This window comes from Homo sapiens, chromosome 3 (genome assembly GCF_000001405.40).
Source record: "Homo sapiens chromosome 3, GRCh38.p14 Primary Assembly".
Lineage (NCBI taxonomy): Eukaryota > Metazoa > Chordata > Mammalia > Primates > Hominidae > Homo > Homo sapiens.
The window spans coordinates 152,766,340-152,910,518 of record NC_000003.12 but is presented as its reverse complement, the minus strand read 5'-3'; the positions used below and the strand labels follow the sequence as shown (position 1 = coordinate 152,910,518).

The 144,179-nt window shown below is 37.0% G+C and overlaps 1 protein-coding gene, 2 long non-coding RNA genes and 1 pseudogene across 3 annotated transcripts, besides 5 other annotated features; 1 reads left to right on the top strand and 3 right to left on the bottom strand.

Moving 5' to 3' along the window:
• Positions 30,432 to 30,632: a silencer, noted in NCBI's record as "peak4864 fragment used in MPRA reporter construct". NCBI's record gives its function as "represses an SCP1 promoter by STARR-seq MPRAs in K562 erythroleukemia cells {active_cell/tissue: K562}" and the evidence as "EXISTENCE:reporter gene assay evidence [ECO:0000049][PMID:32103011]".
• Positions 36,932 to 37,132: a silencer, noted in NCBI's record as "peak4863 fragment used in MPRA reporter construct". NCBI's record gives its function as "represses an SCP1 promoter by STARR-seq MPRAs in K562 erythroleukemia cells {active_cell/tissue: K562}" and the evidence as "EXISTENCE:reporter gene assay evidence [ECO:0000049][PMID:32103011]".
• On the bottom strand, positions 39,925 to 53,809 carry LOC124909450 (uncharacterized). The gene is made up of 2 exons (XR_007096135.1): positions 53,636 to 53,809; positions 39,925 to 40,138 (listed from the first exon to the last, which is right to left on the bottom strand). It is a non-coding gene; the product is annotated as an uncharacterized LOC124909450 (long non-coding RNA).
• Positions 69,080 to 75,388, bottom strand: P2RY1 (purinergic receptor P2Y1). The gene has a single exon (NM_002563.5). The coding sequence runs from the start codon at positions 74,734 to 74,736 to the stop codon at positions 73,615 to 73,617; it is 1,122 nt and encodes a 373-aa protein (NP_002554.1). The 5' UTR covers positions 74,737 to 75,388; the 3' UTR covers positions 69,080 to 73,614.
• Positions 74,425 to 74,719: a silencer, noted in NCBI's record as "tiled region #13992; HepG2 Repressive non-DNase unmatched - State 24:Quies, and K562 Repressive non-DNase unmatched - State 1:Tss". NCBI's record gives its function as "represses a minimal TATA promoter and a strong SV40 promoter by Sharpr-MPRA in HepG2 and K562 cells {active_cell/tissue: HepG2 | K562}" and the evidence as "EXISTENCE:reporter gene assay evidence [ECO:0000049][PMID:27701403]".
• Positions 75,152 to 75,251: an enhancer, noted in NCBI's record as "active region_20712". NCBI's record gives its function as "activates an Ori minimal core promoter by ATAC-STARR-seq in GM12878 lymphoblastoid cells {active_cell/tissue: GM12878}" and the evidence as "EXISTENCE:reporter gene assay evidence [ECO:0000049][PMID:35858748]".
• Positions 75,432 to 75,481: a silencer, noted in NCBI's record as "silent region_14827". NCBI's record gives its function as "represses an Ori minimal core promoter by ATAC-STARR-seq in GM12878 lymphoblastoid cells {active_cell/tissue: GM12878}" and the evidence as "EXISTENCE:reporter gene assay evidence [ECO:0000049][PMID:35858748]".
• On the top strand, positions 83,974 to 110,085 carry ATP5MGP5 (ATP synthase membrane subunit g pseudogene 5; annotated as a pseudogene).
• LOC124909449 (uncharacterized) lies at positions 123,102 to 135,637 on the bottom strand. Its single transcript, XR_007096134.1, has 2 exons — positions 135,552 to 135,637; positions 123,102 to 123,217 (listed from the first exon to the last, which is right to left on the bottom strand). It is a non-coding gene; the product is annotated as an uncharacterized LOC124909449 (long non-coding RNA).
• Between the last annotated feature and the right edge of the window lie 8,542 nt (positions 135,638 to 144,179).

The window sequence follows — 144,179 nt, the reverse complement described above, 5'->3', positions numbered from 1 at the left end:
AGCTCTGCCTTCTGGATGGGATTAGTACCATTATAAAAGGGATTGAGGGAGTGAGTTCAGCCCCGTTTTGCCCTTCTACCTTCTGCTTCCTGCCACATGAGGACAGTATTCATCCGCTCCAGAGGACACAGCAACAAGGAGCCATCTTGGAAGCAGAAAGCAGCCCTTACCAGACACCAAACTTGTTAGCTCCTCGATCTTGGATTTCCTGGTGTCTAGAACTGTGAGGAATAAATATCTATTGTTTATAAATTACGCAGTCTGTGGTATTTCATTATTGCAGTGCAAATGGACTGAGGTGGGCATAGGCTGATTTTGGGGGCAATGCCATTCAGATGTTGCATCCTGCTATGTAGCTTGAGAAACAATCCTTTAATGTTCTGTTGCCTCCCCTTCCTCTTTTGTAAAATAAGATTAATAAAATGTTCAATCTCTCTCTCCTAGATGTCTATTCAATTTAAGTAGAACACGTCTCATAACTAGAAAAAAACTTCCCATATCTTTAGCCATGTAATACAGATACATTTCTGTAAACATCATTTTATTTTATTTTTATTTTATCCTATTTCTGTTACAAGCTTCAAAATCAGTTTCCACGTTCTAAATGCTCATTAGGCAAATAGCATTTTTGGTCATAAACCAGCCAGTTATACAAATTATTTGAGTTTTATAATAACTAACAAAATTAACAACTCTAGATCTCTCCTTATTTGTGCACAACAAAATATGTGCCTTATCCAAACCCAATATGAAAAATCCTCCTTCTCTCTCTCTCACATTCTCTGTTGTTAAATTGCTGAATCACTGTGTGTGGCAGCCAAGTTCAACTCTACTGGGCATGCCTGTTTGAGAATAGTCAGGGGCACCCAAGGTCCCTCTGCTATTTCTAGATAACAAGAACAGAAGAGCAGCCTGATGCCATACTCTAAACAGCTCTGTGTGTGTGTGTGTGTGTGTGTGTGTTTGTGTGTGTGTATTATTTCCCTACGTCTTATTAAAGCTGGCAGATACTCTGTATGTTTATACAAGTAATAGATTGTACAATTTGGGCATGATGGGGGGACCTTGAGAAATCATGTATTTCAACTTCAAATTATAGCATGACAAAATGTAGATAATCCTGGGCACGGTCAGAAGAGCTGGGTGCTGGCTCAGTGGCTCACTGAGGTGTACTCTAAATCACTTTCCAAGATTAATGTGAGGAATATTTTGATAATTAAGGTTTCTCTTTCTCTCACATTTAAAGATAAACTCACAGACTGCAGGATTAACTCTACTTTCTTTAGTTCTTATTGAGAACAGAAGTAATATTCTTTGAATAATGTTTTATTGATTTCCAGTGCTATTACTTAGCACCATTTTTCCCTTCCCTAAATTAAAAACAAATCACTTTCATCTATACTTGAAAACTTACTTTTATAATTCCTTAATTATTACTCATTAGAACTAGATGTTATTACATAGTAAAGGGTTGATGAACACTCAATAAAATTGTAGATTATTTTACAAATCAAGAGTGTTAGCTCTTCCAAGAGATGAATAAGTTTATGCTCTGGAAATGGCCTGTCTGCTTTTGATTGATTACTTTAGTAACAATGTGATTCCGAGCATGTCATGCAAATTCTCTGAGCATCAGTTTCTTCTGTTGTAATAAAAGAATAAGAAGGCTGGGCGTGGTGGCTCACGCCTGTAATCCCAGCACTTTAGGAGGCCGAGGCAGGCGGATCACAAGGTCAGGAGTTTGAGACCAGCCTGGCCAACATGGTGAAACCCCGTCTCTACTAAAAAAAATATACAAAAATTAGCTGGGCATGGTGGTGTGCGCCTGTAATCCCAGCTACTTGGGAACCTGAGGCGGGAGAATTGCTTGAACTCGGGAGGCAGAGGTTGCAGTAAGCTGAGATCGCGCCACTGCACTCCAGCCTGGGAGACAGAGCAAGACTCCATCTCAAAAAAAAAAAAAATAAAATAAGAAAAGTACCTACACTATAGCACTGTTGTGAGAATAAAGTGATATAAAATATATAAAGTTTTAATCATGGTGCCCTATATTTAGTAAGTGTGTGAATTTGAACTGGAAAACAGAGGCTATATGGTTTGTACAGTTTATTTGTATTGAAATACAGTGTAGTTAAATGCTTCTTAAAACACTTTTCAGCTGGGTTTTAAAGTCTGTTGATTATATAAAAGTTAAAAAAACATTTTATTTGTTATCATGGACTTTCAATCACACCTATTTAGGCCTACAATATTGGGTTTTATTTTAGTTGGTATTTGTTACTGACCAATCTTTTAAAATTATCTGTTACCATCTTCGAACCTTTTCAGTTTCACTAATATATAGTCAACCTTTCTCTAGACCTTGCAATTCTTAGTTTGCAAATATGATTACTTAAAAAAATTCCAGAAGATACTATCTGTAACAATGGAGTCCTTTCTTCTATTAATCCCCCCATTAACTTATATATGGAAAATGAACTTTTAACAGAGAAAGATAAAAAAAAGTGTTATAAGAATTTTAAAAATAATTTCAACTGTTATTATAGATTAAAAGGTAAATGTACAGGTTTGTTACATGGGTAAATTGCATGTCACTGAGGCTTGAAGTCCCACTGATCACACCACCCAGGCAGTAAGTATAGTACAGAACAGGTGGTTCTTTAACCCACATTCGCCTCCTTCCCTCCCCTGTCTAGGAGTCCCCAGTGTCTATTGCTCTCATCTTTATGTTCAAGCGTATTCAATGCTTAGCTTCCACTTACAAGTGAAAACATGTAGTTTTTGGTTTTCTCTTCTTGTGTTAGTTTACTTAGGATAATGGCCTCCAGCTGCATCCATGTTGCTGCAAAGGACATGATTTCATTCTTTTCATGGCTGTGTAGTATTCCATTGTGTATATGTGCCACATTTTCTTATGTAATCCACTGTTAATGGGCACCTAGATTGATTCCATGTTTTTACGATTGTGAATAGTGCTGCACGAACATATGAGTGCATGTATCTCTTTGACAGAATGAATTATTTTCCTTTGGGTCTATACCCAGTAATGGGATTGCTAGGTCAATCCGTAGTTCTATTTTAAGTTCTTTGAGAAATATCCAAACTGCTTTCCACAGTGGCTGAACTAGTTTTCATGCCTACCAATAGCATGTAAGTATTCCATTTTCTCTGCAGCCTCACTAGTATCTATTGTTTTCTGATTTGTTAATAATTGCCATTCTAACTTGTGTGAGATGGTATTTCATTGTGATTTGCATTTCTCTGATGATTAGTGATGAGCATTTTTTCAAATGTTTGTTGGCTGCTTTGTTTTCTTCTTTTGAGAAGTGTCTGTCGTTTTCTTTGCCCATTTTTAATTTGGTGTTTTGGTTTTTTGCTTATTAATTCATTAAGTTCCTTATAGATTCTGGATATTATTAGCCCTCTGTCAGATGCATAGTTTGCAGATATTTTCTCCCATTCTGTAGGCTCTCTATTTACTATGTTGGGGATTTCCTCTGCTGTGCAGAAGCTCTTTAGTTTAATTAGGTCCCATTTGTCCATTTTTGTTTTTGTTGCAATTGCTTTTAGAGATTTAGCTATAAATTCTTTGCCAAAACCTACGGCAAGAAGGGCATTTCCTAAGTTTTCTTATAGGATTTTTATGTTTGAGTTCTTACATCTAAATCTTTACTCCACCTTGAGTTAATTTGGGTATATGGTTAGAGGTAGGGGTCTAGTTTCATTCTTTTGCATATGACTAGCCAGTTATCCCAGCACTATTTATTGAGAAAATGTTTATAACTAAGAAACAAGGCAATTTCCTGTATTATTTAGGGAAAAAATCAACTTTTTATTAAATTACTTGAAGACTCCAAGTTAAAATATTCCTTCACCTAATCCCTTTGAAAACTCACTTTAATTATAGCAATTTAAAAAATTCCTTGGTTTTAGAAAGATTTTTCACATATTAGAACAATCTTTTGCACATATTTGAACAATCAAATTACATATTCTCACTACCTTCTGGTTTCTTCAACTATCCTTAAAGGGTACAAGTCTGAAAATACTATTGTTGATTTATTTAGAATATTTATTAAATCTCTTAAAAATCCCCAGAAGCCACTGTAGACAACAGGTTGATCATGTGTTGTGAAAACTAGCTGGTTTCATACCTTTGAAAATGGTCATATTATTTATTTTTATCTGAACCTTAGGTTATATCCAAAACACATATTCAGTTATTTGGTACCTATACTCTAAGGCAGAATGAAAACTTATTACTTTTCTTATAAAAGTTAATTATTAATCTCAAGGACAATAGATATAAAAAATAAGGTTTTGGCTATGGCGTTTCAGAGCATTTGTTGAAATAAGAAAGATATACCTAATGCTAGATGACGAGTTAGTGGGTGCAGCGCACCAGCATGGCACATGTATACATATGTAACTAACCTGCACAATGTGCACATGTACCCTAAAACTTAAAGTATAATAAAAAACATTAAAAAATTAAAAAAAAAAAGAAAGAGAAGAACTTTTATATCTAGGAATTTAACCAAAGAAATCATCTTGTCTCTGATTCAAGATATAGTCATAATGATGTTCAGGATAGTGTGATGGTTATAAAAACAACAAAAACAAAAACTGGAAAGAACTAAAATGTTCATAATAAGAAGCTAGCTAAATATTAGTCTTCATTAAATAAATATTACATCATCATAAATCTGTTATGGAGGAATGCCTAGGCCTAATAACATAGAAAACTATTCATATCATATTTTAAAGGAGAAAAAGTAGCTCATAAAATAGCATAAATAGCATAGAAACTTCCACAGACATAAACATTTCAATTAACAGATAAACAAAAATACATACACACAAAAAATTCAGAAGAATAAATTTCCAAAGCAATTATATTTAGGGATTGGAGCTAAGTGATTTTTATATACTAATCCACATTTTTGGAAATTATCTGTAAAGTACCTATGATGGATTTTAAAATAAAGTTACCATGTAGTTACCCAGCTGGATAAACATGACATCTGGATTTCAATCTTGACAAATTTTTGTTTTAATCTCTCACTGTTCTTTGAATCTGTTTCAACTGAATACAAAATTTGCCAGCCTAGAACTTTGTTGCTCACTCTGTGAACATAAGCCTAGAAGTCATTTTAAATCATAAACGTATTTTACTCTAGAGGATAGATACTTGAGTTGTCTGGATAGCTTTCTTCTTTTTTAAAGTAAGGATTTAATGCTATATATTTCCCTCTCAGCACTGATTTAGCTGCATCCAGCAAATTTTGATATTTTCTACACTCATTTTCATTCAGGTCTATTTTTTTTTTTTTTTTTTTTTTTTTGAGACGGAGTCTCATTCTGTCACCCAGGCTGGAGTGCAGTGGCACAATCTCGGCTCACTACAACCTCTGCCTCCCAGGCTCAAGCAATTCTCCTGCCTCAGCCTCCTGAGTAGCTGGGATTACAGGCGTGAGCCACCACGCCTGGCTAATTTTTTGTATCTTTAGTAGAGATGGGGTTTCACCATTTTGGCCAGGCTGGTCTCGAACTCCTGACCTCATGATCCGCCCGCTTCAGCCTCCCAAAGTGCTGGTATTACAGACATGAGCCACCGCGCCCGGCCAGGTCTATGTATTTTTAAATTTACTTTGGGACTTTCTCTTTGATCTATGGATTGTGTAGAAGCACATTGTTTAATTTCCAAGTGTTTGAAGATTTTTCCATTGTCTTTCTGTTATTCATGTCTAGTTTGATTCTATTATTGTCAGATAATGTGCTCCTTATGATTTTATTTATTTAAATTGGTTGAGGTTTGGTTTATGACCCAGAATATGGTCTATGTTGATTAATGCTCCACGGGCAAGCTCTGTTTAGTGCTATGTTTCCTGGCGGATTGATCCTACAGTTGATCTCCTTCTTTCACTCTGTGTAATTTTTTTCACTCTGAGATCTACTTTGTTTGGTGTTAATATAGTCTCTATTTTTTATTAATGGTGGCATAATATCTTTTTCATTCTTTTAGTTTCAACCAGCTTACCTTGTTATGTTTGAAATGAGTTTTTGTAGATATTGTATAGTTGGGTTATTTTTTTAAATTCAGTCTTCCAATCTCTTCCAATTAGTTTCTATCAATTTAGTCAATTTACACTTAATTATTGATATTATAGGGCTTAAATCTGGCATTTTATTATTTGTTTTCTGTTTCCTCTGGTTTGTGTTCCTTTGTTTCTCTCTTCTTGTCTTACCATGGATTATTTTTAAAAGTTTTAGAATTCTTTCTTGTTTTATTTATGTTTTTCAGAATATCACTTGTAGAGTTTTCTCAGTGGTTCATGAACATATTACAGTATACATACATAGCTTATCATGATGTACTGGTATCAAAATTTTACCACTTCTAGTGAAGCATCAAAAGTTTACTCTCATTTAAACACTTTACCCTCTCCATTTATTAAATACAGTCATGTGTCACTTAATAACAGAGAAAAATTATAAGAAATGAATCACTAGGTGATTTCATCTTGTGTGAACATTATAGAGTGTACTTACACAAACCTAGATGGCACAGCCTACTACACACCTAGGATATATGGTATAGCCCATTGCTCCTGGGCTACAACCCTGTACAGTGTGTTAATGTACTGAATACTGATGACAATTTTAACATAGTGGTATTTGTATATCTAACCATACTTAAGCATAGGAAAGGTACAGTAAAAATATAGCATAAAAGATTTTTAAGTGGCACACGTGTATATGGCATTTACCACGAATGGAACTTCCAGGATTGAAAGTTGCTATAGGCGAGTCAGTGAGTGAGTGATGATTGAATGTGAAGGCCTAGGACATTCTTTAAACTACTGTAAGACTTTATCAACACTGTACATTTAGGCTACACTAAATTTATAACAATTATTTTTTCTTCAATAATAAATTAACCTTAGCTTACTGTAACATTTTACCTTATAAACTGTATAAACTTTAAAATTTTTAAACTTTTTGACTTTTTAAATAATAGACTTCGCTTAAAATACACATTGTACAGCTATGCAAAAATATTTTTTCTTTATATCATTCGGTAAGCTTTTTCTTTTCCTTTCTTTTCTTTTTTTTTTACTTTTTAAAATTTATGTTAAAAGCTAATTTGGGAGGCTGAGGCAGGAGGATTACTTGAGACTAGGAGTTCAAGACCAGCCTGGGTACCTTAGTGAGGCCCCATCTCTACAAAAAAGAAAAACTTAAATTTAAAAGCTAAGACACAAACACACATGTTTTTCCTAGGTCTACACAAGGTCAAGGTAATCAATATCAATGTCTTCCAACTCCATATCTTGTGCCACAGGAAGGTCTTCAGAGACAATGACAAGCATGGAGCCGCCTTCTTCTTCTTTTTCTTCTTCTTTTGCTTCTACTTCTGCTTCTGCTTCTGCTTCTTCTTTCTTCTTTCTTCTTTCTTCTTTCTTCTTCTTCTTCCTCTTCTTCCACTTCTTCTTCTTCTTCTTTTTTTTTTGAGACAGAGTTTTGCTCCTGTTGCCCAGGCTGGAGTCCAAGCAACCTCTGCCTCCCAGGCTCAAGAGATTCTCCTGCCTCAGCCTCCCAAGTAGCTGGGATTACAGGCATGTGCCACAACACCCGGGTAATTTTTGTATTTTTAGTCGAGATGGGGTTTCACCATGTTAATCAGGCTGGTCTCGAGCTCCTGACCTCAGGTGATCCACCCGCCTCAGTCTCCAAAATATGCCTGGCCTGGAGCTGTCATGATAATAATGCCTTCTTCTGGAATACCTCCTGAAAGAACTACCTGAGGCTGTTTTACAGTTAACTATTGTTTTTTAATAAGTAGAGGAACTACACTCTAAAAATAAAGATAAAATGTATAGTATATTAAATACAGAAAGTGGTAACACAGTCATATATTATCATTATCAAGTATTATGTATCGTACATAATTGTATGGGCTCTACTTTCATATAACTGGCAGTGCAGCAGGTTTGTCAATACCAGCATCACCACAAACTCATGAGTAATGTGTTGCACTATGATGTTACAACAGCTGCAGTGTCAGTAGGTCATAGGAAGTTTCCAGCTGTATTATAATCTTATGGGACCACTGTTATATATCTGGTTCATCATTGGCCAAAATGTTGTTATGCAGTGCATCACTGTATAATTTTCAAGCATTTATATGCACAGTGAACACTGTGACAAATGGCATTAAAATTTTTGCTCCAGGCAACAAATATAATTTAAGAAATTCATGAGGAGAAAGAAGAATACAGTCACGTCTTATGAATTCTTTATCTTCTTTGAGAATGTCTTTATTTCTGAAAGATAGATTAAAAAAAACCCTCCAGGTTGTGAGTTCTTTTCATTCAGCACAAAAATTTGGGCCACTTTCTTCTGACTCCATGGGTTCTGACGAGAAATTTACTGTCATTTAAGTTGGTGCTTCCCTATATCTAATGCATTACTTGTCTATGGTTGATTTTAAGACTGCTTTGTCCTAGTTTTCAAAAGTTTAATTATGATGTGTCTTTACATGGATTTCTTTTTCTTTTTGTATTTTTTTTTTTTTTGAGACAGAGTCTTGCTCTGCCACCCAGGCTGGAGTGCAGTGGCTCAATCTCGGCTCACTGCAACCTCTGCCTCCTGGGTTCAAGCAATTCTCCTGCCTCAGCTTCCAGAGTAGCTGGGATTACAGGTGTGCACCACCACACCTGGCTAATTTTGTATTTTTAGTAGAGATGGGGTTTCACCATGTTGGCCAGACTGGTCTCAAACTCCTAACCTGAGGTAATCCACCTGCCTTGGCCTCCCAAAGCGCTGGGATTACAGGTGTGAGCCACTGCACCTGGCCCGCATGCATTTCTTTCATTTCATCCTATTTAAGATTAGCTCAGCTCATTGAATCTTTAAGTTCATGTCTTCTATCAAATTTGGTAAGTTTTCAGTTATTATTTCATCAATTACTTTTTCAACCCTACTTTTTCTGTCTTCTCCCTCAGACTCAGATAATAACAATTTAGATTTTTTTATTATTGTCCCCTATTATCTGAGGCTCTGTTAATATGTTTTTTCAAATCTATTTGTTCTCTGTTGTTCAAATTGAAAATGTTTTATTGATTTGTCCTAAAGTTAACTGATTCTTTCTACTGTCATCTCCATTCTACTATGGAGCCTATCCAGTGAGATTTTTGTTTTTGTTTTTTTGTATTTTTCAGTTATATAATTTCCATTTGAGTCTTTTTTATATATTTAATTTGATTTCTTTGCAAGATTTTTTATTTTTCATTTGTTTCCAGGGAGTTTTGATTTCTCATTGAAACAATTTTATGGTGGCTGCTTTAAAATAGTTTTCATCAATCTCCAAAATCTGATTCCTTTCCATATTGGCCTCAGAGATGGAGAGCAATACTCCTGGCCCATCCTGTAGCCATCCAGTTCTGGCAGGCTTTCTACTCTATCTCAACAGTGCCACTGGGAGACAAAAGCACCTGTCTAGGATGCCTTCTATCACTGGGTGCAGGGCCAGGAGTACCTGGAGCTGTGGGTTCTGGGTTGCCTTTTGCTGTTGAGTGGAAGGCTATCCTAGATCATTTTCTGTTGCCAGGTGGAGGGCAAGAAAACACAGGATTTGATTGCCTTCTGTCATTGGGTAGAGAGCCAGGAAATGCCTGGCCTAGGTTTTATTCTGCTGTTGGGTGGAGAGCTGGAAATCACTGAGTCTGGATGGCTCTCTGTATTGGATGGTGGGCCTGAAGATAGTGGCCCTGAGTTACCTTCTGCCACTGGATGGAGGGCCAAGGGACACCAGACCTCCTAAGTGCCACCAGTGCAAGTGGAAGGGCCTGTTGCTGCCAGCAAGAATGGGACATGGATTGGACAGATATATTTTAGTACCACTGATTAAACTATATTTTTCCCAGTCACTTAATCCTAGACTCTTTTCTCAGTGCTATTCTTCCTAGATTTACTTCCTATTTATTAAGGTGACATTCTATTTATTAAGGTAATTTCTATTGAGTCTCATCTACTCCATTTTCTATTTATTCTACTAGTTAGTGTCATTTTGATGCTATTTCATGTAGTCTTCATCGCCCATTAACAATATTGGCATTATAAGAAATGAGGAAATACTGAAGGAAAGCACAACCAATACTAGATATTAAATTAGCAAATTAATATTAAAGAGAAAAGTGTGTACTTTGAATATATTATAAGAACAATAAATTTAGTGACTAGACTTTTTGTTATGACAGAAAGCAGAAAACTAATTGTTCCAATAAGACAGCTCTACCAACTCTAGCTTTTTCATCCCTCAAACTAGTTTAATTATTAAAGCCATTATTGGTTCCAGAAACTTAAAACTTGACCAAAGGTTTAATAATTTATTTAATATATTAATTCAACAAATATTAATATATTACCTGTCATTTGCTTAGGTGATAATCTGCTTTAAGAAAGATATGGGGCTGGGTGCAGTGGCTTACACCTGTAATCCCAGCACTTTGGGAGGCCGAGGCGGGTGAATCACCTGAGGTCAGGAGTTCGAGACCAACCTAGCCAACATGGTGAAACCCCATCTATATTAAAAATGCAAAAAATTAGCTGGGCATGGTGGTACTTGCCTGTAGTCCCAGCTACTTGGGAGGCTGAGGTAGGAGAATCACCTGAACCTGGGAGGCGGAGGTTGCAGTGAGCTGAGATTGCACCACTGCACTCCAGCCTGTGTGACAGAGTGAGGCTCCATCTCAAAAAAAAAAAAAAAAAAAAAGAAAAGAAAAAGAAAAAGAAAGAAAGAAAGAAAAATTTTCCTTTTTATGGAATAAGTCTGACTATTCATTCTGTTTTCCTATATTATCCTCTCATGTGTTCCCTTGATAGAGTAAACCACCTGCTTAGCCTTAATAAATCCTCTATAAAACTATGGCATCTCAGTTTCTTTCCTAACAAAAAAACCGATGTCTAGTGCTTCAGCATTGGTGCCAAAGTGGCAGGTGTCTTGGAAGTGCCCAGGGAGACTTGCTGACAGCTGGAGGGCTATGGGTAATAAACACAGCCAAGCCTGCTTTCTCAAGATCTTTGAATTAGGGAAGCAGGAGGGCGTATTACAGCAATTACCTAGCCATGCCAACATTTGCACACTACTATTAATATTTCATTACCACTCCCCTTGATATTTTGACTTTACCTGTAGCAACTGTTGTTTAATCTGAATTATTACTTATAAAATTGATAAGACTTTATTATTAATAAGTAGCACTCACACTTATACTTCAGAGAAAGTTCTGAGGTATCTTTAAAATATCACACATTTCTTAACCCTGGAGGACCTCTGTTCAATTGAAATACTGTAACATTTAATGTATTTAATAACAGCCCAGATTTTCACATCAAACGATTCTGGATATATGATATTTGCTATATAATAGGTCATTGTGCAGTATTTATTTATATGTTTTAAAAATGGTAATTGACTGGGACGAAATCACTGATCAGTCAAGATACAGAGTTTGTAGCTTCCATGAATTTCTTGGACTACCCAGGACTGGGTGTTCCTGGAATATTAACATATCATATTTTCTGTTCTTTTTGAGGCTCATAAGCCAAGGCTGGCATCTTTTGTGGCAGGTCTTGGAGCACTGTGCAGTCAGACCAACACCAACAGCAACAACATACTGAGCTGCAATCTATGGCAGCCTCAGCACCATAGTCCCTGGGTCCTCTCTCTTCAAGCTGATTCTTCAGACTCAGATTTTGAAGGAAAATTTTCGAAGGAAAACCAATTAATTGCATCTGTGTCTCTCGTTTTTTTCTTTCTCACTGCCACCAGACTCAACCAGTCCAGATATATATAAGTAGATTCCAACCACAATAGGGAAACCAAGGCTAAGTGTCTAACTAGGTCCACTCACAAGAAACCAAGGAATCAAAGTAAGCTATTATTGAGCTTGGGCCTTAGAGCACAAAGAATGCATGGGATAGAAGCTGACAAACTTTGTGGTTGGCCTATGAGTGTTCACCTTCTATAAGCATTCACCTATGTGGATTTCTTTTTTTTTTCTGTGTTCCCCTAAGATTCTTTAAGTAGGTCAGTCACTTCCATGCTGGTGGGTATTGCCTTGGAGTGGGAGGACTAAATTAGTTGTTAATAAGCCCCTCAAGTGATAGGCCAAAATCTAGAAAACTCAGAGACCCACAAGGGCTAGCCAGATAATTAATGCTGGCTTGGTGGCAATTCTGGTGAACCCCAAAGCACAATGTGTCAATCTAAAAAGAGTACCTGCTCCTAAGATGTCCAACCATCCTGGTTTGCCTATAACTGAGGGGTTTTTCAGGAAGTAGGACTCTCAGTGCTAAAACTGGAAAACTCCCAGGAAAAAATGAGATGAAAATTGGCCACCCTAGCTCCTACTCAACATAGCCAATTTTTGCTATATTTGAACTTCTTTCCTTCTTTCTATCCTTCTTTTCTTTCACATGCAAAAGCCCCTGTTTCTTAAGTTTGAGAATTAATTCAAATAAAAAATAGTTTACAGATTAAAACACAACCCATATTTGGCTCATGGGCTCCAAGTTTGTAATACATTTTTAAAGAGAAGACAGTGTATGCCTAAGGGAAAGACTTAAGTAGATGGCCTTGGTTTCCTTTTAGTCTGGGTTTTAAACCTTAGTCAAAAATGAGCCATTATGGCTCATTTATTCATCCTGTTTCACAAATAGTAGTGGTTGCACATAAGCTTTAGTAATTTACTGATGAAACCTAAGTTAGTTATAAATGATGTCATTTTAGTTATTTTCTTGGTCCTTGTTATCTACATATACTCTCCTTGGGAGTACTCCAGTGGCGTTTGTGAGAAAATAGGATTCCTCTATTTGGCCATGGAAAACCCTTTCCATGGTGAAGTGCTCAGGACAACTAATATTGCAATTATCACAATGCTCTCTTGTTTCTCTTGCCTTCCATTGCTAACCTTGTCATTCTTTCCATTATACCTTCTGGAGTTGACTTAATTCATCAGAGACAATCGCTTTACATTCTCAGCTTCTTCAAAGACCACGTTCTCTGCCTGCTTGCCATAAATAAGTTAATAAATATAAAAATGCTCCAAGTATTTTTATACTAAGTTAGTTGTAAATGATATCATTTTAGTTATTTTCTTGGTCCTTGTTTTATATATATATATATATATATATATATATATATATATATATATATATATATATATATACTCTCCTTGGGAGTACACCAGTGGTGTTTGTGAGAAAATAGGATTCCCCTATTTGGCCATGGAAAACCCTTTCCATGGTGAAGTGCTCAAGACAACTAATACTGTAATTATCACAATGCTCTCTTGTTTCTCTTGCCTTCCCTTGCTAACCTTGTCATTCTTTCCATTATACCTTCTGGAGTTTACTTAATTCATCAGAGACAACCCCTTTACATTCTCAGCTTCTTCACAGACCCTCTTCTCTGCCTGCTTGCCATAAATAAGTTAATAAATATAAAAATGCTCCAAGTATTTTTATATGGATGAATTAAGTAAACTGCAGAAGGTATAATGGAAAGCAAGGTGGCACATGTCTGTAGTCCCAGCTGTTTGTGAGGCTGAGGCAGGAGACTTGCTTGAACCCAGGAGGCGGAGGTTGCAGTGACGCGAGATCGCACCACTGCACTCCAGCCTGGGCGACACAGCAAGACTCCATCTCATAAATGAACAAACAAAAAAAACTTGGAGCAGTACCTAGAAAGTAAGTGTCAAAAAACATTGTTATTATTATCATAATCATTATTAACTGAAACCTGGCTCTGCCTAAAAAGCACAACTTTCTTTGCAATCCTCTCAAGGAAGCTTTGCCATTTCTTCTTAATGTCTGAATTTTCCAAAGTATGCAGAAGAGGATTGTACTCTCCCAGCTACCCACTGCTGTTGGCAGGCAATTATTTGCTTATCCTCCAGCAGAAACTTATGTTTGAGACTCCTACCATCAGTTTGAGCCCTGTCTTACTCTTCTTCTTCAGCTTGGTCACAATCTCACAATCACTGAGGGCTTTAGGTCTGCCTCAAGGTTTTCCTCCATGCTGATTCCTCCATGCTGATTTCAGAATCTTAAAGAGGCTTCGTGGCCATGTGAACAAGCCATTAATGAATGCCTCCTGCTTTCTTTATCTACTGACTTACTGTGTGCTCTTCCATTTTCATCATTAGGAAACTCTGAAATCCTAAACTTCAATTTTCCATTCTCGGACCACATCTCCATTTTAAATCTCCTCCTTTTCAAAAAGCATTTGAGCCCTTTCTATTTCAGTACCACCTCCCTCCCAGCCTTATCCTTCATAGAGGAAATTGAAACTGCCATATAGAATCAGCCTTACTTTTCCCTTCTTACCTAAAAACTTAGGTATCTGTCTCCACTACCGCCTGGCTCAGAGGAAGGGAAGCCATGACCTCACTCACTGGTGGTAAACCCTACCACTTGTGTTCTTAGTCTAATCTCTTCCTATCTCTTCAGAAAAATTCCAGACCATCTATCTCCATCTCTCATTCTAAGTCCTGGCTCCTTGTTGCTTGCCTATGAACCCACTCAAGTCTCTTCCATCTCAAAAAGAAAAAGAAACACTTCTTTAGAATCTCCAGCTAGCACCTTTCTCTTCTCATACCTCCAGACCATAGTTCTTCAAATAATCTGCTCTCAATGTCTAGCTTCCTCACTTTCCATCCCCTCTTAAACATTTTGTACTTGGGTATAGTCCACAACTACTTTACTTAAACAACCCTTACTTGGCCTACCAAACATACTTGATGCCCAAAGAATTATTTTATTTCCTAACATACTGGCTCTCAGGAGTACTGGCCTGGTCTTTACTAACACCTTTCCCTTCATTGTCCTATGAAGGGAATTATATGTGTTTTGCATGTGTATTTCCCCCATATTTCCAGCCATTTCTCAGCCTCTTTAATTGTATCCTCTATAATTTTCCCAGTTTTATACTTGAAGCACTCCTCTAGGGTTTTGTTTTTTGTGTTTTGTTTTTGTTTTTTTGACGGAGTCTCACTCTGTTGCCCAGGCTGGAGTGCAGTGGCATGATCTCAGCTCACTGCAACCTCCACCTCCCGGTTTCAGGTGATTCTTTTGCCTCAGCCTCCCGAGCAGCTGGGATTACAGGCATGTGCTACCACGCTTGGCTAATTTTTGTATTTTTTTTAGAGATGGGGTTTCACCATGTTGGCCAGGCTGGTCTCAAGCTGCTGACCTCAGGTGATCCTCCCGCCTCTGCCTCCCAAAGTGCTGGGATTACAGGTGTGAGCCACTATGCCCCACCCTCTGAAGCACTCCTCACAGCAACCAATATCCTTGATGTCTCACTCATGGCCTCAGCACAAACTACCACTTCTATATGCTGTTTCTCAAATTTATACCTGTATCTCTGAACTCTCGTATAAATTCTGTATTCATAATATGCAATTCCCTATTGGAATCTGTACCAGAATGCCTAAGAATCCTAAAAAGATGATATATACAAAGGTGACCTTGTCTTTCGCAGCCTTTCATCGTACTTCTTGTAATTGTCATGAGAATTCATGAATGTTCCCCACAACAACCTAAGAGTTCTCTTAGAATCTTTTTTTTCTCCTAGAATTTTTCTTGTCCTTATTTCCTAAACCTAATTAGTACTATGTTAGTTTGGATCCTTTAACAAGCAGACATTGACACTAGGATGGGTGGAGATGTAAAAGAAATTATTCAAGGGAAACACCTGTGAAGGATGAAGGGAAAGGAAGAAGAGTATATAGGAAGAGGCTTTAGCCTGTCATGCACCTCTGGCAACTGAAGGTAAGGGGGAAGTGTCTTAGTCTGTCTGGGCTGCTATAACAGAATAAGACTAGGTGACTTATACACAATATACATTTATTTCTTATAGTTCTGAAGACTGAAGAGTTCAAGAACAAGGAATCAGCAGATTGGTTCTTCCTGGTTCATAGATAGATGGCTGTCTTCTCACTGCATCCTCGTATGACAGAAGGGGCAAGGGATCTCTCTGGGGTTCTCTTTTATAAGGACACTGATCCTATTTATGAGGGCTCTGTCTTCATGACCAAATCACCTCCTCCAAACCCCACTTCCAAATACCTATTATATTGTAGAATAGGACATCAACATATACATTTTGCAGTTGGGGGCAAAAACATTCAGTCTATGGCAGGAAAGAAGAAAGACTGGGTAGGAAGAATTAGGCCACTGGGGAGTACTCAAGCCAAAGTCTTTAGTTACAGGAGTCTTGTATTCCAGGGGAGTCTTGTATCCTGCAAGAATGGCCTGCACTAGCTCTCTCAGCCATGCTCATTCATTGGCTGGAAGCAGCCCATGGGAATCATGGCCTCATTATGAACGAAGTGGTGGAACTAGTGGAATAGATGCTGGATCCACTGATTAATTTACTTACAGTGCAGGAGATCTGAGAGATACATTTCACAGTCGCCACTTTCCAAATCCTATCAATTTAATCTTCTTAATAGCTATCAGGCCCCTTTGTGATCCATTCCCTAGGGATGGCCTTATTATCTTTTATCTAGAATGCTAACTGTCCTCCCTGCCATCAGTCTTGTCTGCCTTTCTCTCCAGTTCATTTTCCAAGCTGCTGCCAAAATGCACCTTTTCATATGTAAATCTAATTTGGTAACTTCCCAGTAACCAGATTATTATCTTTGAATGGACACTCAGGGATAAAAGCCAAGCTTCTTAGCATAGCGACAAGGACATACCAAATATTCTGCTAAGCCTGACTAGCTACATCTCCAACACTTCCCCCTACTTCTCCAGAAACGTACAGTACACTCCACTGACTGAATTTACAGTCCCTCAAACACATCTTCTTTAGCCTTATACCTCATCCTTTGCACAATTTCATCTTCCTGGAGTGACCACACTACCACTGCCTCCTTCTGACCCATAGCCTGATTATTAACTGCCACATAGCTCAGTATATTTTCCGTGTTAGCCAGGATGGTCTCGATCTCTTGACCTCATGATCCGCCTGCCTTGGCCTCCCAAAGTGCTGAGATTACAGGTGTGAGCCACCATGCCTGGCCTCAAGTATGTCTTTTTAGCATGTAAGAATGGCTGAACACAGAAAATTGGTACCAGTAGTGGGGTATTGCTATAAAGATACCTAAAAATGTAGAAACGATTTTGGAACTGGGTAATGGGCAGAAGTCAGAAGAGTTTGGAGGGTTCAGAAGACAGGAAGATGAAGGAAAGTTTGGAACTTTTGAGAGACTGGTTAAATGGTTGTGATCAAAATGCTGATAGTGATATGAACAGTGAATTTGAGGCTGACAAGGTCTCTAATGCAAATGAGAAATTTATGGGAAACTGGAACAAAGGTCACTCTTGTTATGCCTTAGCAAAGAGCTTGACTGCATTCTGTTTATGACCTTGGGATCTATGGAAGTTTAGAGTGATGACTTAGGGTATCTGGTGGAAGACATTTCTAAGCAACAAAGTGTTCAAGATGTGACATGGTTGCTTCTAACAACCTACACTCAGATATGGGAGTAAATAAATGACTTAAAGTTGGAAGTTATATTTAAAGGGGGAGCAAAGTGTAAAAGTTCAGAAAAATTGCAACCTAGCCATTTGGCAAAGAAAGAAAAAGCATTATTGAGATAAAAATTCAAGGGGGCTATGGAGCAACTACTTGCTAGAGATATTAGTATGGCTGAAAGGAGGCAAGTGCTAAAACCAAGACAATGGGCAAAGGGCCTCCAAGGCATTTCAGAGATCTCCAAGACAGCCCCTCCCATCACAGGTCCAAAGGCCTAGGGGGAAAGAATGGTTTAGTAGGTCAGGTCCAGGCCTCCACTCCCCTGTGCAACCTTTGGACTCTGCTCCCTGCATCTAGGCCACTCCAGCTCCAGCCTCAGTTCAGTGGATCCCAGATACAGTTCAGGCCACTGCTTCAGAGGGTGCAAGCTATAAGCCTTGGTGACTTCCATATAGTGTTAAGTAGTTGCACAGAGTGAAAAAGTGAAGGAGGCTTGGCAAGCAATCTCTGCCTATATTTCACAGAATGTATGAGAAAGCCTGGGTGCCCAGGCAGAAGCCTGCTGCAGGGGCAGAGCCCTCACACAGAACCTCTACTAGGGCAGTACAGATGGGAAATGTAGGGCTGGAGGTCCCACAGAGTCCCCACTGGGGCACTGCCTAGTGAACCTGTGAGAAAGGGGCCACTGTCCTCTAGACCCCAGAATGGTAGATCCACTGGAAGCTTGCACCCTGTTCCTAGAAAAGCCACAGGCACTCAACTCCAACCTGTGAGAGCAGCTGTGGGGGCTAAAACCTGTAAAGCCACAGGGGTGGGGCTTCCCAAGGCCTTGGGAGACCACCCCTTGCACCAGTGTGCCCAGGATATGGGACATGGAATCAAGGATTATTTTGGAGCTTTAAGATTTAATGGCTGCCCTTCTGGGTTTTAGACTTGCATGGAGCCTATAGCTCCTTTCATTTGGCCAATTTTTCCCTTCTGGAATGGGAATATACCTAATGCCTGTAATACCATTGTATCTTGGGAGTAAATAACTTGTTTTGATTTTACAGGCTCATGGGTGGAAGGAACTCAGCTCCATATGAGACTTTGGACTTGGACTTGGGACTTGGGAATTTCGAGTTAGTGCTGGAATGAATAAAGTCTTTAGGGGACTGTCTGGAAGAGATTATTATATTTTGCAATGGAAGAAAAAAATGAGATTTGGAGGCCCAGGAGTGGAATTATATGGTTGGGACATTTCTCCTCCCCAAATCTCATGTTGAATGTAATCCCCAATGTTGGGGGTGGGGCCTGGTGAAAGGTGTTTGGGTCATAGGGGTGGATCCCTCATGGCTTGGTGCTATCCTCATGATAGTGAATTCTCATGAGATCTCGTTGTTTGAAAGTGTGTGGCACTTCCTCCCTCCCTTTTCTCTTGCTCCTGCTCTCACCATGTGATGTACCTGCTCCTGCTTCACCTTCTGCCATGAGTAAAATCTCCCTGAGGCCTCCCCAGAAGCTGAGCAGATGGTAGTGCCATGCTTGTACAGCCTGCAGAAACACAAGCCAATTAAACCTCTCTTCTTGATAAATTACTCAGTCTCAGGTATTTCTTTATAGAAATGAAATAACAACCTAACACATCTACAAATTTACAGTTTGGGGCCCTGGTACATAAAAGCTGGTAAAGGTAAATAGAACATAACTGCTTTACTTTGTTCTATACTTGAAGTAGGGAGCAAAATTACCTTTCAATCTTTTAGGAATGAGAAACTAGACAGAAATTAATATTACAATAAATTATCCTACCACATTTGTATTATACTATTTAATAATTTGGTTAGTTTGCATGTCTTCTTTCCCACCAGAATGAGGAACATGAAGGCAGGAAATCCATGCTGTTATATACTATATGCCCCTACTATACCAACCCCAGCAAATGGCATATAATAGGACTCAGTAAATTGGTTACTGTCTCTTATTTCCCACTTATCATTTTCCTTGCAGTCAACTAACTTTTATTTTCTTTACACTACTAAATAAATTTTATTCTCTTTTTTTTCTTTTTTTTTGAGATGGAGTCCAGCTCTGTCGCCCAGGCTGGAGTGAAGTGGTGTGATCTCGGCTCACTGCAACCTCTGCCTCCAGGGTTCAAGCAATTCTCCTGCCTCAGCCTCCCGAGGAGCTGGGATTACAGGCACTTGCCACCATGCCCAGCTAATTTTTGTATTTTTAGTAGAGACGGCATTTCATTGTGTTGGCCAGGCTGGTCTCGAACTCCTGACCTTGTAATCCACCCACCTCGGCCTCCCAAAGTGCTGGGATTATAAGCATGAGCCACTGTGCCTGGCCATAAATTTTATTCTTAATCAATTATCTTATCATCTTTGCTATTCAAAAATAATTGCAAAAACTATAAATCCTATTACAAAATACTAAATTGAATAGCTATGCAATAGTAATGCTTATGAAAAAGCTGGACAGCCAAGTGCTCATCAAATAACTGAGCCAGAAATCACTGACAAGCAAAGAAGATTGAAAATTAAACACCACTCCTTCATTCTTTCCCTACCATGAGTATTTGGATTAACAGTTTATTTTCCTAGTGAGAAGTCTCTACATTATTTTCTTCATAGTGTTTTCACTATTGAATAAAATTTGTATATATATTTTAAATTTTGTTTATATATATATATACATCTTTCTTCATAAACCAGAATGAAAACTCCATGAATAAAATGACTTCATCTATTTTACTGCTATTTTCTCAGCATCTCAGAAAGTGCATAGTAAACAATAGATGTTTAACATTTGTTGAAAACAAGAGTCATTCTTTATGTAATAAGATATATTAATAACTAATATGGAATATATGGAAAGTAATCACTTCAATGGAAATTAGGATTCTAAATACTGAACTTTAAAAAAATTACTTATATATGATAAATAAAATAAATCAAATGATTTTCATTTATAATTTTAGAAAACTCAGTGTTAAAAATACTGATATGTGGTATTATGACTGCAGAATTTTGGCAAGAAACTTAAAACTTTAAATTATTAGTATAGATGGAGCTCATTTAGTCACATGCAGAGGTACTCATAAATACACATACACACAAGCTGTGTATGTAACCATGCTAAAGTTGAGTATAACTAAAATACTAGCTTTATGTAAAGCATCATTGACTGACTAAAATAACATCTTTAACAATAGGAATCTGAAGCTATAAGTTCAAGTTATGAAAGAACAGAAACAAATTAATCTTTAATTCTGCATCAGTGGTACCTAAAGAGACACAGTTTGAATAATTAGTAAGAATATCTACCATTGAGTTAGTTTCTAGAGTTCTTTTGCTTATGACTCTACATTTAAAGCAATTTGAAAATTAAACATTGATAAATAAAATCAACAAAACCTCTAGCCAAAAAAAGACAAATAAATAAAATCAGAAACGAAAGAGGAGACTGTAGTACAACTTTTGCCACAGAAATACAAAGGATCATAAAAGAATGCTATGAACCATTATATGCCAACAAATTAGATCATCTAGAATAGATGGATACATTTCTAAACACATAAAACCTACCAAGACTGAATAACAAAGAAATAGAAAATCTGAACAGGCCAATAACAAATAAAAGGGATTAAATCAAGGCCGAGTGTGGTGGCTCATGCCTGTAATCCCAGCACTTTGGGAGGCCAAGGCAGTTGGACCGCTTGAGCCCAGGAGTTGGAGACCGGCATAGGCAACATGGCAAAACCCCATCTCTACTAAAAATACAAACATTAGCTGGGTGTGGTGGCATGTGCTTGTAGTCCCAGCTACTTGGGAGGCTGAAGTGGGAGGATCGCTTGAGCCTTGAAGGTGGAGATTATCGTGAGCAGAGATTGTGCCACTGCACTCCAGCCTCGGCAACAGAGCAAGACTCTGTTCCCGCCTCCAGCCCCCTCCCTGCCCCACACACAAAAAGAGACTGAATCAATAATAAAAAGTCTCCCAAAGCCCAAGACCTGATAGCTTCACTATTAAATTCTACCAGACACATGAAGATCTAATACCCACCCTTCTCAAACTCTTCCAAAAAGTTGAAGAAAAGGGGGTACTTTCAAGCTCATTTTATGAGGCCAGCAAAAAAAGCCAGACAAGGATACTACCAGATAATATCCCTGATGAACATAGATGCAAAAATCCTCAACAGAATACTAGTGAATCAAATTCAACAGCACACTAAAAGGATCATTCACCATGAGCAAGTGGGATTTACCCCAAGGATACTACAATGGTTCAATATATGCAAATCTCTGAATGTGATATACTACATTAACAGAATGAAGGACAAAAACCATATGATCATCTCAGAAAAGAAAATTAAATGTGGATGGGTCATTTGACATACCAGGTTAGCAACTGTTTAGTAAGTAGGTAAAATTGGTTGTTTGAATTCATCTGATTGTTTTTTAAACAACTGATTATCTTTCTGAATTAATTTTTCAAAACAGTTTGAGCATTTTTGTGGAAAGATATCATGTACATGTGACAACTAAAAGCTACTTATCCTATTTACCTCACAAAGAAAAAGAACATCTATTTGGGAAATGTGGCTCTTAGAAGTGTTTGAATTCTTGTCCTGGATAAGAAAGATCGTAGGTGGTAGACTTGGCTTTGGGCACTGGAACCAAGAGTAAGATGGTAGACAAGGTAGACCCCCAACAGAATGTGGAGCCACCTGCCTCCCTGAAGCATAGGTCACCAAGCCTAAAAGCAGAGAAGCAGAACCCAGGTACAAATGTGTAGGAAGAGTGGCCAGAGCAAGAGGTCTCAAAGTGGAGGAGGGGAGAGGGCCCTGGGGTGCGGCTACAGGCTCTTTATAAACAGCTCCAGTCTTGACTGTCAAATGTGTTGCAAGTTGCCAAAAGCTTTAATCTGTTTTATTTATTCCTGAGGAAGGAATCCAAACAACTGAAACAGTAGTAACAATGAAAAACATGACTAAATAATACTTTCTGGAATGGAGCAACAGGACTGTTCATATCTCAAATAATTAATAAATTATTAGAAAAATTTTTGAAAAAACAAGAAGAAACTGTCTTGAAAGCACCTAGTCAGAAAAAGCAAGTTTCCTCTAAAAGAAAAGACATTAGCTTCGCCCCAGTCTTATCTATTAAAAAATTAATCCCAGCAGGAAATGGAGTAACATCTACATCGTGATGAAGGAAGGTGGTTGTCCCTGGCCAAGTTATTGTTTATGCAGGGTACTCGAAGATATGTTCAAATATGCAAAGCTTCCAAAAACAATTCACTCATTTGCACTACTTAAAGAAAAAGCAAAACTACTTGAAGATATGTGTAGCCAATTGAAAGATGACTAAAATTTGAGAATTTAACAGTGAGAAAGTTAGAGTATAAAAGATTGGTGGTAAGCATCAGTATCAGTTAAATATAGAAGTAGGTCAACACATGTCGTATGCCACACAGAAAAAGATAATATATACAGGTTATACTCCATTTCTATAGTGCAACAAAACCAAACAGTTAAACACTGATAAAGAGATCCCCTGAAAAGTGTCAAATGCTTTATAAGAATTTATATGTTGTCATCTAATAATACTTTTTCTAGGCTAGCCTAAAAAAAGTATTATTATCTGAGAAATAGATAATATATACAAGGATGTTCTTTGCATCTTTATTTATTATAGTGAAAATCTGAACCTAGATATCTAACTGGTAAAATGAGTACCCAATTGGCTTGAGGAATAAGAACCTTAGTAGGAGATGGGTGGGAGGAAGAAGATAGATGTAGGGTATTTATTCCCCTCATTTCATTATTGAGGGATCTCCTTGGACCAACTACTCCCTCTAGTAAAAGTCACAACTGTCCTTCTGGGTTTCATTAATTGTTTCCTCTCATCACCCTTTTAAGCCTATAGGTGACAACATGTTATTACCTTTGGCATATTGCACTATCCTCCATGGTTTCCCTGTACCCCATTCATACCTTTGAAGTAATCTTTTTTTAAAAAAAATTCTCCTCAAATTTACTCAATTTGAGTGTGCCAATGCCCTGGTGACTGACAGGCTTCTGCTGCTTTGACTTTAGATGCTAGAGATGGCTCACTCATGGGTGACTTGTTTATAGAAACAAAGCCATAGATGCGATTTTTTTAAATGCACTACTTTGATGGCTAGACAAATAGATTAACAAAATGCCTCAAAATTATACAACAAGAAGGACGCTTCAAAGATTACACTAAGATTTTTCAAACATGGATGATAGTTGGCAATAAATATTTAAACTTTATTCACACAGAATTAAGAAGTAATGATAAACTCTGTAGTATTGTGTGTATTTAGGGTTGGGTTGAAGAGAGTGGGAACTGGCATTGTACCTCACTAGTGGGTGTGTGTGTGTGTCCAATAATACATATATTTTAGGACACAAAAATGCATCTTGCAATGTTTTCAAGTTTTTGACCTTGCTTTTTAGCTGTCTTTATCACTTTATCTCTTTCCAGAATGGATTCCTGGTTCTAGATCTGCCTGGGATTATTAATCAGGGGTTGCTTCCTGATTTCTTTCTTTCTTTCTTTCTTTTTTTTTTTTTTTTTTGGTCATTTGCTTGTTATATTTTTTAGATGGGAATGATCTACTCCACCTTCTCTCCTCCAACACAGTGCATTGGCCTCTCATTCATAAATACCAACCTGGAATAAAATTAAAATTTCCCAATCACAGATTCTGGAACTCAAAGTTAATCTAAATAAGTGAATATATAGAGGTTAAATTACTTAAGTAAAAGTGTCTGATCTAAGTGAAGAAAATGGCTGACAGGGGAACTTCTGGAACACCAAAGTTTTAATCTGAGGTCTGGCTGTACCTTTCTATAAAGTCTGCTACACTGACACACTGAACTTCACATCAAGACAATGGATAGTAATAATTCTAAAGGAAAGGTCGCCTCAGGGAATAGAGGAGGTAATATATAGCATATAGAAAAGGGGGAAAAGGATGCAGAATTTTCTCCAGATTTAGATATAAATATATAGGTATAGATAGATGAAAGATAGAAAGAAAGAAAGATAGACAGACAGACAGATATCCATCTCTGTACCAAGCATGGATAGTTCTGGCCAATGATGTTTGAAGATAATGCTGTCTAGGCTCCACAAAACTGACTCATGTTAGCCAAAGTTCACAAGAGACTAATGTGTACAACCTCAGCCTGGAAATACCAGGGAAATCTTTCTGTAGGAGACGACACCAGAAGTGAATGCTAAAGAATAAATAGGAGTTAACTAATCAGAAGAAGGGGAAGGAGCAGAGGAGAAATTCATTCCTTCATCCGTTTAGTAAACGTCTATATCCCATATGCCAGGCTATAGATAATAATCTTGTCCTTATGGACAAATAAATAGATTATGTTGTACATCAGATGTCAGTAAATACTACCAAAAAACTAAAATAAGCAAGAAAGGGAGATATTAGAAATACAAATAGAAAATACTGGAGTAAAGGATGTTGGCTCATTGACCACTGTATATCACTGATTTTAAAATCTAGAGATGAATGGTTATCCAGGAATCCAGGTATTTTTGTGTTTGAAGATATAAACAGAGACAAAAACATAATGAGATTAGTCTTAGTAGAAGGGAAGAGAAGAGATCCTGCCAGAAGCATGCCAAGTCCTGAGGCCTCCTTTTACTTCTGCTTTTTACTTCTCCAAATGTGGAGGCCAAGGAAGGGGTGACCTGCTTAGGACCATCCAGGGCTCCAGGGCTCCAGGGCTCCCTCTTAACTTTCTGCCATTAGAGATCCTCAGGCTAAAAACAATGTGGGCAAAGCAAGGAGTTCTGAAACAGCAGTTATGCTCTGAGAACCACATGCATTGGAAACACGTGGAAAAAAAAGTGTAAGGCAGGTCATGATGTTAGATACGCAGGCATCAAATCATGTAACTCACCACAGCCTCCAACTTCTGGGCTCAAATGATCTTCCTACTTCAGCCTCCCAAGTAGCTGGGACTACAGGAACGACAGCACACACCACCACATCCGGCTAATTAAATTTCTTTCTTTCTTTTTTTTTTTAAGTAGAGAATGTTTTCAGGTGGGAGTTCTTGCTATGCTACCCAGGTTCATCTGGAACTCCTGACCTCAAGCAATCCTTCAGTCTCAGCCTCCCAAAGCACTAGGATTACAGGTAGGAACAGCTGCACCTAGTCTGATTCTTAATAATTATTAGCTTCCAATCAAGGTAAAGTCTTTCACGAACTGAGAAGCTTCAAGCTTTAAACAATTTGTCCTACATCTTAGTCTAAAAATAGCAACAGTAATAATAATGCTTATAACAACCAAGCTAATATTTATTGTAATTATCTACAAAGGATTATGTTAAGAGATTTATATAAATTAAGTTATTAATCTTCATTACAAAATTAAGGTAGGTACTATTATAACTATGATGTTTATAATGAGAAAACTGAGACACAGATTGGTTAAAGTACTTGCTCAAGAGTAATTGACACAGCCAGGACTTGAACCCAGGCAGCCTGGATCCAGAATACATAGTTTGGCCCTATTTATAGTACCATTCTGAATCAAATTAGGATGACCATAAGGTCTTGATGTGCAATATTTCAGCATAAGTTTAAAGTAAAGTGGTATAGGTGGACCTTAACATAAAGTATGTTTCAGCTGCACTTGGAGTCTTACAGAAAAGATACGTGGAAAAGACCTAACCAATTTGTGTACTTTTAGTAAGAACATAACAGACAGAATAAAACTTAAAATAGAAGAAGAAGAAAGGAAATTAAGTTAATACTTAAATCACAAGCAAGTTTGTTTCATGAATTTTGAGGGATTTTACTGCTATGCAAAGAAAAACAATTATAGATATTGAAAGGCAAAAGATTAGCTAAAAATTGACCTCCCACCCATGAAAAACCAATTTAAATGTGGGAAGAGTGTTCTTAAAACAAGGGATTGAATAGTGTTGGCACCCAGTTAATGTTCAGTAAGTATTTATTGAAAATTATTTGAATACATCTGATGAAGAGACTATTATATCAGTATAGTTTGCAGTAGTTCTAAAACTTGTTTACAGATGAAATTATTATTCAGCAAATGTTCACTCACTGCCCAATGGCCTCACCTCTTTGAGAGGAATATCTTCCCTGCCTTGTCGATGATGGGTTTGGGTATGTCACTTGTTTTGGCCAGTGAAATGTTGGTGACATGAAGCCAGCAGAGGCTTTAAATGTGCTCGGGAAATAAGATGCAGTCTTTTGCCTTAGGCCATGAAAATAACATGCTCATGTAACTAGTCCAAGAGGAATGAGAGACCCATAGGGTAGACCTGTAGTCCCAACCTGCAGTGTGGCATCAATAGCAGCCGTCCTAGATCAACCAAACTTCACCAAATCGCAAATGTGTGAACAAGAAACAAATGCCTATTGCTGTGAGCCACTGAGTTTTTGGAATATAGTGGAATTCAAATCTAAGAGATAACAGGTTTGGTTGTAAACTTGGAGACAAGGCAGTTAATTCTTAAAATATTAGTATTTGCCACAGTTGAATGGAAGAAATAGAAGAATCTAATGTTATTCAGAGGGAAAAAATTCAAGAGTAGATAGCCAAGGATATTCAGATGATAGCTATGAGCTAAGGAAAATAGAGGTAGAAAACAAAGAAATATTCAGATCTCTAGACCCATCAGCCACTGAGGGTCTAAAAGCTTGTAACAAAACCCTCCAAAAGTGGGAAGGGAGTGGGAAGTAACACATATAAGGTCTATATTTCCATCACGTTGCTCAATCTGTATAGGTCTTCATTTTATTCTCTGTAAAAGAGGGGACCAGGGCAGATAAGCTCTTTCAGTGTGGAAGTTAAGTCTTTTAAGTAATTTTAAGTTTATCCAGAAAAATGAGTTTTAAAAAGAATGCAGAAATAAATGGTGACACCAAAGACAAAGCAGCAGAGATTTCAAGGAAATCAAATTTCCATTATCTTTAGTAACCCTGACTTCTTATTGTCATTCCATATTTAATATGAAAAAAGGGGCATTAATATTATTCAACAACAAATTGATTCAGTAAAGAGATCAGATTCTAGCTAGCAATATAAGAACTGATTTGAACAGATTAATACTTTTTTTTAAGTTAGGTATATTTTATGAAATTCCACTCATTTCCTTTTTAACTCACTTCCCTGCTAACGCCAATGTAATATTTTAAGATATCCTTTATATGTTTCTAGTTTCCCATGTCAAAGAAGCAGTTTATCTTTCAGCATTTCCTAAGTGAAAATGTGCCCTTTAAAACATTTTTATTCCAAAATAAAAGTGATAAAAACAGTTTTTATTTAAATAATCACTTGATGACTTTTTTTTTTGTTAATTTTGTGCTATTACACGACTGAGGGTTTAGGGGTTATAGAAATTCTAATAGATTCTGGAAGGTCACCTAGTTAATAATAAGGAAATAATCTACTCTGTTGAAGAATATTATAAATATAAGCTTGAGAATCTATAAAACAAATCACATGTTTCTATATGATTTTCCAGCAAATTCCAGCAAATATGACAAAAGTGCCTCACCTCTTAATAGTAATTTGCTTTCAGAAGTCCACCTGATTTATTGCAAAGCTTTCTCAGTGTGTAATTATCTTCTCTGAAGAGTGTGTATGGAATGTGCAAAGCCTCAGTCAGACAGGATCATGTAATACTAGTTGAATTTCACAAAACACCAATGATTTAACCTAACATTTATTAAATTATACCCAGTTTAAAGCTTACTTAGCAGTGGTAAATAATTTCAAGAGCATAAGTATTGCCCAAACCTCAAGCTAAAATTTTTATTTAGTGTTTAGATGTATTTTTCGTATGCTTCTAATTAGTAGGATATATTAGAAAAGACAGTGAGCTCATGCAGTTACACTTTATAACTTTAGTCAAATTCATAGTCTTTCTTTTTTAATTTTATTGTTTAAATTGTAAATTATTTGTAATAGTTATATTTTGCTGGCTTTAGGCTAAAAATGACTTCTGATTTTTATTTTTATAAGCATAATTTTCACTTTTAAAAACTTTTAATTAATATCATTTTTCTTTTATATTTAAAGAGACATTTATTACTTGCAAACTATTTGGTGGTGGTTGTATTTTACAACTTACAGTTCTGAGATGGAAAGTCAAGGATAACTTTTAATCATAAATTTAAAAAACTCTTTGCCTTAACAGAGTGTCATGATTCAGAAGCAATTGGTGTTTTAGAGTAATAAAGATGGCTTTACTGTAGCTAGTAAAGATGACCTATACATTCAAATAATAGGAATTATAATTGTAAAATAAGATTTAGAGAGTAAAAATGAAACAAGATTAGGCAAATCACTCCATATCACCAAAAATCTTTCCACAAGTGAGTATTATAATCGGTGTACACTAGACAGGTATTATTGTATAGAAAATTATATAAAGATCACATAAAGTATACTCTATTCTTAATTCTTAGGGACACAAAGTTGCAGCTACAATGTGGGAGCATTGCTATCCATAGGAATCTAAAATATTGTGCCATGTGTTAACAATGTTCAGAACGTTATTTAAAAAAAGAAAAAAAACCTAAAAAACTAAACATTTGTTTTATACTGCACAATCCAGGGCATAGTCTACTTCATAGAGAAATATCTGAAAGTAAGCATGGGAAAAGAACTGGTAAAGTCAAAATCCTGTTTAACCTTCCCACAGGATACATGTGCAGAGAACAATAGAAATTCCTGTTTTCATTTCTTGATACCTCAGTTTAGCTTTAAATTCCATTTATTTACTAGAAAAGGAAAAGGGAGGAAAGCACTTACTGAATTCCTGAGGAACACAATGACTATATAATATAAACATCAAAAGCAATGAGGTAGACACTGTTCTCAAATATATATTGATTAGGTAGTGTTTGAGAGGTAGGGAGAGGATGGATTAAATGCACAAACAAGTAACTGCAATACAAGATAGAGTAAAATAGATGTCATTGGAGAAGTACAAACAAAGCCTACCTATGTTTTAAAAAGGGTGGAGGAGGAGATTAACACTCTTTTAGCAAATATTTATTGATAGTATCTTATGTACCTAATATCGTTCAAAGCTCTTAGCAGGCCCTAAAGATAAAGCAAGCACAATTTCTGCTCTTCAGGACTCAAAATGCAGAAGGACACTTAAGATAAGAATCACTGCCACATCAGTCTATGAGTTAAAGGATGGCAGGGGACTGTATTTTACTTATTTTGGCATGCAAAGTGATGAGTGAATGCTCAACAGATACTGAATTCATAATTGTAAAGAATTTATCAATGATTTGCACACAAATACTTACCATAAAACCAAACTAAGCATTTTACTTGTTTTTTTTTTTCTTATTTAATCCTCACACCTTGTGAGGTATGATGAAATGATCAATGATGGAACTGATGCTTGGAGAAACGAGAAAAATTGCCCAAAGTTACACAGCTAGTGTATGGCAATGTGCATCTAGAATCTAGGCCTGTCATCACTGCTTTTTTTCATATTATCTTATTGAGTAATACAAGCTGTGAAAAAGACACAGTTAAATTATTATAAGGGTAAAAAAAAATTATCCCAACCAGGGAAATCAGTGATGGCATCAGAGTAGATGGTTGACCTCTAGAGAATGGAGAAAATTCTATGAAATGAAAACAGCATCTAGGCTTGCACTGTCCAGTAGCCACCAGCCACATGTGAAAGTTTAAATTAATTAGAATCAAATACAATTAAGAAGTTAACTCTCCAGTTGCACCAGCCAAATGTCCAAGAGTTAACTATTACATGTTGCTTCCAGCTACTGTATTCATCAGCACAAAATTGTAGATCATTTCCATTCTCACAGAAAGTTCTATTGGAAAGTGTTGTTCTGGACAGAAGGGACTAGGATGATTCTTAGTGGGGGTGTGGCGGGGGAAGACAGCAAGGGAACAAAGTTCAGGTCTGTTCAGAGAAGATTGGGCTATTGAGCATGGTGAGAGTTTAAGGTCCAAATCAGGGTGTAAGGTGTAGAGCAAGATAAGTGCCAGATATATTTTAGATGATCTTGAATGCCAGAGAGAGAATTTACGTTAAGTTGGTAGGCAATGAGAAACATTGAGGACTTCTTGTCAAGGAAGTAATATTATTGGATCTGTTATTAAAATAATTATTTGAGAGGTGGTTCACAGGCCTGATTGAAATGGTAAGAGCTGGTGGCTGGGAAACGGGTTAAGAGGTTACTGAGCTTGGAATAGAAAAGCTAAAAGGGATGTGAGAATTTTGAGGTGGAGCCTATATGGCTTGACATTATGAGGAGAAAGGGGAAAAGAAGTTTGGGTAACTGAAAGAATGCTGGTGGTGTGGTCTGATATATAGAAGTCAAAAGAAGGATGTGGCTTGTTTGGATGACAGTAGATTCAGTTTTGAACATGTCAAATTCAAGTTTCTTTCTGAAGATGTCTGTGAAGCACAAGGGAAACTTTGCAAATCCTCTATTTTTACAGAAAATTCAATTACTGGCCTTTGAGGATAGGAGAGACAGTGAGGTTAAAGGAGTCATCACGGGCAGGCGAACTGTATTAGTTCATTCTCACACTGCTATAAAAAACTACCTGAGACTGAGTAATTTATGAAGAAAAGAGGTTTCGTTGACTCACAGTTCCACAGGCTGTACAGGAAGCGTTGCGGGGAGACCTCAGGAAACTTACAGTCATGGCGGAAAGTGGAGGGCAAGCAAGCACCTTCTTCATATGGCGGAGCAGGAGCAGGAGAGTGAAGGGAGAGGTTCTACCCACTTTTTTTTTTTTTTTTTTTTTTTTTTTTTGAGACAGAGTCTTGCTCTGTCGCTAGGCTGGAGTGTAGTGGTGCGATCTTGGCTCACTGCAACCTCCACCTCCCGGGTTCAAACAATTTTCCTGCCTCAGCCTCCCGAGTAGCTGGGACTACAGGCACGTGCCACCATGCCCAGCTAATTTTTGTATTTTTAGTAGAGATGGAATTTCACCATGTTGGCCAGGATGGTCTCGATCTGTTAACCTCGTGATCCGCCTACCTCAGTTTCCCAAAGTGCTGGGATTACAGGCGTGAGCCACTGTGCCCAGCCGGTTCTACCCACTTTTAAACAACCAGATCTCATGAGGACTCACTCACTGTCACAAGAACAGCAAGAGGGACGTCCACCCCTGTGATTCAATCACCTCCTACCAAGCCCCTCCTTCAACACATGGGGATTACAATTCAACATGAGATTTGGAAGGCGACACAGAGCCAAACCATATCAGGAACCAATATACACAATGGCAGGAGAAGAGTCTAAAAATGTGCCAAATTCAAGAGTTACAGAGGCAGGTATAACAGAGGAAGTAAAAAGCCAAGAGTTTGGAGCCAGGAATGAAACAATTTTGTTTATCTCTTATAGCTTTGGGATACTGCACATTTTTAAAAGAAGTCTTGTTGGTTTAATATTATTTCTCAAGTAGGCTACTACTAAAAACATATCTAATCATATTCATTTCAGATTATTTCATAATGTTTTCAATGTTTATGATAGTAAGATAGTGTGTATGAAGAGTTAGAAATTCATGTAGGATTCTCTCAAGTTCCACTGTGGACTTTTATATGTGATACAAACTATTGGTATAAGGGCTTTAAATTATCAGTCCTGTAATTTCAGATATCACAGAGAATGAGTTTCCTTTCACCTTGATAACCAATAAAATTCCAAGATCCCTGGAGTGATTCTTTCACAGGAATTTTACTGTTCTCTTCTTTTATTTCTTCAGTATAATTGGTAGAGGAGGTAAAGAACCAGAACGTAAAGTAAAAGTTAAAATGAAACCCAGATGGTCAGATAGAGTTCTACGTATTTGTCCAACTTTTTGCGTGGAGATAGGAAAAGGCAAATATGTCCATCTTTGTTAGAAACTAAGACAGGGTACTTTTGACAACCAGGCTTCCAGAGATCAAAATAATGTAAGATAAAAAGATTGATGCTAACTCAGAATTCTAAGGTTTTACACAGTGGTTTCCTAAATGTAAGAAAATTTTTCTACCAGACCGTATCCTGTATTGCTGAACTTATAAATGCTGTTTTTGTTTAGTGATTTAGTTGTTTTAAAGGTTAAATGCTTGTAATTTATACACTTACCAAGCCCATATTACACACACACACACAAAACCCAAAAAACCTCTTGAAACTCATTCAGTTAAAGAATTCCTAATAAGTTGATACATCATCCTCCTTTGAGACATCTTGAAATGCAAAGGAAAGCAAGCAGGTGCAAAAAACACAAGACAGCCCAGCTGAACAATCTATAATAGAATCAGGATTGAAATTCATACCTGCCTAATTTCAGCAGCAGTTTACATTACCCAGAAAAGTTAAGGTTGACTTGACATCAAATTGAAGGGAATTACTTTAAAAAAGAATTAATGCATTTGTTGACTTCTCACTGTGAAAGTTGAGAAACTGAACACACTTGCACTTCCAAAAATACATACTAATAAGATATTTTGATGTTTTTGAGAAAGTAGTCATTAGCTTTAGCAATTAGCCACAATTGCCAATACTTATAAAAGGTAAGATATTTTCACAAGCAACTATTACTCAATAAAAGGTGACTTTCTCTAGTGATTATGGTTGTGTGACAGGCAAAGCCACAGATTAGGTTAGATAAAGTGAAAATGGGTAATTGTCTTGGCAGCTGTGTTTCAAAATACATACCTTCTACCACAGTCTTTAGCTAATGTTGACAGCATCTATCCAATCCCTAACATCCAAAGGAACACTGAACGTGTTATACTTTCATCCCAATATGTTGTCAACACAATGTCAAATATAGAGGTGCCTGAAATAATTGTTTACTTTTCATTTAGATGATGGAAAGACTAGAATTTCTTCTCTTTTAATATTTTGGTCTGAGGATTGATTTTGCAGTTCTTTTAACTCTGGCAACACAATTGAGTGAAGGCTAGAAACTAGAATTGAGAGAATTACTGTAGAGTGAATTGTATTTTGCCATTGGCATAATGCTGTAATTGAAGGTGTGCGTTCTCAACTGTAAATTCAGCATTATATCAGTCATAAATAACTGAATATGCCATAAAAGTAAAGAAAAACAACTATAACAAAGTGAATTTGGTTCAGGTTGAGATTTCATTTACAGTATTATAATAGTAGTTATTTTGCACATTATATGCAATATAGTCTAAGAATTTTCTTTAAAAATTAGAAATAATTTTAAATTTTTATAAACTATTTTACTAACTTTATTTATTTATTTATTTATTTATTTTGAGATGGAGTCTTGCTCTGTCACCCAGGCTGGGGTGCAGTGTTACCATCTTGGCTCACTGCAGCCTCTGCCTCCTGGGTTCAAGTGATTCTCCTGCCTCAGCCTCCTAAGTGGCTGAGGTTACAAGTGTGTGCCACCATGCCCAATTTTTTTGTGTATTTTTAGTAGAGACAGGGTTTCACCATGTTGGTCAGGCTAGTCTTGAACTCCTGACCTCAAATGATCCTCCTGCCTCAGTCTCCCAAAGTGCTGGGATTACAGGCATGTGCCACCACACTTGGCTCTATTGTACTAACTTTAAGTAAATGAATTATGTATCAGTTGACATACCTTGAAATATTTGGTATATTTTTCCAGTTCTTTTAAAGGTAGTCAGATAAATCACCTCTGAGTTTCTCCAATTTATGACTTTAGCTATGTTTACAAATTAAAATTCATTAGAATATGGATCACTTGAATATTGTAAAATCAGATTTACCTATCTATATATAAGCTATTATATTAATAAGCTTCATCTTATAAAAGGGTTTTTGTATGTAGTGGTTGAGAGAGCATTCTTCAGAAGACTGCCTGGGTTTGAATCTCTTCTGAAATCTTGGTCTAATATACTTAACTAGGCCTCTTTTTTTCCATCTGTAAAATGAGGGTGGTAAAACTACCTTACTTGTAGGAATGTTGCAGTAAAGTATTTAATATATGTAAAGCTCTTGGAATAGTGTCTATCACATGGTAAGAACTATAAAAGTCTTACTTTTTATAGATTTGTCTTATGTCACATGTAACTAGAGGCCAACATGTGGGCAACAAATGCAGGAGAAAAGGTTGTAATAGGTTGAAGTTTTACAGTAATATAACAAAAATCTTACATGGTATAAGTTTTAAAATATTAATATTTCAAGAAAGCTCTTCTCTCTCAAAAGGAGCACCATAGCTAATCATTCAATTAACTTATTAAGATACCAACTTTTTTCCATAACTGCTTATTCACTAAAAAGTTTTTCTTTATGTTTTTAACATTTTCACTCTTAAAAGTGGTGATGACTAAGTTAAGCTAACTTACTTGGTAGTTTCTATGACACTATAAAGCCAGTCAGATGAAGAATGTTAAAGACTGCTGTAAATAAAGTGTTGGATAATATCCAAATTTTTAGTTAGCTTTGACAACTGAACTATACCCTGGATAATTAATGTTTACAGAAAACTTTAAAAGCTTGTTTTATATAAGTCATCTCTGTTTCCAAGTTCTTACTTTATTTTTGGTCATAACTGTAAACTATAAAGATACAACTACTTCTCTGTTTTGTGCTTTTCTACCATATCCTTTACTAGTGATCATAGAAATGGCCAAAATCAGGAAGTAAATGATATGGTTTAGCTCTGTGTCCCCACCCAAACCTCACCTTCAATTGTAATAATTCCCATGTGTCATGGGAGGGACCTGGTGGGAGGTAATTGAATCATGGGGACTGGTTTTTCCTGTGCTGTTCTCATGATAGTGAATAAGTCTCAAAAGATCTGATGCTTTTATAAGAGGGCAGTTCCCCTGCACAGGCCCTCTTGCCTGTTGCCATGTAAGACATGCCTTTGCTCTTCCTTCATCTTCTGCTGTGATCATGAGGCCTCCTCAGCCATGTGAGGTAATTGGGAGATGTATTAAACTTCTTTCCTTTATAAATTACCCAGTCTTGGGTATGTCCTTATTAGCAGCATGAGAATGGACTAATACAGTAAATTTGTACTGAAAGAGTGGGGTGCTGCTGTAAAGATACCAGAAAATGTGGAAGTGTCTTTGGAACTGGGTAACAGACAGAGATTGGAACAGTTTGGAGGTCTCAAAGGAGGACAGGAAGATGTGGGAAAGTTTGGAACTTCCTAGAAACTTGTTGAACGGTCAAAATGATGATAGTGATATCGACAATGAAGTCCAGGCTGAGATGGTCTCAGATGGAGATGAGGAACTTGTTGGAAACTGGAGTAAAGGTCACTCTTGCTATACAAAGAGACTGACAGCATTTTGCCCCTGCCCTAGAGATCTGTGGAACTTTGAACTTGAGGGAGATGATTTGGGGTATCTGGTGGAAGAAATTTCTTAGTGGCATAGCATTCAAGAGGTGACAGAGCACAAAAGTTTGAAAAATTTGCAGCCTGACAACGCAGTAGAAAAGAAAAACCCATTTTCTGGGCAGACATTCAAGCTGGCTGCAGAAATTTGCAGTAAATAACAAGGAACCAAATGCTCATCTCCAAGACAATGGGGAAAATGTCTCCAGGGCATGTCAGATACCTTCATGGCAGCCCCTCCCATCACAAGCCTGGAGGTCTAGGAAGGAAAAATGGTTTCATGGGCCGGGCCCAGGTTCCCCCTGCTCTATGCAGCCTCTGAACATGGTACCCTGCATCCCAGCTGTTTCAGCTCCAGCCATGACTAAGAAGGTCCAACATACAGCTCAGGCCATTGTTTCAGAGGGTGCAAACCCCAAGCCTTGGTGACTTACACAGGGTGTTGGGCCTGTGGGTGCACAGAAGTCAAGAATTCAGGTCTGGGAACCTCCACCTAGATTTTAGAGGCTATATGGGAATGCCTGGGTGTTCAGGCAGAAGTCGGCTCTGGGGACAGTGCCCTCGTGGAAAACCTCTACAAGAGCAGTGTGGAAGGGAAATGTGGGATTGGAGCCCCCACACACAGTCTCCACTGGGGCTCTGCCTAGTGGAGCTGTGAGAAGAGGTCCACCGTTCTCCAGACCCCAAAATAGAAGAGCCACTGACGGCTTGCACCATGCACCTGGAAAAGCCACAGACACTCAGCACCAGCCCATGAAAGCACCCAGGAAGGGAGGTGTACCCTGCAAAGCCAGAGGGGTGGAGCTGCCCAAGACCATGGGAACCCACCTCTTGCATCAGCGTGACCTGGATGTGAGACATGGAGTCAAAGGAGATCACTTTGGAACTTTAAGGTTTAACAACTACTGTATTGGATTGTGGACTTACATGGGGCCTAGAGCCCCTTTGTTTTGGCCATTTCTCCCATTTGGAATAGGAATATTTACCCAATGCCTGTACCCCCATTGTATCTAGAAAGTAACTAACTTGTTTACAGGCTCATAGGCAGAAGGGACTTGCCTTATCTCAGATAAGACTTTGGACTGTGGACTTTTGAGTTAATGCTGAAAGGAGTTAAGACTTTGGGGGACTGTTGGGAAGGAAAGATTGTGTTTTGAAATGTGAAAGGGACATGAGATTTGGGAGGGGCCAGGGGCAGAATGATATAGTTTGGCTCTGTGTCTCCACCCAAATCTCACCTTGAATTATAATAATCCCCATGTGTCATGGGAGGGACTCAGTGGGAGGTAATTGAATCAAGGGGGTTGGGTCTTTCCCATGCTGTTCTTGTCTCAAGAGATCTGATGGTTTTATAAAAGGGCAGTTCCCCTGCACACAATCTCTCTCCTGCCACCATGTAAATGTGCCTTTGCTCTTCCTTTGCCTTCCACCATGATTGTGAGGCCTCCCCAGCCATGTGAAACTGTGAGTTTATCAAACCTCTTTCCTTTATAAATTACCCAGTCTCAGGTATGTCTTTATCAGCATCATGAGAATGGACTAGTACAGTAAAACTATGTGAGGTTTCATTGGTCTGTTACAATGAATGATCTCTGAAATTATTTTGAGTTGGTTTCTAAGATCATAAAGTTTGGGCTGATACAAAGCTTAGTCTGCATCTCAGCTATGCCAGTTATCAGTTATTTCTTTTTGCACAGGCTACTTAAACAATTTAAGCTTTAGTTTCCTTCTATGTCGAATAAGCATAATAGTATTTACTTCTTATGATATTTGAAATTTAAATTAGATAATTTATAAAATATATGGTATATTCCTTGGCAGGTAATAATTGTGAAGTAAATGTGCGCTGTCATGATGATGATGGCTATTAGTTCTGCACCACTAACACTTTTGTCTTTTATCCTTGATAAGTTAACCTATGCCAATGTGTCTCCTACTTCCATAATTCTTCTGTCTCTTTTATAGAATCCTTCTTTATTGACCTTTTTAAAGTAAATATCTCTTAAGAAATCTCTCTGGTTTCTATTCCATTTCTCATAATGCAATCTCTCCCGATCTCAAAGTCAATCTTTCTCAATCTAAAATTCTTTACATCTTTAGTCATTTCTTTAGAGATAGGATAAAGGTCCTATCTTTATCCCTGTCTTGTTTCCTAAGTCCCTGATCCAATTGACAAACGTCATAGAGGTGTTCCACCATCACTCCAACCAGTGATGTTCTGTAGCATTTGCCAATTTATATAGTGTAAATACTCTCATCATGGCCTGTTTCAAGCTGCTAACTTAACATCACTGAAGGCAGAGTTGGGGGAGACATTCATGCTGGCTCCAATATACTACTGAAATTTCCCCAACTCATAATCCCTCAAACAAAAATTCATCATTTGTCCCAATCCTAGTGAATAGCACATTATTGTCTCTATTTATCCAGACTAGAAACATCAGAGTCAGCCTTAATGGCATTTGGGGTATTCCTCAATTGGTCCTTTTCATACCCTGGGCCTTAGCTGGTGCTGCCACCTCAGCCTGGACTGTCCTTCCCACATCCTCACCATCCTCACTGTGGAAATTCTTCAAGCCTGAGATCAAACTTTGAATCCCTTAAAAAGCCTTCCTTACTCTACTCTTCAATTACAAGTAATCACTTCTTCCTCTGTACTCACACTAGGCATTTTTCTAAAAACAGAAATATCTGTAGTTGCTTCATTAAAAGCGAATACAGCTTCCTCAAGATGAGGAAAGTTCCACTGGAGGGTGTAAACATGGATTGGAGCGTTCTCAGGTCTGGTCTTCGTTCATTCATTCACCTTTCTCTCAAGTGTCTCCTACAGATACAGCCAACAGTGTGGGGATGTCAAAGGAATCCTCTCCTTTTAATATTGTGGGCTGAGGATAGATTTTTCAATACTTCCCTTAATTCTGGCAACACAGTCAAGTGAAGACTGGAATTTTAAAACAAAGCATTCAAACAAACTCAAGAGAAACACAAAGAAAACAGACGCCATGCATTGTGTGCCATCAGATGGTGTGGCTTATTCCAGCATGGAGGATTGAGTTTATTAATAAAGCTGATCTTTGAAGTCGCATTTTAAAATTTATTTTTATTTATTTTTTCCTTTTTTTCCTTTCCTCTTCCTTTCCTGGTATGTTTTAGTTTTACTAATAAATTTATATAGTATAAAACTCAAAAAGTAAAAAGGGTGTACAGCCTACTTCCACATACATACATACCCCATATCAAGCAAATAGGCATGTATTCATAATATCTTCCTTTTCTTCAGACTTTACTTTTTGGAGCAGTTTTAGGTTCACCACTGAATTGAGAAGGTACAGAGATTTTCCACATGCCTCTTGCCCCCACATATATGTAGCATCTCCCATCATTAACATCTCCCACCAAACTGGTGCATTTGTTATCACTGATAAATCTACATTGGCACATCATAATTACCCAAAGTCCATTGTTTACATTAGGGTTCACTCTTGGTGTTGTACACTCTGTTGGTTTAGACAAATGTATAATGACGTGTATCCATAGTATCACACAGAGTATTTTCAATACTCTAAAAATTCACTGTGCTGTACCTATTCATCCTTCCCCCAACAACCCTGGTCAATCTCAAATAGCATTGAATTATTTTGATTTTTTGTTATGCTAATTATATTTTTCACCAAATAGATTATAAACCTTTTGTTTGCAAGGATAGCATTTTACCCATCTCTAAATTGCCCATACTGATCAGCACTGTGTTATGTACACAATACATAATTCAACAATTTGCAAAAAGAATTTATGACATGAGAACTTTAAAGTTTAGCTTTAGAAGACTGTGATAGGCAGCAAAATATAAAAAGACATAATATGCCACATGTGGTACCTTTCCCTATATGAACTCTTGTGGCTTCGTTTGACCTTGAATATCATATAATAAAAATGATTTCATTTTTCTTTTTACTTCTCTTTTTTAAAAAAAACATGAAAGTATACTAAAACAGACAATAGTTCATTAGTTGGAGATATTTTAATGTTTTGCTTTTCTTTATCCTTCAAAAATACTAACCTTGAACTGTGATTTTGTTCTCATCCTAAATTTGCAGGCAATCACTTCTGAAGAGTCCAGCCTTGGAATGATACTAGAATTCTGGAAGAAGAATCTTGTCTCAAGGCATCTGAAAGTTTCAGTGGTGTATTTTTCTTCTTAACTGCAGAGCTTTGACTTTCTGGAACAAAAGAGGAAGAGGAGTTGTGGCAAAGACTGGAACTAACCCTTAACCTAGAAGAGAAACTGGTCAGACATGGATGGATGGATTTGGTTCAGCCCTGTTCAGACTTGCTACTCATTGCATCAATGTTCCCGTTCAATCCGTCAGACGCACCCATGTCCCTTCTGTAGAAATCAGTGAATCATATTGAATCCTGAGTAAGCGATCGTGAGCTTTACCATTTTAAGCTCTATCTATTGCTTCTGTCTCTTACTGCCTTTTCTGTCTTGCCTGCCTGTTTGCTGTCACCCTCACATCAATGTCTGTCAAGCATTTGAATAGGGAAGTAGGTTGAGAAGGGGATTTGGAATGAGGAGTTACTTTGAAAATAATTGGGCTAAAATTAAGGAGACCTTATTTGGTTCTGGTCCTCGTTGCTTTTATTAATCTAAATAATAAGCACTCTGAAAGAAAATGATATTTATTTAGCATGGGTACTGCAATGGGAATACACATACCGTAGTAAACTATGTGCTTATTCAGGAGGGTAAAGAAAGGCAATGGTTTTTAAAGAAAAATGAAGAGGAGTACACAATTATTTCGAGATAATTATTCCTGGTTACAAGGATCAATAATAAGGATGGCACCAGTTTGAAGTCAGATAGGCAGTTGCTGGGCAGATATCCTTGCAGAAGTATTTTTTTTTGTGCAAGGTTGCAATGGCCTTTGTGCAAGGTTGTGGTTTTGCAGTCTTTTCTGACAATTCCTGTTGTCAGGCATTCGTGAATGGGAACCCTTTCTTCATTGCTTTCCCGAGCTCCATCTGTCAGGATTTTTAACACAATTGCCTCCATTTTAATTCTGACAATTTTCACGTTTTTAACTAGCTCCTTGACCTTGAATGAATTCCATTATGTTTCTGGATATAATTTATAAAATTATTAAATTGCAATAAATAGTGTTATTGAGTTTTTATCAGTCTCATACTTTATGATTTTTACATAAATTGGTTATTTTTTGGAAAACAGACTTTTCTGATATATACAATGTACTGTCTAGGCAGAAAATTAGATGGGATAGTACAATGATGTGACAGTGTAATTCCAAAAGATTAACAGCATCAAAACAATTGTTAGGGAAAGAGAAGGAACTAGGGGAGAGGATACCGACCTGAGGATAATAGTGAATGGCATGGACCTCCAGACTCATCATGTAAAATTGACATTGTCAAGGGAAACGGCTTGCAACTTAGTACTCCCAACTTAGTGCTGCTTAGGTGTAGAAATTGGTTATTATTTTACACTAACAATGTTTGTTTCAATGTTTTACTTTAGTTTATATCTTTTGCTTCACTTTTTATTTATGAATTTTTTCTTTATAATAGAAAAATGTAAAACCCTAAAGTGAACAAAAAGCATAAAATAATCATATTAATTGCTCAAAATTGTTTTGACAAACTTTCAAAATTTTAGTGTTTATTATTTTCATTACTATATTGTATTATTTTTATATGATGTATATATTAATTTTTCTAAAAGCATATTCCAAGACAAGGACTTGAATGCAAATAATTTGAAATGATCAGGGGACATAAGCATGGTGGTGGGCCCATGAAACTGGGGGTGGGTAACTGGAGTTAATCTCATGGAGAAACTTCCCACCTGAAGTTCAAGGCAGGTGGATTTAAGGCTGCTGGGGTGGGTGTTAACCTTCCAGCATTTCTGGACCATTGTCAGTGTGTAGTGGGGTACAGCAGATTTCCAAGAGTGGGGCGGGTTGCCAGGGAGCCTGAGCAGAGAAATGAGAACCTTGGGGTTGAGAGTCAGCTGGAGCCCACAGAAGGGCTGGAGGGATGTGGGTGGGGCACTAACAATGTCTGCTATAATATACCACCTAATTTTTTAGGTAAATCAGTCTTTTACTTGTAAAACTTAAACATGTTTACCACAAACCATTTAAATATTAGAAAAGTGAAGATGATATAAATATTTAAAAATCATCTCAAATTTTACCATTAAGTAGCCAGTCACCATTTCCTTTAGGTGAAAACCATTCCCTATTGTGTGTATGTGTGTCAATTTTTAGTGAAGTCTATTTTCTACTTTACCTTTTTATTTCTGTGATGATGTTTATAGCCTTCTTTTGTTTTTTTAAATCTATAACTGCCCTGATTTTTATTGTTCATCATGTTAGCTTGGAGTTCTTGAATTCAAGTTCTTATTATTCTCTAAGGTGACATTGTGATGAATTTTCTTATGCTTTGAAGTATGTTTTCGTCTATATTGGGATATTTATCCTTCTTTTGAAATTTATATTTTTTTCTTAATTTCTTCTTCTTTCTTGCACATTTTATTTTATTTTACTGTGATATGTTTGTATATTTGTGCGGTATTTCCATTCACATTGCTCATAATTGAGCAGTTCCATTCAGGCTTTTTTGTTGTTGATATCATGTGAGTACACACATGATTCTTCCTAGCATAGCTGAACCAAGTTTCTTTTGCCCTTCTAGTTACTGTTTGAAAGATACTTTGTTTTCTATCCATTTTAGGTAAATATATAGAATGGCAAGGGTTGGGCAAGACCTCAGCTGAAGGGGTAATGCAGTCTTTATAATAATACTGTAGCTCTGCTCTCTCTTTGGAGATATTGTTAAATATCCTATACTGGAAGTAAGACCATTTATTTTTATGAGTCACATTTCTACGGGAGATATACTTGGGTTTCATACCATATCCTTAGTTCAGTGCATTGGTCTTACTTTTGTAGCATACTAATAAATAATTCAGCTTCTTGGCTTTAGGATACAGGGAAAAAGGTAGTCTTTCACTTTATCATCCCTTAAAACCAAAAATGCTTAGCCACTGCTATTTTCCAAGCCACATTTTCAGATGGCAGAATACCCAAGAGTCTACTATGATCGTTACTTATAATAAAATGAGATTATTAAGATATATGAGATCTCATATATCTATAGATAGTGATATATGAGATTATAGTTATATGCCATTGATAACAGTGCCAACAATTATGAGTGAACCAGTTCTTTAAAAACAAAACAAACAAAACAAAACTTCATGACAGGGCAAAAGATTTTGCTATACATCCATTTCAAGGCTTTGCCTGTGTTTCTGGAATTCTGATTTAGAATTGATCTTTAGTTAGTATCCAGCCCCACTCTTGAGTGGTACTAATAAATTATATAACTATAATTTAAAAAACCTCTTACAATACACAGAATTTACGTATTGGAGCAGAGGTTAAACAATCTGGACATTATGATAATTTCCAGTTTATTTTTAAAAATGATTCTAAATAGGTATATTATGATCTAAAATATGTAACTTAAAAACAGTACAATTTAAGGTGAGTTAAGGTGAGCCTTAACAGTACTAACAAAGTAGAAAAAAAAATAAGTAAACTAAAGGCATCTGGATCAGTCAGAACCCATAAAAGAAAAAAAAAATCATTGAATAGAGTTTAATAAAAAGACAAGGGATCTGACAAGAGATCATGAAGCACCCTTCCTCAGGCACTAGGAACAGCTAGATGGTTTTAACAGCTCTAAATTAAAAGAGGAAAGGAGAAAGGTTTATGGAACAAAGTAAGAGCCTTGGCCTTTTGAAGGGGCTATCCCTTCCATGGAGGAATACATTCACAGCCAACGCTTGAACTGGGAGGGAGGGAATGAGCAGAAAAAAAACTTTGATCCTTTTAGCCTCCTACTCTACCATCTCCTAGCAGTGTTTCCCATTGGACAAACCCAACAGAAACAAGAGGGCAAGGAAGACTTGGGGCTGGATAAAGTAGAAGTCAACCTTCTACAGCATAACAAGGCACAGCACAGAAGCGAATGGATCTGGAGGAGCAAATGGAGACCAGCCAGTCCAGCAGCTTCGTCATTTTATTTTTAAAGATCAAATTATTTTTCCATCTATGGAGGCAAAATGCAGGAATGAGCTCATCATAGAAATAAAAAGCATAATTTCCTGCATTTGCATAAACTTATAAAAGTCAGTTATGAAATCTTTTGTTAAAAAATAGTTGTTTTATATATATTACAAATATATAAGCACCCACACGCAGAATTGTTCATACTGTTTTCATAGCTTTTATTGAGTCCTACATGCAAAGGGCCTTTCTAAGGGCTTTACATGAATTTACTCATATAATGTTTAGTAGTAGGTACTATTATCCTCTCCATTTTGCAGTTAAGTGAACTAAAGCTTGGAAAGGTTGGACTGGGTTAATAATAAGAAGTGGCAGAGCTGGGATTCTAACCCAGGCATCTGGCTCCAGAGCACCTACCCCAAGCAAGTACTATCCTTACAGTAATTCTATGCTATTAGCACTCAGATGCTGTCAATTGCTTAATTTTGGAGTCTCATGAATTTTTAGTGTCATTTTTTATTATACTTGAGTAATAATTACCCAATTGGCAAACTAAGTTGGGCTGAAAGAGGTGACCCACTTCCCAAATTCTGCACAACATCTGAGAATCATATTCTGTGTTGGAATATAGCCAACTCTCTCTTTACTTGTGACTGGGCCAGTCACATCTCTCTAACCTCATTAGCATCTTGCTGATTCACTTACCAGATCAGATGTAACTCATGTTTTGTAAGCTCTAAAACCATCCTTCTGAAATACTGCACATCTTCTTAATTTAACTATGGCACTATGAAAATATTTTGCATCAGATATAATTCTAACAGAAGTTTGTGTCACCTCTTTCAGGGGGAAAAATCTAAGTTTCCTTTTATGTAACAGAATAAAAAGTATTTAGATTCTATAAGATAATTATTTCTGTACAATTTAAGAGTAAAACTAGGAACTAAATACAATCTCATGGAATTTATTTCTTTTAATTGAAGATAATTTGGGAAAATACTTCCCCCGCCCCGATTAGATTAGCAAAGCAGAACTATTCTGGATTTTTTTTTTTTTTAATTTGTAGAGACAGTCTCTCTATGTTGCCTGGGCTAGTCTCAAACTCCTGGGCTCATGCAACCCTCCCACCTCAGGCTCTCAAAGTGCTGAAATTATAGGCGTGAGCCACCAGGCCCTGCCCATTCTGGACTTCAATCTACCTAACAATAATTTTATCGTAACAATTTACTATCTAAAATAGGAATAACCCAAGAAATTTTACTTTAAAAAGTAAACAATATATAAATTTAAAAATATGGGACTTAACATCTATTACCATTCTTAGCTTAATTTAGGTTAAATTGATATCCTATAGTTTCTAAGACAGATCAGAAGAGATACCAAGAATAATCAATGTTTTTCTTAACTGCTGCCCCCTTTCACGATTGAAGTGAATGCATATTGCTATGGTTATTGATGTGGGTAAGGGAAGGTAAAGATTATCTTGGGTCCCTTGCTTCAGGGCCACTGTACTGTTGGCCTAGGGCAGTGAATCAGAAAGGTGATTAAGAAAAATGAAATGTGTGTGCCTTCATTTTGCCAAAAAGATTTAAGATTCAGATAAATTCAGTCAACCCATAATTCCCACCACCACTTAGATGAGGTATTTCATATCCTCACTTATAAAAAAGCTTGTCACTGTCCTTGTGTCACTTCTTTCAACTCTGAGTTTCTTTAGATATGGTTTTTAACCATATTTCTTAGAAACACTAGTGCTTAGGAGGGGTAAGGTACAGTGTTGCAGGGCATAATTGCTCTGGGCCCAGTGACATTCTAAAGACAGCCTTACCTACCTCAGAAAGCTGGTTAGTAAAGAGATGCATGAGCATGGACACTCCGGGTATACTTTCACTTAACAATGTGTACCTTTCACTTAATAACTTGTATGACTTTCTGCAACCTATTAGACTTCAGTTTACTTATTTGTAAAATGGGCATTATGATAATAGTATCTAACAGATGATGTTTTGAACATTACATTATTATGAAACATGTATATATGCATGTAGGCATGTAGGTATGTATCGCTCTAGCTACAGAAAAAGACTCACACGTAAGCACTTTATAAATGTTAGTTAATATTGCCTCTGATTTGGGGGCTAAAATTCCGATTCAAATATATTTGGGTAGGAACTTTCATCAAGGGTCTAATTTAATTAAATTTCTATGTTTTCTTAAATAACCAAGAATACGTTTGAAGTTACAGCAGAAATTGCATAATTTTGCAATTTGTAACATTGGATTGAGCAGTAAATTAGTCAAAGTTACACTATGTGTCTCTTATCTCCTCTGCTTTCTGTAATGAGTAAATCTTACTATTTTTGAATAATGAGAGTGCATCTATTATTCTGCTGCTATCTGAAAAAAATCACGTTTTAGACTTCAATACTGAAAATAAATTTAAATACTAAATAAATTATCCTGTTTGCTATTTAACAAAGCACTTGATCACCAAGTCATTTTTCCCTTTCATAAAATGGAGAAAGTATGTGAAAAATGATTATCTGAATACAAATGAAACCCCAATATAAGTTTGTACTGTCATCATTTGTCAGGTGATCAGACAAAATGCTTTATAATGGTACTTGGATCATCTAATTTGATTATATAAATATCAATATATTTAGAGTAACAATTTGCATAGTCAAAACTGCAGGATTGTCATTGGTTATAAAAGCAAATTCAAAATTATAATTTTTAAAATAATCACAAATAGAAAACTCAGAAGTAACTGTATAATAAACTTCTGTTTTCCTGAGCCATTTGAGAACAAGTTACCAACCTGCTACCCCATTACCCTTGGATAGTATGGGGTGTATTTCTTACCAACAAGGATATTTTTCTAAACAGCCACACTACGATCATTAAAATCAAGAAATTACAAAAAAGGTAATAAATTATCACAAATACATCAGTACCATTTACTCCTCAGAACTCCATTTAAATTTCACCAATTGTGCCAATAATGACCTTTCTAACAAAAAGATCCAGCTTAGAATCACATTATACGTTTGTCAGGTTTCTTTAGTTTCCTTCGATGATAACAGCCTCCTCAGTCTTTCTTTGACTATCATGACCTTGGCATTTTTGCAATATAAAGGCCAGCTGTTTTGTAGAACGTTTTCAATTTGCATTTGTCCAATGTTCCTTCATAATTAGATTTGAGCTGTGCATCTTTGGCAGGAATATCACAGGAGTGATGCTGTGTTGTTGATCCTCAGGTATCACATAATTTTGATTAATTCCATTACTAAAGCTCACTTTGATCACTGAAATAAGGGAGAGTCTGCAAAACTCTTCCACTGTAAAGTCAGTTTTCCCTTTTGTAATCAATTGTGTGGCTGGTACATTGAAACTATGTTTCTATCTCATTCTTTATCAACTTTCAATTTATTCATTTTTCTGTATCTGAATGGATTTCCTATAGTGTTCAGTGGGTTATAGTTCTTCACTACCATCATTATTTATTTGTATGTTTATATTGTCCTTGATTGGGCCATGCAGAGACAACCATCTCTATGGACGCCTCCTCCCCCTCCTTAGGCTCTGACACCTCATGCCAGGCTGCCCACCTAAACCTACCAGATGCCCCTCAACCCACCAGGGCTCAGGCACCCTGTACTAGGCCACTCCACCTCCCTCAGGCTGCAGGAATGCCGACCTCGCTCTGTTCCACCAAATGGCTTTAGGACTAAATTATTCAGAAAGAAGAAGCAGGGGAAGGGAAAAGGGAAAGGAGAAATGAAAAAAGAAGAGAAAAAAAGCCCAAATTACAATGTTACAATAAATTTATAGTTAACAAAATTCTGCATCTTAGAATTAATTTTCTCTTATATTTTCTCAATTACTTATAAGGAAACCATCAAGACAATCTTAGGCAATTCATACCTCTATATGAGCATAGTGGTCAGAAATTGCTTTCAAAATTCTTTTAAATAAATTTTAATCCTTGCCTATGAGTGCTTCCTGAGTCTGTAGCAAAGAACATTGAGGGAGGATGTAGTCATGCTAAGGAGAGAAAACTAATGATGGATTTCTGAAAGGATTCTTTCAGAAGCTTTACAAGTATGCAATTTAAAATGTCTTTTTCACTAAAGATAAAATAATAGGGCATGGAATAAATCAAAGTTCTTTTTGATTAGGAGGAAAAACATTTCCTTTTAAGGTTATAAAACTGTTATGGTGAAACTTACTTGGGACCGCTGTATTTTCTGCTCTTCAGATGTAAACTTTAACCCTAATCTGACTTCAGTGAAGTATATACTGTTGAAGAAACCTGTCTGCACACTTTTTGAAAATGTCCAGACTGGAGGGAGCCCAACCAAATGAACTCGGCCTTCTTAAGCCTCCCCCTAACCCGAATGATCTGTAGTGCTGTCTGGCATTCAGACACTTGTACAGCCTTGTGGTATCTCTTCTGCTGCTATCTTATATTAATTTTCATGCTTGAAAACAGTGTATGTTTCTGCTTTGCTTCATTAACTAGACTGTAAACAATTTGATTATACACACCATCCATTTAATGATCATTTTGTTGTTTTCTTCTGGATATCATCCAAAACAATAGTAGATGTGTAATTGTAAAGTGAATAAACAAATGAATGAATGAATCAATCAATCAATCAATGAGTCAATCAATTAATTAACTCAACTATGTGGCATTACCCTCAAAAAGTCTTTCAACTTGAACAGCTCTTAGGTTTGTGTTTTTCAAGAGAGAAAAAACTCTTGCTTTTAATGATCTCATTTTCACTTGCTAAATAATGAAACTATAACTTGTAAATAAAAAAACCAATTTTCCTTATATTTACAATTTAATGTAACAAAATCATCCTGAAATTCTTAGGCAATTCATACTTCTATTTGCATACATTGGTCAGAAATTGCTAAGGCAAATGATAGATTTCTCCTTATTTGTAAAAGTCAAGGAACAATTTTAAGATTTAATATTCCTACTCTGCCCCAAATAAAGTACTTCAACATCATCAGAAATTTGGTACCATTAATGGAAAAGCATTAACTGATGTCTTGAGGCAAATACATAGCTTCATTAATTAGAGTTTGTTTTTCTATCTTATTTTAACTATTCTAGTTATCTTTAATTAGGAGTTCACCAAATCTGGAGTATTATTAACATGGAGATGACAAGCAGAGCATCTCTTCAGAACATAAAATACAGCATTCAGTGTTAGCAAATGCCATTTTGAGAGAATATTTTTTCTTCCAAAGACCACTAGCTCTTTCCCCACATTTTGAAGGTGCTAATGATGTCCAGTAACGTGGCATCTCTGACAGATACAGTCTGAAGAAGGTGAATATATACATAAAAACATTCAAAGTATAACAACAAATATTTTTCCCTTTTCTTTTTAAATGTACTATTTTTTTATAAGTGACTATTACTAATAGCAATTGTACCAGATGATGATGTAATACATAAAACAGAACCTTTCCCCTCTCCCACTCCTTCAGTTTCCTGTTTAAGGCCCCTTAAGGGGATCCTGTTTAAGATCCCTTTACTATGGTCTACCAGGCTGGGCATGAGGTGGTTCCCCTCTCTTTTTGAGATCATCTCTTACTACTTCTCTGTTTCTTCACTGTGTTCTAGCCCTTCTGGCCTTATGCTTGCCCCTGAGACAGCCAAGACAGTCCCTGCCTTGTGCCTTTACCTGTGCTGTTCTCTCTGCTTGGAACTACTGGTAGTCCAAAGCGTGACTTCATGGATGTGAAGGGAGTACACTCAGCTACCTGCTATTTTACATCATCTTCTCCCACCTCAAATAAATACACACTGTAAATCAATGGAGTGTGTTTTCTCTGCAAATGTTACCTTATAAAAAAGTCCCCTTAAACTTCTTCCAACCAGATTGCTGCTGTATAGAAAATCTGGAGTCTACTGTCTGGAAGGACAGGTCTCCCAGATCTCCAAACAGCTTGCTCCCCATCATGCAAGGCTCAGGGCAAATGCCAACCCTTTAGAGAGGCATAATGTCACATTTTCTTCACCATGCAGGTCATTTTCTCCTTACTATGTTCCTTATTATCTTTTATTTTCTTCACAGCACTATCACTATCTGATATTAATTTGTTTTCATAATTTAAATTCTAATAATCACTTTTATTCCTCCAGCAGAGTGTAAACATTTTGAGAACAGGAATTGTGTCTGCATCAAACCCTCCTCTATCTCCAGTTCTTAGAATAGTGCCCAATACATAACCATCACACAAAAGCTATCTGTTGCATGCATAAAATACTACTTCTTTGCTTGACAAAATTGAATATGTGGAACAATTCTGAACAAGATAACTCCAGCAATTATATTGAGCAATTGTATGACAATTTCTATTGCCCTCTAAACAATATTTCTTCAGCATAGTTAAATGTTGCTCTATTTATATCCAGGTACTTTTAAGTAAAGGCAAATGAGTAAGCTGAAAAATGCAAAATTATATTTATTAGAGTTTCAGTGTTGGGCCCAATTAGTCAAAAGAGAAAGTCATCAATTTTCCATCTTTTTTCCCAGACCTCGTGAATGGCCTTGAAATTCACCCCATTTATTGTTCAAGCAAGACATTTGGAAGTTGTGAGGCCTAGACTTCTCCCTCATCCCCTGCACATTCAATAAATCCTATTAATTCTGCTACCTAAATATATTTTCTTGATATTTACAATGGTGCCCACTCTCATCCCATCATGTCTGAACTAACATGTACTCAATATGTATTTTGGGATTTGGAATATAGTACTTCATATTCTGATTTTGAAAACAAAATTTTTCTTTCTTTATAATGTAGATTAAATTATTCATTCATTTTCAATTATTAAAAGGAGAATCATTCTGAAAAATAAAGAAAATTCTAGATATCATTGTTAAAAATGTACAGATCTTTAGGCAAATAGATGTCTAGTATAATTTTCAATTTTTAAGAAAACATGTTTTATTCCCTCAAAAGGTCAAAGAATTCCTCAGATACATTAGTGTTCAGAGAATTTGACAGATTTTTCTAAATGACATAAAAAATAATTGCAAGAAATTAAAAAATAAAATTTAAGCTTTTCTTATTGGTTAGAGATTTGGAAACTGCAGTTGTTTCGCTTTAATAATACAATTTGTACTGAACAAAACGTTCTGCTGTTGTTGGGTTGCAATGAAGTGTTTTGAGAGTCATAGTCAAATATTCCTTAAAAAACAATTGAAAAGAGAAAATTACTGGAGGGCACTTTTCATGACAAAGGCAGACTAAATTTTATGTAATATTGAAAAGTATAATAATAATATGAAGTTAAATGTATTGTGGGAAATTGACATTGTTCAAATGGTATAATCAGGTAGTTTTACAGTACATATAATTATGATCAACTATCATTTTACTCCAAATGTTTTGTTATTGTGCAAAGAAAGCAATTTTGAGATTTCTAGATATTTGTGGTATTTAAAATTATCATTATTTTTATTTATTTGCTCTTCTGGCAGATACAAAGAGATGGTTGAAAATTTCTGATATGAAGTGAATATAGAAGACAATGAGCTAGCTGAAATACTTTGTAAATTTATATGCAAATAAGTGGAGAAACCTACTAATGTTATTTCAAATGTTTGTGAAATATGCAATGAGGATTTTTTAAACTGCTGAACATCCAATAAAGTGATAATTGTCTTATTATGGAGAAAGACGTTACTATAAGCGCACAAAAAGATTAATAATCTTCTTAGCAGTTGATTTTAAAACTGAGTTGATGTACAAAGAAACACTACAATCTACAAGTTAAGATTTGTTGTGCCATATAATGGAATCTGACAAGGCTGAAAAGATTTCAATCCTAATGAGTGCTGTATGAATGCTAACAGGAATACCATGGGGAATGACTGTGCTTGCCAGAATTGGATTTGGAAGTAGCAGGAGTAATACATCCTGGCAACCAGGGGCTGCTTGTTCTTTTAGGGTTTGAGACATGAACAGCAATGACAATATAAACAGACACTCAACAACATCATACTTTTAGAATCAATACATTTTGCCATTTGGCCTTTCAGGGCAACTGGTTCTTTTACTCTGTCCCTGAGAACACAGTGTTCTTTAATACTTCCTTCTTGAACCTCTGCCCTCTGGCTTCCTTCCCCTCCAGTCTAATCATCTTATTATGAGGTCCACCACCCTGCTCTCCCTCTATGCATATTCTCATTCCTCATTTAACGCTGCTGACCACTACTTCCTTCTGGGTTGCTTAGGCACCACATTTTCCCCTTCCCTTCTTTGTTTCTCTGGGCATTCGGTCCTGGTTTCCTCAGCTGAGTCTTTTCAGTTTTACTACAAACCTCCCGAGTTTGCCTATAACTGCAGCTGATTCCACTGACCTCTTCAGGCAACCTCTACCCAACGGCATTTCTTAGGTTCCCATCCTCACATTCCGGTATTCACCATTAACGACCATTCATTGAGTGCTTAGTAAGTGCCAGGCAGTTTTACAAAGAGCTTTACACAAATAATCTCATTTATAGCCGCACAAGAACTCAATGAGATAGGTATGATCAATGCCTTTTTTTTTTTTAATTTTTGGGGGGTTGAGAAAACCAAGGCTCAGAAAGGTTAAGTATCTTACTCAATTTCTCATAGTTAGTAACTGTTTGGATTTGAATTTAATTGGGCCTGAGTCTTAAACACTATAGAATATAGGCCCCCAATTTGTTAAGCATTCATATGACAAGACTTACCTGACCTTATGGTATGACTGCTTGTTTCTGCTTCATTCATACACTTAGTTTCCATTTTGAACTACCCATCTGGTAACTGGGTTCCTCTGTATCTAAATTTCTGCATTGTTATCCAATTACTTCTCTTCCTGTTGGCTTGGGAATGAGGGACCAGGGAAAATCAGGCAGAAGAAGGACACAAAAAGTCTAGCCTTTCTTTGCACCTTCCAGGCATTTGATGTGCAGAGTCCTATCCCATAATGAAAGTCCAGGGTCTGGAGACCCAGTTATAAACTGACAGATAGCAGCTTGCAAAACAACCCAGTAAAGTGGGCAGACTACCTACCTGCTATAAGACTGACTGGTCAAGCTGGGGAGAGGTTGATGCTGGACTCATAAAAGGAACCAGTCCAATCTCAGCCAAAGTGTCACCACTGAGCTGTGACAGATATGGTGCCATGGATTGTGTCACAACACCCTCTTTTCTGACCTTCCTGAGCTTTCTCATGATCTAGTCTGATTGTGTCTCATGAGTCAGCTTTCTCCTTTGGTGTGCTCCCTTGGCCTTGGCCTTAGTCACCCTACTGGCTAGTTCCCTCTGTCTGGCTTCCTCTTGACCCATCACTCTGGGTTAGCTGCACCCTTGACTTTGCTTTTCCAGCTCCGCTCCTGACTGTCTATCTTCACAAGTACCATGAGTTAATTTGCTTGCACTTGTGAACATCCATATCACTGGGCCTTGTGCTTGCCCTGCCCTCCCTGCATCTTCCTTACCTGTGGACAACTGCTTTAGCCCTCAGCCTCTCTCAGACTATTCTCCACTCTGAGGTCCTAGAAAAACACAGGACTTCTTCACTAGCCCTTGAAACTGGTGTATTTGCAAAGATCTTACCTTTCACTCTTGACCTTTGAACAAATCTCCTTAGGGACTCATCACTTCTCATGCTTTTCTCATTCCTTTCTCATCACTTTCGAATATATCCTGTCTTGAGTGTCTCTCTTGCTCTGAGTCTTGCCACTTTACTCAAAAGGGATTCCTGGGCACATTTCTCTCTCACTATAGCTTCTGACCAAAGGAAAAAAAAATCACAATATCAGCTCTAAATTCTCAATTGTACTCATTATTTTCTTTCTTTAAAATCAACTTTATTGAGGGTTAATGTAGATACAATAAAATGCAGTCACATTAAATATACAGTTTGATGAGCACTGACAAATGTAGATAGACACCTGTAACAGTCACTGCAGCCATAATACGAAATGTGTCCATCACCCCAGGAATTCCCTTATGCAGTTTTGCAGTCAGTCCATCATCTCCCCTGCCCCCACAGTTTATTAATCTATTCTCTTCATCTATTTTCTATCAGTATCTTTTAGTTTTTCTGTCTAGAATTTGTTTTATAATAATGGTAATATACAATATACTCATTTGTGTTTGGCTTCTTTTTCTAGCGTAGATTCATCCATGTTGTGTGTGTCAGTAGATTGCTCCTTTTTGTTGCAAATAGCATTCCATTGTAAAGATCTATACAATTTGTTTTTTCACTCATCTGTTGATGGATATTTGAGTTATTTCCAGTTTTGGCTATTCTGATTCTCTTTTTAATATTTTAGTTTAACTTTTTAATAAAAACAAACTTTTAAAGGGTTTTTGAGACAACTGTAGATTCACATGCTGTTGAAAAGAATAATACAGAGAGATATTATGTACCTTTTACACAGTTTCCCCTAAAGTTAACATCTTGCTAAACTATAATAAAATATCACAAACAGGATACTGACATTGATAAAGTCAAGATACATTTCTCTCACCCCAAGAATCCCTCATACTGTCATTGTATCGTTACATCTACTTTCCACCTTCTCCCCCTCCTTTAATACCTAGAAACCACTAATCTGTTCTCCATATCTACAACTTTCTCAAGAATATTATATGAATAGAATATAGGCTGAGCATCCCAAATCTGAAAATAAAAACTCTGAAATTCTCCCAAATCTGAACTTTTAGAGCACTAACATGATGTTGAATAAAAGATCGCATTAGAACATTTCAGATTTCAAATTTTTGGATTTGGGATGTTCAATCAGTAAGTAAATGCAACTATTTCAAAATGTGAAAAAATCTGAAATTGGAAACACTTTAGTTGCCAAACATTTCAGATAAAGAATACTCAACTTGTAATACAATATGCATTCTTCTGAGATTTTTTTTCCCATTCAGATTAATTATCTGGAGATTCATCCAGGTCATTGGCTAGTATCAATAGTTCATTTCTTTTAAGTGAAGTGGTTTATGCTTGTAATCCCAGCAATTTGGGAGATTGAGGCAGATGGATTGCTTGAGTTCAGGGGTTTGGGACAGCCAGGGCAATATAGTGAGACCCCATCTCTAAAAAGTAAATTTAAAAAAATTATTAAAAAATTATGTATTAAAAATAAGTAAAATAGTTCATTTCTTTTTATTGTTGAATAGAATCCCATGATACAGTTGTACCACACTTTATTTAACCAATCACCCACTGAAAGATACCTGTGTTATTTCCAGTTTTTGGCTATTACAAATAAAGCTTATATAAACATTTTTGTACAGGTGTTTGTGTGAATATAGGTTTTCATTTCTCTGGAATAAATGTCTAGAGACAATTTATAGGTCATATGGTGACTTCACATTTAGTTAAAAAAACTTTTTCAGAGTGGCTGTACCATTTTACATGTCCATCATCAATGCATGAGTGATCTAGTTTCACCACATCCTCGCTAGTATTTGGTGTTGTCACTGTTTTTTATTTCAGTCCTTTTGATAGATGTGTAGTGCTATCTCATTGCAATTTTAATTTGTAGGTAATGATAAATCTTATTTATTGTGTTCATTTGCCATCTGTATATCCGTAAGTCTTTTTCTTACTTTCTACTTGAGTTGTGTTCCTAACTATTGATTTTTGAGAGTTTTAGAAATATTCTGGATACCATTCCTTTGTCAGATAAGAGGTTTGCAAATATTTTCTTCCAAGCTGTAGTGTGTCTTTTTATCCTCTTAAACAAGGTCTTTCATGGAGAAAACATTTTAAGATTGGTGACATTCAATTTCTCATTTTTTTTCTTTTTTTTGTATCATGCTTTTGGTGTCACCTAGAACTGTATCCTAGCCCTAGGCTCTGCAGATCTTCTGTGATTTTTCCAGAGTTTTATAGTTGTATATTTTACATTTAAGCCCATGCCTCATTTTCAGTTAATTTTTCTATAAGATATAAAATTTTAGATCAATGGTTTAGGGATCTATTTTTGTTTTGTTTTGTTTTGTGTTTTTGGCAATAGATGTCCAATTGCTTCGGCATCATTTATTATAAAAGGTTATCTTTCTCCCATTTAATTGCTTTTGTCTCTTTGTCAAAAATCAGTTGGGCATTTTTGTGTGGGTCTATTTCAGAGATCTCTAACCTGCTCCATTTATTTGTTGATCCCTCTGTCAATACCACACAGTCTTAATTACTATAGCTATATTGCTGTGTTGTCTTGATTCTTCTCACTTTATTCTTCTTTCTCAAAATTGTTCAGCTATTCTAGTTCTTTTGCCATTCTGTATAAATTTTTAATTAATTGTGTTTATATCTATAAAAAGCTTTCCTGGGATTTTGATAGATTGTATTAAACATGTGTATCAATTTGGAGGGTACTGACATCTTTACTTAATTGAGTCTTCCAATCCATTAACATAGTATGTCTCCATTTATTTAGCACTTTGATTGCTTTCATCAGTTTTGTGTAGTTTAAACATGTAAGTCCTGTACATGTTTTGATAAACTTACAACTAGTATTTCATTTTTGAGCTAATGTAAATGTACTGTATTTTAAATTTCAGCATCCATTTGTTCATTGTTAATATATAGAAATGCAATTGATATTTGTATGTTTATCTTGTATTCTGTGACCTTGCTGAACTCAGTAGTTCCCAGACTTTCATTCTGAAGATTCCTTGGGAATTTCTACATGAGCAATCATGTCATCTACAAATAGAGAGACAGTTTTGTCACTTCCTTTCCAATATTTGTGTTTTTTATTTGCTTTTCTTATCTTTATATTGGCCAGAACTTTCAGAATTATGTTGAATAAGAGTGGTAAGAGAGGACGTTTTTGCCTTGTTCCCAGTCTTAAAGGAAAATCATTTAGTCTTTCACCAATGAGTATAATTTAAGTTATAAGTTTTTAATAGATGCTTTTTATCAAGTTGAGAAAGTTACCCTTTGTTCTTATTTTTTCTAAGTGTTTTTATCATGAATGCATATTGTATTTTCTCAAATGGTTTTACTGAATCAATAGTATAATCATGTGATTTTCTTTTTTTAGACTGTTAACATCATCATTACATAAGTGGATTTTTGAACATTGAATCAGCCTGAGTCCCAGTAACAAACCCCATGTGGCCACGGTAACTCTTCTTATATATAGCTGAATTTTATTGGCTAATATTTTGTTAAGAGGTTTTGTGTTACAGATATTTTATATAGTTTACTTTTTTCTTCGTTTTATACTCTTTGTCTAGTTTTGGTATCAGAGTAATACTAGTTTTATATAATGAATTGGGAGTTGTTCTCTCCTCTTCTGTTTTTTGGAAGAAGTTACATAGTATTGATGTGATTTTTTTCTTTAAACATTTGGTTGATTTCTTCAGTGAAACCTACTAGGTTTGGAGATTTATTTTTAAGGGATTTTTAAGTTACACAATCACTTTTCTTAATAATTACAGGGCTATTCAAATTATTTCATATTGGATGAGTTGTATTAAGTTTACATTTTCAGAGGAATTCATTTATAAAATTTTATTTCATAAGGAATTTCACCTCTTATATACATAACTTATCAAATGTTTGTGTGTAAAGTTGTTTGTTGTATTCCCATATTGTCTATTTGATGTCAGGAGGGTCTATACTATATCACTTGCTTCATTCTTGATATTGTCATTGTCTTCAATTTTTCTTTTTCAGTCTTGACAGAAGTTTCTCAATTTTAGTGGTTTTTAAAAGAGCTATCTCTTTGTTTCATTGATTTTTTTCTGTTGATTATGTGTTTTCATTTTTATTGATTGCTGCTTATACCTTTATTATTTTTTTCCTTTTGATTGTTTTGGATTTTGCTATTTTTCTAAATTGTTGAGAGATTAAATTGTTGATTTGAGTCTTTTCCTCTTCTCTAATTAAGAATTTAGTTTTATAAATTCCCCTCTCAGCACAGGTTTAGCACTGCTTTTGCCACTGAATGTAGGATTCTGGGTTAGTGGTTTTATTATTCTTTCAGCACTTGAAAAATGTTGTGCCACTTCCCTCTGGCCTCCATGGTTTTTAATGACCAATAGACCATCTTTCAAATTGCTTTCACCTATAGTTTAGGTGGTGCTTCTCTTTTGCTGCTTTCCACATTTTTTTAATCTTTAGTTTTCAAAAGATGATTTTAATGAGTCTTGGTTTAGATTTCCTTGGGTTTCTGAATCCACAGATTTATGTCTTTTCCTGAATTTGTGAAGTTTTTGGCCATTATTTCTTCAAGTACTTTTTTAGCCCTACCCTCTCTCTTCTTCTGGAACCCCAACAACACGCATGTTAGTTCCTTTGTTAGAATCCCACAGGTCCTTGAGGCTTTGTTCATTTCTTTTTCGAACTTGTTGTTTCCATATTGGGTAGTTTCATTGTCCTACTTTCATGTTCACTGAGTCTTTCCTTTGTCCTGCCACTCTGCTGTTGAGTCCATCTACTGAGAAGTTAGACTTTTTTTTTTTTTTGATGGAGTCTTGCTCTGTTGCCAGGCTGGAATGCAGTGGCATGATCTCGGCCTACTGCAACCTCTGACTCCCTGGTTCAAGTGATTCTCCTGCCTCAGCCTCCCAAGTAGCTGGGATTACAGGCACATGCCACCATGCCCAGCTAATTTTTGTATTTTTAGTAGAGATGGGGTTTCATCATGTTGGCCAGGATGGTCTCAATCTCCTGACCTAGTGATATGCCTACCTCAGTCTCTCAAAGTGCTGGGATTACAGGCATGAGCCACCATGCCCAGCCAAGTTTGACTTTTAAAAAATTTTGGTTATTGTATTTTTCACTTCTAAAATTTCCATTTATTTCTTCTTTATATGTATGTATTTTTTACTGAGATTTTCTACTTCTTTGCTGAAACTGTTTTTTCATCTGTTTCAAGTGTGTTTGTAATTGTTCATTGAAATATTTTTATGATAGATGCATTAAAATCTTTGTCAGATAATTCTAACACCCCTGTCATCTCAGTGTTGGCATCTGTTGTCTTTTTTTCACTTAGTTTGAAATCTTCCTGGTTTTTGGTATGATGCATGATTTTCTATTGAATCCTAAACATTTTGGATATTATGTTTTAAGAATCTGAGTCTTATTTAAACTCTGTTTTAGCCAACTTCCTTTGACACTGCTCTAGCAGAAAAAAAAGAGAGGGTGACACCTCAATACTCCTAGGTGGGAGCCATAGTTTAAGTTCTCTACTCAGCCTCTTTGACACCCACTAGGAGGGCTCCTCATTACTGGTGGTAGGGATGAAAGTTCCAGCTCCCTAGCAGGCCTCCACTGATTCCTCACTGGCTGAAATGGATTGGAGTGTCTTGTTACTATTCCCCCCAGGCCGTCTACTGACATCACAGGAGTGGCCTCTTTCCCACCAAGGGGTAGGAGAAGTCACAACTCTCTGCTCGCTTTCCACTGATGCTGAAAAGGAAGGTGGGGGTGGGCGGTTAGGCTTTCACAGCCCAACAGGCATTAAAATCCAAAGGTTTCTACTTGTCCTTTTCTGATACTACCCTGGCAGCTGTGTTAGGCACCTCATTATAGCCTGGTGAGGATGGAAATCTAGGATCTCCACTTGACCTCTGGGAACATGGGGTAACGTTTCTTTCTGAGTTGTTTGGCTGGAGTAGAGCAGTTATTGAAAAGTTTCCTGTTTGATATGCTGCTCCTTCCCGGTTCCTTTCGTTCAAAAGCAGGGTTTGTTGGGGCTTTTTCTGTCTGTGCCCATTGGCATGTTCAGGTTGCTGGTTTCTTCAGTTCCAAATCTGAGATTTATGAGGCAAAAAGAAAACTCAAGGAACTTACCATCATGTCATTCCTTAGTTCTTGAGATCCATAATTGATTTGCTTTCTTCTTTCCATCAGCCAGAATCTTCCTGTGTTTATTTCATATAAAGTGTTGAGGGTTTTCAGTTGTACTTAGAAGCAGATATGGGGAAAAGTATATCTAATCCATCTTCCCAGAAGTAGAAGTTTATCTTTCATTCTTCTCTGACTTGTCCTTAGGACATTTCCTTTTTGGAAATGGGCCCCATCATCTCTTCAAACTTAACTTGCCCATTTATGGAAATACAAAGAGGCCCATGCCTTGACCCTGACCTGAGCCACACCCTGGGCTATGGGGAGATAACAAGAATAATATGTTTGGGTACTCTGAGCCCTTTCTCCTATGTGTGATCCAGGGAGACATAAAACCTCCAAAATAGAAATGACTGTGTGGGATCTAAGGGGACGTTCTAGGAGAACTCACAGGGTACCCCATGCCCATCTCATGCCCCAACAGTAAAATCCTGTTAGCCTAAGAGGGGCATAGAGTCCACCCAGCAGAAATGAAGGGATTTCTGTGAGTAGTGACAGGGGTGACTAAGCAGTACACTGCACAGAGATAGTCCACCTCACATGCTGCCAGCACTGAGAAATGACAATGTGGACCAGCTTCCCTCATTTCAACAACTTCACCGTTATGGACTCCAGTCACAACTTCAAGGAGAAGGGCCGGGGAATTGAATAAAGTGAAATTAAATTTCTGCTAGTTTAGCAAAAAAGAGGCTCAAAATAATTAAGTTGAGCTATAAAAAATAGAGTGATATTTCTTACACAGGGGCTGGAGAGGCTCATACACTATTTTCATGCTTTTTAAATATTCTCCTGCTCCCCTTTCCAGCACCCTATTTCTTGAAGAGTCACCACAATTATTCTTGATTCTCCAGGTGGAACCTCAGTTATTCTTGAATTTTCCTTTCCTGCTCTCCATTGTGTGTAGACACCACTGCTGATTATTCCTTCTTCAAAATATTTTATGGTTCTGCCTCTTACTTTACCACCACCATCATGCTTTGAATGTCATGCTTAGAGCATCAGTGTCTTAGCAGGTCTCCTTGTTCCCCTTGCCAGATCTCCAAACTGTCATTCCTCTGATGTAAAATTTTCATGGCTTTTTATTGCCTACTGCAATGAATGCAAACCTCTCTGTTTATTCCTTTACAGTGTGGTTTTATTCTGCCTCGTTATACTTACTTTCTTTCATCCACTAAACCACAGTGAGCCTGCTTTCTCCCGTTCTTCCTCCCAAGTCCATCCTCATTCCACTAGATTTGCTCTTTTTTTCCTTCTCTCTCCCACTTCCCAAAAAACCAAACCTGGAGTTTCTTCCTTTCTTATCCTTAAATATTAAATCCTCTTCCACCTTTACATCCAAAGTAGTAACAATTTTCTCCATGAATATACCTTCTTAGTGTACCCTAGTTCAAGCAGCACTTAATTTGACACAAAACAATTCACAAATGGAGAATAGTAGAGAGTAAATTTTATCAAGAAGAAGCTATGAACATGGCTTCTCTCTCTCTCTCTCACACACACGCACACACACACACATATATATACACACTTCTTTTCATGGCCTTACCAAATAATTCATCTCTCCATGTTGTTTTTCCAGCATACAGTTTCAAGGTAGTCAGCTTCTTATGTGGTTGCTCAGAGGTCCAAAAGACAATGTCTCAACCAACAAGGCTATATGGTCCTTGTTGTATGTGGCTATGATCTAGTATCAGAAATCACAACACATCACTTCTGCCATATGCTGTTGGCCAAAACAGTCACAAGCCCTCTCAGATTCAATGGGATGGACTGTAGACCCTAACACTTAATGGGGAGAATGACAATGAATTTACAGCCATGTTTTAAAACTATTGCCAAAGCTCTAAATCACTACCTGAAGCCAACCTATTTCCCTATCCCTGACTCCATCTAAGGACAGACAATCTACCTGAATTATAGAAAAATTTATTGCCAAAGTTCCTATTAAAATGCCAATTATTTCCACCCTGGGATCTTTCTAAAACTTGCCTTTTTAATTTCCATAACAGTATAACATCTTTGGTACAAATTTGCTTGTAAGCAAACTCAGATCTTTTCTTCTGCACTCAGTTCATTCAGCTCCCCTCCTACTTCTAAACTTATCTTTTGACCCTACATCTTACCCTTTCTTTGTATGCATTCTGAAGACACAATTCTTTCCCAAGGAAACTTCTGTAACCCCAACCTTTCTTTACAAAAATCTGCTGACAACTCCCCAGTAAATATTTATCTCAGAACTTGAAACAAAGCTATCATTCGACCCAGCAATCCCATTACTGGGTATCTACCCAAAGGAAAATAAGTCATTCTACCAAAAAGACATCTACACTCATATCTTCATCACGACAATATACACAATAAAGATATGGAATCAATGTAGGTGCCCATCAATGGTAGACTGAATAAAGAAAGTGTGATACACATACACCATGGAATACTACACAGCCATAAAAGAGAATGAAATCATGCCCTTTGCAGTAACATGGATGCAGCTGGAGGCCATAATCCTAAGCAAATTAATGCAGGAACAGAAAACCAAATGCTGCGTGTTCTTACTTATATGCAGGAGCTAAACATTGAGCACACATAGACATAAATATGAGAATAATAGATGCTGTGAACTATGTATTTGTCAGTTTTCACACTGCTGATAAAGACATACCTGGGACTGGGTAAATTGTAAAGAAAAAGAGGTTTAAGGACTTAAAGTTCCACATGGCTGGGGAGGCGTCACAATCATGGCAGAAGTCAAGGAGGAGCAAGTCATGTCTTACATGGATGACAGCAGGCAAAGGGAAAGTTTGTGCAGGGAACTCCCATTTTTAAAACCACCAGATCTCATGAGACATATTCACTATCACAAGAACAGCATGGGAAAGACCCACACCCATGATTCCATTATCTCCCACCAGGTTCCTCCCACACCATGTGGGAATTCAAGATGAGATTTGGGTGGGGACACAGCCAAACCATATCATTCTGCCCCTGGCCCCTCCCAAATCTCATGTCCTCACATCTCAAAACTAATCATGCCTTCCCAACAGTCCCCCAAAGTCTTAACCCATTTCAGCATTAACTCAAATGTCCACAGTCCAAAGTCTCGTCCAAGACAAGACAAGTCCCTTCTGCCTATGAGCCTGTAAAATCAAAAGCAAGTTAGTTACTTCCTAGATACAATGGGGGTATAGGCATTGGGTAAATACAGCCATTCCAAATGGGAGAAATTGGCCAAAACAAAGGGGCTACAGGCCCCATACAAGTCTGAAATCCAGCAGAGCAGTTAAATCTAAAAGCTCCAAAATTCTCTCCTTTGACTTCGTGTCCCACATCCAGGTCACACTGATGCAAAAGCAAAAGGTGAATTCTCACAGTCTTGGGCAGCTCCGTCCCTGTGGCTTTGCAGGGTACAGCTTCCCTCCTGGCTGCTTTCGTGGGCTGGTGTTGAGTGTCTGCAGCCTTTCCAGGTGCACAGTGGAAGCTGTCAGTGGATCTACCATTCTGGGGTCTGGAGGACAGTGGCCCTCTTCTGACAGCTCCACTAGGTGGTGCCCCAGTAGGCACTCTGTGTGGGGGATCTGACCCCACATTTCCCTTCCACACTGCCCTAGCAGAGGTTTTCCATGAGGGCCCCACCCCTGCAGCAACCTTCTGCCTGGACATCCAGGTGTTTCCACACATCTTCTGAAATCTAGGCAGAGGTTCCCAAACCCCAGTTGTTGACTTCTGTGCACTCGCAGGCTAAACACCACATGGAAGCTGCCAAGGCTTGGGCCTTGCACCCTCTGAAGCCATGGCCCAAGCTCTGCATTGGGCCCTTTCAGCCATGGCTGGAGTGGCTGGGACACAGGGTAACAAGTCCCTAGGTTGCACATGGCAGAGAGACCCTGGGCCCGGCCCATGAAACCACTTTTTCCTCCTAGGCCTCTGAGCCTGTGATGGGAGGGGCTGCTGTGAAGACCTCTGACATGCCCTGGAGACATTTTCCCCATTGTCTTGGGGATTAACATTTGGCTAATTGTTTCTTATGCAAATTGCTACAGCTGGCTTGCATTTCTCCTCAGAAAATGGGATTTTCTTTTCTATTGCATTGTGAGGTTGCAAATTCTCCAAACTTATATGCCCTGCTTCCCTTATAAAACTGAATGCCGTTAACAGCACAAAATAGCCTCTTGAATGCTTTGCTGCTTAGACATTTCTTCTGCCAGATACCCTAAATCATCTCTCTCAAGTTCAAAATTCCACAGATCTCTAGAGCAGGGGTAAAATGCCACCAGTCTCTTTGCTAAAACTTAACAAGAGTCACCTTTGCTCCAGTTCCCAACAAGTTTCTCATCTCCCTGTGAGACCCACCTCAACCTGGAGTTCGTTGTCCATATCATTATCAACATTTTGATCAAAGCCATTCAACAAGTCTCTAGGGAGTTCCAAACTTTCTCACATTTTCCTGTCTTCTTCTGAGTCCTCCAAACTGTTCCAACCTCTGCCTGTTACCCAGTTCCAAAGTCGCTTCCACATTTTCAGGTATCTTTTCAGCAATATCTCACTCTACTGGTACAAATTTACTCTATTAGTCTGTTTGCACACCGCTGATAAAGACATACCAGAGACTGGGCAATTTACAAAAAAAAAAAAGAGGATTATTGGACTTACAGTACCATGTGGCTGGGGAGACCTCACAATCATGGCAGAAGGTGAGAGCCACAGCTCACATGGTGGCAGACAAGAGAGCTTGTACAGGAGAACTCCCATTTTTAAAACCATCAGATCTTGTGAGACTTATTCAATATCAGGAGAACAACATAGGAAACACTCACCCCCATGATTCAATTACCTTTCACCAGGTCTCTCCCACAACATGTGGAAATTCAAGATGAGATTTGGGTGGGGACACAGCCAAACCATATCAGACTACTAGAGAGGAGAGGAAGGGAAGGGGGCATGGGTTGAAAAACTACCTATTGGGTACCATGCTTACTACCTAGGTGAAGGGATCCATACCCCAAATCTCAGCATCACACAATATTCCCATGTAACAAATCTGCACATGTATGCTCTGTATCTAAAATAAAAGTCAAAATTAAAATATATTCCCCTCACTCCTTCTTTCAATAGACACCATGTTTGCTATTTTGCTATTCTTGCACACCAGAAAAGGAACATTCTTCCAACTCCCCACTGTTTCTTGACATTCGTCTTCCACTGCCATGTAAATCTTTTTTTTTTTTTGACACTAATGCCAACTAGTTCTTGCTAGCTTCCCCCTTACTCAGTGCTCTCATTCACCAAACTTCAAATTAATTTCCTCTACAAAACCAGTCTTTCTGCCACTCCGTGATCCAAACAATGTCTCAGCCTCACAATTACAGCTCTCCTCTACTCTGATGGCCTTTGCCACCACTTAACTTCAATACCCACAGCTACCCTTTTCCTCGTCTACCCCTTCTCCTTTGTCCTTTTGACATCATCATATACACCAATTTTCAAGTGGAGCTTTTTTGCTTTGAGCAATTCCTCTTTATCCCTTTTTCTATTTCTAATCTCTCTGCCTCTAGCGACTAACCTATAATCCTCCTACTAAAACACTTCTTCAGTGATCAGTAACAATTACTATTTTTATTAAATATGCCCTCCAAAACACCAATGCTTTCTAATGTATAAATCCAGCAGACTCTTTTTTGTCCTCTTTGTAACAGGTGACACAGAATTACCTCTTCCTAAATTCTCTTCTGAGACTGATTTCCTCAGTCTCAGTCCTGGATCATCTACGACAATCCCATCCTGTCTGTCCATCGCATCCTTGTTGGTGGTGTTGCTTATAGCACACTGCTCCCTCCTCCCTTGCTGCCCCTTTTTTCTTCTCTGTCTACATGGACTCCCCACATAATTGCTTCTATTTCCTTGGTTAATAGCTATTGTTTGCCTGTGGATGATTTTCAAACTTTAATCTCATGCTACAACTCTGCCCTGAATGCTGGAATGTCATTTGCAATGACTTACTGCACTTTTCCAATTGGATATCTTTTAAGTGTCTCTCTCTCTACCCTAGCACACATTGCAGCCCTCTTTACCACCATACTCCTTCCATACTCTCAGGTGGGAGATATTATTAAAACATCATTTGCATGCAAAGAAGAATGGTAGTGACTAGTTTTAAAAGAAAGTAAACAAAATGTGGAAATTTTAATCCATGTGCTGCTAAACTGTTCCGGGCAGGCAGAGTATAGGGTAGATGCTTATTATCAAGGCCAGTATCTCCTGGGATAGGCAATTCTTTCAGCTGCTCTATCTTACTGGAATTTCTCTTCAAGAATATCACCTTTTTATTCTAATTGTAAGTTATGATCCATAATTATATCCTCCTTGAACAAACAGATGTTATTGGGACTGAGATATAGTCATTGTATACTCATAAATTGGCAATCTAGTTGGTAAATGATTCTCTTGTCAGTTTGCTTGGTATGAGTCAGTCCTCTGGAGTTGGTGAACTGTAGGTGAACAGCTAAGATCAAGTTTCTGAATCTGCAAAAGTGAAGACCAGACTCTGGACTGCAGTAACTGAAAATAAACCATGAACTAGAGAGGTAAGGCCCAGATGAAGAGGTCAGAAGACCTTCTTGTAATATATTTTTAATTACACATACTTTGTCTTCTGTGTCTTTGTCCCATAGAGTGCATATCACAGTGCAAAGCATCAAAAAGTTGAATACTTGCCTGTTATTCGGACCTCAGACATTCAATGGAGTATCCAAAAGAACAATATTAAATGCACTCAATCTCTCAATCCCACAAAGCCTCCATGGTGTGGAAGAAGACAATAGAAATTATAGAACAACAATAAGAATAACAATAAAATAGCTAATGGAGTGGCAAAATCCTTAGCAGCCTCAAGAATGGCATACTTTGTATGCTTTGCCTATTCTTCCAATATCCTATGAACTGCATCTTATAATGCCCACTTTATGGTTGAGGAACACACAACAAACAAGGTTTAAATAACTTGCCCAGGGTACACAAGTAGTAAGTGGCAGAGGTGGGCTCAAGGCTAAGGTTTTTTTGACTGCAAAGCTGATGCTGTCAAACAGTGAAGGTTTGCTCTTTTGCTGTTAACTCTTCAAACCAGAGGAAACAGTACGAAGGTTAAGCTATCAAAGTTTACATAAAGCTGGGGTTCAATTATATTAACTACAAATAGTCATTCTTAGATGTAGGCTAAAAGGATGCTTTAATTTCTTTGGGACTTCAGAAAGGGATATTCAGAAGAAAATAACATTAAAAGAAAAAAGAATAAGTGCAAGTAACATAATTATCTCTGCATTTATGTTAAAATAATTTTGAAAAACAACCTCTTATCCTCTATTCCTTTAACTCTATGCCACTTTTTTACTGAGTAGCAGTGAATTTTCAAACTTTTCTGATGATGTCAACAATAGAAAATGAAATGTCCACTGCGACCCATGCCACGAATACAGGTAAATGTATGTATATGCATTGTGTTGTGTTAGTATGTGTGTCTGAAATTAAAACCACAATTACTTACTGAGTTATGGCCTCTGATCTATTCTATTTCGTTAGTGTCAATCATAACCCATCATATTTATTCCATGACACTTTCATGAGTCAAGACCTACAGTTTGAAAGGTCTTGGGATACGAGAGGAATGTTTTAGAAATGAGAACGCCACATTCTTTACTAGCTCCACTTTTGAATGTGAATATTTTAGTCTCACCTATAAACCAAGGTGATGGATGTGGATCATTTCCAAGGTCTCTATCTTTTTTAGTCTGTCTTCTTCATGAATTTTCCAACTTTGCACAGTTGTGATTTCTCCCTATCAGGTAATCAGGAAAGACAGTGCATTTTTCCCCCTCTTTGAAGTACCAACAGCCTCCACTTGCCTCCCATCCCCTGTCCCCTACCCACTTCCATTCCCAAAGAGTTGCAGTTCTGTCAGCTGCTCAGCCCAGGGGCCTGACTCCATCCACAGCTGCTGTTAGAACTGTCAGTCCCAGCAGCCATGCTGACTGGGGATGTCAGTCCCCAGGGTCCAGCCCAAGGCAATATAACCTTGCAGGATTAACCAAGTATGCACAGTGTTAACATTAACATGGATTTCTAGTGACATCTGCTTTGTCTGTAATGCCCCATCCTATCAGACTTCTAAGCCATAATAGATCTACTTTGAATTTAGGACAAGCTTTTTGTATTTGATCTGACCATATTTTGGGGAAAAATTCTAAAATCTCCTGAAGAAAGAAAATAAACTTTTCAGATCATTAAAATAGGAGAGGGAATCAAAATGGATATTAACTTGTAGAGAGAAAAGGGTCTCTGACTTTAATCCCTCAGTGATTTCAAAAATCAAAAGGTGCTCAAAGCTTTAGGGTAAATTATTAAGTCAGAAAGATAATTATCTCCTATATAATTTCTATGTATGTACTAAGACACATACACACACACATACATACATATATGCCCACAGAAAACTCTACTCAAGCTGATGTTAATAAATGAGGATTCCCAAAAGGCAAAGTCTGCATAGTACATCTAATTAAGGAGTTAATACTGACTGACACACGTCTTAAAGGCTGCAAGAAATCTGTATTTTCTACCCACAGGTTTCCCTTATAGAGCACCTATCTCAGCACACAACCAGAAAACCCAAACACAGGACCATTGTGCACTTACCTTCTCAACTGAGGTAAAAAAAAAGGTAATGCTTTAAGCATGCTCCCATTTCATTGTACACCATTTTCACTGTGGCACAATACATTTTTTAACAAACCTGGAAAAAGCAGGTGATGTATGCTAATAAATAGAATCCACAAAGAATTATTAGCGTGGTTACCCTGATTAAAAATTAGATGAGAAAAAATTACAGCCAACATTTTAAACACAGAACACCAGTATGAGAAGCACACATTAAGGTAGCATGAAGTATTTTACAATAAAAAATTAGCTCACATTCCTATTGGCAATTGAATATCAAATATTGATAATTTTACCTATCTTGCACCAGGATTCTACCTTTAACACCGTAGTTTTTAGAGCCCAGTCTTCACCTTAAAAAACAACTGAATTAGTTCAATGTGTTTTACAGTACTTCTCAGTCTGTACATTATTTGTTAAAGTTTGGCAAAACTTGTGAGTATTAACACTGTAATAACATAGAAGCCATCAAACCATGTTTCATAGTTTTATTGAGTCTTTTTCAGTTTTAACTGTCCATGGTAAGTACAGTTCTAGTGACCACAATTATGAAGCTCTGCTCGTACTAAAAATAGCAGATACAAAGTTGGCTGCCATGCCTTACACACACTAAGACACACACACACACACACACACACACACACACACAAGGTTTTGCATACTCTTACATGCAAACAGTACTATGCTATTATAGGAAATGTACTTTCCTTTTATTAAAAATACAATTACACACAATTAGTCTGGGTTTTGTTAAGCTACCACTGATTTAGATAAACCTGAGAAAGCTCAAAATATCAAGTAACACTGTTTCCATACTGCTCATTCAATGGCACTATCACTCAAAAAGAAATCTAGTTCAATCATCTATATTAAAATCACAGATAATATAAAAATAAACATTTTTTGCAATAGCACTAAAACATACTATAATTCAAATTCACAAATTTTGATATGTAACATATATTCACCTTCATATTAATTTGTGATTATGTGTATAATACAATGTACAACAGAATAAAAAACTCTAACAGAATTCAGCAGCCAAATAATATACAATTATCACTATGAAACTTGGAATTTAAGTTATCAACTAAACAAAAAAAAACAGATTAAAATCAATAGCAGTGTTGAACTCGCTGGTAGTGTGTTACTTTAAAATTCCATCTCAAAACAGTTAAGATTATGCTATCTCACCTTAAGAAGAAGCAACACAAAAAATTAAGTAGAACTAAGCAGCAGTAACCGATTATACCAGCTGCCTTTTTCTCTCCCCATCTCCTTAAAGATTTTCCTTACATTGTAACGTTGTTTATATAATGCCCATCCCACTTGACTGCTAAAACATGACAGATCAACTTTAAATGTAGGACAAGACTTTTGCATTTGGAAAGGGAAGCTTTGATCATATTTAGTGACAATACTCTAAACCTCCTGAAAAGACAACAAAAACTTTTATTTAATATATAAAATGTAGACAATACAGACCCCATTTGGCTAAGATATTTTATATTCACTATCGATCTTATGATAGTCTGACACCAAATTGTGTCTATATAGAAAAAAACTTAAATAAAAAGGCAAACATGCAAAAGCACTACTAGGGAAAATTAATCACTTGTATCATGAAACATTTTCATATTTTAGACCAAAAAATGTGAAGACTTAAATATTCCAAGACACTGATATTTGAAAAGCACTGTAATATACAACTCTTATTTATGTATGCATTATATATTTTGTAAAATACACCAGTTTGACACATTAATATCATACATTGTAATAAATATAATTTACATTAGTATGTTGGATCTTTCATGAAAGTTTTTCAGTCTGTACAACTGAAGGACTGTGAGCTTCTTCAATAAATACTTTTACAATAGCTACAACCTGACCAGCAAAGTTTAAGCTTCAATAGATACTAACTAGTATTACATCTTTAAACATTGTCACTAGCCAAATTCCAGCTGCTATAAGCACTGACATCTATAGTATCCAAAGACAGTTTAGTGTCTTGTCTGAGTAGATTGAGACAATTTACAGGTGACAGGTCCACATCATAATCTGTGAAACTTCCAAGATTTTTTTAGCCAAGGAGTGGAATGAAGTCCTGGAAAATACAGTAGCAGATTTCACAGGCTCCTGGCTGTTTAGTTTTCATGCTTTACCATATCCCCCAAGGCCCCAACAATGGATGTCATCCAACTTTTAAATCCATGTGTGTTCTTGAAAGGGTCAACAGTCACATAGCTGGCTGAGCGGCAACATCATGGTTTTAACTCTGAATTCCAACTTGCATGCTGTATTTCTTCTTAGTTTGTCTTTTTGTCATTTCAATGTAAACACAAATTGATGTTCAAAGAGTCAAAGATGCTGATTTGTAAGCAATAAAACACCTTGAATTTGCCATTAAAATATTTTTTGTGGTGTGAAATTTTGTTAGGTAATAAGTTCTATAATGTTAGCAGTTTTTTATCCAAATGCCAACACATTTCTGCCCTTACAATAAACATACTTCAATCATCATATGACCTGATCAGTTTTTCAGCCAATAGAGATCACTGCTTCACCCTGACCCTCTGTACGTTTTCACCATTGGCACACCTTCCCAGAGGCTTCTTTTGGCTTGGAAGGAGTTGGCAAGATCATTCTTGTTACTATGTGGCATGCATTCACATGTCATCAGTGTCCATATGTGATGTATGAAGCTAAAGAAGAAACACTTTGGAAAAAACATGCCAAGTAGTAAACAAGCATTTCTAGTTACTGTTCACCTCCTCACTGGATCCACACTCACAAAATTCTCTGGACGCTGAAACAATGTACTTAACACATACTCTAAATTAAGCTGAGCATCCTGAGACCTAAAAGAAAGAAAACTAAATGGTGAAGAAATATTGTAAAAATGTGTATCATTAGGCTACAAGTTCAAGTCTGGTACAAGTCCTGTAATTTCCATCTTGGTCAGTTTAATGATATTGATCTTGTTTAACAAGGTCAATAAAGTAATGACATATTTTAGATTTTGTCTTGTAGGAATCTAAAACGGATGTTATTTGAGCCTGATGAAGTGAGAACTTTGCTAACCCTCTCTTTCCTCAAAATAAGGAGGTGTAGTAGGTTTCTTCTTGATTTGGTTTCTATAATCCTATGCATTAAAACTGAACATGTAAAAAGAATCACTGCTTTGGAAGGTTAAATACAGCTTTTCTTCATTGATCTTAGTGGCCAGAGATTGGGTAAAGTGAAGCTACTCTGAAGGTCTCACAAATCCTCAATCTACATAGGCATTGCAAGAACTGAAATCAAGACCTGAAAATTTCCTGTCATTATGGTCCACGGGGCACTAAGGTTCTTTCTTGCCTTAACATACAGCCCCATGTTGCTCTACTTGTAAAGTGCTTTCAAACAAGTTATGCCACCATCAGTTGCAAACTCTGATGTTGACTTTATGAGGGATAGCTTCCAAAACTAAAAATTCCTTTGACACTGGATTTGTTTGGGATTGTCAATTGCATTATCTCACCTTGTTATTCTCATTATATAGAATTTGACCATTTCAAGGACTAGACATGCAGCAATTCAATATTCATTAAAATTATTAACACTGTTGAAGCATTTTACAAATTTTTCATTAACACCTGGCAGAGAACAAATATAATAGAAAACACTGACCAATAGTCTTCTATTAGTAGTTTGAGTAGTACTTTACTTTTCAGTGCTATGGCATCTAGGTACTTTAATTCTCTATATTTCCCTCCATATATATGTTTTTTCTTTAAATATTGAGATGTAAGGTTTATTCAAAGATTATAGCTTCCCATTCTATCAATGCAACCTATACAAATTCTATTTCTTCTTTTCATATCGCATTTTGTGTTTTCAAACACTTGGAGGAAGCAAGAGTCTTCTCCACCATGACTTTAATTTAAACTAAAGCCCTCATTCTAAAATGTCTTCTGCCCACCCCAGTTGCTTCATACATTTGAGAGTATACTTGGAGGCTATGCCTTGTGGATGACTGTCAACCTCTCCTTTTCTGAAATACTGTCCTCCTGTCCAATATCCTTCAACTTACTAACAGTTATTTGACTTTACTCAATCTTTGGTCTGTAATTTATTTGCAATTCTTAAAATTGTTTTTACAGATGTGAGTGAACACTTGTCCTGGAACACAAACAAAGTCCTAAGGCATTGCACAGCAGTGGGGCAAGTAAATGCTCTTTATCACAAGATGTCTAAGAGAGCTCATGGTGTTTACAAGGAAAATACATGCACTTTAATTATTTTGAATGCATTTTACCAGTACGATAATATATGCAGGCTTTCCCCATCAAACATTTAGCACCCAATATATAATGAGACCTTTTCCAGAAATAACTGGAAAACAATCACTTTTCAGGCTTTTAAATTCATTAGCTTTACTTGTCTATTCAATGCCCTAAAGAAACTCAGTCAACTATCATCTATGCTTATAAGACACTGAAAAAAACACCCCGCTCAGAGATCCATTGATCTGATGCCGGATGAACTGATGAGTTTAGTGTTTTGTTATATACCATGCTAGATATTTCTGAGAATATAGATTTTTTATTCCTACTGTGGATTTTAAAAAAACAATAAAGGCTAGATAAACCACAAACTCAAGTTGCAGGGGGCTAGTTTTCTTAGAGAAATTACTAATATCAAAAACAGCCCCAGTACTCATGTGCACACACACTTTAAACAGAAAAGCCTGCACATTTTAAAGGCAAAAGAGAAAGTAAATGTTTAACTAGGTAGTATTGTTTTATTATACATACTTCTAGTCAGAAGGAAGAGAGACTGTGAAAGCAAACCCAAACAAGCTAAGTGTGGATGTGGGCATTTCTACTTCTATTATTTTTTTAACTCACTATTTTCTTGGTTTGATTTTTTTCTAAACTAGAAAGTTAAAGAGGGGAAAAGTACTTGATTCTGTTAAGCATCCTACCATATTACAACAGAGAGGTGTTTGGAGATTCTTGTGCCTTCACAGGCTTGTATCTCCATTCTGCTTGAACTCAGGTAAAATATTGAGGGTCATGTCTTCACTCTTGGATTGCAAATTTGCCTCACTTCTTCTAGAAGCTTTCCTTGTGGCTCGGGAGAGTCTCCTTCTGAAAGTATCTCCCGCCAAGAAATAGAGAATGGGGTCCACACAACTGTTGAGACTTGCTAGACCTCTTGTCACCTGATACGTGGCATAAACCCTGTCATTGAAAGCACACATTGCTGGGGTCTGAAAATCAAGCCGGGCCCTCAAGTTCATCGTTTTCATCACATGGAAAGGGATGTAAGACACAGCAAAAACAGTCAGTACAATGATTACCAGGTAAATCGATTTTCTCCTCAGAGGAGAGTTGTCCAGATCTTTGTAAATCAAAGCTCTCACAATTAATCCGTAACAGCCCAGAATCAGCACCAAGGGGACACAGAACATGGCCACGGTCGTGCACATGCTGTAGATGAAATAACTTCGCAGGTACTCGTCTGAGGTGGTGTCGTAACAGGTGATGGTTTTGTTTTTGCGGACCCCGGTACCTGAGTAGAAGAGGATGGGGGAGATCGCCACCACCACAATGAGCCACACCAGCACGCTGATACAGATCGCATTCTTCTTTTTGAGCCGGCCCAGGGACTTGAGGGGGTACACCACACCGCTGTACCGGTGGGCACTGATGCATGTCAGAAACAAGATGCTGCCATAGAGGTTCACATGAAAGATGAACCTCTGCAGTTTACACATGGCATCCCCGAAGATCCAGTCTGTTTTATTGAAGTAGTAGAAGATCAGGGCTGGCAGAGTCAGCACGTACAAGAAGTCGGCCAGAGCCAAATTGAACATGTACACGGAGATGCCGCTCCAGGGCTTCATGTGGAAGACGAACATCCAGATGGCCACGCTGTTGCCCAGGAAGCCGATGATGAATACCAAGATGTAGACAGCCGGCAGGTAGTAAAACTGGAAGCCCGTCTTGGTCAAGGCGCATTTGAACGACGAGGAGACGGCGGCAGTGGAGGCGACCGTGCTGTTCCCCCAGGACGAACCCGGACCGGCCAGGAAGGCAGCGTCCGTCCCGTTGGGGACAGCCGGCCACAGCACCTCGGTCATTCTCTCCTCCTCGACTTAGGCGGCGGCTCCGAGGGGTAGGAGGCGGCGAGAGGGCAGCGGCGGCCAGGGGCGCAGCAAGCATCGGAAAAGCCAGCGAGCGGAAGGGAGCAGGCGAACTGGATCCCCGCGGGAGGGGGCGCGCAGGGGCTCGCCCACGCCAGCTCTGGCCCCGCGTTCGCCGCGGGCCATGAAATCCGCCCCGGGCCGCCACCGAACTGGGCTATCGGGCAAGCCAGCAACTTCTCCGTCCGCTGGCAACGCCGAGCTTACACAACAGGGCGCGCAGGGAACCGCCGCGGATAACTTTCCGACTGCGCTTTCCCGAGGGGCCGCGGGTCCGCGCTGCAGAGCGCGCCAGAGGCGCAGCGAGGTCAAGGGAAACTCGCTCTGCAGGGCTCTAGCTTGGGGAGGCTGCTCCCCAGCCTCCTTGGCTCAAAGATCAACTTAATTGGGGGCATCTTCCTCCTCCCTACCTTAGAAACGTGCAGCTCAGTTTCGGGGCGTCTAACCGCTTCCTCCGCCCACCCTGAGCTCAGCTCCTGGCAGCCATCGGAGCGCGCGTGGCCGCAGACTCGTGCGCTTCTGCAGCGCGTCCCGTTCGGCGTCCGCGTAGTTCAGGAACCCCTTCCCCAGGCCCAGCTCTGTCCGGAGTGCCGGGGTTAGGCGGGAGAGCGGAGCTCCCTAGAGGGTGGGCGGAGTTTGGGCACCGGGGCGAGTCCGCACTCCGCGGGGAGGCGAGGGGCGTGCCTCCGCCGAGCTCGCCCAGCAGCCAGCCCGCGTCCTCCAGGGCGCAGTGGGAAGCAGGAGGCGTCTTCTGGGGAGCAGGTCTCCGCCGAGGCCGAGTGTGTTCAGCCTCTGCCGGCACGCTGCTACCGGAGTCGGCGGCGAGGGAGAGGGGTGCGCTCCAAGGTGGCTGCTGGCAGGCGATTGGCCCGCGAGCGCTCCTTCCCTCTTCCGCCAGCTATCTCGGCAAAGTGAAGTTGCTGACACACAGGAAACCCTTCCGACCGCTTAGAGCCTTCTGCCTACAACCCCAGAGCCGACCAGTCCGTAGCAGGAGCCTCTAGGGCCCTCGAGAACCACGCCAGGTGTTTTCAAGCTCCAAGCAGCCAGGAGTCCCTAGCTGGGAACGCCTGTCATTGCAGAGCGTCTAGCTTTGCCGGGACCGGATTTCTGGCACATGCAGGAACCTGCTATTCCAAGAGGGCGCGAGCCTCCAAAGGAATGAGGGTTGGGAGAGGAGTGGAGAACTCTGTTTCGCCCTTCTTACCTTTTTTTTTCTTTTTTTTAAATTCTAGTACTGTTTTTTCTTAATTACCCAAATGCTAATAAACCCACGTCATTAATAACATCAACGTGAGAATTTCCAAAATAGTCTTGTGAAGATATTACTAGTCCATATTGCACATTGCTTCAGCTCAAATTTGTCGTCATAGATACTTAACACCTATCAGACAAGACAAGCTCCCCAAATCCTCCTGTTCAGTACATTTAAAGATCAGAAGCTACAATGAAAAAAAAAAATTCGAAATTTATCCCTTTGAAAGTAATTTGAATGCCAAATGCAATACATTTATATTGATAGACGTAAAAGACGGTTATAATTCCAAAGTGACTAAGGTATGGTTTTGGTAGGGGGTGGCGGGGGGAGGGGGGTATTTCCAATTCTATTTCTTTAAGTTAAAGTGATTAGTTACAATTACCTCTAGTATCTTAAAAATACAGACTTGGGACTTCCTTAATTACTACATTTACTGACAAACTCGTTTTCTTGCCTTGAATGTAAATTTTAAGCAATGCACTTCAAAAATGTATTTGAGCAAGTTTAATTGGAAACTAAATGAAATATTAGCTGTTCAGGAACATATATAAATGGACCCGCACAAGAATGGAATCTAGCACTTCTTGACAAGTTACTAGTTAATGTATTTTTACATGACACATTAACAAAAGCTTTTCTCTTAGAGGAAAAAAAATCCAAAAAGAAAATATCTGTAAAATATATAACATCAAGATTTCTTTCTGGTCCCAGATGCTACATGATAGTGTTCCCTTAAAAAATAAAGGAAAACCACGAGCTCCTGGCTTTGATACCACAAAGGAAAATATCCCCCACAAGATCCAGATGGTTCTTTAGAGGAACACATATAGGAAGGAGCATATCTTAGCACATGGTATGAATACACTGGGTTTTGAATTGTAGTCAATTGAACAGCATAAAAATTAATAATAAAACAAGAGTAAATAATTCAAGTAAACAGTGTGAATGAGGTTGTCTTGAAAAGTCTTACTTTTTGTGTTTCCTTCCAATCTCCTGATTATATGAGTCTATGATTCTGAGCCTTAACATGAAACATTTGTGTATTGTTTGATTAGTATGGTCCTAGGTGGGATGATTGTCTATTAAGAGAGAAAAGGAAGCAAAGAAAACCATTAAGGGTTCCAGGGGTACTCAATAGGTCTTAAGTCCTCACTCCTTTGCATTTTTTATTTGCAACCTAGGCAATATCTGACTTCACTCAGAAGTTTGTTGCAAATGCATTAACTCATAATGTGAGTGTTTTGAAATGTACACTTAGTCCAGATACCATTAAGTACTTGCAGAAAACTGACACCTTACTAGGAATTGGGGGATAGTTGTTTTAAGTGCACCACAGACTTTTTAAAAAATGATGTTAAAAAATAAATTTTGGGCTGGGCGCTGTGGCTCACGCCTGTAATCCCAACACTTTAGGAGGCCGAGGTGGGCAGATCACGAGGTCAGGAGATGGAGACCATCCTGGCTAACACGGTGAAACCCCCTCTGTACTAAAAATACAAAAAATTAGCCGGGTGTGGTGGCGGGCACCTGTAGTCCCAGCTACTCGGGAGGCTGAGGCAGAAGAATGGTGTGAACACAGAAGGCGGAGCTTGCAGTGAGCTGAGATCGAGCCACTGCACTCCAGCCTGGGCGACAGAGTGAGACTCCGTCTCAAAATAAATAAATAAATAAATAAATAAATAAACAAACTTTGTAAGCATTGCTTTTGCATTCAACATATTTAACTACACAGTTATGTTTCAGTTATGCTTTAAATCAAAATTTTGCCTTGTGGGAATAAGTTACATATATTCAGTAATTACTATAACTTTCTATTTGTAAAACATTCAACTATTATTAATGAAGAAAAAATCTAAGAATCATTATTCACATTTGAACATCAATTATAGATGGCTTAAAGACATGATAAAAAATTCTTACATATTTAAGTGACATCCCTAAGCATTCCATGTTAATTTTTTTTTTTTTTTTTTTGAGACGGGGTCTCACTCTGTCGCCCAGGCTGGAGTGCAGTGGCGCAATCTCGGCTCACTGCAAGCTCCACATCCCGAGTTCATGCCATTCTCCTGCCTGGCGTGGGACTACAGGCGCCCGCCATCATGCCCGACTAATTTTTTTGTATTTTCAGTAGAGACGGGGTTTTCACAGTGTTAGTTAGCCAGGATGGTCTTGATCTCCTGACCTCATGATCCGCCCGCCTCAGCCTCCCAAAGTCCTGGGATTACAGGCATGCATGAGCCACCGCGCCCGGCCTGCCATTACTTTTAATGGCAGTCTTGGACTCATAAACAAAAAGGTTGCCCTTCTTATGCCCTTATATTTAAGTAGCAGTGTAAGAACCTGACTTCAAGAGATTTACAATTTAGTTGGAAATGCAAATAATATATATAGCTAACCATAATAGTAAATATAACAATAGCAATAAAAATAGGCCTTTGCTGTACACTCAAGTACTGTGTACATGTAAAAAGGATTATCTCTTTTCACCCTTAAAATATGCATGATGATATTTGGCCATTGTATTCCCATTTTATAAGTGATGAAACTAAGGTACAGGGAGGTTAAGTAATTCACCCATAGTCACACAGTAGATACTGGGATTTAAATGTAGGCTGTTTGTCACTGAAGTCTATGCATTCAGCCACTATCCCATGATGAAAAAAAGCAAATACGGGGCACTGAGAGAAACGTTAACTTTTAGTGGCCAGCACAGATTGCGTTTAGAAAGCGTTACTCCCAGAAGCCTTCCCTCAGGAGAGAAAATTCTAAGCCAGATATTGAAGTTATTGATAGTCAAAGAGTATTTCAGAAGCTTCTAAATATTCCACTTCTCTACATAGGCTTCTTAAAAACAGCCAGCGATTTACCTATAATCTGAGAGAGAAAATCACTGGGACATCAGATCTGTTGAGTTTTAGACTCATAAACAAAAAGGTTGCCCTTATTATGTTTACAAAGATTTTTATCACCATATTTAGAAAATCTCTATTTTCTTTTTCTTTAAGCCACAGAAAATCCAACAATCATTAAGAATGGGAAAATCATTGGAAAAATTCCAATTGAGGGCCACAGGCAGAAAAGGGAAAAAGAAACTTCTCATAAACATAAAATATGAAATCTCCCATCTGAGTAGAGACCAAAAAACCATCAGATTTGACTAAATAAATATCATACCACAAATGCTAAACCTAATTCTGGTAGCAATATGAAGGAAGTTGGGAGCTGATAGGTAAGACAGCTGTTAGGATTTACGGAGGAGAGACGATGAGACCCTGATTTATGAGATAAAGGTTCATCTCATATCCTTTAGAAGGATATCATTAGGATATCCTTCTAAATTGAACTTCTGAGATTCACTTTAGGAAAGGGAGGAGACCCTTTCCTTCCCCAAGAAGAAAATAAGAGAAAGAAATAGGAGAAGTGTAAGGAATTCCCAGCTGATGTCCACCAATGAAGTAGGAGAAGGAGAAGGCTAAGATGGAGCAGAATTGGAAAGAGAGTATACAGAGAAAAAATTAGGATTGTCCTGTGCCAAGGAGGGCCCAGCTGCTCCTATAAATTATACACTTGTCATGGATCCAATCAGTAGGCTTCCTGAAATTTATTTCATTAAGAATCACAGCAGGGGTATAGGACACAGAATATACCCAGCAGGATTGATCTGAAGTTGAGTGAGGAAAAAGGGAGAAGAGAGCAAGAGAGCAAGAAACAGGAGGCCAGCGGGGAGAGGGGAGAGGAAATAATAATAATAATAATAATAATAATAATAATAAAAAGCAGACAGTGAAATGAAGAAGAAGAGGAAGAAGTGGGAGAGGGAGGAGGAAGAGGGAAGTACAGGAGGAGAAATAGTGCCTGAACAGTATTTGGGGGACAGAGGAAGAGAAAGCAAGATACTTGCACAGGCATAGGAAGAAGGTTTTGGAAATATCACTGAGCATAGCTTTTCTATTATTTAGGTTTAAATCTGGGTGTGTTGGGAGGTGCCTGGAAGGTGGTGAGATGATGCAAGCTATGCAGTCATGTGGCCAATGTCCCTATTGAATCATATGTCATTGAGCTAAGTTCTCTATATGTGCCTTTTCACTTACAAGTACCTGTCAGATCCCAGGCCACCTAAACCTTCTTCCATCCTTAGAAAGTTTCTTGCTTCCAAAGTTAAGAATAAGTATTCAAGGGAACTCCTTTCTTATACTTCTTTTTAAAATATTTACTTCTTTTATCTCATCTACATGAAGCCCTAGTCCCTAGTCCTGAGCACTTTACAATACTTTCAAAAAGCATTTTTGTTAAAATACAGAGTAAAAAACTTTAGTCCATCCTGTCTTGTAGAACTTTCTTTAATCATCCTTTTCTGATAAAAATTTCCTTTGCTGTCTTTGTCTTTGACATCTCTGTTTTATTAAAGGTGTGTCTTAGAACATTTACTGATAACAGACTAGAAATCCTGTATTACATGCCAGCTGTTCTACAATTTCCTTATATACTTAGCATTTTAAGAAAACAGAGAAATAAATATTTATAAAGCCTGGGGGTACACAAGTATCTTTAGAGCCAGTTGCTTAAATCTTTGGTCTTATACCATAATTATGAAACCATACGGAGTTCCTATGATACCACCAAGAATAAAAATATGACATTATTTGAGAGTTATTTGTCATTATTACATCTATCATATGTCAATTACTGATGTTTGGTACATCTGTATTTTGAATACATAAGCTTAATTCCAAGTAAGCAAATGAAAATCATGTGTAAGAATAAAGAAATACCCCTGTGTTTCTTATGTAAGTCACATCTTCCATCAGTTTACTCCTGGGATGTTGATCTCAATTATGTCCTGAATGTTTCACACTTTTCAAGATTAAAGTTAATTGCAGTTGGTGTCACCTTTCAGATTTTGGAATTTGTTTGTCCAAAGAGTTGGTGACAAATTTTCACCAGTAGCACTGAAAATATAAACTAACTTTAAAAAGATGAGCATTAATTGTATCCGTCTTTATAAATTATTCTGGTGCTACTTTTAGTTGAAATTCTTTTGGAAAAGCTGGCAAAATAAGTTAATTCCAGACAGTCTTCTTATAACAAGCCAAAATTTAGACATTCTTATGGAAAGATATCTGGGTAGCCAAAGACAGCACCAAATGAGTCAACCTAGTAAGAAGAAATAGTCCCATACATTGTTTATAAAATAAAATCAATATATAAACAGTTATTTGTAGTTAGAAAAGAACCAACATAGAGACTAGGTAATGCTTCAGGCAAACAATAATCAGTTACTTCTGGATATACTTATGTTTTCGATGATAGAGTTTAGCAGAACCTCAGTATCTCAAATTAGTTTTGTTTTTCTTCATTTTTCAGCCTTAGTTCTAGACAGCTGATACCGCAGCTAAATATTTATCTTACAGATCCTCATAGTGATAATAACTACCTAAGTAAAATACTAATTTCCTCACTGGAAACATCTACTTTGAGTCTCACTCAAGTGAACGCACTTGAATGTGCATTCAGATCACCCAGGGGATTTTCCTAAAACACAGTTTTAAGTATGAGATGGGGCCAAAGCGTTTGCATTTCTAACAAGTTCCCTTTGACATCCAAGCTCCTCATCCAGCCACTACATTCTGAGTAGCAAGGTTTTATGTGATCCTGTCTGACATTGCTTTGTATGCCAATTTAAAAATGCTATAGCTGCTTCTGTCCAGGACTAACATGCCTGAAGGGTTTAGGAAACTTGAATTGTGACATACATGTGCCAGGCACTGTTTAGAGTGCTTTTTATGGATTAGTTCATGGCACATGGTTAAACCCACAGGCTTGGAGAAGAGACAGAACTGGGTTCAAAGGTCAGCTAGGGCCACTTACAAGCTGTATAACTAAGATACATTGCCAAACTTGTCTTGCGTTAATGTTTCTATCAAATAATCCTTATATGACAATATAGCTGTGAGAATGTGTTCTTGTATGTAAAGTGTTTAGGACTGTGCCTAGCAAATAGTAAGTGCAAAATAAATGGTAGCTATAATTATTATGGTTATCATCATTATTATTTATAATAGACTCGTTGTTTTTACATTAACGGGTGTATCTTGATAAGGAGGCATTTGGATACAAGAAATCAAATCCATCAAAACCAGCATCAGCAAATATAGTGACTTTACTGGGTAAATAAAAGAGTACGAGCTCACAAGGAAGTGGGCACAGGAAATTGAAAATCAAGAATTTTGCCTACTCTCTCTACTTCACAGACAAAGGATCCCTGTTCTCTGCCTTTCTCTGTTCAACTACTCACTTTTCTTTCCTTACCTCCTTTTCTTTTTCCTCCCCTCTCTTTCCTTTTCTCTGTTGACCAGTTCTCTCTCTTTCTGTATGGACATGACTCAATGTGGATACTCAAAACCTGGCCTTATATTCAATGATAGATTCCTGAGGAAAATCTCAATAGTATGGTTCAGTTCACTTTGGCCTGGAGGAGAAGGGGATGGGCCACGTGATCAGAGCCTTCCTGCCTTCCTCCAGGGTCTGAGTGACAGACCTCAAGGGGGGAAAAAAAAAAAAAAAAAAAAGAATGGCAAGCTACTAGCTACTTAGGTGATATTGGAGCAGAGAGGATCAACTAATGAGATAATTACTATCTCTGGTGTAGAAAGCAATGTGACCATGGATGTGATTGGTGGGTTGGAGGGGAGAGGAGAAAAAGAAGAGTTTCAAGAAATGCAACTGTGGCAGGCAAATCTCCAGGCAAATTCCAGGAGAGGTGTACCTGTGACCAATGCAGGGACTGGTGGGAAAAACAGCGCTCCCAGAGAGATGAACACAGGCCCTGGGAGCCTGCTGCATTCTTCCGCCTTGCTCTAGTGGAGAGATTGGTGAAAATTAACTGCCAAGGAGTACACTCAAGTAGAGGTCTCCAGAGAAAATGAAGAAACTGGGCAGAATGAATGAACTAAGGAGGGAGAAGGCCAAAAAATACTATTGCATCATCCATTTTTCCTTAGCCGAAGGTGTAAGGAGAAAAGTATGATAGAAAGAAAGAAAATAACCTTGGCATTTCTGCTGGGAAAGTGGAAGGCTTTCTTCAATGAAAGATAAGTTATGAGGTTCTGCTTCCATCACAAAAACCAGCCCCAGGGCATGTAATTGCTACTGGGACTCTATTAATTCAGTTGAGAGTAACCAAAGGGACATATTTACAGTAATTCGAGTCCCTGGAAATGAGGAGTTTGACATGAGCTTCAGAACAGCAGAGAAATCGCATTTGGTTTACAGAATGAGTGCCTCAGGAGAAAGAGGAAAGCAAGGCTGGAAAAAGTTTGTGGTGATTGTGTTAACCAGTCCTGGGTAAAGGCTATGTTTATTCTCTTCAGGCATGAAATATTGGCTGTCAGAGACATTAGTAAGATACCATGCAAAGTTAGCATCACCCAACAACATGGCAGATTGATGAGGGTTTGGTTTTGAAAATGTATGTGTGAAGGACAGTAGTGGCAAGGGGGAGCTGAGCTTAACTACTGACTGAATTCTTTTCATTAGAGACAGGCAAAGATTGTCACCAGAGTGGGGCCACTCGGAGGTATACCCAACATAGACTTTACAAAGTCATAAACTGAGTGTGCAGGAAGTAAGGGAAGGTAGTTTAGGAATGAAGGATAAGGTTGGTGTTCTTAGTTAACAAAAAGGAAAGGAAAAATTATGTATAGTTTTACTGGGGAGGAAGGTCACCTTTATAGTATTCACCCAAGAGCATGTTATAATCAATGAAAGGCGAAATGAAAGAACGGGTGACATCTGCTCCTGGTAACATCTGCTCAAAATAAATGCAGGAAAAGGATGTGGGGCTCTAAGAGAAGGGAAGGCCATGGAATAGGCATCTCAAGAGCAGATGGGGAAATAAAACAGTTGCCACTCAGGCCATGGTGGGAAAAGGAAAAGGGAAACCGACACAGCAGGTAGGATAAATAAGAGGCAGGTCTGTAAATCAGCTGGGACTTTTTTTCCTTTTGAAGGAAAGAAGACAAACTCTCCCTACCTCAGAAAAGACCATTTTGATTAGAAGTACTTAGAGTTAGAATATGAGAGAGAGAAGGGAACCCATTCCATTTTCCTTGTAGAAGGAAAGACTGTAGAAGAAATATATCATTATGAAGATGTAAATATACAACATTAAATATATTATGTGTAAAAAGGTTCTATGAGGAAATTGTTGTATGAGGAATATGGTATATGGTGATATATAAGGAGATGTATTAAGGAAATGAGCTGTAAATTTTTGGGCAATGAGGGGAGGCCAAAAAAAAAAGGAGTAAGTGGTAAAAGAAAAGTTGGGCCTTAAAGAAACCTTTAAGAACTGATAAACTTCCTACAAGTCTGGATAAAGCAGAACCTAAAGATAAAACATGCAATAACTTAAGGCCTCAAAAGACTGATTATATGACTATAGCACCCTGAAATGAAAAGCACACATGTATGCGTACACGTGTGTGTGTATGTATGTGTGTGTGTGACAGAAAGAAGCAGGATTGAAAATGAAGGAAGGGAGACTTGTGTGGTTCTTTGGTAAGGGAAGCTGGAGGACTATTGATTATCATGTGGAACATCTCAAATTTGATTGGGAAAGCTGTGGCTTACTGCCAGGGTCACAGCACCAAAGAAAGAAAGAATTTAATTGTTATCAGACTTCCTCATTCTGGAAAGGAATGATGTGATGGCATTTTTAGAGAGGAAAGTGTTTCTAATTTAATGGCATCAGCTACATTCCTTTTGTAGACTGCTTGAACAAACTGTTTCTTACATTTTTGGCTTATGTGAGCCTGTTAGAATGACAAGTATGATGAAATAAAGAGACTTACCAATCACTTTTAAAGTGTATTTCATTTCTAACAAAAATGACTCAACTAATTACCCAGGAATAGGATTTTTGTAAATACTGCAGAGATGTCAAACACACATGTGCACACATGCACGCACATACACACATACAGAAAAACAGTTGCAAGCTTCCATACCCTAGAGCAATCAGTGTTAACACCTACTCAAGTTGTTAACTCAAGGTGCTCTAGGGTATAGTCCAAGAGATTTTTCCCCTTTAATTATATTCATGTGAATATATATTTATGTGTATATCATAAATCGGGTTACATATATGGTTGCATTCTGCCTTCCTGTCAGTATAGATACATATCTTACCTTTTTCTAAAGGATGACAGGATACAAATAATATTAAGAAGGTAAACGAATGAAAACTAGAGTGTACTGGCAATCCTAAACAGGAAAGACTGACACAACAGCGGAAAGCTTGATACCCAAAACACAGGGAAGCAGTGTAAAGGGAGGAAGAGAGCTAGATTTCCTTAAGAGATATCATGGTGCAGCAGTTAAGTTTAGATCAAGAATCTGAATTAGGTAAACCATCATTTTCTTTCCAGTAACAAAGATAAAGCTCTTAACCCTTAAGTGACTGCAAAATCTTTATATCCCAACATTCTCTGCTCAGAAGTTATTGGATGGAAAGGAATTGAAATGGTAGATGGCATAAATATGTAGCATTTTTACATAGTTCTAAATGAAACTTTAAAAAATCAAACATAAAAGACAGCATGTAAGATACAAAAATGAAAGAGAGATTATAGTGTGAATCCATTAAAAGAACAAAGATGAAAACATAAAGACAGTAAATAACACAAGGAACAAGTATTCAAAAATACATCAGTAAGAAGTTGTAATAAGAGTCATTAAGCACAACAACGAGACCAAAAAAATTCTTTATTGGAAAATATAAGGAAGATCCAAAGAGAAACTGAAAATCGGAAACAGGAAAGTAGACATAATGAAAAATAAAAAATAGGTGTTTTTGAAAATAGGGTGAGCTAAGCTAAGTGGTTTAGGGTATAGTGGTTATTCACAGCCATTGCCAAGATGATTATAAAAATAACAGCAAATATTTAGTGAGCACTTACTGTGCCAAGTCCACAGCACTTTACATTTTTTTCCAATTTAATCTTCACAGATAATGAAAAGGCAGTTATCTGCTGAAGAGTTAGGGTTTTATAGAAATGGAAAACAGAAAAAAAAGGAAACATAGGAGAAAATAAAGGCATTGAGACAAAGGCAAGGATCATAAACTTAAAAAGGAATATATGGCAAGTGAAATACGAATAAATGTCAAAGTAAATCAATAAAATTAAAAGCTGCTGAATTTGACAATGAGGGTATAAAAAAACTCATTAGCTATAGGAAATAAAACTAGGGCAAAGCAGAGATACCATGTAGAAAGTTTTGTAAAAAAAATAATAACTCAAACTCCTAATTAAAACCAATATATGAAAACATGGCAGTTCTCCAAAAGAAGCATGTAAGGATAAAGTACCTCCTAATACCGAAACAGATTACAGAAAAAGATTTGGGAGCCAGATGGCTGAGATTATTAACTAGAGGAGTCACAGGAAGGGAGCTGGGAGGAGCAGGCAAGATGGAGGTTTAAATAAAAATTTACTGGGTATTATTAGAAGGAAAAGAAAGGATCAGAAGGTCCTAATCATGGGGATAAAGTCCTTCTGGGAGAGCAGAAATGTAGAAGCCTATAAATGAGTAAGGGAGACAGGAGGACGTGCCAAGTGGGAAAAACCACATTGTAGAAAGGATGAGTACACCACATCACAGTAAACAGAAAGAAAGAATTGAAGGGAAAAGAAAACGTAAGAAATTGATTTTCAGAGCCATGCAAATTGTTGGTTGAGGGTAGAGTAATAAATGCAAATACAACTAGTACTTTTAAATGCGCTTGTGACCCTAAATATGTAAGATACAATATTACATGTGGAAAATAAACATTAAAATTCAAACACTATTTCATTTGCTAAATTCTGGATTATGAGTAAATGGGATCCATTAGGCTCAAGGTATTGAAAATATTAGGGTTACTCCAATGGCTTTCTTGTGATAGTACTAAGTTAAGAATACTAGAAGGGGCCTCAAGAAGGGGCTCTCTCTGGTGTATTTCCCTTAGGAGCACAAAGGCATCTAAGATGAATGACTGTTTCCTAGTCTAGCTAGTGTAAGCAACTCAGTGCTTTCCATGTGATGTGTGCTTTTACTCAGTAATGAAATCTCAGTGCTGCATATTTTTGTGCTTTGCGGCAGTTAAAAACATCAGGACTTGATAGTTACTGTAAACCTCTGTGAAAATGATTGAAGTTTTCCTTTTATCTTCAGTGGAGTGTGCCAACAATGATCTAATAATTCTGCATTCTTACCCAGTAACCCTTACATTTTGCTTTTCCAAACTCGGCAACTTGAGCTTCTAATACAGTTCTTAACACCTGCCTTTTCTCCTACTAAATTATTTTTTAAGTAGAGACAGCTAACTTAACTAACAGCTAAGATAAGGTATTCTCTATGTAAATTTAGATTACTTTGCAGGAATGATACAACAAATATTATCTAGAACTCAAAACCCTTGGTACACAAATATCACAAGGCTGTAAAAAGTAGAATCAGGCAGGGCGCGGTGGCTCACCCACGCCTGTAATCCCAGCACTTTGGGAGGCCAGGACGGGCGGATCACGAGGTCAGGAGATGGAGACCATCCTGGCTAACACGGTGAAACCCCGTCTCTACTAAAAAAAAGAAAAAACAAAAAAACAAAAAAATTAGCCGGGCATGGTGGCGGGCACCTGTAGTCCCAGCTGCTGGGGAGGCTGAGGCAGGAGATTGGCGTGAACCCATGAGGCGGAGCTTGCAGTGAGCCGAGATCGCACCACTGCACTCCAGCCTGGGCAACAGAGCAAGACTCCGTCTCGAAAAAAAAGAAAAAAGTAGAATCAATCCTGGATTCTAGCCTTTGCTCCCCCACAGCCTGATAATGAGCACTTAGCCTTTCTATGCAGTTTCTTTCTCTGCAAATTGGGAGTATTAATTTCTCTATCTACCCATCTCTTGGGATCTTTTGAGAACTGGGTAATGGACTCGTACTTTGAGCTACTTGGAAAAACATACGCTATATAAATTTAAGGAAGTGTTGTTTTAAAACCTTGTACTTTGCAAGGAAACTACTTAGATATTTGAGATTCTATACCCAGTCAATTATATACTCTTTATATAATATCTATGATAAAAGTGTTCTTTAAGTACTTGTTTTTACCATTTACTATAAAAATACTTAATACCATGAAATCTGGATTATAATTTTATTATAGGCTACTTAGAATAGCCTTTGAAACACTATTATAAGGAAGTAGATAATATGGGTCTGCAGGCAGCACAGCAAAAATATTTTGTATTCTCTTTCTTTTTTCTAAATTGAAACTTTTATCATGTTTTTTTAGTGCTCAAAAAACTTACATTTTCTCCCCATTTTATTTACACTAAGATTGTTTGAGGCTCTTTATAATAGTCCAATACTTCCTTTCCAAACCCTATTCTTCTGTCGAGGCAATAGACTTTTATTTCCACATATTCTGTAATATTGTAGCCTCTCAATCTTTCTTCTTGACATTTATTCTCTTCACTGTCCTCTCTATCTTTTCAATTTTATTTGTCCTTCAAACTGAAGACCTAATGCAGTGGGAGTGTGTGTGTGTGTGTGTGTGTGTGTGTGTGTGTATACTTATATGTGATGCTTTATATTCAAGGATAAAAATAAACTGTTTATACATATATATTTTAAAACTTTCCTATAGTATTTCAAGATTTTATTTTCATGAGATTTTTTTAAAGTGCTTAAACTGTCTCTTCTCCCACCTTAACTAACGCGACGTCCCCTACCTTATAAACAGGAGAACCTCTGAAGTAAGGAAGAAGAGTAGGAAAATAACAGTTTTAATATTTACTAGCTTGTATTACTCTGTATGCTAAATGATAACTCCTCCATTTTTTCCCCTCAACATCCTAGTAGAATGAAAATGAATTTCTGATGGTGGAATTGTTATTTATTTATTTATTTATTTATTTATTTTGCCATGTACTTCCTATTATCCATGGAGATTTGAAAACTCTATTCTTCAGTGGATGTTAATTTTTTTTTTAAAAAAGAAGAAATTATACCAATTTTTTACAATCTTTTCCAGAAGACAGAAGCAAAAGGAGTACTTATTTTCTAGCTCATTCTCTGAGGCCAGCATTACTCAAATACTAAAACCAAAGACATTATAAGAAAGAAAACCACAGGCTGGGCATGGTGGCTCTTGCCTGTAATTCCAGCACTTTAGGAGGTCGAGGTGGGCTGATCACCTCAGGTCAGGAGTTTGAGATCAGCCTGGCCAACATGGTGAAATCCCGTCTCTACTAAACATACAAAAACTAGCCAGGCGTGGTGGCCTGTGCCTGTAATCCCAGCTACTCGGGAGGCTGAGGCAGGAGAACTGCTTGAACCCGGGAGGTGGAGGTTGCAGTGAGCTGAGATCGCACCACTGCACTCTAACCTGGGAGACACAGTGAGACTTCATCTCAAAAAAGAAAGAAAACCACAGACAAGTATCTCTCATGAACATAAATGCAAATATCCTCAACAAAACATTAGTAAATAAAATCCAACAATCCCACCACAACTAAGTGGGATTTATCCCAGGATTTGAACCAGGTATGAAAGGCTGGTTCTATATATAAAATTAGTTAATGTAATCCTGAACATGAATAGGTTAAAGAAGAAAAAATCTCATGATCATATCAATAGATGCAGAAAGAGCATTTGACAAAATCCAACACTGATTCTTGATTAAAAAAAAAACCTCTCAGCAAACTAGAAATAGAGGAGAATTTCCTTAAATTAATAAAGAACATCTACAAAATATTTACAGTTAACATCATACTTAGCAGTAAGAAACTTGAAGCTTTTACACTAAGATCAGAAACAAGGCAAAGCTGTCCATCTCGCCGATCATTTTCAACATTATACTGGAAGTCCTAGCAAATGCAATAAACCAAGAAAAAAAGGTGGCGGTGAGGAGGGTGGGGGTGGTAATACATATTGGGCAGCAAAAAATAAAAGTCTTTGTTCGCAGGTAACACGATCATCTGGGTAGAAAATCCGAAAGAATCAACAAAAAATTCCTTGAACTAAAGCAAGGTTGCAGGATACAAAGTTAACATACAAAAATTAATTGCTTTCCTGTATAAAGAAGAAGTAAAGTTTGAAATTAAAACCACAAGACCTTTTACCTTAGCACTACCCAAAAACAAAATACTTAAGTATAAATCTAACAAAAAACGTGCAAGATCTCTATGAGGAAAACTATAAAACTGATAAAAACAATTTTTTAAAAAGAACTAAATAAATGGAGAGATATTCCTTGCCCATAAATAGACAGGTAAGTGTTGTCAAGATGTCAGTTCTTACTAACTTGATCTATAAATTCAATGCAATCACAATCAAAACCTCAGCAAGTAATTTTGAGGATATTAACAAACTAATTCTAAAGTTTATATGGAGAAGTAAATGATCTAGAATAGCTGACTCAATATTGTAAGATGAAAACAAAGTCAGAAGTATGACACTACCCAACATTAGCACTTACTATAAAGCTATAGTGCTATATTAATTAAGATAGTGTAGTATTGGTAAATAAATGGACAAATCAATGGAATAGAATAGAGAGCCCAGGGCCAGTTGCAGGGGCTCAACATCCATAATCCTGGCACTTTGGGAGGCCAAGGTAGATGGATTCCTTGAACTCAGGAGTTTAAGACCAGCCTGGGAAAACTTACAAAACCATAGCTCTGCAAAAACTACAAAAATTAGCTTGGTGTGGTGGTGCATGCCTGTGGTCCCAGCTACTTGGGAGGCTGAGGTGTGAGGATTACTTGAGCCCAGTAGGTCAAGGCTGCAGTGAGCCATAATTGCACTACTGCATGTCTGAAAAAAGAGAGAGAGCGAGAGCCCAGAAATAGACTCACATAAATGTAACCAACTGATCTCTGACAAAGGAGCCAAGGCAATACAATAGAGAAAAGACAGTCTTTTCAACAAATGCTGATGAAACAACTGGATACCCATATGCAAAAAAATGAATCTAGACATGGATCTTACACCCTTCATAAAAATTAACTCTAAATGGATCATAGACCTAAATGTAAAATGCAAAACAATAAAACTTTTAAAAGATAACATTAGAGAAAATTTAGACAACTTTGGGCATAGTAATAACTTCTTACAAAGGCACAATCCATGATATGATGACTTTATTAAAATATAATTGATATGGACTTTATTAAAATATAAAATTTCAGTTATGCAAAAGACTCAGTCAAAAGAATAAGAAGACAGGGTGAATCTGGGAGAAAGTATTTGCAAAAGGCATATTTGATTAAAAACTGTTACCCAAAATATAAAAATAACTCTTAAAACTCAACAATAGGAAAGCAAACAACCCAATTACAAAATGGGCAAAATATCTGAATGGATTTCTTATCAAAAAAGATATTCAGATGGCAAATAAGCATATAAAAAGATGTTCAACATCATATATCCTTAGGGAATTGCATGTTAAAACAATGAGATACCACTACACATCTAGTACAATGGCCAATACCCAAATCACTGGCAACACCAATGCTAGAGAGGACATGGAACAACAGAAGTCTTATTCCTTGCTGGTGGGAATGCAAAATAGTACAGCCACTTTAGAAAACAGCTTAGCAGTTTCTTATACAACTAAACATACTCTTACTGTAAGATCCAGTGATTGCATTCCTTGGTATTTACCCCAATGAGTTGAAAACTTATGTCCATGCAAAATATTGCACATGATTGTTTATGACAACTTTATTCATAATTGACAAAACTTGGAAGCACCAAGATGTCCTTCATTCGGTGAATGGATAAACTCTGGTACATTTAGACAATGAAATATTATTTGACTCTAAAAATAAGTGAGTTATCAAGCTATAAAAAGACATAGAGGATCATTAAATGAATATCAATAAGTAAAAGAAGCCAATCTGAAAAGACTACACACTGTTTAACTCCAACTAAATGCCAGTCTGGAAAAGGAAAACTTACGGATCCAGTAAAAAAGATCAGTGCTTACCAGGGGTTAGTGGGGAGGGAGGGATGAATAGGCAGAGTGCAGGGGACTTTTAGGACAGTGAATATATCTGGTATGATACTATAATGTAGATATGTGTCATTATAAATTTTTCCAAATCTATAGAAAGTACTACACCACGAGTAATCTCTAATGTAAATTATGGGCTTAAAGTGATAACGATGTGTCAGTGTAGGTTCGTCAAAGATAGCAAATGTACCGTTTTGGTGCAGGATGTTGATAGTGGAGGAAGTTGTGTGTATGTGGGGGACAGGGAGTAAATGAGAGCTATCTGTATTTTACGTTCACTATTGCTGTAAAGGTAAAACTACTCTAAAAATAAAGTCTATTGAAAAAATTTGAGGACAGTTAACCCAAAATTGTTTTTCAGTATTCCCTTTACATATTATGGAGACCACCTTAGTTTCCAATATACTGTTAAAATAGTAATAAGGCCAAAAAATAATATTAACCCATAAGGGGTGAAAAGAAGCAGGGGATGAGACATTAAGGTATGAAAGATTTAAGCAAATTTTGGAGAGTGGTGTTAATTGATGTGTCAGAAAAAAAGAGAGCTATATCTTGAAGTTGAGAACTTCCACAGAAAGTGAATGAATTTGCATTTAAAAGGGTCATCATTTGGAAATGCCAGGTGCCAAAAGAGGGTGTGAGAACAGGAAGATTGGTTGAAAGACTATATACATGGTGAAGGAAGAGAAACCTAGGTTTGGTTTGGAACTCCAGGTCTCTACCTTCACTCTTCACAGGAAGGAAATTATTTCTCTAGACCACTCCTCCTCTCTCTACTTACTCTCTACTTACCCAGCTCTGAAACTCTGAACCAGGAGACCTGAGGTTAAATAAAAGACTGTGGTGACATCAGGTCTGAAACCATGAAGATTTGGTAAGAAACTAATATGAGCTGACGGACATTTGGCCTCTTTGTAAGCACACTAGCAGGCAGCACATATACCCTCCACCCCTTCCCTCACATCTCCAACTCCCACCCTAAGCAGATGATTCACTGATTCTTCTCTAGTGATCCAAAGGGCTCTCCTTTCAACCCCATTCTTTACTCAAAAGATGCCTTTCCAGATACTGGCATTCCTCAGTTTCAAATCTAAATACATAGCCAAGAGTCTCCAGTCATTTGAGGAAGGCCTTCATTCTGAAAGGGTAAATTGAAACAGATGAACCCCCAAAAACAAACATAAAAAACTGAAAGGGACAAAGGGAAGTAATCAAAGAAAAGCATAACAGAAAAATAAAACTATAATAGCTTCAGTGAGTAAGAAGACATTATGACAACAAAAGAAATATGATATCATAAAAAGTGATATAATAAAAATCTACTGGTTATCTTATGTATAATAGTATACAGTTAAAATTTTTCCATAGGCATATTGGAATATTTATTAAAAGAAATATCATCTAGGTAGAAAAAAAAGACACAGTGTTATGAAGTAGCATGTAAAAGAGAAGAATTTGAATTCAAACCAGGAGTTCCAACATTCAAATGATAAGTGCTCAAGAGTCAACAGAGAAAATAGAGGGGAGGAAATTTAAAAACGTGAACTCTCAGAGTACAAAAGACTAAGAAATGATTGGCACAGGACATTAAAAAAAATCAAGTCACATCCTTGCAAAAGTTCAGAAAACAAGGTTCGAAGAGGATTTCCTAAGAGTTTCCAAAGATGGGGAAAAATATACATGCAGAGAAATAAAATTAAGTGTCATTGGCATTGTCAGTAGCAGCACTGATTGTTAGAAGAAAGAGAAGCAATGCCTTAAAGTTCTGAAGGAAAATGCTTTTTGAACCTAAAATTCTATGCCCAGCTAAGCTATCATTCAAATGTAAGGAGAGAAGCTGGGCACTATGGCTCATTCCTGTAATCCCAGCACTTTGGGAGGCCAAGACAGGTGGATCACCTGAGGTCAGGAGTTCTACACCAGCCTGACCAACATGGTGAAATCCCATTTCTACTAAAAATACAAAAATTAGCCGGGCTTGGTAGCATGCTCCTGTAACCCCAGCTACTTGGGAGGCTGAGGCAGGAGAATCGCTTGAACCTGGAAGGTAGAGGTAGCAATGAGCCAAGATCGCACCATTGTACTCTAGCCTGAGCGACAAGAGTGAAACTCCTTCTCAAAAACAAAACAAACAAACAAACAAACAAAAGCCCCCCAAAAAACCCACCACCACCACCAACAACAACAAAAATGAAAACAAAATGTAATGAGAGAATATTTTCAAAAATACAATGTCTCAAAAATAAATCTTTCATGAGTTTTTCCTTAGAAGCTACCAAAAGATGTAATTACAGCAAAATTAGAGAATAAGCTGAGACAGAGGAAGACATGGGATCCAGGAAATAGGTGATCCCAAGAGACTGGTAAAAAAGGTTAGAATTACCAGAAACTACCAGACCCAGTAAGAAATCAGTCTAATTTAGACCAAGAAGGATAGATGAATGCAGAGGATGGTCTAGACGAAAAGCCAGTAAAACTAACATATTATCTGATAAGCAAATTTTTGAAAAAATTACTACTAAATATTTGGAGGTTAGGGAAAATAATTTGCCATAAATACATAGTAAGTTAAGCCTTTTAAAAAAAAAGTCTGTTATTAATTCCTAGTTGAAAACTTGTACATGATAGGGTTGGAAATACAGTGAACAATAATTGCATACATATAATGAAGTAAAGCTAGACTGAGAATTTAAAATATGGTTTATTTAGTTTGTGAAGATAGGGAAAAGGACATGATTTGGGGTGGTGCAAAAGAGGTAAATTCTCAATACCTAAAAGAAGCCAATAAATAAGGCATGTAATTAAAAACAAAAACAAACAAACAACCCTAGGAGCATTACTGAATATTACAAGAAAGCAAACCTGAAGAAAGAACTTAAAACATTGAAAGTGTTTTTTTGTTTTGTTTTGTTTCTGGGAAGAAGAATGAAAAGTTCGATGGACTTGATCAAGGAATTGCTTTTTTGACTATGTCTTTTAGCACTGTGTGTTTGTTGTACTTGCTTGCATGAGTGGCTCTTTTAAAAAATAATAATAATAAAGTATAGATTGCATTTTTAAAATCGAAGACTTTAGTGAATTTTTAAGAACAACATTAGTATGCTGTGTAAAGAAAATAATTTTATTTCTGATTATTCAATACTCAACAGTGATTCAGGGTCAGTCATCATGAATGTCAACTTTGGTCATATAAATAGAAACTATGTAAGAGACTGTAATGGATATGTATTTAATCTAGGGCATAGGTTTTAGAAAACTTATTTTTTCTCTTGATAAGTGATTTATCTATTTTTTTACTTTATTGTAGAAAATTAAATTAGTGAAATAAGGTTTTGAATTAATTTAGCTATAAAAATTTAAATTAGAAGCGACTCATTTGGATATTTCTTAAGGATGAAGTCCATTTTGTTATTATGAATCATTGTAGTGCTACGGATTCTTTATCAGTTCTGCATAAAGTATTTCTAAGGTTGTGTCTATAACTGAAAAATACAGTCAGCCCTCTAAATCCGTGGGTGCTGCATTAATGGATTCAACCAACCAAGAATTGAAACTGTTTGGAAAAACATACCACAAAACTTTAAAAAGCAAAACTTGAATTTGCCACACCGAGTATGCTACATTGAATCCACACTAATGAAGTGATGTGTGGGCATTATAGTAGGTATTATAAGTAACCGAGAGATGATTTAAAGTATACAGGACAATGTGCATGAGTTACATGCAAATACTACACCATAAGGGACTTGAGCATCAGTGGATGTTGGTATAGGGGGTGGGTCCTGCAACCAATCCCTCATAAATCCCAAGCAATAAGTATATATGCCATTGGAATGTGGTTCACTGCTATTTTAATCACATACCATGTTTTCTTAACTCATCTACTTACTTAATGCATAAAACATGTTTTGTGTGTGTGTGTGTTTGTTTGTTTTGTTTTTTTTAGACAGTCTCACTCTATTGCCCAGGCTGCAGTGCAGTGTTGCGATCTTGGATCACTGTAACCTTGGCCTCCCGGGTTCAAGGGATTCTCATGCCTCAGCTTCCCAAGTATCTGGGATTACAGGCGTGCACCACCATGCCCAGCTAATTTTTATATTTTTAGTAGAGATGGGGTTTCACCATGTTGGCCAGGCTGGTCTCTATCTCCTGATCTCAAGTGATCCTTCCTCCTCAGCCTCTCAAAGTGCTGGGATTACAGGCGTGAGCCACCGTGCCTAGCCAATACATGAAAAGTTTTGTACTTTGTTGTATCTGGGTCATGTGGGAATTAGATTTTACAGACTGTGTCTTTATAAAAATTTCTTTGGTGATTCAGAGATTCTCCATTTATCATTTAAAGTTTGTATTTATAACATAAACTTTTATTAGAGAGAAAGGAATAATGAAACTGCACTTATAAGTCCCAAGTGAAAGAAATCACGAAATTTAGACAAGGTCTCCAGGTACTGACAAGTTAACATCTCAGGAAGAAGCTGGTAATGAAGCTAGTAAATTATAGTTCTGGTATTTGATAGTCTAGTGGTCACCGTTAGGTAGATATGAGAAACAGCATATTATTTTTCTGTGTTCAGTGGAAGCATTGACATCTATAGGCTAATGAGAGAGAGAGAACAAGTCACTTAAGCATGTGGTGTCAAAAACAAGCTAGGTTTAATATTTTCACGGTATAAATTAGTCCTAATTGATAAGCCGCTCCTAACTACTCCTAACCATCTTTTCTGCCAGAATGACTGTACTTCAGTAAAAATATATTCTTCTACATTTACAAAGGCATTGAAACTGGTAAAATTATAGTGACCATCCTTGACTGAATCTCTGATTGGCCATTGGTCTGTTTTCAACAGCTTCCTCCCTTTCTTCAGAAGATGGCTCCAAGTAGTCATCAGTCATGGATTATATATCTAGATATTATATCAAATCAATATGGAGTTATATTTAACAACAAAATATATAGATTGTCACATTATTAACTTTTTACCAATAGAAATAGCCTCAAATGGAAGACTTAGAACAGAGCACTTAATTGAACTTTTTATGGGAGGAATTGGTGTTGTTATTTACTAATACTAGGTATCATACATTCTGCAAATCAGCTACTACATCAGAAAATCAAATCATCTGAGAAAATTAAGGGCTGTCTATGAGTGATCGATTTATCTGATACTCATATTTTCAGGCAAAACTTTAAGATAATCATATTTATATCCTGGACATTTCTATTATGCCATTATTACTATTTTTACTTAGAACAATTGTCTCTTGAAGATAATAAAGAAAGTCCTAACAAGACTATGTCCTACAAAAACGGCAAGTACAATCTGCAAATTGTCTGTCCTATCTTTTAGCTAATGTGGAACTTATCCAATACTTTCACTCAAGTAATTTACCTCACCATAGTAACTTTACAGATACCAAAGTCTATTTCAAACTATGGACTTTTAATTTTTTAATGCAATATTGGTTCTTTTCACAGAAAACAAATGTTCTATGCTGGTGGCAAGTGAAAGGTGTTGGTGGTGGGGAGACAATCTTCTCTATTTACTCTGGGATTGAAACATAGTGGTAACTAAACAGCACCAAAAGAAATGTCTAAACAGCTGTTTAATATTTAAAAAGACAAAGATCAGTTAAAGCAATATTTTATTCATAATATAAAGTAGTTTAGGATTGGATAATGTGTCCTGATACATTAGGTATGAGGACCCCTACTAGAATTTGGCAAAAGAGTCCCTAAGTAAATAGGACTGGAATCCTGCCCAAGTAAATTAACCTCCTCCCTTAGGGTTTGTCTTCCCAGTCTACTCCCTGATGATTATGTGGCCAGCTCTAATATTTATTGCTTATAATCTTATCTTTTAAATATTTGAAGTGTGCCTGTTCATACAGTCTCCAATGATGTTTACATAGTAAAGTATACATGCTATCAGTCATACAATTGTACTGACCTTTGTTACTTAAAAAAAAAAAAATTAAAACTCAAACCTAAAGATGGGTTCACATGTAGCCCTTTCACTTGCAAATGACAGAAAAGGCAGCCAACCTGGTTTATGAAAATAGGAAGCTGATTCGTTCACTTAACAGAAGTGCAGGGGGCAGGGTGGTTTAAGATATATCTTGAGGTACTTGAGATATCAAATACTGTCAGCACTTAGCAAATCCTCCTCCTTTGCACTCCTCTACTCTTTTTGCTTTCTGTCTTTTGCTCTCTGCACTCACATCTCCTCCAGGTCTCCATTTGGCTTTACACTTATGCAGGTTTTCCCCTGTGAACAGTAGATGGCTTCAGCTTTCCAGCTTTCACATCCTCTAAGATTCAGCCTAATGGGACAACTCCCTTATCTCTTTTCAGCATTCCTGCTTTTACCTCTGATTGGGTAACTTAAGCCATTTTGAACTGTCTGATTGTGGGTAGAAAAATGGGATATATTGATTAGCTTAGAAATAGGTCACTGGTGGGCCGGGCATGGTGGCTCACGCCTGTAATCCCAGCTACTTGGGAGGCTGAGGCAGAAGAATCGCTTGAACCAGGAGGCAGGGGATGCAGTGAGCCGAGATCGCACCATTGCACTCCAGCCCGAGTGACAGTGAAAGACTTGTTCTCAAAATAAATAAATAAATAAATAAATAAATAAATAGAAAAAAGAAAAAAAAAAGAAAAACAGAAATAGGTCACTGGTTCCACCCCTGAACCCCATCTGTATTAATTTCCTATGGCTGCTCTAAAACATCACCACAAACTTTGTGGGCTAATAAAACATACATTTATTCTCTTACATTTCTGGAAGTCAGAAGTCTGAAACCAGTCTTACCAGGTCAAAATTAAGGTGTCAAGGCTGTGCTCTCCCTGGAGGCTCTGGGCGAGAATCCGTTTACTTGCCTTTCTAACTTCTATAGATACATTCTTTGGCTCTTGGCCCCTTTGTCTGTCTTTAAAGCCAACAGTGTAACATCTTGCTTTAGTGGTCACATTGCCTTCTTCTACAATTATCCTCCCTCATATAAGGAACCTTGAAATTTACATGTCAAAACTGTCCAGGTAATGCAGGATTATCTCCCTATGTCAAGATCCTTAGCTTAATCACACTTGAAAAATTACTTATGCCATATAAAATAGCAGTCACAAGTTCCAGAGAGTGGGATCTGGGTTTCTTTTGGGGATCATTATTCTAGCCTATCATACACCATTCAAGCGTCAAAGCTGAAAGAAGGAGAAATAGAGACCCAACAAACGTTGGGAAGACAAATAACAAATATACATTACTATTGCATCTTAGAGGCTGTTTTTGCTTTTGGTTGCTTGTCTTTTGTAATTATATTTCCAAAGCAAGAGTCCACTTTGTGCTTCTAGTTATAATTTAATGTCAATGGCCAAATTATCAAGAATTATATAGAAAATACAAGTGAATAATAAAAAGATAGCGATCCAATTATGACTTAAACTTTGTGTGGCATAAAATTATCTATTCTAAGGACAGATTGGACATTAGATGTCACTTTAAATTATAGTATTGTTATCTTTTTTGTTGCTTGAAGACATAATTGTGCTTCATTTACCTCTTTAAAAAGTGAATCAAACAAGATTGTTGGTCATGTACAATAACATAGCTGTAAAATAAGTCAGTGGATAATGAGCATGTTTTGTATTCTAAAACATACCTGAAAGACTAAATTAGCTTCAATTACGGCCTCATATTAAATAACAGGTATTTCATAAAATATATTGCCCAACTGCTATGCTTTTAAGCCTTCAACGTTATGAAAAAACTCTTCTTAAATTGTTTGCTCAGTGCACCTCCTTTTTATGATTGGATTAATTGCTTTCCCTTTCACTCCCAATATGCAGTCAAACTATAATATTCTTTCCTAGTTTTCAAACTCTCAGAAAAAACATGGGACAGGTTTCTGGGGCTTGGAATTAAAGCATCTACCCTATCCTTCCACCATCTTTTACTGATATGTTTAAACAGAGGAATTTAATAAATTATGAGAGAGAAAGGACTATACTGTGAGTGAGAATAAAAAAACGTGGGTTTAAATCTTGACTTTGACTAGTATCGGCTGTGAGACCCTGACAACATTCTATATCTATCTAATCTTCAGTTTCCTTATCCATAAAATGGGAGATAATGGCTATTATCCAGGGTTACTGTCACGATTAAATGTGTGAAGAACAGTGTGCAGCACCAAAAACTGTGGGCACTTTTAACATTATGTTCATTCCATCACCTGGAAATTTTTTCATAAGCAATTTTAGTCAAGTGCTTTGAAGGAACTGGCATGCCAGTTAATAACAGTGAACTATTCAGGGAATAGTCACTCTGTATGCTGCCTTCAGGGAGGCTTCAGTTGGCTATATACAGTTTCTAGTAAAACAGAGTACTACAAACCCAATAAAAGTTGTTTAATATCACCTAACCCAGCACATATAAATATGTTTAAAATAAATTTAGTCATTATTTTAAATAATTTAATGTATTTTAAGAGATTTATTGCAAACATTTAGTGACTGCAAAAACCTGCAAGTTTTGAACATGATTCAGGATTTTAAGTATAAAGTAAGAAACTAGATAATAAAATTTATCTTAATAAATGGTGCCAGAGATGAATTCTGCAATCCAGGCCAGATGCTAATACTGGTAACACGTTGAAGACTTCTGCATCCTTGTGATTTATATATTTGCATATTCCTATCTGCCTTATGTACAGGCATGAAGAAATTATATGAAAATCGTTGCAGTGAGCAGTTTTTAAAAGAAATTGAGCCATGGCTTTGCTGTCTTGTTAACAGTAGTCTATGTCTATTTATGTTGGCATGTGTTACTAATCATAAAATTAAAGTTAGTATGTACCATGTTTAAAAAGTTAACTTTAAAAGTATAAATCCCTATATTTTTCCCTTTCTCATCTTTGATGCTTATGTAAAAAAAAAGGAAAACTGAAACTTTGAATACTGGTAATCAAAATAATTACAATTATCAAATAAATAGTGAAAAAATATCTTTCTGTGCCACTAACATATACATTTCAAAACTTTAAGGAGTTCACAAGAAAAATTTATATGGTTAATTTTTTAGGTTTTTGGAGGGGGTCCTTTATTGGAAACACTGTGAGGAGGCCAATTTTGTTTAGCAGCCCTAAAATATACTAAAGCTACATAAATTTCCAAACCTGAAACTTAAAAATGAGGTAATATGGCATTCAGAGATCCATCTATTATAGACCCAAAATAGTGCTCCTTCTATTATTTCATAAGGTGCCCTAAGCCTTTAATGAATAAAGATGTTATTTTCTAAAATAACTAACACCATTCATTTAAAAATAAAAATGAAAACAACTTACTAGCGTTTTCTCATAAAAGAGTACAATGTTCCAAAATTATATAAAGAGAAGCTCAAATTAAGTTATTAGTCTTTGGTGAAAATTTAATGAAACCTACATAGGAAACATTTATTTAAGGAGCATAATTTTTGACTTAATAGTTTCTTATTCCTAAGGTCTCTAATCATTTGAGCAGTTTTTGTAAAAGAGCTGCTTGTATGGAAAAATGCTGAGACTTTCACAAGAGATTAACTGTTTTTATCAGCAGGAGTGAGAGATACTTATATTACCCAACAGAGAGGGAAACAGGTCAGCAAAATCATTCATCTTTTATAATAATGTCCTTCTCATTATTAACAGCTATGGGGAAGGTTTGACCATCAGTCCGTATTTTGTCGTGAATTTTGTCTACTTTGTGGAATAAAAAAGGGTGGATCTGAAATCTTATTTTGTTAACTTAAGCCTATTACATTTTTTAAAGCAACTCAGCAACAGCAAAGCTACACAACTGGGTATTGATTTTTCCCACCCAACCTGGGGTGGATAAATCATATGCCAGACCAAAGTTCTTCCTGAAGATGTCAACACTCTTCCTATAAGGCCATCTGTGATTCAATATTTTTATCATGTAGGTGAAAAAATAGATGTCAGAATCAACTGAGAAAGGGGTGAGAGGGGTACGTATTTTCCAGTGGAAATATAGGACCATTCGAATAGATCCCTTTTATACTGCTGGGTCAGGTAGTATGTCTTAGGCTGTGTCCATTATGCCACCCAACACACAGCCACTATCCCAACTAAACAGATGCATGAACTCTGAGGGTTAGGAAATGGATATTCCAGTGTAAGAAAACAGATTTAAATAAAAATAAAACACGTTGGTAAGTGCTTTGAAAACACATGATCTCATTTGGATAAATCTGTATGTTTTGCACCAAATATTCTTCTCTAATTTTGGTCTAATCACTTTACTTTTCCTGCAGTCATGCAACAATGGTTTTGACTACCTTTGTTGGGTCAGGGATTATTTTACTTGGGTCAGGCATTATTTTATGTATACATCCTGAGTATACTCCTCTGAGTATACAGAGGAGGTCCTTGTCCACTCAAAGAAAGATAATAAACATATGAACAAATTAATGAACTAATTCAGGTTGTGATCATTTCTATAAAGGAAATAATTAGAGTACTTAAATAGAGAGTAGTTTGGGAATACTCTTTTAGAAGTGATGGTCTGAAAAGTTCTCCAAAGCTGTAGGTCTAGCATCTGAGCGAAAACTTTAAAAAGGTTGGATTTATCTGAAAAACTGGTTAATCATCATTCCTGGATAAGAGAGTAAGAATGTCCTGATATGGAAACATCTTGGCAAAGATGAAGAATTAAAAAGAGGTTAGTGTGTCTGGAAAGTTGTGAGGGTGAGGGAAAATGGCATTGAGTATTGGAGAGTTATTCAGAAATCGAAACCTCAAAACCTAAAGGGCCTTATAATCCAAGTTGGAGGTTTGAGCTTTATTACAGAAGCATTTATTATGGAGTCATTGTGATTTTATGACAATACTCTGTTTAAGCAAATGGATAATATAAAATTTGAAAACATGCTTCAGAAGTTACCATTTCTTAAGTAGTTGCAAAACAAAGTTGCTTGATCTAAATTTGTTTTGTTTTTAATAACTTTAAAAATAAAGTTACTATGTAAACCTCAGTATTTGTTAGTAGTGTAAAGATAATTCAGCGGGACTTTGGAATTCCTGGATCATGTGGTGATTCTCCTAGAAAAACATGGTAAGTGGTGGAAAAGGAGAAAAAGGGAGATGGTTGTTAGAGCTGCAGGATCCTGGCAAACAGTGGGACATATGCTTTCCCATCATCTTCTGCTTCCATTTCCTTCTCTGTCCTTTCACACATTTCACAGTCAAGATTCACAGATAGGTGATTGGCTTAGCCTAGCTTGATGTAGAGCTTTTTTTCTTTTTTCTTTTTTTTTTTTTTTTAGATAGAGTCTCACACTATTGCCCGGGCTGGAGTGCCGTGGCGCAATCTTGGCTCACCGCAACCTCTGCCTCCTGGGTTCAAGCGACAATCTTGCTGCAGCCTCCCTAGTAGCTGGGATTACAGGTGCCCGCCACCATATCCAGTTATTTTTTTGTATTTTTAGTAGAGACAGAGTTTCACCATGTTGGCCAGGCTGGTCTGTAACTCCTGACCTCGTGATTTGCCTGCGTCAGCCTCCCAAGGTGTAGAGCTTTTAAAACAGTGGGCATCAGGTTTTGAAAGATTCTTATAGGTCCTCTCAGGAATATTTGTAATAAATAGGAACTTGTTACTACTCAAGTAGACTATGTAACACCTTCCACAGCACATGTATACAAACACACACTTTCACACTTTTTCCACCAGGACATTATACAGTATATGTGAACTCAGAAAGTTTTTAGTAACATGCAGACATATGCCAACAAGCTATACATCACTGCAAGCAGTAATTCCCCCATAGGAATGAGGAAAGACACAATTATTACTGGGATTAGGGTGTGAAAGGTGTCTACTTGAGTGAGTTAACCCAGTAATATTTCAAAACAAGGAATTCAGACTTAGTGAATGTAGATATATATTTTTTCCTACAAGAAGCAAAGAGAAGGGAGTATGATTTAAGTTTGCTCATTGAAATTTTAAAATGGTTTTTAAGAGTTATAATGTATTATAATGCCTTCTTAGCTGGGGATATCAAAGTGCTTTTACACAGCTTCCACACTGGCTGGAGCATTTTTGTTTAAACTAAGGAAGTACTAGAGAACAAATGGTTGTCTATATTTAAGGTACCTTCAGTTTCTGTTTCTGCCTATTAGGAAATGTTTCTAATGTTTTGTTCTCCTAGAAAAGCATCACATTTTCTTCTATCTTTATTTCTTGAAGCCTGGTGAATATACTTAAGATAATATTTTCTACTTTTATAATTGTGCTAAAAGGTAATATTTAAAAATCAGTTGGATACTGGGGAAAGTATGCCATCTTTTCTATTAACAGGTTTCTGAAAAAAATGTTTATTTGATTTCAAGATAAAAAATAACTTCACATTGGTAGCATAACTTCCAGTGTGATTTGTTAGATAGTTTGGTCACCAGAAAATACAAATTTATTAGATTTGTATTTATGGAATGCTGTGCCAATATTTACAATAAAAATAAATAACCTTGATTATTTCCTTGACTCTACTGTTACTTTTCCACACTGTTTTTCTATCACTTTAAAGCAAAAGTTTTTCCCACCTCTAGAATAATCAAATTGGCATGATTGGCTTTGTGTTCTTATCTCAGTGGTGAGGAAAAAAAATGATTCAATGCAGTTGTCTTCGTCTGGACTATGCATAACTCTAGAGGCACAAAAACTTTCTCAGGTACTAAGCAAACCCACAGATATTTTGAGGAAAATCAAATTCCAAATTTTCAACTTCCATGTGAAACTTTGTTCTCAATTTGATCTGGCTGTGAACATTCCTGAAGTAGGAATGTTACTTTTTCCCTTTTTCCTTTACAATTGTCCTTCTCTCACTTCAATTGCCCTCCTTATCATTGTCCTTCTCATCTATCATGAATCTTAACATGGTGCATTGTTCCATGAAATAAAAAATCTCTGACACACCTAACAAAAGAATATTTTCATATATTGGTGTTGGGCTGAGAAAATAAATTACCTCAAAGAATGAGTTTTAAAAATCCACTTGTATCCCATTACTGGGTATACACCCAAAGGATTATAAATCATTCTACTATAAAGACACATACACACGTATTGCAGCACTGTTCACAATAGCAAAGACTTGGAACCAACCCAAATGTCCACCAATGATAGACTGGATAAAGAAATGATAGACTGGATAAAGAATGATAGACTGGATAGACTGGATAAAGACTGTATAAAGAAAATGTGGCACATATACAACATGTAGCCATAAAAAAGGATGAGCTCATGTCCTTTGCAGGGAAATGGATGAAACTTGAAATCATCATTCTCAGCAAACTAACACAAGAACAGAAAACCAAACACTGCATGTTCTCACTCATAAGTGGGAGTTGAACAGTGAGAACACAGACACAGGGAGGGAAACATCACACACTGGGGCCTGTCATGGGGTGGGGGGCCAAGAGAGGGATAGCATTAGGAGAAATACCTAACGTAGATGACGGGTTGATGAGTGTAGCAAACCATCATGGCACGTGTATACCTATGTAACAAACCTGCACATTCTGCACATGTACCCCAGAACTTGAAATATAATAATAAATAAATAAATAATCCATTTGCAATGTAATTTTTGCACCAAGTTTTTGCTTCCAACAAACTTGAAGTAGAATTCAAATAAATTGCCCACCGAAAGATCATAAAAATTATTTAATATGGCACAATGTGATTTTGGCATATAAGTCTGAAGGAATTCCAAGAGTTGAGGAACACTGCTCTAACAAAATCCTTTTATTCCCTTAATTTACATAAATAAAATTTTCACAATTTGCCTTCTTTATCAAAAAAAATTGAGAAGAAATAGGAATAAAATTTATGCTGAACCTGTCTCATTTTAAGAAGTACTCCAAATATCTCAAAATAATTTGCAATAAAACTATACTTTATGTTAACTATCACTGTATGAGAATTTATTTCTTATTTATGTTGCCTTGATTAATTATATATTATTACTATAATGAATGCAACTTAGTCCTGAAAACACATTTTAATAGTTGGGGCATTATGATCACAGGAATATTAATGAAGATCATAATAATAATAAAATCTTAAGTTTGAGCATTTATATATCTTTCTTGATATAGCAAAATATGCTAAGATGGTCAGTAAAATACTTTAAAGCATAAATGTATTCTATATAAAGATAAAATTCTCTGGGGGATGTGGCATGAAATAGCAATGCAAGGTTAAGAAGTCGTGTAACGTTTTCAACCATTAGAGAGTTATTCATGTATCATTTAAAGAGATGATAATAGTTACAAATTGCTAAGGCATTAAAAGTCCACTACATTTGAAAGAGTAACATAACAATTGATCTTAAATATTTTCAGTATACCAGAAGTCATATTCTTTGCAATTATTTAAAATACTTATGAAAATTTTGGAAGTCAACTTAAAAACATGTATAATGATACAGTTTTCAAAATTATCTTACAGAAAATGTGAGCAAACTTTTCTAAAACAGCAATAATCTAGTGAGCAACAACTTAAAAACCTTCTTTAGAATAATAATCATGCAAAAACAATTTTCATAGAAGACAGGTTTTTGCAACCCAGAAGCTGAAAGCCAGAATCCTCACAGTGGCCTAGAAAGTCCTATACTGTGTCCTTACCTGCTGTTCTTCCCCCATCACTCCACCTTAATGATGCTGTGCTCCTTGTTACTCTTCAGACTGGCTAGACAAGGTCCTCCTCTGACTTTGCATTGCCTACTCCTTCTACCTGAAACACTATCTCCAGATGTTTTTACGTCTTGCTCTGTTCCCTCCTTCAAGCCATTGTCAGCTACTCATTGAGCCTTACCTTTATCCTACATAAAATTGCAAACCCCTCACCACCAACTTTTCCTTTCCTTTCCTCTGCTTTATTTTTTCTCATGGTGCACAGTACCTCTAACATAAAATGTGATTGAGGTATTTATTATGCTTTTAGTCTCTATACCCTCTGGAATGCAGGCCCCATGAAAGCATAGACTTTGTTCTTTTTGTTCACTGCTGTAACTCCAGGACCCAGCAGCGTATACCTGCAACTTAAGGGGTATTCAATAAAAGATGTTCCATGGTTGAAAATGCAAGTTGTTTCTAAGATTCACGCCCTGTGTATCAAAGGCTTCTTTAGAAAGAAATTTAAACCCTCTTATAAATTCAATTTTCAAAAATATTTTCTTGTTACAGCAGTTATAGTGGAGGTCTGTCATAATGGATTTAGGAATCAAGGAAATAAGCCATCCTTATTCACTATAAATCATTTATTATAGATATAACTTAGCTCCACTATTAACAAGATCATAAAGAAGTTTATATTTATTACTTTATACATTCTTTCAATTAGTTAATCAAGGAACATTTATTCTGCATCTGCTGGTTATTGTGCTATTTGTATAAAAATAAATGATCTATCCCCTCCGCCAGAATGATAGCACAGACCAGTAAAATAGAGCACTTCTTGTTTTTCAAATATGTATTTATTCAAAAGGTTTTAAATTAAATAAATAATATAGTTATACCCACATTCGTATATAAATTCAATGTACTCTGCCCAGTAGGAATTTCATGAAATTTAATGAGATAATCACAGAGTGGCATGAAAATACAAAAGGCCAAGAATAACCAGTATATTTTGGAAGAGAAGGAAGAATTTGCAACAATAAGCCCTATATATAATATCAGAGCTTATCATAAAGTTATAATAATTACAAGCATGGTAGTGACAGAGGGATAAATAAAAAGAACAATGGAACATAATGGAGAGCCCTGCATATATGGAAGCTTGCCATGTGACAGAAATGGCATTATAATACATAGCCAGATTATTTTAAAATATTTAAACTTTTGTTCTTATTATGGAAAAAAAACTTACTCTTCAACTCACAAAGAAATTCCAGGTGGCTAAAGACCCAAACTTAAAAGCAAAAATTTAATAGTATGTAAAAGTGGCTGGGCACGGTGGCTTACACCTGTAATGCCAGCAGTTTGGGAGGCTGAGGCAGGCAAATTACCTAAGGTTAGGAGTTCAATACCACCCTGGCCAACATGGCAAAGCCTTGTCTCTACTAAAAATATAAAATTAGCTGGGTGTGGTGGCGCGCACCTCTAATCCCACCTACTCAGGAGGCTGAGGCAGGATAATCACTTGAGCTCAGGAGGCAGATGTTGCAGTGAGCTGAGATCACACCACTGCCCTCCAGCCTGGGTGACAGAATGAGACTCTATCGCAACAACAACAAAAAATATAGTATCTAAAAGAAAACTTAGGAGAATATATTTATGATCTTTTGTTATAGGAAAGATTTCTTAGGAAGGACTTTAAAAAACAGTAACATAAAACAAAAATTGATTTACTTTAACAAAGTTATAAAATAAAAGATAAGCACGGAATGGAAAGATATGTTTGCTTGATGTATAAGGAATGGGATTATTATATATAATATATAAAGAGTTTAGGTCAATCAATACGAAAAATACAAAGCACCAAATCAATAAATGGGCAAAGCATATAAAATTTAGAGACTAGGGTATCTAAGTGACCAACAAACAAAAGAAAAAAATGCTCAGAAATGAATGGAAACATTCAAGTTAAGACAATAATAACAGCATTTCATATTCATTAGACTGGCAAAAATGTGGAAGTCTGATAATGCCAAGTGTTGAAGAGAATGTGGAGTAAATCTCACATAATATTGATTGGAGGATAAGTTGGTTGAATAACTTAGGAAGGCAATTTAGACATACGTAATATGTTTTAAAAATTGTTTGACTTAGCAGCTGCTAAGTACAGTAGTCTCCTCTTACCCTTGGATTCACTTTCTACAGTTTCAGTTACCTCCAGTCAACTGCAGACCAAATATAGCCAAGCACAGTACAATGAGATATTTTGAGAGAGAGAGTATAAGTGTATAAAAATACACTTTTATTACAGTATATTGCTATGATTGTTCTATTATTAGTTATTATTGTTGATCTCTTACTGTGCCTAATTTATAAAAGAAATTTTATCCTAGGTATGTATACATAGGAAATACCGTAAGTAGTATATATAGAGTTAAATAGTATTCAAGGTTTCAGACATCCACTGGGGTTCTTGGAATGTATTACCCACAGATAAGAAGGGACTACTGTATATATTTTGGATAAACTCTTGCACAAGTGCACAAAGAACAAAATACAGGGATGCTCATTGTAGCTTCTTAATACAAACGGTATATTAGACATAATGTAAATGTCTATCAACAAGAGATTAAATGAGAGGTGTCTTATTTTTACATGGAATATCATAATGCAGGTAAATAAATGAATTAGATTCATGTGTGTTTAAGTGATTAAATCAGTGAGAAAAACCAAGGCACAGAGTAATAAGGACAGCATAATACCATTTATAAAATGTCTAAAACACACAATTTAATGTTGTATGTTGCTTTATTATACATGTATGTAATGAAGGTGGGTGAGTGGAAACTACCACCGATTCCTCCCACTTTCAGAAATACATAATACCCCATTTACAAAATATGTTTTGTATATTTATATTTTTTAGTAGCTTTTATCAAATTGTTGGAATACTTTGATCCAAAAGACAAACAGATTCAGCCAGCTGTTTAGGGCAACAGATTTTCTATCCCAATTTGTCTGTAACATTGTGGAGAAGGCCCTGGTGCTGGTGAACACTGATGTGACTTACTTGAAGCCTTGATTTGAAGCCCTTGATACTATGCCAGGGTGGAGCTTGTTCCTCCAACCTCTGCTGAGATCCCTAGAGCAATTCAGAGCCTGGAAAAAATAGGCAATAGTGCTCAAACTGGTAGCTCCAGACAGCTCAGTTAAAGAAGCTGCTCTGGTTTGGTAGCCACTGAGGTGTGGGTGTGGATTTACACTGGAGAGATCATAGGCAATCGTGGCATCACTGGCTATAATATTTGAAGACTAATCTTTAACATCTGACTATATTTGACTTACTATTTGAGTGTTCTTCAACCATGTGTGACATTTTATTTGATAAAGTAAGATTTGTCAAAAAAAAAAAAAGACAACCTTCTTCTCCTTGGAAAATTGTTTCTGTATCATGGTTTTAGCCAACATTCATAAATTTATCCCCTTTGTCTTACTCTATCTCCCTACCAGATTGTTCTTTTGGATGTTAGAACTGTGTATAACAATAGTTTCTTATGCATTTCTCCTTGGATGACCACCAACTCATCCACCTAAAACTTAACATGTGAAAGAATGAACTCATCTTTCCTCCCCATCCTTGCTCCTAGTCTCTGGTTCATATCTCTGGGAATGGCCAAGGACAAGTGGGAACTGTTGGAAGATGTTCAACACATTCTCATTGTTTTTTCTTTCCCGCTCAACACCCCAACTAAAGTGAACTTCTTTTAATTCTTTTGTAAGATATGTTTTCTCTGGCCTCTGGGTCTTTGCTCAACTGATTCTTATATACTCACCCTCCTCCACCTTCATACAGCCAATTTCTGCCAATATCTTTAGGTCTCACTATACAGTTAGCCCTCTGAATTCAAGGTTCCACACCCATGGATTCAACCAACTGCAGACTGAAAATATTCAGGAAGACAATAGAAAAATTACAACACAACAATAAAAAACAAATTTTTAAGCAACACAGTAAAACAACTATTTAAAAAAGCATTTACATTGAATTAGGTATTATAACGAATCTAGAGATGACTTAAGGTATACAGGAAGATATGCATAGGCTATATTTATGCAAATATTATGCCATTTTCTATAAAAGACTTGAGGATCTGCAGGAGTCTGGGAACCAATCCTGCCCCACCATCCCCCACTGTAGATACCAAGGGGCGACCATATATATTGTTTCTTTTAATTTCCAAGTCTGAATGGTCCACTTTTGTGCTTTTCTCAGGCTTTCCACATATAAGTGCTGAAATCATGCACTGAAACACTCAGGGGAGCATTATTTACATCATGGTCTATGGCAATGGTGCTGCTGGAGTTGTGCGATGTGGTAACCATGTCATAATGTCCCTATCACAGTGCTAACCGCACTGTATTGTAACTGCCTGCTGACTTATCCATCGTTCTCACTGAGTAGACAAGGGACATCACACTAGATACCAGAAGTCAACGTATGAAAACATCAAATCTTTACCTCCATCATGAGGCCATGTAGGCACATACCCTCTACTCATATACCATACCAGAAAGTAATTTTAGGGAAAGAAGCAGAGAAGGAGAAGTCATCTAAGAAACTGAGTATTTTATCTAAGACTTAATATTTCCTAAAAGGTGTAAGAATAAGTACCTGCCAAGGCAAGGTAGCTCACGCATATAATTCTAGCACTTTGGCAGGCCCAGGAGGGAGGATTGCTTGAACCCAGGGGTTAGAGCCCAGCCTGGACAACATAGGTAGACCTCATTTCTACAAAAAGTAAAAAAAAAAAATAGTTGGCATGATGGTGCACACCTGTGGTCCCAGCTACTCAGGAGGCTGAGGTGGGAGGATCACTTGAACCTGGGAGGTCAAGGCTGCAGTGAGCCGAGATCATGCCACTGCACTCCAGCCTGGGTGACAGAGGTGACAGAGGGAGACCCCGTCTCAAAAAACAACAACAACAACAACAAAAGTAACAAGCTGACCATCAGAAAATAAGCACCATGATAGCAGATTGCTCTTCATTGGTCCATTTTAAATTCCCTGCCCCTAGGAGAGTGTCTCACACATAGCAGTCCCTGAAGAAAGGTTTTACTGAATGAACAAAGAAGTCAAGTTGTCTTATGATTAATGTATTAGACTATATGTAAACTGAATTGAGGGCCCATGAGGAAGACGAGAACAGAGCTAGACAGGCATCCATGTTGCTGTATTGTGTTAAATTTGTGGTCCCCCACATGTTAGCATGTTAAGAATTCCTTAGGATCAGGAAGCTTTGTAAGGCTATTTAATTTATTCAGGGACAATTCAGGAGAAAGAAGGAAAAAAACAGGAAAAGAATTCATGGAAACTAGAATCACAGGAAAGCTGAATATATTCTATAGATTTCCTGGCTCTTTAACAAGTAACATTTCTACAGCATTTTATAGACCCACAGAACTTTACATACCTTATCTCCTCAGCTACTCACCATGGAAGATAGAGACTACTATGTCATTTCCTTCCTGTCAAAGATAAAGATAATATCTCTCTACATTAAGTAGAGTTCTTTTAAAAAGTTTCTTTTACATCTTAAAGGTCATGAAAGTTGATCATCAAGAGCTGTTTGCTTTCTTTCCATTGTGTTTACTTTATTTTCAATAGAGTTCTGTTTGTTGAAAAGACAAGTACAAAAACAAATTTTAATGGAACTGGATTGTGTTGGGGATTAGAAAACAATGCCCCAAACGAAGGTCTCCGCAGGAGCCTCAGAAGCAAAAGTTTTTCTCTGATCTCCTGTCTCCCTGTCTCTCAATCCCATTCTCCCCCTCGCCGCCAGGTTAGCTAGAATCCCTCTTCCCAAAGGTAGGTGATAGAAACCAGAAGTCCTTTTCCCCAGAGCCAGCCATAAAACCTAAAAATATTATTCTGTCCCTCTGTTCAAGCTGTGTAAAAATGGGCTACAAAGAAATTACTCAACCTACCTTGTTTGACTGCAGGTCATAAGACCCCCATTCCAGAGAAGGCCCTGCCCCACACCCAGAAGGAAGGAATACATGCTCAGAGAGGCGAAGAAGAATCAAGAATGACAGGCCTTGCTGGATTTGCCCACTCAGTCTATTAATATTCGATCATATTCTTTTAGTTCAGTTATATTTCTTTTTTTTTTTTTTTTTTTTTTTTTTTTTTTTGAGACGGAGTCTCGCTCTGTGGCCCAGGCTGGAGTGCAGTGGCGGGATCTCGGCTCACTGCAAGCTCCGCCTCCCGGGTTCACGCCATTCTCCTGCCTCAGCCTCCCAAGTAGCTGGGACTACAGGCGCCCGCCACTACGCCCGGCTGATTTTTTTTTGTATTTTTAATAGAGACGGGGTTTCACCGTTTTAGCCGGGATGGTCTCGATCTGCTGACCTCGTGATCCGCCCGCCTCAGCCTCCCAAAGTGCTGGGATTACAGGCGTGAGCCACCGCGCCCGGCCTAGTTCAGTTATATTTCTACACAGCTATCCATACTGTGTTGAACCTAAGCATAAAAACGGACAATTTGGCAGATGAAAACCACAATGAGAGATCATCTCACAGCAGTCAGGATGGCTTTTTTTTTAAAGTAAAAAAAAAAAACAGATGTTGGTGAGCCTGCAGAGAAAAAGGAACACTTAGGCACTGTGGATGGGAATGTAAGTTAGCGCAGCCACTGTGGGAACCAGTTTGAAGATTTCTCAAAGAACTAAGAGTTGAACTATCATTCAACTCAGCAATCCCACTTTCAAAGGAAAATATGTCATTCTACTGAAAAGACACTTACCCTGTGTGTTCATCTCAGCTCTGTTCACAATAGCAAAGACATGGAATCAACCCAAGTGCCTATCAGTGGTGGACTGGATAAAGCAAATGTGGTACATATACACCACAGAATACTACACAGCCATAAAAAAGAATGAAATAATGTCCTCTGCAGCAGCATGGATGCAGCTGGAGGCCATTATACTAAGTGAATTAATGCAGAAACAGAAAACTGCATGTTTTCACTTACAAGTTGTAGCTGCATATTAGGTACACATGGACACAAAGATGGGAACAATAAACATTGGGTACTACTAGGCAGGGAGAGAGAGGGGAGCAAGGGCTGAAAAACTATTGGGAACTATGCTCACTACCTACGTGATGGATTCATTCATACTACAAGTCTCAACATCATGCAATATATGTTTGCAATAAACCTGCACATGTACCCCCAATCCTAAAATAAAAGCTGAAAAAAATGGACAATTTTTTCTGTATCTTTGGGTCTTTATGCTGAAGGCTCCCATGTATACATGTTAAGCAAATTTGTAAGTTTTTATTCTATTAATCAATGTGCCTCATATCAGTAATTTTTCAGCGAGTTTTAGGGGGTCAAGGGCATTGGCCCCCACAGTTACTAGGTTAAAGTTTCATTAACTGTTTTCCACACAGCCTAAGATTCCATAAAATGTGCTGAGGTGCATTGATGTATTAACTAAGAAGGGTTACCTGTAGACATTTTAGTGGCAATTATGATTCTTTCATATTTCCATTGAAAATACCACTGAATCTGATCTTTTTTTCTCAGCTATAAAGTACATATTTAAATGCACCCTATAGTGATGCATCTGTTCCTAAGTGCAACCAAAATCCACACTAAAAAGATACCAGAATAATGTAACTGCCTGGTTAAGTTTCTATATTTCAACATGTTTAAACTATGTGACTTTAAAATATTGGAAAACTTTTGGTTAGTTTTTTTTTCCTTTACAGCCACCCACTTTTGTGTGTATCAGTTACCATTAGAGTTCTTTTTAATGTATAGATCTTGGAGAATGTATCTCTTTTAAGTGTAGTGTACTGTACCAAATAGCTCAGTGATAGATTACATGTTTGGGGAAATATGATCTTATTTGTTATACCATAATTTAGTTCACATCCAGTAATACTTCACTCAGCTTATTTGATCCTGGCATAATTTGAAGAGACAAATGACATAAATATATGTTTCAAAATAAATTCTATAGATATTTGTTTGCTCCCTCTGATAAAATGTATCTCATGGCAGGATAATACGATGTCACAGTTTGAGATTAGTTTTTATTGGTTTTTAAACTGTGCTATTCCCAGACCAACTGGTGCCTTATGTTAAGAATTGTTTCTCAGAGCACCGACTGTAGCACTTTCATTATTGATGAGATTAAGCAATGCAGCCATTTACTGATTGGAGCAAGTATATGGATTCTTCACTATTGTCCATAATTGTGATAAATTAAAGTATGCTTATTTTTTCTAGCCTTCATTTAAAAATTGCATAATTTGCTTGAAGTAGACACTTTTTTTCTCAATTCATCTACTTCTATGATATGTCCTAATGAAGTAATTTCTAACGCATTTGCCTGGCTATAACTCCAGCTCTTTTCACTGACAGAGATGTTTACACTGAATCTGATATCTCATCTTCAATGTCTATATAGTACATCTCCTTGGAAGATTAATTTTGCTGTCAGCGTAACCAAAGCTTGAATTAACTATCTCCCAGATGAATGTTGTTAGAGTTACTGAAAGCAGAGTACAACTACTTACAGTGAGTTGCCATCACATGGAATCTACTCCTGATGACATTTGAAGGGGTGACTAAATTTCCTTCAAACTAAAAGCTGCTCTGGAACCTAAAGACTTTCATTCCAGCCTTCAACAGGATCCTCCTCTCACTTCCTCTTGGTTTATAAATGCCTTCAAAGAAGGATGCCCAGGATTTACCACCTGGTGTTGAAAATGAGAAACTTCAGGAGCCATGGAGATTCCACATGACTCCAGTGCTGGCAAGAAGCCAGGGAAGAGTAAAAGGAGGGATGCAACAGAAAGACTTAGGACTCTTCACAGTTCAACTGCTTCATGTTCCCAGAAAGTATTAAACACATGGAAGACATACTTCTGTTGTTATTGTTGATTGTTGCCCATTTTATGGATAGCTCCCACTCTGTTGGGGAAAAAAGATGAGAAATAGAGAGCTTAATAGATAAGCAATAAAGAAACTAGGTTTTTTTCATTTGCTTTCCATTCAAATCCATTGCTTTAAAAAGCAAAATTAGGCTGGGCATGGTAGCTCACACATGTAATCTTAGCACTTTGGGAGGCTGAGACAGGAGGATCACTTGGGGTCAGGAGTATGAGACCAACCTGAGCAGAATGTCTTTCATTAATTTGGCAATGGAGCTCCCACCCTCAATGATGAGACAAGAAAAGAAAATCCTTCAGTATGAGAGTTATCTTGAAATAAACGGTCCCCAACTCATACATGCCCTTAAACACCATGTTCTTTCTTGGGTTACCATCTTAGAATAAACACTCAGAATATGAATTGTCTTTTCTACAAATCACCACAGCTGTTGATTAGGTTTTGATTTCAATTGTTGGTTTGGGTTTTGATTCAAATGTTTCAAAGCAACATAATTCATTCTTGCATTCATTCCGTAAACATATTGTAAACTACCTATTGAATTTGTTCCAGGAACTATAAAAATGGTGGACATAAAAAGACAAACAAGAATGTTCCTGTTAAGTTGACAGATAAGGTAGGAAGGCTGACATATAAGCCAAAATTATCTTGCCAGATAGACAAAGATGTGAGCAAATATGCTGAACAAAGGAAAGCCTAAGCAAAAGGATTTATTATTGAGCATACAAATTCTAACAGTTATGAATCTTATCTTATGGTCGAGAAAAATATTTTGGTGAGAGTTAGGTTTTATGAGTCAAGGTTGTAAAGAAAGGGAAGGATCAGATGATATTTGTTTTTTAATGCAATGCTAAGGAGTTAGTACTTTATCCTATAAACCAGTGTTTCTCAAAGTGGGTTCATAGACCAGTAGTGATCCCCATCAAGTGACCAGGTGGTCTAGAGATACTTGGATTGTTTTAGAAAGTGAAGTAATAAGCAATTTAATTTATATGCATTTCAGAAATTTGGAATGTGAAATTATTTTCATAAGCTACTATTGTTATAACTATTTCATTCTTTAAAAGTATGCATATGTTACAGAGAATTAAAATTAAAATTCCTTCAAGGACGAGGCAGGTCATGTGTATGAATAAGCAGGTTGTCTATAATTTGTTTTTCAGTATCAGAGAGAAACAGGGAGGGAGGGAACTATGAAGACCTAGGGAGTACATTTTCTGTAAAGAGGGAAGATGTTAAGGAATCCAGCTAATTGTTGCCATGTAGGAATTCAAGATATATTATATCATATCATATATTTAATATAGAAAATATATATTTATAATATATCTACATATTATATAACATATATACATGTAATATTTTATGTATATATGTATTACATATTTGACCTTAATTTATTATATGTATAATATACATGCATGTGCAGGCGTGTGTGTGTGTATTTGTTTTCAAAGAGTAGCCATAAATCTGGATTTCTAGGCAACCTCTTTCAATACGTATGTTGGCAAATAATCCACATTTAAAACACATGTGGCCCAGTAGTATCAAGTCAAAGATCACACATTTGTGGGCCAGGTTTAAAGTCATTGTAACATTACATGGATAGCATTGGTTCATTCTACTCTTCTAGTGCTTGGTTAAAGTGGGGAGGAGCAAGGGAGTTTCACTAGCTAAAATATTTTCATGTCTCTAGGAACTATTGTTTAATGTTTTTAAAATATTTTATATTTTTAATGTATGTTAGATGTGCATTTTACTGTTACTGTGGCATTTCATCATATTTCATGACATATATCTTGTTTACCACAAAAGGTCAATGGCTCAAAAGTGATCCATTGAAGAATAAAACAAGGAATGAAAGTAGAAATATAAATTCTCCGAAGCAAAAATGCTATCTAACTCTGTGTGTGCTGGAAAAGCAAGTTGCCCAAAACTATATCATAAGAAAAAGACAATGGCATTTCTTCTAATTTCCTAATTTACATGATCATATTAACCAATATTTAAATACCTTAAAAGTCATTGATACTATCCTAATCATTTGATTATATTAAAGATTAAGCATTAAATATTCTTTTTACTATCAAAATTACTGTACTGACTTTTTAATTAACATAATTTTGGAAGGAATCCACATTTATCATGTGATAGGTGATCTCCATCATCAAACATGTGCATAGTAGAAGAAACATTGAAGAAGTTAACAAGGAAATGTATTTTCAAATATATGTCTTGTCATTGATTCTTGATAATAATGATGCAATATAAGAGCAACTATTAATTTAACATCAAGTACTCTGCTATATCTTTCCAATGTATGCATGATCTCTTATTGCTAGCAGGAGAATAACTCTTAAAGGAAATTATTGTTATCCCCCCATCACACAAATGAGGAGAGCAAATTCAGGTTATCATATCTATTCAGTTGGTGAAATTTTTAATAATTACTTAATATCACCATTGGTGCCATATAGAAGAGGCAAAGCCAAAATTTAATACAGGTTTTTTTGAATTCTAAACTCATGATCTTTCCATTTCACAATGCTACTCTTCTGCTTTAATCCATGTAAACTTGTACCTACAGCATATTGAGTAGCTCATAGTTAGTATAGTTGTTTTTAGCTTGGTATTTTGATGTTTTAAAAACTTTTAATTTCATATATTTTTCACACTTTTAAAATTTGATACTTACCCCTTTTAATTCCTCTCTAGTTTGTTAACCAAAATATTTAACAAAGAAATCCACCAAGCTTTAAGGAACTATAAACCCATAAACTTTTTTTTTCTTTCTTTTTTTTTTTTTTTAATTTACAGAGTCTCGCTCTGTTGCCCAGGCTGGAGTGCAGTGGTACAATCTCGGCTCACTGCAACTTCCACCTCCTGGGTTTAAGCAATCCTCCCGCTTCAGCCCCCCAGGGAGCTGGAACTATAGGCACAAGCCACCAAGCCTGGCTAATTCTAATATTTTTTGTAGAGAAATAGTTTTACCATGTAGCCCGGGCTGGCCTTGAGCTCCTGAAGTCAAGTGATCCACCTACCTCGGCCTCCCAAAGTGCTAGGATTACAGGCATGAGCCACTGCACCTGGCCAGTGACCATAAACTTTTAAAATGTAGGAGATAATATTTTCAAAATATCAGCCTTAATATTGATCATGTGTATCTCTAGTGATACATCATATAAACACTTTTCTTACTATCATTTCTCCCAGAAATAGCCATTATATTTAAACTCATTATGGATAGAATGTTATCAGGAAGGAAAACTTTTCCTCTATCCTTTTAAATTCTGTAAATGGTGACCTGTGAATTTAACTGACAATAGACACATTAACAGAAAAAAAAACCCTAAAATTTATTTATATGCATATGCTAATGCACAAAAGCAGCAGCTGACTAAATGGCTAGAGTTAGAGGTTTATATACCTAACTTAATAGGGGTGAGGGGTCAAGAGAAAAGGCTTCTATGGAAAGAACAAAAGATTCCTAAGTGAACAAACAGGAGAAAATAAACTTTGAGATGCTTGTTTATGCATGTGTGAGTGGTCTTTTCCATTTTTATCTTCATGGCTATAAAACTCCCTTTAGCGTCATTCCCAGAAGTTTCTGCTTTTAGTAAGATAAGGGAAGCTTGAAAAGACTTCCGTCTGCATCTGTTGAATCTCAGATGTCTTTAGTTTAAAATTCTCTTTATGCCAATTCGAGGGTCTGAGTCCTTAATGTTAAACTTTACCCACATAAGAAAATTTTTTTAGATATAAGAATTTTCCTATGATGCTTACTTATTGAAAACCTATCCTCCAATTACAAAAATACTCATTGAATCTGTTACCAGCCACAAGTTCTTAGGCTCCTACGCAGTAGAAACTGACACAAGGCCAAGCAAATTTCCCAGACAAAGCTTTTATTGGGGGCTTATGTTTGAGCACCAGAGAGACTGTACAGGAGGGAGAGTTCACCAGCTTGTGATCCTTTATTTGGCAAGGGAAAGGAGTCAATGTTAAAGGAAAGCTATGTCAGCATGATTAGGGAGGGGGTTTCAGCTGTGCAAACGTAGTGTAGAAACATACTTTTTCATACATCACATGACTAAAAAGTGGCAGAAAGCTCCTCCTTGAGTGGGGATTTTAGTATTATTGAGAGGTGAAGCCAGCTGGACTTCCTGGGTCAAGTGGGGAATGGGATAACTTTTCTGTCTAGTTAGAGGTTTGTAAAACGCACCAATCAGCTCTCTGTGGCTAGCTAGAGGTTTGTAAAATGGACCAATCAGCACACTGTAAAATGGACCAATAAGTGCTCTGTAAAATGGATCAATCAGCACTCTGTAAAGTGGACCAATCAGCACTCTGTAAAATGGACCAATCAGCAGGTTGTGTGTGGGAACAAATAAGGGAATAAAAGCTGGCCACCCCAAATGAAGATGGAAACCATCATTCTGAGCAAACTACCACAAGGACAGAAAACCAAACACTGCGTGTTCTCACTCATAGGTGGGAATTGAACAATGAGAACACTTGGACACAGGGTGGGGAACATCACACACCGGGACCTGTCATGGGGTCGGGGGAGGGGGGAGGGATAGCATTAGGAGAAATACCTAATGTAAATGATGAGTTAATGGGTGCAGCACACCAACATGGCACATGTAAATATATGTAACAAACCTGCACATTGTGCACATGTACCCTAGAACTTAAAGTATATATAAAAAAAAAAAAGCTGGCCACCCCAGCCAGCAGCGGCAACCCACTCGGGTCCCCTTCCACGCTGTGGAAGCTTTCTTCGTTCGCTCTTCACAGTAAATCTTGCTGCTGCTCACTCTTTGGGTCCGTGCCACCTTTAAGAGCTGTAACACTCACCTCAAAGTCCGCAGCTTCATTCTTGAAATCAGCGAGACCAAGAACCCACTGGAAGGAACCAACTCCAGACACATTACAATGAGGCAAAAGGTCAGGATCAGTCATTCTGCTGGTCTTGCCTGTAATAGGGTTAACTCCTCTGAATAAGATTTATGGTGGATTTATGGTGGCTGCCTATCTTAGTTTCTTCATATAGTTTGCAAGGTCTGGTGAGCAGGTATGGCACTAATGGAGGTGGTACAGCAAAGTCTGGTAGTCAGCAGATATGAAAAAAAAATGCATTAGTGGGTGTTGAGGCCCAAGTCTCATCCCTACTCTGTCGCATTCCCACCCCCGCCCCTCCACAACCAATCACCTGAGAGATTTTATCTTCCTTTTTCTTAAGGAGAAGGGGCTAGAGTTCTCATCTTCTGGAGCTATTTCCTGCTCATCGGGGTTGTCATCCCTGCCTAACTTTGGAGGCTGTAAAAATCTCTCACTGACTGGTCTAATGATGTACAGGGACTCAGATCCTCCTGGGATAGTATTGGTTGTTCCACCATTAGCTTGACTGGGGGATTTCAAGCCTGAGAGGCACAAAGTTTAATAGTCCTCACCCCTGTGGAATAACATAAATAATTATTTAAAAAAATAAAATAGCATCAGTGATAATTAGTAAACATCCTTAAGCCCAGTTTAACATGCCCATAAGAACAAATCAGATGCCATCTGGAATCCAAGTGAATAGGCTAGAAAACCAGTCTCCTGCCATCTGAAATATCAGAGTGTGTTGATCTAGAGTATGTTGCAACTAAGTAACTTTCTGTCTTATTTTTTTCTATTCTAATTTCAATTTGTGAAAATGCATTTATATATGCGCAGCAAGAGGAATTAGTTAGCATGCAACCCCCACCTTGTTCGGCAAACATGTAATGTAGAGCTATTCTATTATCTAAAACTACCTGGGCTAGTGAATTGAGTGATTCTTCAAAATCAGTTAAAGAATTGGCAGTTTCATTAGCTAATATGAATATGGTCTTTGAAATATTCCTCAATACCCATTGATGAGCTGCTACTCCCCACCAGGAAAGCAATGAATAGCCCCAAAAAGTTTGTCTTCATCTGGGATACCTCCTGGTAAATCTCTTGCTACCTCAGTGAATAATTTGAAGGAGCTCGTCCAATGATTGACTTTAGTGTTTTTGTGAACACAAAAACAGACCACTGAAGTTTCCATAAGATATGACCCCTTGTTAGTTTCATTGCTTAGACATGGGGACACCTATTCTTTGCCATCCCATGCACACACAAAAATGTAGCATGGGAGTGCACTCATCTTATGTGTGGCATTTTGGGATGATTGGGTAATATTAATATAAGGGTCTATTGCATGTCTCCAACCCCACACATTCTTACATATTGGTAACAGCCGTTCCTTTCTAGGGTCAAAGGCTTTGCATAAATTTAAAGGTAGGCTTAACTGTTGATCCTAGGTGGGTATTTCACATTTTAAAAAGCAGAGTAGGAGTTGGAGTTGTCCTGGAAGATGTACGAATTTGACCCAATATGTAACCTGAGATGTTGTGGTGGTGTGGGAATTGGAGGCTCTGGAGCCCCAAGGGGTTATAGACTAGAAAAATATAAAACATAAGTTAGGAGACTTTCAGCCCAGAAGGAATACAAGATTCAGTACAAATTGTAGAAAATAATAATCAAAAACCTCAAAACAGTGAACAAGACTAGAATCTAAAAATAGGTATACTATAGTTTTTTTGAATTTTTCTTGAAACATAATTTTTCTGTCTCCAGTCTCTCATTTTTACCAAAGACAAATCATGGTAGGACCAATTTATTTGCAAAATTAGTTTTAGTCTTATTATATTTGGCCTGATTATTTGTCTATAGTGCCACAATTTGTATATATAGTGCCACATTTGTATATAGTGCTCTTTTTTTTAAATTGGCTTTGCTGAAACTTTGTTCCATAAGGAATCTTGGACCTTTTTTTTCCCATAAGGAATCTCAGTTTGTTTGTTTGTTTGTTTGTTTGTTTGTTTGAGACAGAGTGTCGCTTTGTTATCCAGGCTAGAGTGCAGTGTGCGATCTTGGCTCACTGCAACCTCCGCCTCCTGGGTTCAAGTGATTCTCCTGCCTCAGCATCCTGGGATTACAGGTGTGAACCACCACACCCAGCTAATTTTTGTATTTTTAGTAGAGACAGGGTTTCACCATGTTGGCCAGGCTAGTCTTGAACTCCTGACCTCAAGTGATTCACTTGCCTCAGCCTCCCAAAGTGCTGAGATTACAAGCGTGATCCACCTTGCCTGGCCTCAGTTAGACTTTTTAAAAGCCATGAGCCCAGCCATGGATTTATCTGTGCCTGCATTTGCTGGATGAATTGGGTGATTCCTCTCCTCTCAAGGTCGTAAGATAACTTGGGGCTCTTGGAACTGTAAGAAAGTGACATTCTTTACTTACCACAGGAATCTTGTACAGGGACTGGATAGATAAGACATGAGGCCAGTTTCTCCAAGGGGTTTTTATTGGCTCTATAAGTCAACTCCAATTTTTGAAAACAGTCTGAAAACATGGCATTTCAGATAAAGCCTTGGTGAAACAATCAGTGTCTCCAATTGTGTCCTGTTACAAAAGAAAGGAGATTCTTATTGCACTTATGCAAATAACTATACTGCCATAAGTTAAGAATACTCACAAATAGTTTCCAGATTTTGGAGAAATCAGGTAGAGAGGAAAAAATATGCTCCAAGAAAACACTGTAATTCTGACACATGGGCCCATATTCTGGCCCTACATCAGTGTGTTTTTATGTTAATGTTTAATTACGGAAAAACTAAATAGTACCCTTTTAATTTGAGCCAACTTGCTCACACGCAGAATTTCTTTTACAAGGTTAATCTTTCACAAGCCTTCTATAACTTGCTTAAACCTTCAGCTTTATCTTATCTTTTTTTAACTTAAAACATCTTCAAACCTTCTAAACTGGATGAAATTACTTACTTTTTTTAAAAAAAACCACATTCCCTTGCCTTTTAATCAAAAACATATAACTTTTATTTCTCTAAAAGGGAAGCAATTAAATATTTTTTATTATATACCAGGTACAGAGTCTAGCACACAGGACACAACCACAGATAATGTCTGATGCTTTCCCACATTGCTAGGGGGCATGGCTAACTCCACATGTCCCCAGGCCTTGTGGAATCTAATAGCTCTAAAGCAGGCAAGTTGAACATTTATAAAAAGTCATAAAAGCAGTTCATGATCTTAAAGCATCTAATAAAGACAGTATCTGACCTGTCTAATTTAGACCAAATGTCTAAATTTTGACATAAAAAGTTTTTAACTTATTTTACTAATAATCTTTAAGCTGTCTTTATTTATTAAAGATTATTAAAGTAATATGAACTAAAAGGCATATTAGTTAAAGTTTTTATTTTTCTTATAAAATATTTTATTTAAGCACTTTTCTTTAAGCAAATTAATTAGAGCTCTTTCATATATTTTGGTAATGAAACATTACACACATGTCACATATAAATACACAGATAGAAACAGATCTCATTGTTATATAATTTTTCATTTACCAGTTTTTAAGTTTCTCTTTCTCATTTTAGACCATCAGTATCTTGATTACCTGTTCCCTTCCCTAAACAATTGTCAGCCAAGCTGTTCCAAATTTGCATTTTTAAAGAGATAATTCTTAGGTGAAACAAAATAGGGAATTCATATTTTATTTAAACAAAGGAAAAACGGTGTAAGTAAAAGTTCAGTCAAACTGCCAGGAAAAACAGACATTCTGAGACATGGAGGCTTCCTTAAAGGTGTAAATTTCTTGACTGAATTATTGGCTTTAGGGTGGAGCCTTTTAAGAGACAGCCTATACCTCCTATGTCCTTCCATTAAAGGGCCAGGGCTTGGATGCAGGCTCTGAGACCAAGTGATTGCAAAGAGAGATCACTCCAGGTCCCACACAGCACAGTGCTATAAGTCATGCAAGAAGGTCAAAGTGTCAAGGGAGGAGAGTGAGTCAATTCCCACTCAAAACTGAGTACAGGCTTGGATAGTCCTCTCTATCTCCTCAACTTCATACCTGGTCGAGGTCCTACTGAGTTGAAGCCCATAGTCTGCAGTAACCAAGTGACAATGAATAAAGTGATGCATTAGACAAACAAAAAGAGAAAGTGGGTCAGGACAGGGATTGCTCAGAAATTGAATCCAAGTACTATCTCTTCTTTTCTCACAAAGACTGCATGCAGAATGACAGAACTGCATGCTCCAACAAAGGACAAAAAAGGTCACATACCTCCTTTCCTCACCAAGTGCCACACAGGGAAGTGAAGTAGCAAGGGGCTTTAAACAGAGTTGCTGAATCAAGAGCCAGGATGCCTGAAAGAGTTTTTCCACCGCATGGAAGCCAGGGGAAGGGTGCAATGCACACTTGCAACCCACTGTATACTGGGTTGATCAGCCTTGGGAAACTGACCATTTCAATCTGTCCCTCATGGATGTCTGTTAAAGTGGCTCCAACCAGGAAAAACCAAGCTGACAATTTCAATCTCTCCCTCATGGATGTCTACTAAGGCCAAGCCAGTTAAAATAAGAGGAAGTGAGAAAGGGAAAAAGAGCACCAGAAAGAACAATGGAGATAGAAAAGAAAAGAGAACTGTGGGCAAGGGAGCCTGAAGAGTCCCGGGCAGGCTAGAGGGACTCCCCAGTTGCAGTGACACTGAATCAGAAATGCAGACGGTCACTACTCTGTCATGAAGAGTTCGCAGCCAGCAGTCCTGCTGGCTCTCAAGTCTCCTCCTCCAGGAGAGAAAATGCTACCCACATCCTGTGGTCCTGCTGCATTCACGAAGAAAGCTGTTACTGACCAAGGTTCTTGGGCTCCCACGCAACAGAAATTGACACAGGGCTAAGCAATTCCCTAGGCAAGGCTTTATTGAGGACTTATGCTCAAGTACAAGAGATACCGTACAGGAGCAAGAGTTCCCCATCTGACTCCCTGAGAGGAGTCACTCAGGATCTTTTATTTGGGGAGGGAAAAGGGCCCATGTTAAAGGAAAAGTATCTAAGCATGATTAGGGAGGGGTTTCTGTTGCACAAGTCAGTGTAGAAATGTTCTTTATATGTCACATGATTAAAAATGGTAGATAAACCCCTCCTTGGGTGGAGACTTTAGTATTATAAAGAGGTAAGGGGTCAGGATGAGTCATTCTCCTGGTCTTATATTTTACTGATGTGATCCAACAAATTATGTTTATAAATTATTCTGAATTATCTTCTATAATGGTGGTTCTCAAACATTTTCAGACCAGGGACCACTTCAGCAAGAGCAAATGACATTTTCAGACTAGCATCGTGGGTATACACCTTGTGTGCATGCAGGCAATAGGGTTAATTCCCTTGAGTAAGATTTATAGTGGAATGCTACTTGTCTTAGTTTCTTCATACAGTTTGCAAGGTCTGATCAGCTGGTATGGCACCAGGTCAGGGGTGGTCCTGCAAGGTCTTGTAGTTAGTGGTTATGAAAAAAATTCATTAGTGTGGGCGGGGGCCAAGTACCTTTCCAACTCTGTCTCATGTCTAATTGGGTTGTTCTTTAAATAATACAGACCTTAGATGACTTTCTTAACATGACACGTGAAGCCAAGCAAGATAACCTGGCCAAATGCATTCAGCCCCAAATAAGTAAATGGTAACTCAGAATGATGAACTGAAGAGGGAAAAAACAAGGAAGAGGCAGTGATCTAAAATAGAGTATAGGAAAGTAAATGAAGTTATCAAGTGCTCTCATTAAAAAGCAAAAGAACAAGGCTAATGGTCTCTTCAATCATTCCATTGTTTCACAGGCATTACAAGAGCTAACATAGAGCAAAAAAATCAATAGTCATTTCTGTCACTATGAGATACAGAGTGATAATGCCCATCATTTCATAGTACTGTTTGTAAAATAAACTCTTCCTATGGCCATGGCAAATATGTAAATTGTACAAAGTTTCTAAACATGACCTACAGATAATTAACAATTGAATTTCTTATTAAAATATAAAACACTCAATTTGTCTAATTACAAAATTCATCATCTTTCCTCCTCCAAAAGAAAAACTCTTCCCAAATTTCCCATTTTAGATAATGACACCATTGTTGGTGGAAACTTTCCTAGATCAGTGATGATTTATATGCTTCCTTCTAGTGTGAGAAAATACATTTCTAATTAGATTTTAATTTGATTTAATATTATAATAAAGAGTCTAAGAGTAATTTTACTTTTGTCTTCACATAGCTCAAAAATAGCAGTAGAATGGGGGAAGCAGTATATTACATAAGTGATTTTATTAGGATCTAAGACATTGGTAAGGAATATTTGAAAATGTTTCTCTCCCCAGGGGATATTCCAATGAATCCCTTCAGAGGAATCAAAATGTATCGAGAGAAAAGTGATTCTTTTAAAAATGTCTGCAATGGTTTGGCTCTGTGTCCCCACTCAAATCACTGAATTGTAATCCCCAGTGTTGGGAGAGGGACCTGGAGGGAAGTGATTGAATCATGGGGGTGGATTTTCCCCTTGCTATTCTTGTGATAGTAAATGAGTTCTCATGAGATCTGATTGTTTAAAAGTGTGTAGCACTTCCCCCTTTGCTCTCTCTCCTCCTGGCCATGTGAATGTGCGCTTGCTTCCCCTTCACCTTCAGCCACGATTGTAAGTTTCCTGAGCTTCTCCAGCCATGCCTCCTGTATAGCCTGTGGAACTGTGAGTCAGTTAAACCTCTGTTCTTTATAAATTACCCAGTCTCAGGCAGTTCTTTATAGCAATGTGAGAACAGACTAATACAATGTCATTTTGAGGGATTCACTAATTTAACATTTATATATTGATTGTCATATATATGCTGGGATTGTGCTAGGAAAAAACATATATGACATTGTTGCAACTCCCCAATGGCTTACAATGGGGAAGATAAGATGTGTACACAAATAAATGGAATACCCGTGTAATACAGACTCTTTCAAAGGAAAGTGTCCCAGGATCTCACTCAGAAAAATCACTTGCAGCTGGGGCAATTAGGAAGCTCCCTACTGGAGCTGAAGCCAACAAGGCAATGGGGCATTTTGATAAGTACATATTTAGGAAGAGAATTGCTGGCTGAGGAGATTGTGTAAACCAAAACAATAGATGTGCAGGAGATGGGAATATGTAAAACAATATTACCACCAAGTGGAATATCAGGACAAATCATTAGGTGTACTGGGTTTGATCAATTAGCAGAGAAAGAATCTAGAATTGAGGTTAGGGATTAATGAGACATCAAATGCACCTAGCTAAATATCAGAAATAATTACCATATTCTAAATGAGAAGTGAGCTGTATACCCCTGTTGCTAGGCAGAAAACATCATTTGCTCTTGCTGAAGTGGTCCCTGGTCTGAAAATGTTTGAGAACCATCATTATAGGAAAGAATTTAGAATCACATATAAATATAATTTGTTGGACCAAATCAGTAAAACATAAAATTTGTAACTTAGATTGGTTTTGCTCTTTATTACAATGGTGTGTGAGCATCACATTTCTTATTGGTTTCTATTTCCAGGAAAATAACAGATCTGAGTAGTCTCTCGCTAAGATGAAAATAACAGGATTCACCATAACCCAGTGGATTTGCTTGGAAATTTATAATATCATTAAGTGCAATTCAAAGATAATACACTGAAACACCAAGCCAGGTGTATAGAGTAGCATATGAGATGATAAACATTGTCTCCGTGGATAGAGTCCCAGCCACTTGCCAAGCCAACAGCAAACACCAAAAGCCCCAACCTTCTCTCACATGGAAACAGTATGCTAATATTGTTTAGCAAATACAAATAAATATTAGTCACTAAACTCTTCTTCACTTTGTTTTCATCTATTTGTTTTTAAAGATTCATTAATAAGTATATAAGAAAATTTTGGGGGAAAAATCATTAAGTCTAACCCTCATCTATTTCCTTTCCAACTGCAGAGATTGTTTCCATACTGAATTATTACATTTTAATGATGTTATAAAAATCTTACCTCATTCATAGAGATAAATAATAGAAATAACCATAAATATTAAAATGAAGCACTAATATTTAAAGCGTTTTTAAATCCAAGAGTGTAAAAATCTAAACAGATTTTTAATAATTTTTATAATTGCACATTTTCATTTTCATGAATTTATACATGTGTAATATTTTGCTGACACCTACAAAGTGCATTTATTGAATGTCAAGCTAGTGCTTCACATGTACTATCACTAATGCTTGAAACAATGCTGCAAGCTAAATATCTTTAACTCATTCTACATATAAGAAATCTAAAGTCAAAGAGCTAAAGTAATTTCTCCTGGGTTATAATGTTGGTACAAGACCAAGCTGAGATTTTGAAGACCTCTAGCTGATGTGGGCTTTTTTCATTTTATTTTAAAGGCATTGTTAATTAAATTCTTTATATGTGTCAATTGTGAGACTTTCCGTGTCGATTTCGTCTAATCCTCATAAAAACCCTATATATTTCAACTAACTATGAAATTTGTTCTACAAAAATAAAAACTTAAGGCACAGAAAGAAGAAATAAGTTATCTGCATTCATACAGATCCTAAGAAGTGGGGTCCAGTATACAGTTCAATAGAGCAAAGTTACCAACTAATTGTTCCATATGAAATGTAGAACATTTGTTTACTGAATTACTCCATACCATTATCATTATTATAACATAATCTTTTAATGCTGTGGAATCTATGTATTATGCTCCCAGTAGGCCCTAGGCCTTTAGTGGATATTTTTCTTTGCATTTTATGCTATATGTATTTTAAAAAATTCTTTCAAAGTCTATGTTTCACTGGAATAGCCTCTAATAGAAAAAAAAGGCCCAGTAGAGGTCAATTGTAAATAAGGACAGAGTAAATGTAGCATAAGATTTGCCTACCATTTGCTAATCTGCCTGTGGTTTATAATTTCATGTATTATAAACATTGATTCTTTATTCATTTTAAAATATAAAAATATCTAACCTTCACTCATTGTATTTAAAGAAAACTGAATAGATTTATGAATGTAAAAATACCTTCTTTTGCTCAAGAACGATACAAAATTAGCAATTGCATAGCTCTTGATTAGTCATTACTTATAAGTCAAACACATTATTGTCTCCTTCCCCTCCAACTCTGACTCACTGAAAAGTGAGAAAAATATATGCTTGGGTGGTTTCTACTTTGTTCTTTTCAATAAAATGTTGAAATAAGATGTTTCAAGCTAGACACTAAGTTTTTGCTAGTTTTCTTACCTACACGCAAATAACCTGCTTATTTTGAAAAATTTAAAATATAATAATTGACTTGACCTTTGAGAGGTGGTTAGCCCAGCGCCTAGTAAAGAAGACACACAGTAGAAGTTCCATCTTTGTGTGGTGCCCTCTCTACCATCTGTAGTTTAACAGAAAGAGAATAGTCCTTGGCCATGTCTGAGTGTGGTCACTGCATTGTCCGAGTGTGGCCTTCTCAGGAACAATCTTTACTAATGGTGGCATACAACTCAATATCTTATCTATTAGATGACTTTATTTTTGCCATTCCTAAAAGTATTTCTCATCTCCCAGCTTGTTCCTAATCTTTACCCTTTACATACATCATGTAGATGATAGATTTTTCTTCAGGCCAATTGATAATGCACTGCCTCTTTCACTGCTTGAGAGAGAACCAGCTGAGCTTATTGTGTTCATAGATGCATCTCAGCCTTGCTGCAATTTTTCACAATATCATAAAGCTAGCCAAAGCACTCAAGAAATGAAATTTTCATCTACTGGTGATCAGAGAATCTCAGAAATTTAGAATCATGAGTAATCTTGTAGCTCATGAAGATCAACTCCTTCATTTTTCAGTGAAAGAAACTTCATTCTAAAGAGTGGAGGGGCTTCTCTGACACCATGCAGTGAGTGAGGAGCAGGGTTGGAGCTAGAGCTCACATTTTCTGACTTAAAGCATTCTTTCCTCTCAGTTCCAGCTGCCTCCCATTTTCTGCATGATGTCATTAGGCAAGAATGTTAAAAACTGGCAGTCACCACTTTCAACCACTTTCATCTCCTTCTCAATGCATTGTGACAGTTCTGAAAAATAGTGGGGATCATTGAGAGAGTGAGACATGCATGTATTCTGACTCCCTATTATTGAGTTATGTCAGTATAGGCCTCTCCCATCTTGGGGTGCCCCGTCTGCCTTCACGTTTGTCTTCACATATATATCATTGCTTTTTTCTGGTAAAGAATTGACTAAGCAATGACACAGGAAAGGGTTGGTATTTTTGTCTGTTTGTCCTTGCTCTAAAGTTGAGGCCATGTAGGGGTCATCATGAATTTGAGCAGATATTAGACTGAAATGTGAGAGCAGGAGAACACTTTTCCAGATGCATCTGTATTTAATTAGGCAGTCAAGCCAATCTAATTCTGACATTTGACAGCTTAACTCTCTGATATTGAAAGGCAATTTGTGAGGTAAAGCGTTTGTTAAAAGTAAGCATAAAGGCAAAACTAAGATGCTGACTTTTAAGGTGATGGTCAGCCATACTATAGTATCTATCCTCAATAGCATCATAATTATACTAATTGTACCAACTTTATCACCTTAACTTTTCTCAACACTTAGGACAGAGTACTATAAATAGAAAATTCCATGGATGATTTTCAAATAAGAGGAAATTATATAAAAAATCATTTTTTAAATTTTGACTAGAAAATTATATAGGAAAGATTTCAAATATAAGAATGAGTTTAAAGTAAAGAAAAATTCATATATAATAATATAATAATATTTATTCACTTCCTCATGGTTGTTTTAATGTGCATTTAATTTTGTCCTGTATTTTGCCTCTCTACATCAGAATTTCTATAGCAATATCTACGCTAAGTATAAAAGGAAACCACTATTAATTCACACAGTAGGAGATACTATTAGTTGCTTACTATGAATAGTTATCAAGTAAATGAAGATTAAAAGAGCAAAACATCATTTTATAGCTATGAAATTTATCAGAAGTATTCTTGTTAGTATACGTTAAAATTGTTACACTTCGAAATTGGTGGTTTAATTGTAAAGTCATTTACAGATGGCTTAAGCTGTAAAAAAACATTAGCACTCTTTAGCCCAGTAGTATCATCCTCTTTAGTTCCGGCTAAAATGTATGTATGTGAAGGTTTTATATATATGGTTCTTTATAATATTTTTAAAAATGGATTTTGCTAAATGCCTAGCAATTTGGGAACTGGTTAAATTAGGGCAAAGCAACTGTCAGCATATTACGTAATTATTAAAAAGATGGTCGTAAAGACCAAGTAGCAATACAAAAAAGGATTTATATTATAATATAGTGTTAAAAAATAGAATACATGCTGTTGTTTGAAGTACGTTTATTTAACCATGTGGGAAAAACTGAAAAGCAGAAAATGGAAACTATTGATTTATGCTATACGGCATTTAGTTGCTTTCATTATGTTTAGTTCAGTTAAAAATGTGATGTCTCTAGTATCACAAACAAGCTGTAAGATATGAAATAAAAGTCAACATTTCAAGAAAAACATCAGGAATTTCTCTAAGAAATAAAACAGATTAAAGTAATTGCTTCCAATGTCATGGGAGACAAAATAAATTTCAATAAGAAGACAAATAACGTAAGTAAAGTCATAAACTCAAAAAGCAAGCCGTGGAACAAATGATGCAATATTTTTGAATTTTTCAGAATGTTACTGACATTTTTATAGGGAGACAATAACAATATTTACATGGTTTTTGAAAAAGATACTTGTATATTCAATTTATGTGTGAAATTAATTTCTCTATCCTGAAGTCATTTCAAAAAATATTTTGAGATAAACCACCTGATTAAGCCTTAGATTACTCACCACCGGCATATATTATAATAGTCTGTTATATTTAAGCTATGAAGAAATCCTTGAAGTATTTGGAATGAAGTTTTAGAGAGCCTATTTAACAAATTAGCAATTCAGGTTAACATGGGAAAAACAGTTATTATTCTTAAAAAGAGATACTTAAATATTTGCTGCAATTAAGATTTAGAGAAAAGTATGTGCTTACGTCTATTACGTATTACAAATAAATGTTACTGTAGCACATTGCGTCTATATTTCAGCTAGGTTGCTTTTAAAACTGAATTAAATACAAAGCAACATTCTAACACAGCTGTTTAATAAAAATCCCAGGCAATTTTTGTGGGATTCATGAGTAAAAGGAATCTGTGCATTACTTGTGGGGTGGATATACAAGAAGAGGGCAAGACTCCAAAAAGAAAATAACTGTACGTTATGTCTAGTCACATGGGACTTTAGACAAGTTCACAGAGATTTCCTGGTCCCCAGGAGCTGTAGAAGAATCTGTATGCTCTCAGGAGTGGCAGAGGAGAAACAAGAAAAGCAGCAGCCAGCCTTGAGGCAACCGTGGTACCAAGAACGAATGACATCTTATTGTTAACATCTGACCGATAGCTAAGTTCCAGAGAAGCCAATGGATGCCTCTGAAGATACTAATTTGAACAGATTCTTTTTAAAGCCAGATAGCAATCTATTTTTTAGTCCCCACAACACCCCAAACAGAATACGGACCCAGAAAAAATACAGGGAATCACCAATTGAAAGAAGAAGCTTGAAAATAAAATCTAACTTATAGGCCGGGCGCGGTGGCTGACGCCTGTAATCCCAGCACTTTGGAAGGCCGAGGCGGGCGGATCACGAAGTCAGGAGATCAAGACCATTCTGGCTAACATGGTGAAACCCCGTCTCTACTAAAAATACAAAAAATTAGCGGGGTGTGGTGGTGGGCGCCTGTAGTCCCAGCTACTCGGGAGGCTGAGGCAAGAGAATGGCGTGGGCCGGGCGTGGTGGCTCACGCCTGTAATCCCAGCACTTTGGGAGGCCGAGGCGGGTGGATCATGAGGTCAGAAGATCGAGACCATCCTGGCTAACAAGGTGAAACCCCGTCTCTACTAAAAATACAAAAAATTAGCCGGGCGCGGTGGCGGGCGCCTGTAGTCCCAGCTACTCGGGAGGCTGAGGCAGGAGAATGGTGTGGACCCGGGAAGCGGAGCTTGCAGTGAGCCGAGATTGCGCCACTGCAGTCCGCAGTCCGGCCTGGGCGACAGAGCGAGACTCCGTCTCAAAAAAAAAAAAAAAAAAAAAAAAAAGAGAATGGCGTGAACCCGGGAGGCGGAGCTTGCGGTGAGCCGAGATCACGCCACTGCACTCCAGCCTGGGCGACAGAGCCAGACACCATCTAGAAAAAAAAAACCAAAAAAAAAAACCAAAAAACTAACTTATAACTCTTCCATATTTTTAAATTATTTTAACATTTTTATGGAAAATGCTAAATTCAACACCATTTTTGTCTTAAAAGATGAGTTTTTTTTTCTTTCTGCCACCATCTCTATTCCAAACTCCACGGCCTCACTGAAAACATTTATTACAAAGACAGAGAATCATAGGCTTTTAAAATCAGAATGGTTGTTTGAGATGTTGAGTTCATTGGTTCCCAGACTCTCAATGATGCAGATCATCTGGAGACCCTGTCAAATGCAAGCTTCCCAGGCCTTCTCCTGGAAATTCTGATTTAGTGAGTTTGGAGTAAGTGTGGGAATTTGTACTTTTAGCAATGCAAGTACCACAGGTGATCCTTATCCTTAGGAAATTTTAGAAAATATGGAAACTTTGAGCCCAGCTCCATTTCTTCAGAGAGGAGGAGATGCATCCAAAGGTTACATGGCCAGTAAGTTAGCCCCGGATATGAGACTCCTACTGCAGTATCCTGTGATTTCTCTCTCTCTTTTTCTAACTTCTTAGTGGCTTTGAATTATGATCAGAATAGGAGTTCTATCTAGATGGTTTCAACAAAAACAAAAAAAACAAATTTGATAAAGATATGTTTTAAAAAAGTAGAAAACATACGGATTTTTCATTGACAACAGTCTATATTAAAATGTTTTACGTATACATAGTGCACTGCTTACATGCCCATCTTGCATTACATAATAATACATTAATTAAAAAATACATATATATATTCAAATACTAAGACATTTAGCTTAAACTCAGACTTCTGGAACCCTCAGTTCTTAGATCACCTATGAGTTTCATGGGAGTGACTGTGTAGGAGTGACAATTGTGGTATAAAAAACATCAGGTTGACAAGGAGCAAAATGGAGGTTCCTGATATTCTACGCTGCCACAAAGAGTTCCACTTTTATATATTTTACATGCAAGTCTTCAGCATACAGTTCCATGTAAATAAAGAGTTCTGTGGCTAAAACCTGTTAGAGGCCATTGCATTACAGCTAAGTTCACCACACAGACAGACATATTTCAATCTTCAATATTTAAGTAGAAAGCAATTTACCTTCTAGCAATTTACAGGAGGGATATAATCATATCCTCCCAAAACCAGAACATTTCAATATAGGATTTCTATATAAGGATAATACAAAATCAATACCAAAATACACGGTAGAAGTCAATCTAATAATCTAGGTCACATACTCATCACTCTATCTTACCCTACAGATGCCCAATACCCATCTCTTCCTGGAATTACATTTTGTGAATTTGCTGGGTGGAGAAGAATGATGAAGCAGGGCTATTAGATTACAACTATTTATTTAATTTGTGAAGCAGATCTCTATACTAATAGGTCCTATATAAAAATGAGTTTTCTAGAGAAAGTCCCTAATACAGCTTCACTCCAGCACAGTACAACTTAGTAACCACATTGGGGTGGGGGTTGGTAACTAGCATAATTAGCCTATACCCAACAGAAAGCCAAAACTCTACTCTTTAACCAAATAGTTTTTATAGCTGAAAATCAACTTTCCAAGAGATTGCATTTTTAGAACCTTAGACATATCAAAGGTTTTAAAATAATAGCCTGGTATACCTACTTTACATCACACTTCTGTTTTCTTATTCTATTATTACTTTTTATCTTCTCCTCCCCGTAAGTTCATCAAGGCTTGCTGTCAATTAACTTCAAGGATCATAACAAAAGTTCTGCAAGAGAAGATTGACAATGCTAATTATTGGCAACAGTTTTTGGATTTCTAGTTTCCTTGTCAGATCCTGTGGTGCCATCTTAAATGGCTAGATATTTTTTCAGGCATATGTGGTAGTTTTGAAAATCAAACTGATTACTGTTGACTTGATTCTCTATGCAATACAAAGCTGGGTAATTTTTAAGCAGAACCTTAAGCAGAAATTCACATCAGTGTGTCTGGTTGCAAAACAACAGAAAATGATTCTAGCTAAAAGCCTCGCCTCTTTTTGCTACTCATAAGGTTTGGCTCTGTGTCCCCACCCAAATCTCACCTTGAATTGTAATAATCCTTACATGTCAAGGGTGGGACAAGGTGGAGATAATTGAATCACAGAGGTGGTTTCCTCCATGCTGTTCTCAAGAGTGAGTGAATTCTCATGAGATCTGATGGTTTTATAAGGGGCTTCCCCCTTCACTTGGCACGCATTCTTTCTACTGCCGCCCCTGAAGAGGTGCCTTCTGCCATGATTGTGAGTTTCCTGAGGCCTCCCCAGCCATGCGGAACTGTGAGCCAATTAAATCTTTTTTCTTTATAAATTACCCAGTCTCAGGTATTTCTTCATAGCAGCATGAGAATGGACTAATACAACTACTTTTCTCAACAAACCTTAGCTACTTAATGAGTGCTTACTATGAGTTACTATTCACGTTATAAAATTTAAATTTAACATGTTAAATGTTATTGTTTCAATAATTCTTTCCTTATGTTATCCCTAGAATAGCAGGGAATAATATCATTTGGATGAATGCATATGTTGCTTTTGAACTGTTCTACCTTAAATAAATTAAAATATTTCTCTGGAAGAAAGATGAACTATAAAATCCAATAGAGACTATAAAGCACAGTAGAGAGGAATTGACAGGGTCCCAATCAATGACTCTCTTTTACTATATGATGCTGCCTTCCCATTAGTAAGGGAAAGAGTAATTCCAAATTGGAGATGATTAGATTCACATGGGGACATGAAGAATGGAAGATGTGTCAAGAGATGGCATGGCAGAGGAAGAGAGAACAACTGCTTGTCATAGAATGTTTTCAGAGAATGACAAGCAGGTTGACAGTAATATGGTTTTTGTTGAGGGGTGTAATTAGAGATAAGTCTAGAAAGAAAAGTAAAGGTCAAATTCTGGTGGGTTAGAATTAAGTCACAAAGAAAATTGTGGAAAAAATGTCCCACATCCTCACAGAGTGGATGGTAATGTTAGAAACAGGCTCAAAAGTGGCCTGGAATCAAGAAGGGCTGGACAAAAAGAATGACCAACTAGGCCAGGCATCAGGACTCACACCTGCAATCCCAGCACTTTGGGAGGCCAAGGCAGGTGGATCACTTGAGGTCAGGAGTTCGATAACAGCCTGGCCAACATGGTGAAACCTTGTCTCTACTAAAAATACAAAAATTAGCTGGGCATGGTGGCACAGGCCTATAATCCTAGCTACTGGAGAGGCTGAGGCAGGAGGATCATTTGAACATGGGAGGCAGAGGTTGCAGTGAACAGAGATCGTGCTGCTGCACTCAAGCCTGCCCGTCTCAAAAATTTAAAAAAAAAAGGAAAAAAAAAAGAATTACCACCTAAATACCAAAAACAAACAAACAAGCAAGAATGTGTAATTAAGAAGATGCTGGCACTCCAGAATTACTGCTGCTGTTTACTCAATGCTGGCCACAGAACTACAACATTCCGGTGTATAATTTCTAAATGGCCTCTCCTTTTTTTATATCACTTGCTTAAGATTCAGAGTGCTGAGTAGAAACATATGGCTTGCAGGTCACTCACCTCTTCCATAGCTGTCCAGGGAAGAGAAGAGGGATTATTTTTCCATATATTTTCTAGGAAGACAGCATCCAACGAACTGCTAAAACTCACATAATGAGAAATTCCAGGAAGATGGTCATGTGATCAAAATATGATGGATTTAAGGGTTGGGCAGCTAAAACCTAAGTTTTTATGTTCATTACAGGGAGTGAAAACTATTAACCAGAGTTGGCTTTATCTAAGGTACACTAAAGCAGGGAGGAACTGGTGCCACAAAACTTGGCTAGAAAATCATTGCTAGGCTGGAGTTAACAAGAATGTGAAAATGTGCAAAGGCATTACTGAGGGGCTTATCTGAGCTTCACCTTGGCATGGCACTACTGGGCTGGCTCCATTCTCCTTTTCTGTAAACTTATAGACCAAGAGAAAGAAAGCTGAATTTTAGTAGGAATACTGTTGTACTTTCTGTTAGTAGTGTTCCTGGGAAACAACTGTACTTGATCTTTTAGAATTCCAGATTTCCTAAACAGATATCAACAAAGATAATCATTCTGCATGGAAATAAAAGTCTAGAAGAAAGGTATGTGCAGAGCTTTGTTCCATTGTCCTCTACTGATGTGGCATTTCAAGGTGAGTGTCTTCCCTGTGATTTGTAAGGAGATGTGGTTCTTACCTGAAGCTTATACCTTCAAAGTACCAGCTCTTATTTTCAACAGAAGAAAAATAAGGAATATAAAGAAATAGTAATTGAACACACACACACAAACACACACACACACACCACACACAGACTAGAAACATCAGTGACAAGACCAAAAGGTTTACAAAGATGTTGCCACTAGACCCTCCATCTTGGCTAACTGAGCTGCTGCTCCCAGCATCACCAGCTTTAAGATATTGCCCAAAGACAGTCAAATGGCCAGGACCCAGGAGGTTGTTGAAGTATCTTGGTTGAATCGGATTTACTTGAACTTTCAAGGGATTATCTACATTTCCAGAAATAGGGTTCTTCAATGATATTTTAGATTTTGATGTTAATTATCAATTTTTTTTTTTTTTTTTTTGAGATGGAGTCTTCACTCTGTCGCCCAGGCTGGAGTGCAGTGGCATGATCTCGGCTCACTGCAAGCTCCATCTTCCGGGTTCATGACATTCTCCTGCCTCAGCCTCCTGAGAAGCTGGGACTACAGGCGCCCGCCACCACGCCTGGCTAATTTTTCTTGTATTTTTAGTGGAGACGGGGTTTCACCATGTTAGCCAGGATGGTTATTATTAATTTTGATCACCCTCTATGACTCAAGAGACAATACATTATTTAAACAACAAAAATTAGGCTCTACGTCTACGTCCTTACTTCTTCAGCTTCATTTCTTTTACCATAACATTGGTTTAGGAAACACAAACAAAAATGAACAGGTGAGACATGATAGCTGAGTTTGAAGGCAGTTTTCATTTTGATAATTTAGATCAGTTATTCTAATTTCATGTATTAGAGAGAAGTTTTCTACACATGACCATCTTCCTGGTATAAACTATTTCAGTCATTGGTCAATTTTAGAAAAAATTAAGGGAAATATTACATTGATTGGTAAAAAGTTTTACTTTTAAATTATTCATTATTTGTTTAAACTAATGTCTCCTGATAGAGGGTAAAAGACATGTATTCACATTGATGTCACCACATATTAAAATCTTTAGATCTCTGATGTTTCACAATTAAGGCCTGATACTAAGTATGACATCACTCTTTGTAACTGGTTATGTGTACCATTAAAATTATTTATAATGACATAATTTTCAATTATTAAACATAAACTCACAGCTAACCATTTACTTGATAAGACATTTATTTGCATTATTTCATTTAATAATCTTTACAACTATATTATAGAAAAATATCATTATTGTCTTCATCTCAAAGATAAAGAAACTTAAGCGTGGTAATTTAAATAACTTACCCAAGATAGCACAGCAAATAAATCTTAGTTTCCTAGACGTTTTAGACTGTGCTCCTGCAACAGATACGTATATATATATATATATATATATATACACACACACACACATATATATACATATATACACATATATATACGTATATATACACACACACACACACACACACACACACACATATATATATATATGAAAAAAACCACAGTAAAAAGCCTTTGTCACTGCTATTTCAGACCCCAGACAACACTACTGGGGGATGGACTTGTTTAGGATATGTTATTAATATCTCTATGCAGTTTTTCTCATATATTTTACCACATCTTGACCTCTGCAATGGCCATGCTAAAAGAAGATTCTTTGAGTAGCTTTGGTAAATTACTGATTATTTATCCTATAATATAAATTGTTCTAACTAATTTTCAATAAATGAGGTCTGGTAGTTCAACACATGTTTCAAAATAATCTTATTAGCTTGGTTTGTGAGGCAAATCTCAGAGTACAGTCTAATTAAGCTGCCTTAGAACACACAAACATGTCTTCATTGCCATTGGAACTGCTGATTAGTGGCAAATCACTCTTTTCATAATGAACCTTGGGTTTCTCTGCAGGGCTGAGAGAATTTGAAAAGAGCTAATGGAAAACTCAGCCCGCTAAAGTTCTCTAGTGCCTTTATTTATAACAAAATGTACAATTACATTCATTTGTATGTGAAGAAAAGAAATAGGCCTTTAAAGGATTTATTAGGAGACTAATTCCTAACAAAAAGAGCATTAGCCGTTTGATAATTTTTCAACTGGTTAACTATATTTTCCTGAGCTTATTAAAAACTTATTCTGAGCATCTGGAGAAACCTAGAAAAAATACATGCCAAACAAGGCTTCTTTTGTATCAGCTAAAGTCATGATGAGTATTAAAAAAAAGAAAACTTATATACAATTTATCTATTACTTGCCTAAAATTACCATTTACCCCAGGGTGTCTTCCAAACTTGCTAACTCCCATCCCTAAACACATTTTTAGCATGATACCCTTAACATATGGGATTTTAAAATTTATTTATAAATTATAGACATGTCCCATTCTATGGAAAATGTGCATTATAAACCATGCACAAATATGGAATTTTTAAAGGATGAGATAAGCTTATTTTAAATCATTATTTATTTTATTTTTAATTATACCAAAAAAACCCACTTTGAGTTGTCATGAGAAATAGCTTCTGGATGCTCAGAGTTAAAGTGTCTGCCAATCAAGTGTGCACTTATCATTAACTGGTGTAAAAAACAATGCATACACTTAGGATGAGTTTTTTTTTCCATTAACAATGGTTGGTCAATCTTCCTGTTTCAATGTTCTTGATAATTTCTGACATCTTGACACATACCATTAGGTCATCATTCTTATTTCACAATATGACTGAGAAAGCACTTGTACACAGAGTAGAAGAAATGTTTGTTCTGCCTTGTTCTTGTATTTTGCTTTTGCTTTCTTTATTAGTATTATCTTAACATCTGCAGCTTCCTTGCTGGAAGCTTCTTAAGCCACTTGTCCATTTGGTAAGAGTGAATTTAGTTTAAACTAGATAATATAACCTGCAAATCCATGTTATCAGGCACACAAAGACAAATTCATCATTATAGGCAGAAAGAGAACAGGTGGGGGAACATTTTCCAACCTTTGGCATGATGATACACCCGTCTTCCCTTAGGATGCCTTGCATATAAGACAATTACTTTCTGACATAAGGATCCAGTAAGAATACCAGTGTCATCTATATTAATAAATAACAAACAATAAATTGAAATAAATTAATAAATATTAACAGATGTTTATTTTCTTATTGCTTTAAAAGATACTGTGAATTAAATTTTCAATATTCTCTCTAAGATCCCAAGAATACTACTGTGCCACTTCTTAAAACTGAAAATGCAGGCCAGTTGGAAGAAGAGGAAGAGGAGGAGAAAGTGAAAAGTTGTTTCCATAATCACAGCAGCAAAGCCAACCATGTGGCCTGAGCAGGTTTTTTAAATGATGTGGTTGGATAATAATGTTATTCAGATTCCCTGCCAGGTTCATCTGGCTACATGAGAGAGGTTTTCTTTTTTTCCCCCTTAAATTTATTTCAGCACAGTTTTAAATTGGCATTAATACCCAAATCATTTGCTGAAATACTTAAGGTTATTTTATATACTGTGTACAGCACAAAGTTGATAAATATGAATGAATAAACACTATGGCTAGATTTACCCAAACTATAGCAATATCATGCCCTAAAATAGGCAAAGCCTATTTTTACCTGGAATTCAAACAACCAGAAAGGACAGGTTTCCCCCACCCTCACCCCCGCCCAAATTTAGAATACTTATCTTTAGACAAACCCGAGGCCCAGAAATGTTTGTCCAAGGTCACAGCTAATGAGTAGTGAAGCTGGAATTTGGCCCAGGTAGTCTGGCTCCAAAGTCTGTACTGGTAACCACCATGCTATACAATAAGGATATAATGTCTACTTCATAAAATGCTTATGGGATAAAAACAATTAGCATATGTATATAATATGCCTAGTATAGTGCTTGGCTTACGGTAAATAATCCATATGTTGAAGTTTTCATTATGGGAGAGTGAATGGAAAAGCATGCAGATTTTGCAGGCAAATCCAAATCCTGCATTTGAGTTTTTGTTTGTTTTGCTTAAAGTTCTGAGATACATGTGCAGAAGGTGCAGGTTTGTTACATAGGTAAACATGTGCCATGGTGGTTTGCTGCACCTATCAACCTGTAGTCTGGGTACTAAGCCCCACATGCATTAGGTATTTATCCTGATGCTCTCCCTCCCCTCCCCTCTGTGGACAGGCTGCAGTGTATGTTGTTCCTCTTCCTGTGTCCATGTGTTCTCATTGTTCACCTCCTACTTATAAGTGAGAACATGCAGTGTTTGGTTTTCTGTTCCTGTGTTAGTTTGCTGAGGATGATGGCTTCCAGCTTCATCCATGTCCCTGCAAAGGACATGATCTCATTCCTTTTTATGGCTGCATAGTATTCCATGGTGTGTATGTACCATATTTTCTTTATTCAGTCTATCATTGATGGGCATTTGGGTTGGTTCCATGTTTTTGCTGTTGTGAATAGTGCTGCAGGAAACATACGTGTGCATGTATCTTTACAATAGAATGATTTATATTCTTTTGGGTATATACCCAGTAATGGGACTGCTGGGTCAAATGGTATTTCTGCTTCTAGATCCTTGAGGAATTGCCACACTGTCTTTCACAATGGTTGAACTAATTTACGTTCCCGCCAACAGTGTAAAAGCATTCCTATTTCTCCACAGCTTCGCCAGCATCTGTTGTTTCTTGACTTTTTAATCATCACCATTCTAACTGGTGTGAGATGGCATCTCAGTGTGGTTTTGATTTGCATTTCTCTAATGATCAGTGATGTTGAGCTTTTTTTCATGTCTGTTTGCCCCATAAATGTCTTCTTTTGAGAAGTGACTGTTCATATCCTTTGCCCACTTTTCGATGGGGTTTGTTTTTTTTCTTGTAATTTTGTTTAAGTTCCTTCTAAATTCTGGATATTAGACCTTTGTCAGATGGGTAGATTGCAAAAATTTTCTCCTATTCTGTAGGTTGCCTGTTCACTCTGATGATAGTTTTTTTTGCTGTGCAGAAGCTCTTTAGTTTAATTAGATCCCATTTGTCAATTTTGGCTTTTGTTGCAATTGCTTTTGGCAATTTCATCATAAAATTTTTGCTCATACCTATGTTCTGAATGGTCTTGCATAGATTTTCTTCTAGGGATTTTATGGTTTTGGGTTTTACATTTAAGTCTTTAATCCATCTTGAGTTAATTTTTGTATAAGGTGTAAGGAAGGGGTCCAGTTTCAGTTTTCTGCATATGGCTAGCCAGTTTTCCCAGCACCATTTATAAAATAAGAAATCCTTTCCCCAGTGCTTGTTTTTGTCAGGTTTGTATAAAATCAGATGGTTGTAGATGTGTAGTCTTATTTCTGAGGTCTCTATTCTGTTTCATTGGTATGTATGTCTATTTTGACACCAGTACCATGCTATTTCGGTTACTGTAGCCTTGTAGTATGGTTTGAAGTCAGGTAGCATGATGCCTACAGCTTTTTTTTTTCTTTTGCTTAGGGTTGTCTTGGCTATACAGGCCCTTTTTTGGTTCCATATGAATTTTAAAGTAGTTTTTTGAATTCTGTAAAGAATGTCAATGGTAGTTTGATGGTAATAGCATTGAATCTATAAATTACTTTGAGCAGTATGGCCATTTTCGTGATATTGATTCTTCTTATCCATAAAGATGGAATGTTTTACATTTGTTTGTGTCCTCTCTTATTTCCTTGAGCAGCGATTTGTAGTTCTCCTTGAAAAGGTTCTTAATGTCTCTTTTTAGCTGTATTCCTAGGTATTTTATTCTCTTTGTAGCAATTGTGAATGGGAGTTCATTCATGATTTGGCTCTCTGCCTGTCTATTGTTGGTATATAGGAATGCATGTGATTTTTGCGCATTGATTTTGTATTCTGAGACTTTGCTGAAGTTGCTTACCAGCTTAAGGAACATTTGGGCTGAGATGATGGGGTTTTCTAAATATAGGATCATGTTGTCTGCAAACAGACAATTTGACTTCCTCTCTTCCTATTTGAATATCCTTATTTCTTTCTCTTGCCTGATTGCTCTGGCCAGGACTTCCAATACCATGCTGAATAGGAGTGGTGAGAGAGGGCATCCTTGTCTTGTGCTGGTTTTTAATG

Excerpts from the sequence above, each read along its gene's own strand:
- P2RY1 (NM_002563.5), bottom strand. The coding sequence starts at position 74,736 with ATGACCGAGGTGCTGTGGCCGGCTGTCCCCAACGGGACGGACGCTGCC.